A 101,650-nucleotide genomic window follows, 5' to 3' on the forward strand; every position below is an offset into this window, starting at 1 on the left:
TTTAGGATTGACTGGTTTGATCTCCTTGCAGTCCAAGGGACTCTCAAGAATCTTCTCCAACACCACAGTTTGAAAGCATCAATTCTTGGGCCCTCAGGCTTCTCTACGGTCCAACTCTCACATCCATACATGACTACTGGAAAAACCATAGCTTTGACTAGACGGATCTTTGTCAGCAAAGTGATATCTCTGCTTTTTAACACACTGTCTAGGTTTGTCATAGCTTTTCCTCCAAGGAACAAGCATTTTTTAATTGCATGGCTGCAGTCACTGTCCTGAGTAATTGTGGAGCCCAAGAAAATAAAGTCTGTCACTGTTTCCATTTCTTCCCCCATCCATTTGCCATGAAGTGGTGGGACTGAATGCCATGGTCTTAGTTTTTCAGATGTTGAGTTTTAAGCCAACCTCTTTCATCTTCATCAAGAGGTCTTTAGTTCCTCTTCACTTTCTCCCATAAGGACGGTGTCATCAGTATATCTGAGCTGATTGATCTTTCTCCCAGTGATCTTCATTCCAGCTTGTGTTTCATCCAGCCTGGCATTTCATATGAGGTACTCTGCATATAAGCTAAATAAGCAGTGTGACAATATACAGCCTTGACATACTCCTTTCCCAATTTGGAACCAGTCCACTGTTACATATCTGGTTCTATCTGTTGCTTCTTAACCTTCATACATGTTTCCAGGAGGCAGGTGTAAAATTAGGCAGGGATAAACAGGGGGTGCCCAGGTGTTTCAGTCTGTAAGGAACCTGCCTGCAGTGCAGGAGACCTGGATTTGATCCCTGGCTTGGGAAGATCCCCTGGAGGAGGGTATGGCAACCCACTCTAGTATTCTGGCCTGGAGAATCTCATGGACAGAGGAGCCTGCTGGGCTACAGTCCACGGGGTAGCAAAGAATTGGACACCACTGAGCAACTAAGCACAGCACACAAACAGGGGTAGGGGTGGGGGTTCCGAAGTCCTGGCAATATTGTATTACTCAACCTGGAAAACGAGAATAATTGCTGCTGTTATTTAATCATGTATTCATATTAAAAACTGTCTTGTCACTGTAATATATTTGACAATATTCTTTAAAATTTAACAAACCAAATGGCTGATGTGGTGCACATCTTCACTTTTGGGTAATCTCCCCTTAAGAGTCACAAGGGAGCAGGGAGATTCCTTTCTCAGACTCCTGTGTGGCTGGGTGCAAGCCTGTGACCCGGGATCTACCCCTGGGTTTTAGGGTCCTGGAGGCAGGTCCTGAGCTCAGTGAGGATGGATCCCGGCCACCCAGACGGCCGCAGCAAAGCCCCCAGTGGAGACGCTCGGAACTGCAGTCTGAGCATCCTTTTGCTTGCTGCTCCCTTCCTAGACAGATTCTAGGGTCTCCTGGAGATTTCGTGAGCTCCCTAACATCTTTAACAAATTATTTTCCTGATTAAACAAGGTAGAGTGCAGTCTGTTGCCATCTTGGGTCATCTATGCTGCAACTGGGGTTGTCTCCAGGACTTCATTAGGCTGTCTTCCAATCAAGGACATTACCCTCAGATGACTGAAATTCAAAATAAAAACAATAAACCACAAAACAGGTATCCTTTTTAAAAATCTCTCCTTTATAGAAAAATTTGCAAGATTCTGGTTAAACTCCTGGATGCGAAGTCTCTCTCTCTCCTTTCTCAGCCCCTTTCTGTTGCCCTAAATAGACACCTAGTGTGCCTCTAGTCCCATACTATCCCAAATGAGAACCACCAGCTGGTCACATGTAGCTGCTGAGCACCTGAAAGGTGGTTGGTCTGAACTGAGATGTGCTTTAAGTGTAACACACTGGACTTTGAAGACACTATGAAAAAAAGACTACAAAATATTTCATTACTACTTTTGTATATCATTTTATATGTTGAAATGATAATACTTTGAATGCATGCATGCTAAGTCGCTTCAGTCGTGTTCAGCTCTGTGTGACCCTATGGACTGTAGCCCACCAGGCTCCTCTGTCCATAAGATTCTCCAGGCAAGAATACTGGAGTGGATTGCCATGCCCTCCTCCAGGTAATCCCTATCCAGGGATCGAACCCATGTCTCTTACATCTCCTGCATTAGTAGGCAGGTTCTTAACCACTAAAGCCACTTGGGAAGCCCAATAGTTTGAATATATTGGGTCAAATAAAATGAAATATTAAGATAAAGTTCAAGGGTTTTGGTTTTGTTTTTCGCTTTTTATATTTTCAGAAAATTTAACACTACTCTGTTATTTGAGTTATAATTTTATCTGACAGTGCTGGTCTAGACTATTGATGACCAGCAAGGGGAGCCTGTGCAGTTCTAGAAGGCTGTTCTTTGCCATCCTCACATTTCTGGTCAATACTGTGATTTGGGGCGGGGGGGGGGGGCAGTTGACAGGGAGGCCACGTTGAAGGCCAAGGACTTGGCTTTGTACCATGGCTCTGCCATTGACATGCTCCAGGGACATGCAAAGTCATTTAAATTCTCTGAGCCACAGGGTCTTTATCCATAACGTGGGATGATAACGTGTCTCTTACCTACTTCACACAGTTGCTGAAAATCAAATGGACCATATTTGTGAACGTGTGTGTTGGAAGCATTTCCTATTGTTTAAATACCAATGACCAATGTTAATCGAATTGCCTTCCCTAATCTAGACACTGGGTCACCTGCACTAGCCACGTTGTTTCACCAAACAACCATCTATGGGAGAGAAAAACTTTTTGTACTCATTTCACAAGTGAGGAAACCAAAGCTTTAAAAGGCTAAGGACCACTGCTCTTAGGGAAGCACCAGCTGCCAAGAGCATCCACCCTGCACTCAGCAGAAACAAGCAGTGTATCCATCAGGGACCCCAGCTGGCCCGAGATGTGTTATGCGGGGACCCCCGTTCGCCTGAGGATTACTCAGTCTGTAAACACACTCAAAATCTTCCAAGAACAAGATCTTAGTGTCTCTTCCACACTAATGAGCTCTCCATGCTCCTGGGTGCACCTGTGTCTGGGGCAGGGACACCTCTACCTGCGGAGGCCACCTGGTGTTTCCACCTGCCCTCTGGCATCCATTCCCCCATCTTCTAGTAACTGAACATGCAGTTCTGGGTGGGCTGACTCTACCCTCTGGGGCAGGTGGGCACTTAGCCTGGCTAATTAGACCCTTTGATTTGGCCACTGTGATTGCTTCTGGGGCAGAGATCCAAACTGAACCAGCACTGGGGAGGAGCTGTTGCCAGGACAGCTGGAGGGGGAGAGAGGATGTGACACAAGCCCAGGGCAGGCAACCAGCAGCTGCCCGAGAATGTCGGCAACATGGGGGAAGGCGATGCCAAGAGACGGAGAGAGCCAGCCTGCGTGCTCAGGATGGTTCTGGATCCAGCCCAGCCTGAAGCAAGTCTACCCCTGGGACTCCTGAATAAATTCTCTCTCCCTCTTGCTCAAGCCAGTGGGAGTGGTGCTTTGTCATTTTCTACCAAGAGTTTCACCTAAATACCTAATGAAAATGACGCTTGTTTGCTTCTCTGCTCTCCGGTGAGTCATAGAAAAGACAGTGTATCCCTTACCTGTGAACCACAAGCTGGGTCTCCAAAGACCAGCAGGACACAGTGTTTTGTTTTGTTTTGTTTTTCAATTATTTGTTTATTTGACTTAGCTGGGTCTTAGTTGTGGCCCATAGGATCTTCAGTTGAGGCATGCGGAATCTAGTTCCCTAACCAGGAATTGAACCCAGGGCCGCTGAGTTGGGAGGGAGGAGACTTAGACACTAGACTGCCAGGGAAGTGCCCGCAATGACTTTTTCACTTACTCCTATGAAACAGAAGGTGTGGTTCTATAAACTAAGTACGAACATAGGAAGCAACTGATTTCTATCTTTTAGGCACATAAACATGTAAATATAAATAGATAATCTGCTATGAACATTTCTGCAAAACTTTGTATGGATATATGTTTTTATTTCTCCCAAGTAAATACCTAGAAGTGGCATTACCTAGCAACTGATGGTCCTACTTGCTCCACATGCTTGTCTTGTGTGTGTTTGCCAATTTCAGCCCTTCTAATAGGAGGAGTGGTATTTTATTGTGGTTTTAATGTACATTTCCCTAATTGCCTGAGCTTTTTTCACCACCAGGTTAAAAATGTATTTATGAGTATATATGTATGTCAGTGTGTTAGTCATTCAGTCATGTCTTTTGACTCTTTGTGACCCCATGAACTAGGTAGCCTGCCAGGCTCTTCTGTCCATGGGATTCTCCAGGCAAGAATACTGCGGTGGGTTGCCATTTCCTTCGCCAGGGGATCTTCCCAACCCAGGGATGGAATCCAGGTCTGCATTGCAGGCAGATTCTTTACCATCTGAGCCACCAGGGGAGACTTAACAAATTAAGTTTCATTATGGTTAAGTGTCTTTTCAGATATTTTGACTATCTGTGGGTGTTGTTTGCTTATTATGGACTAGTGAGAATTCCCTGAATATGAAAAGTCATCATATATATATATATTTTTTCCCTAGTCTGATGCTTGTCTTTCCATCCTCTTAGCTTTGTCTTTGAAGAGCAGTTTTTAATTTTGATGTAGTCCAGTTTATCCATTGTTCTTTTGGAATTATAGTACTATGTGTATCTAAGAAAAATTTCTTAGATTTTGAGACTTTCTTAAAATTTTAGGAACATTTTCTCCCAGAAATTTCTTCTAGAAATTTTGTAGTTTAACGGCCTTGAGTTTAGGTCTATGATCTGTTTTGAGTTAATTTTTGTGTATGGTACAAGATGTGGATTGAAGTTTGAGCTTTTGCGTATGAATATACAATTGTTGTGGTACCGTTTGTTGAAAGGACTATTGTGTCTCTACTGAATCACCTTTGTTACCTTTGTTGAAAATCAGTCGTCTGTATACATGTGGGTCAATCGCTGGACCCTATTCTATTCTGTTGATTTATTTGTGTATTTTAATGCCACACTGTCTTTATTACTGTGGCTTCATGAATCTTGGAATCAAGTTCTGTAAATCATTCAATTTTGTTCGTCTTTTTCACAGCTATTTTGACTCTTCTAGGTCCTTTGCATTTCCATATGAATTTTGGAATCAGCTTGTCAATGTCTACAATAAAGCTTGCTGGAAATGTAAGATATATATATATATAAAGCTTGGGAGTGAGTTGATTATCATTATGAGTTACTGATCTAATCACCATAAGAGACTTACAGTTGTGTATGAATCCAGATCCACACACTCAGGTATGGGGACCACGTCACAAGATTTTATCTTCTTTAACCTGACTCCACGCTTCCATCCCAATGGTGAGTTTGCCATGGAGCCACCTCTTCCACCTCCTCATCTCCTCACTGCTTCTGGATCATGGGCCCCCGCCTCCCTCCCCAGCCTGAGCAACCTCCCGGCTCTCCCTCCATCCACACCCCACTGCCCCCCAACTCATGAGTTTAGGTTTTCTTTATAGACTGCAAGAGAGATGCCCTCAAAAGCCCTTGATTTTCAACCCAGACCTTCCTGAAGACTAGAAAGCATGAAGAAACATCTACCTGGTTGGTACGAATGGAAGAAAAATTACTGTTTGAACAGAATACAAATATCTCAGTAATTTTCCTACCACGAGGCTTCCCAATAATGAACTCACCGTTGTTGTTTGTCAACCAGACAAGGCTCTGTGGCTGTTTGGAGTGTATTTACTGCTCTCTGGCAAATATTAACATGGAATGCCCCAGGTGAGAAGGTGGTTCTCTTTTTAATTGAGACCCTTCTGACTAGGTCCTGGAGAAAATCTCAGCTTGGTGCTAATCAGTCTTCAACACCTTTCTAATACTGGCTAGATTCCCTTTAAGTAGCAAGCCAACCTCAGGCTTTGATCTTCTGTCAGGCATGCCAGTGGTAAATGGCTAAACTTTAACAACCTCATTCTGTTGGGCTATGCGCTCAGATGCTCAGTCGCCTCTAACTCTTTGCGACCCCACAGCCTGAAGCCCACCAGGCTCCTCTGTCTATGGGATTCTCTTGGCAAGAATAGGGGAAAAAAAAAAAAAAAAAGAATAGGGGAGTGCCATTTCCTCCTCCAGGGGATCTTTCCAACTCAGGGATCAGAGCTGTGTCTCCGTCTCCTGCATTGGTTGGCGGATTCTTTACCACTAGCACCACATATTGCCACCTGTATTTTCACCACTGATTAAAGAAAGTGATACTGCCTTTCTCTTTCTAGTAGTGATGTGAAATGTCCTATTTATTGATTTATCAATTTTTATATTTTATTAGATGATGTGATTTTATTTATTTAATTTTTGAAATTGAAGTATAGTTGATTTATAATATCATATTAATGTCAGATGTACAACATGATGATTCAGTAATTTTACAGAGTATATTCCATTATAAATTATTCCAAGAGAATGGCTGTAATTCCCTGTGCTATAGTGACACTATAGATCGTATAGTGTTTGTCTTTGTCTGACTTATTTCACTTAGCATAATACCCTTCATGTTTACTCACATTGTTGCAAATAGTAGAATTTCATTTTTTATGGCTGAGTTAAAATTTCCTTTTATTTATTTATTTTTCTTTTGGACCATGCCAGGTTGCATGTGGGATCTTAGTGCCCTGACCAGGGATTGAACCCTTGCCCCGTGCAGTGGAAGCACAGAATCTTAACCAGTAGATCACTAGGTAAGTCCCTATATGCGGAATTTTAGATTCTTTTAGATTTCTCTCCATCTCTTACCCCCACCTCTTGTGATTAATTTGTCGAAGAAGCCAAGTTGTGTGTCTGGTGGGATGTCCCACAATTCTGAAGTGCTGATTCCATCCCCCTTCCCCTGCTTGGCCCCCACACTAACGTGTTCTGCAAGGGGGTTGCTGGATCTAGAGCTCGATCAGACTCAGAATGGGTTTTTTTGGCAAGAATGCATCAGTTGGTGTTGAGTTCTTCCATCAGGCAATGTAAAATATCTTGTCCCTCGTTTGTGTGGTTTAGCACCATTGATATGTATTACCTATGTCCATATTTCTCTAGGGATTTATATTAATAGACTGTGGATGCTCTAATTCTATCTTCCCTTCTTTAATTTTATTTTTTTCATTTTCTTTGGACTTATGCCCAGGGGTGGAATTGCTGGATTATATGGTAGCTCTATTTTTAGTTTTTTGAGGAATCTTTATACTGTCTCCATAGCAGCTGCACCAATTTACATTCTTACCAACAGTGCTCAAGGGTCCCCTTTTTCCACATTCTCATCTTCATTTGTTGTTTGTAGACTTTTCGATGATTATCATTCTGACAGGTGCAAGGAGATATCTTCCTGTGGCTGTGATTTGCATATTTTTTCTTTTGGCTCATGGGATTAGTTGCTCCATAGCACATGCGGTCTTCCTGGACCAGGGATAGAATCTGTGTCTCCCGCATTGGAAGGCAGATTCTTTACCATTGATCCACCAGGGAAGCCCTATCATTTCTTCTTTATTAGCTGGAGTGTTCTATAAAGAGATGCTTCTTGTCAACAATTTACCTTTGAGATACAATTTACAGATAAAGTTAGATCAATGCCTGTTCTAGAGGGTCATCTCAACAGCGGGGACACATTTGAGGGTCCTCTTGTCTTCAGTACTCTTGTTCAGTGTTCTGCACCAGACATTCTATAGACCTGCCTGGTATCTCCTCCATCCCCAATACCCTCAATTCTCTGATTCTTTCTTCCTTTGCTGCACACATCTGAAAAAATCCCATGCTGAAAGGCTTGTACCACCTACCTGCCTTCCTCTGGGCCTGTCCCTGAGCTGGGGAGCCTTACTGAAAAAAATGACCAACCAGGGCCAGCTGCTTTCACAAACCTGGAGCCCACTCTGTTTCTCCACTGAGGCATGAGATGTGCCTAGTGAGTCTAAAGAAATAAATGTCTACTCTTATTTACATTAAAGACAACTGGTCTCATGCGGCTAGTGGCTACCATATCGGACAGCACAGATTATAGAACATTTTTCTGATTTCAGGGAAAAAGTTCTATTCTGCTGTCTAGAAAACTGATTTTCCATTCCCCAAGATGTCGAGTTCATACATTGCCCCCTTGCCTCAAAACTCCTCTATCATTTTCTCCACTCTGCTTTCATTCTTCCCTAAGAATACAGTGTGTAGAATCTTCCAGATAAATCCTTCATTCTTTATTATTATTTATTTGGCTGCATCAGGACTTAGTTGCAGCATATGGGATCTTCATTTAGGCTCAGGCTCGGTAGTTGCGGTGCACAGGCTCACTTGCGATACAGCATGCAGGATCTTAGTATCCGACCAGAGATCAAACCGTGTCCCCTGCATTGCAAGCTGGATTCTTAACCACTGGATCACCAGGGAAGTCCCAACTCTTCATTCTTTGTGGAATATATAGAAGCTCCCTGGTACAAGCTTCCTCAGTCTCCTGCCTCTAATCCACAAAATCTATGCACACTTGCTAGCATGGGGTTAATGCCTAGCTTCCACCAGAGGCCAAAGCCCCCATGAGGCTTCAAATCCAGCCCCTTTTTCATCATCAAGGACTTTGCCCCTTCTGTGTGGTCCAGCTCCCTCACTCTATCAGTCGCTCCCATCTGCAAGCAAATACCTTCATCTTCAGTCTTTGAAAATCCTTCCTTTATCCCCCGGCCCCTCTCCCCTCCCCCTCACCCTGCCCCGGTTTTCTGATGCCTATTCAAGTCAAAAGCGTTCATTCTGCCAGCAGGTCTCGAACTGTGGTCCTCAGGGTAGTAGCATCAGCCTGACCTGGAACTTTGTTAGAAATGCAAACCCAGGCACTGTCCTTGACTTCTGTGCCCAGGAATCTGGGCTTTACCCAGATTCTGGTGATTCTGGTAAGCACTGGGGTTTGAGAAGCACACTACATGCTCTATAATATGTACCTACATCACTTTCTGTTCTCTCTTCCTCCTTCAGCTGAACTGTTGTTCTCAGCTCGTCCTCAGAGCTGGATGCTGGCTCCTTTCATCTTCCCTACCTCTGTTCTTTCCCAAGCAGATCTCACCCATTTCTTATTGTTAAATTTCAATTCCTTCAAAGTCATAGGTGCAAACCACACCTTCCTTAGAGTTTCAGATTCCCCTGGATCAATTGCTTATTTGGTGTCTCCATTCTGAGTCTCTGTAAACCATCCCAGTAAGTCTGAAAAAGTCCTGAAGGTTTCCTCAAAATCCCTCCTTCCCCTGTCCCTGCCCCCAGACTTCCCCATCAGTAAGTAGCATTCATTCAGCAGCCCCAGAGGAAACCTAAAGTAAAAAGTGAAAGCTGCTCAGTTGTGTCTGACTCTGTGCGACCCCATGGACTGTACGACCAAGGAATTCTCCAGGCCAGAATACTGGAGTGGGTAGCTGTTCCCTTCTCCAGGAGATCTTCCCGACCCAGGAATCAAACCCAGGTCTCCTGCATGGCAATGGGATTCTTTACCGTCTGAGCCACCAGAGAAGCCCCCAAAGGAAGCCTAATAATCATCCCAATTCTTCCTTCTTCTCACTACCCCTTCTCATCCTTCATTCCTCTTTGCTGTGAGACATATTGACAAGTCTGGAGACTAAGATGTGGACTCTCCATCCTCAAATGTGGGTTGCACAGTGACTGATTTTTTCAAAGAGGACAGTACAGAAAGGAAAACAAAAGTAATTTTAGTGGACAAACCCAATAAATACTCTCTCAGCTAGATGATCAAGAGGGACCTCAACCATGATTAGTCGTGTGTCTAACACGCACTCTTGATGAGACATGATGAAAATGGTGCTTTGCCTCCCAAACACACATAACCCCAGCCTCTTCACGAGAAAAACCTCAGATATGGTCTACAAACACTAAATGCTGGAGAGGATGTGGAGAAAAGGGAACCCTCTTATATTGTTGGTAGAAATGTAAATTGATGCAGCCACTATGGAGAATAGTATGGAGGTTCCTTTAAAAACTAAAAATAGAATTATCACATGACCCAGCACCCAGCAATTCCACTCCTGGGCATGTATCTGTTGCTGCTGCTGCTAAGTCACTTCAGTCGTGTCCGACTCTGTGAGACCCCAGAGACGGCAGCCCACCAGGGTCCCCCATCCCTGGGATTCTCCAGGCAAGAACACTGGAGTGGGATGCCATTTCCTTCTCCAATGCATGAAAGTGAAAAGTGAAAAGTGAAAGTGATGTCACACAGTCGTGTCTGACTCTTAGCGACCCCATGGACTGCAGCCTACCAGCTCCTCCGTCCATGGGATTTTCCAGGCAAGAGTACCAGAGTGGGTTGCCATTGCCTTCTCCGGGGGTATGTATCTAGAGAAAACTAATTCTCTAGAGAAAACTCTAATTCTAAAAGATATGTGTATCCCAAAGTTCACAGCAGTACTATTTACAATAGCTAGGACACAGAAGCAACCTAAATGTCCATCAACAGACGAATGGATAAGAAAGATGTGGTACACACACACACACACACACACACACACACACACAAACAGTATACTACTTAGCCATAAGAAAGAATGTTTATTTGCTGCCAGTAAGTAAACCCATTTTCCACCTGTTCTGTATTTCATTGTAGTTTAAACTACCAGATATTTAGTTATATTAGTGATTTTGTTTATATCATGTAAAATATAATATATAATAATAGGAGAAAGAAAGAATGAAATAATGTCACTTGCAGCAACATGGATGGATGGGTGGATCTAGAGATCATCATACTAACTGAAGTAAGTCAGAGAAAGACAAATACTATATGATTTCACTTATATGTGATCTCTAAAATATGATACAAATCAACTTATTAACAAAATAGAAACAGACTCACACATATAGAAAACAAACTTATGGGACTTTCCTGGTGGTACAGTGGATACGACTCTGCTTGCCAGTGTGGAGGACATGGGTTCGATCCCACGGTCTGGGAAGATTCCACCTGCTTCAGAGCAACTAAGCCCGTGAGTCACAGCTACTGAAGCCCAGGTGCTGCAACTACTGAAGCTCGTACCACTAGAGCCTGTGCCCCACAGCAAAAGAAGTCACCAAGATCAGAAGCCTGTGCACTGCAGCTGGAGGAAACCTGTGCAGCAACACATACCCAGCACAGCCAAAAATAAATTAATAAATATTTTTTTAAAAGCCTATAATCTAATGGACAAGATAAACCAGCGAACCAACAATCACAGTAGAGTGAAAAATGTGTGCATGCATGCAGGTCTTTAGAAGAGAGGCCCAAGTATTACTCATATTTGTAAAACACCACCCCCCCACCCCATCCAGTTCAGAGCCTGGATCAGGCCTTCCATAAACACTAATTTAACTGAGGACTTACTGAATGTCAAGCATGGGTATATTTCTTTATAATCACTTCCTATGGAGAGAAATAGCTAGATGGATGTTGTGAAAAGTTTAATGAAATTAACTTAATTATTGATTAATAACGGCTTCCCTGTGGCTCAGCTGGTAAAGAATCTGCCTACAATGCAGGAGACCTGGGTTCAATCCCTGGGTTGGGAAGATTCCTTGGAGAAGGGAAAGGCTACCCACTCCAGTATTCTGGCCTGGAGAATTCCATGGACTGTCAAATCCATAGGGTCACATTAATAAATTTTTGCTCAATTAATAACCAAATTAATTAATCTTTATTAACTATTGATAAAATTTTGGGAGCAAAGATCCACGTGCCTCATGGCCAAAAAGCTAAAACATACAGCAGAAGCAATATTATAACAAATTCAGTTCTTTAAAAATAGTTCACAGCAACAACCAAAAAAAAAAGATTTGCACTTTTACTTGTGTAATACCCCAGTGTTTTAAAATGCTTAAGATTTTAAAGTTATTTTAATCTGATTTGTGTACTAGGTGATGTGTACAAGGAGCTAAGATTCACTCTCCACTGTTACTTTCTTGGGAGCAGGCTTCTTGTCTGAGCCTGACAAACACAGGACACTGTGCTAGGCTCCAGGGACACCAAGCAAAGACGTGGTCCCTCCCTAGACAAAATACTGTTCCTAACACAAAGGGGAGCATGTGTTCGGAATCCACCAAATTCAGGATTACGTTTTGTCCTGCTTGGTGAAAATACAGCTGCATGAGAAGAAAAGTGATCATTTTCTTCAAGAGCAAAAAGGTTTTTCAAAGAACATATAATCCTGTCCTGGCATCAGAAGGGGATTAGACCTTCCACATTGCAGACCACTCCTGAAGAGTGATCGTGCCATGGACAGTGAAGAGCACAGATCAGAATGCATGCTGGAATGACCGTGGAGCTCTGTGTGCCATTTAGCTGCCGATAGACTTCCTGGGGACATCTCGTTCTTTCTTCTGTCCCCATGTTGGTTTGATTTATGCACTCTTTGCCTGAGGTCTTCATGTTCCTCACAGAGAGTTCCCAAATAAGAATGTTAGTCTGTCCCTTGTAAGAAAAATACTAAACCTTAACTCATTTTTTTGAGGGGGTTATTTACGTATGCTAGGTTTGAATGACACTCTGATGTGATTGTTGTACTTCTCTTTCTCCAAGTTCCCAAATGCTATCAACTTATCCTTAAAATGCAAACAAGCAAAAACCATTCGAAACAGAAAGAAACTAAGACAACTATATAAGTTTTTAATGATCTTAAAAGTACCTGGTTATGAAATTGGCTGCTACTGGAAAAGGATCAAAGTTGCATACATTTTCCTAATATTAACTCATTTATTCTGCAAAGATCTGTTCATCTTCTTTTGCACTTTAGCTCACTTTTACTGATCATGTGGGAAGTGCAGTAATAGGTAAAGTGCTGTCAGAAACAAACAAGATACAGCTTTTGCCTCCAGGAGTTCAAAATATGACAGGAATGAAGAGATCTTTGGGTGTGGCATATTAAATAATAATAACACAAGAATTAGATAAACTACATCTGACTATATAAGAATTTTGAAAAATTTCTACAAAGATATCAAGATAGGAAAAATGACATCATTAGATGTGAGGTGATTAAAACCTATTTTAGTGGGTACGTTTTACTGCCTTTTTTGGTAAAAATGAGGGAAAATATTTGTATTTGCTTCCATATACTTACACTCTGGGAAGATTCATGCAAAATGAAGACAGAAGTTATCCTAAGGCAGGAGGGAAGATCTGGACAAATGGGGAAAGAGTGTTCACTGCTTACCATATGTAAGTGTAAATTACAGTTTGAAGACTAGGTACCAAAACAAAATGTGAAATATCTCATTGATAAATTTTTATATTGATTACATGTTAGAAGGACAGTTCAGATATATTGGGTCAAATAAAATATATAAAAGTTCATTTCATCTGTTTATTTTTTCATTTCTGTTTTTCTTTTCTTGTTTTTTATATGGTACAAGAAAATATAAGATGACACCTGTGGCTCATGTCCTATCTCCTGGATGGCACTGCTGGACAAAAGAGAGACCTTTGAACACTCAGTGAAGATTTTCCAGCTTATTTCCTTCCCATGTCTTGGTCATTCATCTCTTCCTTCAATTATCTGAAAACATCACAATACTTCATAGATTCATGTATAAACTATCTGAAGTTCATATCTATTTCTTGCCACAAAATTAAATCGCAGGATGTTGCAAGAATTCAGAAAAAGATTAAATCACCTTGAGTTCTACTCAAGTAGAGAGGGGAAACCATGAATTTAACATGTGGCCTGAACACATGTAGTTATCTCCACTCATCCCAGAGTTCACTAAAATAACCACATACAGATTTAAAAAGCCATACAAACCCTATTAGGGCACAGACGACAGAAGTGACCACAAGCGAAAAAGAGACATCAGCACTGTTTTTAAAGATGGAAAGTAGACAAGCGCAAGCAGGAAGAGGCTTGGTAGATCAAACTCGTCTCAAATGCCGCATTGGGGATAGGGTGGTGGATAAAAGCAAGGGGCTTTAAAAAATAAGCTTTTTTTTTTTTTTTTTTTTTTTGCATCAGAATACTGGAAAATCTACTCTGGTGGCTCAACAGTAAAGAAGTCACCTGCAATGCAGGAGACATGGGTTCGATCCCTGGGTCGGGAAGATCCCCTGGAGAAGGAAATGGCAACCACTTCAGTATTCTTGCCTGGGAAATCCACATGTCTCTGCCCTCAGCTCCGCACCCCGCCCCCATCCCTGCTCATTTGTTGCATGGTCAGTGAGGCTCACTCTGATCATCATATTTTTATTGTAATCTGACTTCCTCTCACTATTGGCACTCCTAACCCTCCTATCCTGCTCTGCTGTTCTTATTACTTTCTAACACACAAGACCAGTGATATATTTATGTCTATTCACTTTATCTGTTTTCTTCATGAGGATACTTTAAGGCAAGTCTTTTGTCTGTTTATATATATATATATATATCCCAAGTACCTAAAACAGAATCTGGTACATGTTAGGCAACAAATAAGCATTTGTTGAATGCATGAACAAATGAAGAATGGAGACAAGGCTGAATGAGAAATCACCAGAGAATTCTTATTTATGGAATCAATCCATCGATGAGCCTGGAGACAATGAGGGGATGAGCAATGTCAATCCTGGTTGGTTGAGGTGAGATAAAGGCTAAAATAATTCACTAACTATAAACTTTATGTCATGAGTGGAATTCCTGACAAGGAATTCCAATTCCTGGAAGTCCTATATTATGTCCTGATGATTCATCCATACATTTCTGTGACAAATAGTACCACAAAGAACTCACTTCATTGAAAGAGGAATAATAAAAATTAAAACAATAATAATAAAAGATGAAATATTAAATTTATAAATTTATTCACAAGAAAAAAAGCTGAGGAAAATAACAGAAAAAAGAAAAGATAAATGAAGACCCCTCCCTGGAAAAATGTTACCCAAGAGCACATGAGAATCTGACCATACATATGGTCAGTTCAGTTCAGCTCAGTCGCTCAGTCGTGTCCGACTCTTTGCGACCCCATGAACCAGGCCTCCCTGTCCATCACCATCTCCTGGAGTTCCCTCAGACTCAGCCATCTCATCCTGGGTCGTGCCTTCTCCTCCTGCCCCCAATCCCTCCCAGCATCAGAGTCTTTTCCAATGAGTCAACTCTTCGCATGAGGTGGCCAAAGTACTGGAGCTTCAGCTTTAGCATCATTCCTTCCAAAGAAATCCCAGGGCTGATCTCCTTCAGAATGGACTAGTTGAATCTCCTTGCAGTCCAAGGGACTCTCAAGAGTCTTCTCCAACACCACAGTTAAAACGCATCAATTCTTCGGCGCTCAGCCTTCTTCACAGTCCAACTCTCACATCCATACATGACTACTGGAAAAACCATAGCCTTGACTAGATGGACCTTAGTTGGCAAAGTAATGTCTCTGCTTTTGACTATACTATCTAGGTTGGTCATAACTTTTCTTCCAAGGAGTAAGTGTCTTCTAATTTCATGGCTGCAGTCACCATCTGCAGTGATTTTGGAGACCCAAAATATAAAGCCTGACACTGTTTCCACTGTTTCCCCATCTATTTGCCATGAAGTGATGGGACCAGATGCCATGATCTTCGTTTTCTGAATGTTGAGCTTTAAGCCAACTTTTTCACTCTCCTCTTTCACTTTCATCAAGAGGCTTTTTAGCTTCTCTTCACTTTCTGCCATAAGGGTGGTATCATCTGCATATCTGAGGTTATTGATATTTCTCCCGGCAATCTTGATTCCAGCTTGTGTTTCTTCCAGTCCAGCATTTCTCATGATGTACTCTGCATATAAGTTAAATAAGCAGGGTGACAATATATAGCCTTGATGTACTCCTTTTCCTATTTGGAACCAGTCTGTTGTTCCATGTCCAGTTCTAACTATTGCTTCCTGATCTGCATACAGATTTCTCAAGAGGCAGGTTAGGTGGTCTGGTATTCCCACCTCTTTTAGAATTTTCCACAGTTTATTGTGATCCACACAGTCAAAGGCTTTGGGATAGTCAATAAAGCAGAAATAGATGTTTTTTCTGGAACTCTCTTGCTTTTTCCATGATCCAGCAGATGTTGGCAATTTGATCTCTGGTTCCTCTGCCTTTTCTAAAACCAGCTTGAACATCAGGGAGTTCACGGTTCACGTATTGCTGAAGCCTGGCTTGGAGAATTTTGAGCATTACTTTACTAACATGTGAGATGAGTGCATTGTGCGGTAGTTTGAGCATTCTTTGGCATTGCCTTTCTTTGGAATTGGAAGGAAAACTGACCTTTTCCAGTCCTGTGGCCACTGCTGAGTTTTCCAAACTTGCTGGCATATTGAGCGCAGCACTTTCACAGCATCATCTTTCAGGATTTGAAACAGCTCAACTGGAATTCCATCACCTCCACTAGCTTTGTTTGTAGTGATGCTTTCTAAGACCCACTTGACTTCACATTCCAAGATGTCTGGCTCTAGATTAGTGATCATATCATTATGATTATCTGGGTCATGAAGATCTTTTTTGTACAGTTCTTCCGTGTATTCTTGCCACGTCTTCTTAATATCTTCTGCGTCTGTTAGGTCCAGACCATTTCCGTCCTTTATCGAGCCCATCTTTGCATGAAATGTTCCCTTGGTATCTCTAATTTTCTTGAAGAGATCTCTAGTCTTTCCCATTCTGTTGTTTTCCTCTATTTCTTTGCACTGATCGCTGAAGAAGGCTTTCTTATCTCTTCTTGCTATTCTTTGGAACTCTGCATTCAGATGCTTATATCTTTCCTTTTCTCCTTTGCTTTTTGCCTCTCATGACTCCTAAAACTCAATGAACAAATCTGCTTTATAAAATAAGAACATAAATTTTAAAAAAAAAGAACGTAAATTAGAGCTACAAGAGATTAAAGAAAGTGTAAAGAGACAACCAAAAGAAGAAGGAAGTGGTATCAGTAAAACTGTGAACTTCGAAGCCTTGCTTTAGGAATTTTACTTTTCTATTTCAAGAATCTTGCTCACCATAGAAATACTGAGAAAACAACTAGAAGCTGTCTGAGTCAACATTGTAGGAGCTCCAGAAAACAAGCAAAGGTTAGCAGCAACCAAGCAAACATCCATTCAAGAAGAGGTCATCTTCTGCACTTTGCTGGTGGTCCAGTGGTTAGGATTCCGTGCTCTCATTCCTAAGGGCCTGGGTTCAATCCTTAGTCAAAGAACTTCGCGGAAGCCTCACAGTGTGACTAAAAAAAAAAAAAAGGAAAAGTAAAAAATTGTACACGTATTATGAGTCCAAATTGATATAAATAAATGATTGAATAATTTCCTGAGTGGGAGAGAAGAGACACACCTCCAGTCAGAATTATATAGTTCCTCTGTTGAATTCTCATTGATCCATTTCCATTGATCAATTCCAGCACTAGAGGGAAGACTGTCTTGGACCTACTGAGAGAAAGTCAATTTTCTCCAACAGGCCACCTTCCTTCAAGGACAGTTTGGACTATGGATGGCTGAAATGAGAAGCTAAGCTCAAGGAAGATGGGACCCTATTGCTTAACTATCTGCTAGGGCCCACACAGGGCCATACTTGAGGCAGGGCCCTACATTTGCTTTTTAAACAGTCCTAAATCCAATGGAAAGAGGAGCCTGGTAGGCTGCAGTCCATGGGGTCGCTAAGAATCGGGCTTGACTGAGCAACTTCACTTTCACTTTTCACTTTCATGCTTTGGAGAAGGAAATGGCAACCCATTCCAGTGTTCTTGTCTGGAGAATCCCAGGGATGGGGGAGCCTGGTGGGCTGCCATCTCTGGGGTCTCACAGAGTCGGACACAACTGAATCGACTTCGCAGCAGCAGCAGCAATGGTGCCATCTGGGGTGCCATGTGGTGTGATGTTTCCAAACCATTTAGTGCTGAGATTGGAACATGTACATAAAAGATGATCACTGGCACCACTTCAGTGATGCTCTCCACCTTCTTCCTAAACAAACAGTGGCCTCTCTGCCTCCTCTTTCTTCCTCAGCCCTGCCTCACATGACCTTCAAGTTCACTATGCCTCCGCCCTCACCTGCGCACTCCTGCCCACCATTTATTCCACCTTGAACCTATGCTTGCCTATGGATACCTACTAGATAAGAGTAGATGATTAATATTACCAGAGACTTGGAAACCCACAATAGCTTCGAGGACCTGGCCCCGATTCAAACCTGCAGGACAGAAGCCACATTACACTCAGTGGTGAAGGCATTTTTTCAAATCCCACCCTTGCATTAGTGCACGTGGAACCAATGCTGATGACCACTGTGTTCAAACATGTGGAGGGGGCTGTACTTCCTCCACTTCATTTCCATTGCTTGGTTCTTCTCCAAGCTGCTGATCTCCAGCTGCACTTGTTTTTGACTTTGTGGCTCAGCCAGTAAAGAAACCACCTGCAATGTGGGAGACCTGGGTTTGATCCCTGGGTTGGGGAGATCCTCTGGAGGAGGGAGAGGCTACCCACTCCAGTATTTTGACCCGGAGAATTCCGTGGACATAGGGTCGCAAAGAGTCGGAGATGACAGAGAGACTTTCACTTTTACTTTGCAGGGACTACAGGGAAGGGCAAAGGGTAGTTTGCTATTCTAAGCAGTTTGGAGCTTTATCCTAAGGAATGGGGAGCCATTGGGAGGTTTTTGAGAAGGTCAGATTCATATTTTTGTCTTAAATGATATGTTCAATCTGATGGCAGTGTTTAGGTCTCCCAGTGGTTTTACGTAGGAAGAAGTATCACGCACCAGGGGCTTTCCAGGTGGCTCAGTGGTAAAGAATTCACTTGCCGATGCAGGAGACACAGGAGACCTGGGTTTGATCCCTGGGTTGGGCAGATCCCCTGAAGAAGGAAATGGCAACCTACTCCAGCATTCTCGTAGCCTGGCAGGAGTTGCATGGAGTTGCAAGTCTTACATGACTTAGCTACTAAACAATAGCAAATACATATGTGTGTGTGTGTGTGTGTGTGTGTGTGTGTGTGTGTGTGTGTATGCTTTTTCAAATTCTTTTCCACTACAGGATACTGAGTATAGTTATCTGTACTATACTGTAGGTTCTTGTTCTTTACCTAAATTATATAGTATATAGTAGCGTGTATATTGGAGAAGGCAACGGCACCCCACTCTAGTACTCTTGCCTGGACAATCCCATGGATGGAGGAGCCTGGGAGGCTGCAGTCCATGGGGTTGCTGAGAGTCAGACATGACTGAGCGACTTCACTTTCACTTTTCACTTTCATGCATTGGAGAAGGAAATGGCAACCCATTCCAGTGTTCTTGCCTGGAGAATCCCAGGGATGGGGAGTCTGGTGGGCTGCCGTCTATGGGGTCTCACAGAGTCAGACACAACTGAAGCGACTTAGCAGCAGCAGCATCGTGTATATGTTAATCCCATACTCCTAATTTATTCCCCCATTCCTTTTGGAAACCACAAGTTTGTTTTCTATGTCTATGAGTCTATTTCTGTTTTGTGAATAAGTTCGTTTGTAACATTTTTTTAAAATTCCACTTATAAGTCAGATCATGTATTTGTGTTTATCTGACTTACTTCACTGAATAAGACCTCAATTCTTGATAGTCATCATGGAGAAAAAACTTTCTTGGTGCAAGAGGCAATGATAAAATGTGAAGCCATTTTTTTTTTCAGTTCATAATTTTACGTAAGATTTTTTTTTTTTTTGCCTTGCCCCACAGCTTGTTTCCCAGCCAGGGATTGAACCGGAGCCCTCAGTAGTAAAAGCATGAAGTCTTAATTGCTCAACTGCCAAGGATGTCCCTTATATAGGATTTTGTATATATGTATAGGCCATGCATATCAATATGAGCACAAAATCTATTACCACTTGATTCATGCTCACGAATACCCAGTAGCAGCATCAAGATTAGGAAACAGGGGACTTCCCTGGTGGTCCAGTGGTTAAGATTCTGAGCTCCCACTGCAGAGGGCCTGGGTTTGATCCTTGGCCAGGGAACTAGATCCTACATGTTGCAACCAAGATTTCGCATGCCACAACTAGGAACCGGCACAACCAAATAAATAAATATTAAAGGGGAAAAAAAAGATTGGGAAATAGGATGACATCAGCATCCCAGAAGACCCACTCACACTCTGTTCTTTCAGGAAATACTCTCCCACTCTGCCCCCACCCCCAGTAAGGTAAGCACCTGCAGATTTCTGCGAGTGGGATATACACAGATACACTTGCACATGTTTTGGGTACACACACGTATGCAGTTCTGTGGGGCCTCCATTTGGGGTTGAAGGTTCTGGGTCACAGGATTTAAACCAGTTCAGCTCCAGTAGATTCAGCTGAAGTGGTTCCAGGAGATACTCCCACCCAGAGCACAGCGCGTTCCAACTGTTCTACGTCTTTACTAACTCGTGGTATTGTCAGTTAAAGCCATTATTTTTTTCACAATGATTCATAAATTTACGGCAGTCAAAATTGCCTGTCTTTAAAGGATCTAACAGCTCCTTTCTTCCATTAACAACTGGTAAGGTTGACATTTTTCTCTGACAACGTGACTGGATTTTGAATCCAAAGGAACTCAGCCAGCCACACCAAGAATTTTGAATCACGGTTGGGGCAAGTGCAGAGAGAATGCTTGCGCTGCCTCCAGCTGGGATGTTGCTGAAAGGCCCTCTGAGCTGCAAATGAACAGACTTCTCCCAAGGCTGTGAAGACAAGGATTACCCCTCCCGTCAGGGCCGAGGGGGTCCCCATCTCGCCACTCCTAGGGGACCCCTGAAGACTCACTGGCCACAGCATGACACTCATTACTGCCACATGCCTGACTTGGTGCAGTCACGCTGCTAATTCTTCATCTCAACCAGCATGCCCAGGGGGCAGCAGACATATCACTGTCCCCACAGTACAGAGGGGGAAACTGAGGCCCCCGGAGGTCAGGGACTGTCCCCAGTGAAGCCAGAAGCCCTTTGTCGTAGAGCTTCACTCACCGAGGCCACTTTCTGAGAACAACATCCTGCCAGAGGGCAGCAAGGCTCCCACAAAGGGAGGAATGGGATACTCGAAAACTGAACTCGAGGCCCATGTGAACGGGGTGTAGCTGTCAGAAGCCAAATGAGCATCCTGAGAGGCCAATGCTCTGACCTCAGAACCTATGGGCAGTCCATTGCTTTCCTGTTCTCTTCTGTTTCTTTCTCTCTCTTCTCCCACCTGTGTGTCTAGCCTTAACTGCCTCCCTTTCTTTCCACTCCTCCCATTCTGTAAGTACCTGAAATACAGAATTACAAGAGTCTATATATACACATTTTCCTTGTTGACTACCTCAAGTTAAAAGTTCTCTGTTAAATCAAGTGAGTTCACTTTTAAACCAGGTGAGTTTAATCTTTTATGTCTTTTGAAAAGAAAACTAAAAACCAATTATGTTGCTCTGTAACTTTCAGGCGGTGGACTCTGGGCAAGTTACCTTCCTCCTTTGTAAAATGGGCATAATAATAGCACCTATTGTGCAAATGAAATGAATTGATACATACAAACAGCTTTATTTTTTGCCTTCTTTTAATAACTTTATTGAAATCATAATTCAGTTCAGTTCAGTAGCTCAGTTGTGTCCGACCCTTTGCGACCCCATGAACTGCAGCACGCCAGGCCTCCCTGTCCATCACCAACTCCCGGAGTTTACTCAAACTGATGTCCACTGAGTTGGTGATGCCATCCAACCATCTCATCCTCTGTCCCCTTCTCCTCCTGCCCTCATTCTTTCCCAGCATCAGGGTCTTTTCAAATGAGTCAGTTCTTTGCATCAGGTGGCCAAAGTATTGGAGTTTCAGCTTCAACATCAGTCCTTCCAATGAACACCCAGGACTGATCTCCTTTAAGATGGACTGGTTGGCTCTCCTTGCAGTCCAAGGGACTCTCAAGAGTCTTCTCCAACACCACAGTTCAAAAGCATCAATTCTTCAGCGCTCAGCTTTCTTTACAGTCCAACTCTCATATCCATACATGACAACTGGAAAAACCAGAGCCTTGACTAGACGGACTTTTGTTGACAAAGTAATGTTTCTGTTTTTTAATATGCTGTCTAGGTTGGTCATAACTTTCCTTTCATAATTAGCATACCTTAAAATATATCCCCTCTTTTTTTAAATGGAGATGAGTTTTTAGTATTTTTATGTATTTATTTGGCTATGTTGGGTCTTAGTTGCAGATAAATAAATATATAAACAAACAGATAATCCATTTCTGAATTTGACACTATTAACTCATAAGGTATATTTTGTGAGGGGGAGGCCACACCTTAAGCCTTGAGGGATGTTAAGGAATTGGGACATGGAAGTGAAAGCACAGAGTCCTAACTCCTGAAAGGCCAGTGAATCCCCATGAGGGACTTTTGAAAAGCAGAATAACAATCCATTTCAAAAAGACAAGTTGAAAAATCAGTCATGGTAGAATGAAAGACCATCTCACTCTGTTCAGTTCAGTCGCTCAGTTGTGTCTGACTCTTTGCGACCCCATGAATCGCAGCACGCCAGGCCTCCCTGTCCATCACCAACTCCCAGAGTTCACTCAAATTCACGTCCATCCAGTCAGTGATGCCATCCAGCCGTCTCATCCTCTGTTGTCCCCTTCTCCTGCCCCCAATCTCTCCCAGCATCAGGGTCTTTTCCAATGAGTCAACTCTTCGCATGAGGTGGCCAAAGTACTGGAGTTTCAGCTTTAGTAGCATTCCTTCCAAAGAACACCTGGGACTGATCTCCTTCAGAATGGACTGGTTGGATCTCCTTGCAGTCCAAGGGACTCTCAAGAGTCTTCTCCAACACCACAGTTCAAAAGCATCAATTCTTCGGCACTCAGCTTTCTTCACAGTCCAACTCTCACATCCATACCTGACTACTGGAAAAACCATAGCCTTGACTAGACGGACCTTTCTTGGCAAAGTTATATCTCTGCTTTTGAATATGCTATCTAGGTTGGTCATAACTTTCCTTCCAAGGAGTAAGCAGCTTTTAGTTTCATGGCTGCAATCACCATCTGCAGTGATTTTGGAGCCCCCCAAAATAAAGTCTGACACTGTTTCCACTATTTCCCCATCTATTTGCCATGAAGTGATGGGACCGGATGCCATGATCTTAGTTTTCTGAATGTTGAGCTCTAAGCCCACTTTTTCACTCTTTCACTTTCATCAAGAGGCTCTTTAGTTCTTCTTTACTTTCTGCCATAAGGGTGGTGTCATCTGCATATCTGAGGTTATTGATATTTCTCCTGGCAATCTTGATTCCAGCTTGTGCTTCTTCCAGCCCAGCGTTTCTCATGATGTACTCTGTATATAAGTTAAATAAGCAGGGTGACAATATACAGTCTTGAGGTACTCCTTTTCCTATTTGGAACCAGTCTGTTGTTCCATGTCCAGTTCTAACTATTGCTTCCTGACCTGCATATAGATTTCTCAGGAGGCAGGTCAGGTGGTCTGGTATTCCCATCTCTTTCAGAATTTTCCACAGTTTATTGTGATCCACACAGTCAAAGGCTTTGGCATAGTCAATAAAGCAGAAATAGATATTTTTCTGGAACTCTCTTGCCGTTTCCATGATCTCACTCTGACATACATTCTAAAGACATGTAGCTTTACTGAAGGCTCACTAAGAGGGAGAAAATATCTGGAGTCTACCGCAAGTAAAAAGTAGTCTACTTTTTTTTGTTTTTGTTTTTTCAGTCCTACCAGTTTATTGCTACCAACCCGTCACCATCCACCCTCATGCACACATGCTCAGTCATGTGACCCCATGGACTGCAGCCCGCCAGGCTCCTCTGTCCATGGGATTCTCCAGGCAAGAATACTGGAGTGGGTTGCCATTTCCTTCTCCACTTTTTTTTTTTTTCTTTAGAGAAAAAGCCAATATGCCCTGAATTAAATTGCTTCTAACTCCAAGGTCAACACAGGGACACTATTCTCCAACTCAATGGTACTTCCTCTTCTGCAGAGAAAAATGCTGCAGACGAAATATTTGAAAATGTTATTTTCACTTTAAAAGTTACTTTTATCTCATTACACTTCTGGAGAGCAGCATTCACTTCAAGCAACTGACACTGCACAACAGACCCTGGAATAGCAAAGCACTACAGTGATCCAGGTGGAAGAAACCTCAGGGTGAGACTCAGCCCAAATCAACAGTGTCCACAGCTGTTTGCACAGGAGGAAATCTGTCGTTTGGGAATTCCAGTGGGAAAAAATATTGTTGTTCAGTCACTAAGCTGCGTCGGACTCTTTGCAATTCCATAGGCGGTAGCATGCCAGACTTCCCTGTCAAACTCATGTCCACTGGGTCGGTGATGCCATCCAACCATTTCTTGATCATAATACCTCTCTTCCTTGGAAAGCACATCATCTGTGTGAGCTGGGCATAGTATCTTCTGGGCTTCTCTGTTCTCCACTTTGCTCCATCATTTCTGACCCTAGTAACGTGGGCAACTGAACGCGGAAACCAGTGCAGAGGTGATGTCTCAAGCGCTACCTGGAGACAAGGTGACAGCGTCTTTCGTACTAGCAGAAGAGGAACCGCTGCCTGGAAAGCTTGCTCTGCAGCCAGAAGGTTTCCCGACGTCGTCAAGAAAAACCAGACCCTGAATATTCACTGGAAGAGTAAAAGTGAAATCGCTCAGTCGTGTCCAACTCTTTTGTGACCCCATGGACGGTAGCCTACCAGGCTCCGCGGTCCATGGGATTTTCCAGGCAAGAATACTGGAGTGGGCTGCCATTTCCTTCTCCAGGGGATCTTCCCAACACAGGGATTGAGGCCAGGTCTCCTGCATTGCAGACAGAAGCTTTCCCGGCTGAGCCACTAGGGAAGGACTGATGCTAAAGCTGAAACTCCAATACTCTGGCCACCTGATGCGAAGAACTGACTCATTTGAAAAGACCCTAATGCTGGGAAAGATTGAAGGCAGGAGGAGAAGGGGACGACAGAGGATGAGATGGTTGGATGGCATCACCGACTCAGTGGACATCAGTTTGAGTAAACTCCGGGAGTTGGTGATGGACAGGGAACTCTGGCGTGCTGCAGTCCATCGGGTCACAAAGAATCGGACACGACTGAGCGACTGAACTGAACTGAGTAACGCGGGCACCTGAACGCGGAAACCGGTGTAGACGGGATGTCCCAAGGGTTACCTGGCTACAAGGTGACAGCATCTTTCGTACCAGCAGGAGAGGTACCGCTGCCTGGAGAGCTGGCTCTGCAGCCAGGTTTCCCGACGACGACGTCAAGAAAAACCAGACCCTGCCTCGCCCTCCCACCGCGTCAAGGTGGAAGCAGTTGGACTGCCACGTCTCACCAGAAAAACTCCCTCTCCTGGTGCCCTCCCCCGCCAAGGGGCAACGAGCGCCGCGTTTTGGGATGGTGGCGTGGCAGCGCCCCACGCTCCAACGGGACACGCGCGGCGGAGGGTCCGCAAGGTACTCAAGCCCGAAATCCTGCCTCCCGACACTCCAGCCGCAGAGGACGGCGGATGAGAGGAGGGGGCTCAGGCCTCCAAACTCCGTCCCGGGTGGTGATGCCGGGGCCAGCTCTGGGCGGGGGCTCTTGGAAGTGGTCCCTTCTCCAGTCCTCAGGGCAGGGATATGATCTGGTCCCTCAGGTCCCCCCACCCCATCCCAGGCCCCGCCAGAAGTCACGCTCTCCGGCGAAGTAAGGACGGCGCTCGGCGCTCGACTCCCCGCGCCTAGCGGCGACCGGGCTCTGCGCTCGAGGCATCGCGCCTGGCCCCGCCCCGGGCGGTGACGAGCACTCGGCGGCGGCGGCGGCCCCGGGCCTCAGGCGTTGCGAGCGGAGGCCGCGGTCGGCAGGCAGGCAGGCAGGCGAGGGGGATGTCGAGACGCTCCAAGGTGGTGTTGGGCCTCTCGGTGCTGCTGACTGCGGCCACCGTGGCGGGCGTGCATCTGAAGCAGCGGCAGGACCGGCAGGTCGGTGTCCCAGGCCCGCGCGGTTCGGGCCTCGGGCCTGGCTCCGCGTGGCGCCTGTTTTCCTCACCTTTCCTCCCTCCTCCGGGGCCGGGGCCGGGGGACCCCCCCCCCACCCTTTCCCTTGGGAGGAACGGTCCTGGGGGTAAGGGGGTAGTCCCCGGGTACACTGGGCTCCGAGACGCCCCCGACCCCGGCTCCCGGGACCCCTGGGGTCGGAGCGCGGGAGACTGACCGTTCGCACTGTTGCTCTCGGTTCCCGCGTCTTCCATTTCCCAATTGGTCAGCGTGACTCCGGGCGCAAGCCTTGGCCCCGAGCTGGTAGGGAAGAAAGAAGAGAAAGCGCAGCTGGTCGTGGGCCCGAGGGTCGAGCGAGGGGAGGGGCTGGGGGCGGCGGAGCCTGGGTCGCCCGGAGTGGGCACAGACAGCGAGGGGAAGTCGGTGCGTGTGCTGGTGGTGCGGAGATGCTGCCGGCGAGGCCTCTGTCCTGTTCCACGCTTTGGAAATCGGCAGACGAAGCCAACGGTGGTACAGAGATTTAGCGGAGGGAATGGAATGATTTAATGATGACAGGACACGGAGGCGATGAGAGATCTGGGTTTAAAGTAGGGCTCTAAGGGACTTACCTGGTGGCTCAGAGGGTAAAGAATGTGCCTGCAATGCGGGAGACCTGGGTTCCATCCCTGGGTGGGGAAGATCCCCTGGAGGAGGACATGGCAACCCGCTCGGGTACTCTGGCCTGGAGAATTTCCATGAACAGAGGAGCCTGGGGGGCTACAGTCCATAGGGTCGCAAAGAGTCCGGCACGACTAAGCAACTAACACAGCTAAGGGGATAGCTTTCCGAACAGAGGCGGGAGGCTTCCTCCTCTAAGAAGGAAAAGATGGTGATGGGAGGAAATTTGACAAGGGGGGTTGAGGATGCTGTATCGGATGTGACTCTGAGGTCAGGGAGCAGGGGTTTTTCCAAGTGTAGAGTAAGGCTGGGCTCAAGCTTGGTTCTGACCCCCAGCTATACCGCCAGTATTCCTGTGAAGTTTTTTTTTTTTTTTTTAAATATGGTGAAACCGCCTGGGTCTTGCTCCAGACCTGTCAAATCAGAATCTCTTGCGGGTGTGGATCCTGCTTAAGTGTTTTAAAAGCGACCCAGGGGTTCTAACATGCAGCCAGAGTTGAGAACTGCTGTTAGAATGTGAAAAGTGAAAGGTTTAGATGTTTGGAAGTTAGAGGTGAAGGTTGACCAGAATAACTTGTGTTTGTTATACGTCCAGTCATTCATGTGGCTTACTTCCTGGGAAAGAGGAGGACATGTGATTTGACATAGTTTGGTGTGTTGCAAGGTTCAGGGAAGCAAGAAATAAACCAGTGGTTAGCGTGCTCCCCTGTTGTTTCCTGACTGTCTACCACATACCAGGCACTGTACGGAGCACTCATCCTCACAGAAGCCAGCAAAACTGGCATTACTACCCGAGGAGTAAGAACTGCACCAGGAGCTGGGTTCCAGGTATAGGAGTTATGGTAATGAAGAGATCTGGGTGGTCAGCACAATTGTCAACTGGAAGTCCCAGGAAGGGTGTGTCAGGCAGTTGGCACAGATCTTGAAACTTGGGGGGGGAACTAGCAAATGATGGATGGAGAACAAGATCACAAGCCACGTTCCAAAGTCTGAGAAAGGAAGGGAGGACCTCAGAGCAGGTGTGGAAGATGTTGGGTGGGGTGTGTAAATGTGTCCTGACGGGAGGCCCACAGGACAGGAGCTGGGGAGGGAAGAATAGAATGAGAGTTTCTGATTCTGTCTGGAGATCTGGCCAAGGGCACAAGGTTCAAGACAGATGGGTTTCAGTTGTGTATCAGTCCCAGGACTCTTAAATTTCCTAGCTCCCTGATAATGGGGACTGAAGCTCTAGGCCTGGAGGAGGGCCAGCGCCAAGGTACTTGATGAGTTGTTAAAGTAGACATAATAGTAAATTTAAAAACTAAAGACAAACAGATCTGTAACTTGGTGCTTGTTGATGAATTGCAAGCTAGCCTTGCAGATGGAGATACTTGTAGTTTATTTGAGAGACGTCTGGTTTAAAATTAAAAAAACAAAAAAACATTTACCCAGGTCCCATGCCCTGCCCTCATTATTCTGCCTTACAGGCCACTGTTATGAGAGTATTTAATGACCTGTAAACTATACAGTGTTTGTTATTAGTAATGACTGGATTGATGTTTTAGAAAGTCATCTTAGATGCCACATTCATATTCTGGAATCTTCTGTCATTAGTGTTTGTGAAAGTAACTGCCATTGGTGGGCCTTTGTTTTTCCTCTGCTGATAGCTTTCTTTTTTTCCCCTTCTCTGCCCATTAGGTAATTGATGGTAATTCTGTGTAATTTTTACTTATTCTCTTTATGTAACAGAACAAGCCAGGTTCTTTACTTTCTCTCATCCTTACACTTTATTCAAATTTTAATACTTTTTTCTATGATATTTATTATTCAGCTAGGACAATTGCTAACAGGGATGTAGTTCACAGTTACTTTAACTCTCATCAAGGTTTTTTTTGAGGGGCGGGGGACATAGGTGGCCTGCGGGGTCTTTGTTCCCCAACCAGTGGAAGCAGAGATTCTTAACCACTGGACTGCCAGGGAATTCCCTCCTCAAATTTTTATTTAGCTCTTTTTTTTCTTCTGTTTCTTTTTTGTTTGTTGTTTTTCACTTTTTTGTTTTATTTTTTTCCATTGCTCTCAAATTTTTAAAGTATCATATATCAACTAAACTTCTAAAATTCAGCACAGTGGCAGTTTTTCTTTCTTTTTTTAAAAAGATTTATTTTTGGCTGTGCTGGGTCATTGTTGCTGTGCTCAGGCTTTCTGATTTCGGGGCGTGGAGGCTACTCTTCGTTGCAGGTTGCAGTGCTCAGGCTTTTTACTGTGGTGGAGTACAGACTTGAGGGTGTTGAGACGCATCCACTAAATAGTGGTACACAGGCTTAGTGTTGCCCTGAAGCATGGGGAATCTGCCCAGCAGAAGCAGGGATCAAATCTGTGTCCCCTGCATTGGCAGGAGGATTCTTACCCACTAGACCACCAGGGAAGCCCCAGTTTTTAATTTTTAATTGTTATTTACCATATTTGTATTGAATGATGTGGAATTTCCTAAAAGACAATAAGAAGTCTGTAATAATACTACAGCAGTCTACCAAGTTAATTCAAGTTAATTTTATGGTTTCTTTATTACATTTATATGGTAAATTAAAATAATAGTTGGGTAGTTGAAATCTAAAAGTTTTAACTGTATCTAAACTATTTTTTAGATTTGAATGATACAAGGATGGGAACTACCTGTTTCAGTTTTACTGAAATCTGTTTCTTACATTTTTAGAGGCTTCGTGATGGAGTGATCAGAGACATTGAAAGGCAAAATCGGAAAAAAGAAAATATTCGTCTTTTGGGAGAACAGATTCTTCTGACTGAGCAACTTGAAGCAGAAAGAGAGAAAATGGTGTTGGCAAAGGGATCTCAAGAAACATGACTTGAAGTGTGTGTGAAGTATTGATGAAAGAGACAGCATTCAATGTGTGTGTTGATGAAGAACAGCTTAGTGAAATCTATTTTTCTCACTGTCCTTTTAAACTTGATCAGAAAAAGGACAATGGCTCATATATTCTAGATAATGCCTTTAGAGCCCCTTGTGTCTGAGTAGAGGTGGGCAGACACCCTTCTGAGAGTTTCTGTTTGTGTGGTCAGCGAGGAGCCCTTCAAGCTTGGTGTCCAAGGATTGGGGTTGTTCCTGAGAACCCTGACCCTGTGAGCTGGGAGGGATGGAGGGTAGCATCCACCTGAGTGGTTTGATTAGTCGGCACGACGATGAAGCCACGAGAACATCAACCTCGGAGGGACTGGAGGAGGGGGAGGTGGAGGGGGAGACCCTGTTGATTGTAGAGTCGGAGGACCAGGCGTCCGTGGACTTGTCTCACGACCATAGCGGGGACTCCCTCAACAGTGACGAAGGGGATGTGTCGTGGATGGAGGAGCAGCTGTCCTACTTCTGCGACAAGTGCCAGAAGTGGATCCCGGCCAGTAAGGAACTTCTCCTTTCCTTTGCCCTGTCAGTTCCTGTGGGAAGATGTTTCCTAACCTATGAAAGAGACAAGAATGTGAAGGAGATCTAAATAAAAAGATAGCTCTTACATTTATTACTAGTTTAGTTGCTTAACTGCAGGTTTATATAAAACATAGACACGTTTGTCCTAATAAATATGACTGCCAACTTCTGTCACTTTGTTAACGTTCTTGATTGCCACCCAATAAAGATTAGAAATTCTGTGTGACTTAAAGAATCAGCTGCATTTTTCTATCAGGGCCACATTACTGTGGATTTGCAACCAAATTCTAGGCCCAGCATAGAGCTGAAGTTCAGACTTATAACTCAGGTAATATTTAACTTACATGGAAAATAGCTGCGATAGTTTGCTGATATAAGGAATTAACAGATTAGAAATGTGTTGCGCCTGTTTCTAGTGTTTTCTACTTGCTGGTCTCCTTAATCTGCTGGTAGTAGATACACACACACACCAGGAGGTCCTTTGCCAGGCATCAGGGCAGTTACTGAAGCAGGGCTTTTCCATTAGATGGAGACTGGTAAAGACACGTATTGGAGGAGTACTCTGTGTACTGGAACCCATAACCAGGTCAGAGAAATTTAGATATGTGTGGGTATGTGTATTTTTTGTTGTGAACTGGGTCATTTTCTGGTATGTGGAGATGTTTTTAAGATGGATTCAGCTATTCAGATTCCTAATTACTATTTAATAAAGTAACACCATTTTCACAGAAAGCAAACCTAAAATTTACTACCTATAAGCTAGTTTTGGGGCCTTCCTAGGTGGCTCAGGAGTAAAGAATCCAGTGCAGGAGACATGGGTTTAATCCCTAGGTCAAGTAGATCCCCTGCAGTAGGAAATGGCAGCCCATTCTAGTTATCTTGCCTGGAAAATACCATGGACAGAGGAGCTTGACGGGGCTATAGTCTGTGAGGTCACAAAGAGTCAGACACGACTGAGCACATTAGAGCGCGTGTGCGCACACGCACATACACGTGCACTGGCTAGTTTTTGCTCTTGAGCTGTCTCTGCTTGTGGATCCAGGGTTCTGGATGGCTGGGTGGCCTGGGTGGCTCTCTCCTGTCCTCACAGCCTACACTGTAAACTGCCCTTCCTGCTGGGCAGCTGCAGCTGCTCCAGCCTCTCCTTCATGTCCTCTCCCCGCAGATAATCCCTGCAGAGCTCTGTAGCCAGGGTGAGCTTTTCATTCTCCACAAGCAGGTCTGTCTTCTCCTTGGGACTTTGCACATGTAGATTTCCTTTGTGGAACATGTGTCTTTGCAACCTCTATCCTCCCCACACCCTCAGCACCTTTTTGCACCTGCCAATTCTAACCATCCTTCAGGCCCCAGTGCCCCCATTTTTTCCAGCTCTCCTGTCTTCCTAGTATAGGTTGGCATCTCTTTTATGTGCCCTCACGTTGCTCTACTGAGCCCATCACATTCCACTCCAGGGGTCTTCATGTCTCCCAGAGCTTCAGCATCCCTTGGGGAACTTCAGAAAATGCCCTGCATCTCGAGGTTGATTAACTTTGTGTGGGACAAGCCCAGGCATACTGAAATAAACAGCTTCTTGGATGGTTCTGATAACACAGGATGGAGAGCAGCTGTGATGCTGTTACCTGCTTGCTCCCCTGTGCTCCTTGCAACAGCTATAAGCCTCTGAGGGTGCTCAGCATATCTACCCAGGGCATCCTATTCCCAGTTCCTAGCCCAATGGCACAGTGGGAGCTCAGATATTTCTTAAAGGATATGTGAGGAGACTGCTTGTAGGAGTCAGGAATGTTAACAGTTGGAACCCTACCTGTCTTCCCAATGTCCTTCTGAAAGTCGGGGAACCACGGATCTATCTTATTGGGCATGCCCTTGATGTTAGAAGAATAACCTGCCGACTTGGGTTGGCTGAAAGAAAAATGGAAGACAGCCTGGGAAACTTGGAAAATGGTTGGTAAACTGATTAAACCTTTGGTTACCTCTGTTCTAGTGATGTATCTTTTTGTTTTCCTCCTAGGTCAGCTGAGGGAACAGCTCAGTTACCTTAAGGGCGATAATTTTTTTAGGTTTACCTGTTCTGATTGCTCAGAAGATGGCAAGGAGCAGTATGAGAGGCTGAAGCTGACATGGCAGCAAGTGAGTAAAGCTCTTCCTCTAGAGTTTGTGAGGTTGGTCTACCTCAGATTTATTGGAGTAAGTGTCTAGAGAATGAGAAACTTAAATATGAGCTTTTGAGTTGTTTTGAGGGTCGCTTTATTTCACAATGAAAATCATACTGAATATGTGGAGAAAAGAGTTCTTAGTAAAATTACTGCCAACTTAGCATACTGGGTTTGAGATTCTTGAAAATCTCACCCACACAGTTTCATTTATATATAATACCAAATTTCTGATTTTAATCAAAGAGGTTCACATTTTTCTGGGAGCTGTTTTTAGAAAAATAAAACCATTCTAAAAAATGTGAAGATGGTGAATCACTACACCACACCTGAAAACAACACAATATTGTAAAGAAACTGTGCTTCAATTAAAAAAAAAGTGAAGTTGGCCAACCTAACCCTGCGCAACTATTGCCTGAATAGTATCTTATAATTGATCTCCAGGTTGTGTTAATTTTGGGCGGTTTGTTTTAATATGTTTATAGCAAGGCACCAATGGTATATGCAGCCTTTTAAGTTCTAAAAATAATGAATTAGACATCACTTACTTGTGGCTCAGCTGGTAAAGAATCCGCCTGCAATGCGGGAGACCTGGGTTCGATCCCTGGGTTGGGAAGATCCCCTGGAAGAGGGAAAGGCTACCCATTCCAGTATTCTGGCTTGGAGAATTCCATAGACTTTATAATCCATGGGGTCGCAAAGAGTTGGACAAGACTGAGCGGCTTCCACTTTCATTTTCACTCGTTTTGTATGTTTATTCTTTCAACAAATACTGAGTGCATACCATGCCCCAGGCACTGTTCTAGGCCTGGAGAGTAGAGTCTAGTCGAGACTAGCTAATTCTCATCCAGCTCTGTCTTTTCTATGGTGAATGAGACAGCCAAGATAGCCCCAGGCAGCTGACTTTCTGGACATTTATTTTAGATGATAAGCAGACAAATACATAGGTTAATTATCCCTAGCACTTTTTGCTAGGAGTGGAAATAAATAGGATAAAGAGAAGGTGATTTTGTTATACCCTCTAAGTCATTTAGATTGTAGTTGTGTTTGCAGCCTAGGGCTATCATCTTAATTATTGTTGCTTTTATTAGGACATCTAATGAAATCTGTCAATGGTGGTTTTAGGGAGCCTTTGTTGACTTGCCTGAAAATATGTGAGTAGAAAATGAAGCTTGTACTGAGGATGTTTACAGTCTAATGAATATTATAACTGGGATTTTTTTTTCCAAAGCATACATGGAATACTTTGTCTTGGCAAGATCAGATTCATATTAGCCTTATTCTGATGTGTGCACACATAGGCAGATTTGGAATTATGGAAGGACTCTCTTCTTAAATTCTCTGTCCCCTTTTCAGTTTCGCTGACCCAAAATTAATCATTATTTTTATAAGGATGAAAACATGGTTTTGACTAGCATGTATAGCTTCTTGTCCATTTATGACTACAAAATTTTCTTTAGATGAGAAGAGAAATGTCTGAAAGGACGGTCACTGAAAATGTTAAAAAAGATGATTTCTTGATGGTGGACTTAAAATGATTTTTACTTTCTTCTTTGTTCTTTTCTCTTCTATACAGTGTGTTATTTATATTTCCAGAAAGTACTTCTCCATTTGGGGCTATGAATGCATTACCTGTGAAATACATGGTTGGGCCAGATGTGGTGGAGCTGGGGGTGTCATGCTCTCTGAGGATAAACAGGGCAGCCAGGCCTGTCAAGTCTCTGGCCCTTGTCCATGCCAGTTCCATCTTGGGAGAAGTTGGCCATGGCTGAGAAAGGCTAAACCCAGAGTAGATGGTACCTCACGTTGTCTTCAGTTCTGAAATTCTGATAGTCTCTTGTTTCTGCCTCTGAAGGGCTTAGGAAATGTATCTGCAGGGGTGATGCTCAGAATATTTAGTAAAGGTCAGCACTGTCGGTCAGCAACGCCACCTGGAGCAGGCCCTGGGGCCTTCTGATGCCTGTGGTTAACCCAGCATTTAGTGCTGCCTTTGAATCATGGAGGGGATGGGGATGGGGATGCTTGGGACAGTCCTTACTCGTCACCAGCTCAGCCACACAGCAGCCTGGCGTTGGTGATGTGAGGAGCAAGTGCGTGTGATTACAGGCTAAGTGATGCTCATCTGTGGAAAGCAAACAGGAAGTAGAATTCTGTACTGAAGATTCCGCAGGGTGTTATCCTTCCCCTCCCTTGATGCCCACTCAAACAGCAAACGTTCCTCCTGTTGGTCCTTTTCTCCCAACCTGTGCACTTGTGTTCCAGGTGGTCGTGCTGGCGATGTACAACTTGTCCCTGGAAGGCAGCGGGAGGCAGGGCTATTTCCGGTGGAAGGAAGACATCTGCGCCTTTATTGAGAAACACTGGACTTTTCTACTAGGAAATAGGTAATGTGACTTTTAAAAGTCTTATCCTTGAATGAAGATGTAAAGAACGAAATACACGCGACTTAAGACAGCCTAATGCAAGCCTTTAGAGCTTGAGCGTATACACTTGCGGCAGTTCCTAAGAATTTTTTAATCCACAAGATGATTTCACTTTAATAATCTCAGCAGAGGTGGGTATAATTACCAGCATATAAGTGTAGGTTTCCATACTTCTTACCCTACATCCGGAGGAAACTGCTGATTTCTACTGAGCAGGAAGATGTTTGAACAGATTCTTAGACTGTTGAAAAACAGAGTTTGATTAAATGAACCTGCGTAATAGCTGGGTAGGTGACTAATTTGAGGACAGAGGACTATTATGTCCTTTTAGAATCAGTGCCTTATAGGAGGTCAGAAGAAGAGAAATAATAGCAGTTATTGACTGGACTCATTGAAGTTGCTCTTCATTAATTACTAGTGTTTGTCTTTATTAGCTCTGGAAGGTAGAAACCGTTGTGTACTTTTTGGCATTCATAACACTTTGCCAAGTCTAGGCAGATTCCCATGCATGTGGTTTATTCATTTGTTAGTCTTTTCTAAAAAAATTTACTTGTTTATTTATTATTTTTGGCTATGCTGGGTCTTTGTTGCTGCATAGGCTTTCTCTAGTTGCAGTGACCAGGGGCTATTCTCTAGTTTCAATGAGTGGGCTTCTTGTTGAGGTGGCTTCTCTTGCTGCGAAGTGCAGGTTCTAGGGCACACAGGCTTCAGTAGTTGTGGTTCCTGGGTTCTAGAGCATAGGCTTAGTGGTCCTGGCACATGAGCTTAGTTGCTTTGTCACGGGGGACCTTCCTGGACTGGAGATTGAACCTGTACCTCCTGCATCGGCAGGAGGATTCCTCATCACTGAGCCATCAGGGAAGCTCCATATTGCTATTTTTAAAATGGATAAGTGACAAGGACCTACTGCTGTATAGCACAGGAAACTCTGCTCAATATTCTATAACAACCTAGTTGGGAAAATAATTTGAAAACGAATAGATACATGTGTATGCAAAACTGAATCACTTTACTGTATATCTGAAATTATTAACCAACTATACTCAAATATAAAATAAAAAGTTAAAAAAATAGATACAGACACTTTGGAGATCTGACTTAATATGAAGTATATTGCATTCCCTGGAAGATGGGACGTGTATATTGTAAGCCATATGTTTTGGGTGCTCAGCTGCTCAGTTGTGTCTGACTCTTTGTGACCCGATGCACTGCAGCCTGCCAGGCTCCTCTGTACATAGAATTTTCCAGGGGAGAATATTGGAGTGGGTTGCCATTTCCTACTCCACATTTATTACTCTTTTTCATCATGATGCTTTGAGTTTGCCCTTCCTTTGTGACCCGCTCCTTGGGTCATCAGATGTAGGGATGCCGGACCACAGACATCCAGACCAGACATTGAAGCTGAAGGTACATGTGCATCGAGCAAGATTTTCATTGCTCTCAGGGATTTAGCAAGTTGGCAGTTGCATTGGCGGATTGTTTGAGACTGTGATTGTTAGTTGCCTTCTGAAGTCTTGGGTGAGATGCACGAATCCTGCAGATTTGGGGCAATATGGACACGATAAAGGTGGGCATGGGGAGTTTGTGCCTGTCCTCGCCCATGTCCTCAGATGCCCAGAAGTCACAGCTGTGCCGGAGTTGCTGCAGAATCAGGGAGAGGTGACTGTCTACAGGCTGCCATGAGGAGAAATAGATTCAGTGCCTTTTTACAAAAGGAGCTATTTTTGTTCTGGAGATATTTAGTGGTACTAAGAAAAGAATTGACAGTTTAACTGGTTCTTTTTCTTAAGGAAAGGAAATCTGTTGTCTTAGTTTAATTATATAGGTCTATTTATGGAACTGAATACACCCCATTTGTAAGGGACAGGGAAGGGAAAAAACTGATAAAATTAGATCTTGGCAGGTTTTCATGGTCAGTGCTGTTCTACTTGGTGGATTGTCCTCTGGAAGAAGCTGGACCATAAATTATAGTCCATTTGGTCAATTTTAGCTCTGAGTACAGTAGTGTCTAATGACCTCACATCCTTCAGCCCCGTGACAGACAGCTGCACATGCCTTCCAGGAGCAGCTTGGCACAGTGTGGGGTCTGGGTGGACATACAGGACCGTGTCCTCCAATCATATCTGTGCTCTAATCTCCTGCTGCTGCTTCTGATCACAGAAGTGCTGACAAAGGGGTTGGCAGCCTTTGTCATTGCACCTCCCGGCACTGTTGCAGGCCCCGCCCCTCTGGCTGGATTGACTTTAAAGGAACTTAAGGGCTGGCACCTTCTTCCCCACCTTCACTTTCCTCTTTGTCCCTCTTTTGGAGCCAGACATTGAAGACTGCAGATGTTCGAAAGCAACTGCCTATACAGGGGCAATTAGTTTCCATGCATGCCCGGGGAAAGGCACAGGCTTAGACGTGAGCCAAGAGGACCCTGAGTTTTCGGTCCAGCTGATTTCTGGCACAGAGACAACCTGAAGCCATCATGTCCAGTGAACCCTGGGGAAAGAAGAGAAAGACTGATGTCCAAATGTCCGATGTTTGTTTTCAACAGAGAAACCCTAAGGAATACAGAGAACCAGAAAGTATGACCCATTTGAAGGGAAAAAATAAACTAACCCGAAACTATCCCTAAAGAAGGACTTAATGGTGGATTTACTAGTCAAAGACTTTAGAACAGCTTAGAGATGCCCAGAGAACTAAAGGAAGAGGTGGGAAACGTCATGCAACAAGGTATGAATGAAACAGAAATACCATCAGAGATGGAAAACCTAAGTAAATAAAAAAGAAGTTCTGGAACTGAAAAGTACAATAACTGAAGTGGGAAATTCACTAGAGGGATTTGAAGCCAAATAGGACAATGGGAAGAAAAGTGAACAGAGCTCCAGAGACCTCTGGAGTGGGTTCCACTGGTCAGACCTCTGGGTGGGGGTCTGGAAGTTTCAAAACCAGGTGAGATGGTGGCAGAAGAGAGGTACTCTGGGGCCAGAGGCTGGGAGTCACTCTGCCATCTCAGTGCTTAGGCCCTTTACAGTCTTTTTGTTTTTTTGTGGGGTTCTTTTGGTTTGTCTGTATTTGTCTAGTATATCTCTGTTCTTAAGGATACCTTTTTCCTTTTCCTTTTCAGCAGTATTTTCCATCTGTTAGACTGGCCTTTGTATTAAAGAAAATTCTTCAGGATTTCTGGTCATTGGTTTATGTTTTGAGGTAGAAATAGAACACTTTCCTTAAATAATAGACCAGTTTTTTACAGGAACCTGAGTACTTGACATTTTGTGGGCTGTGCATGCTCAGACGTGTCCAATTCTATGTGATCCCATGGACTGTAGCCCACCAGCATTTCCCAGCAAGAATGCTGGAGTGGATTGCCATTTCCTACTCCCGGGGGTCTTCCTGACCCAGGGATCCAACCTGTGTCTGCTGCATTGGCAGGCAGATTCTTTACCACTGTACCACCTGGGAAGCCCCAGTTAACATTTTACGTATTAAAAATTTTTGATGTATATACTCTAGTGTAGTTATTTTTATTTTTTTTTATTTTTAATTTTTTGTAGTTATTTTTAAATGCTTGTTGTGTTTTGGTTGGGGGGTGGGGGATTTGGTTAGAGTTGGTTATTCCCCCGAGGCTCAGCTCTGTGTTTGTGGGACATACCATATAGTTTTATTCCTCTGCTTCGTGAAGGCAGGTAGCAGAATGAGGGATGCCTCTGACTCTGTGGGTAAAATGAACCACTTACCAGGGCTAAGGACTCTCCTGCTTGCTTTCCTGAGACTTGGTTTAACTGATACATAAAAGCTGCTGCTGCTGCTAAGTCGCTTCAGTCATGTCCGACTCTGCGACCCCATAGACGACAGCCCACCAGGCTCCTCTGTCCCTGGGATTCTCCAGGCAAGAATAGTGGAGTGGGTTCCCATTTCCTTTTCCCCATATATAAAAGCAGTTAGTTAAATAAAATTAGCCTGTTGTTGTCTTGTCGCTAAGTTGTGTCAGACTTCATGGGCTGTAGCCCACCAGGATTTCCCAGGCAAAGATGCTGGAGTGGGTTGCCATTCCCTGCTCTAGGGGATCTTCCCAATTGGAACTCTATAATCGTGTGGATTCTGATAAGTGTTTTATGAGCTCTGTTTTATGGCATTATTCCATTTAATCCTCTCAGCAGCCTTGCAAGTTTTATTATCCTGATTTTAAAGATGAGGAACCTGAGGCAGCTGTTAATAGAAGGGGTGGTGGAGACGGGATTTGAAGCCATACAGACCCTGCTGCCTCTCCTTTACCTGAGGAGCTCTGTTCCTTCAAAGAGGCAGGTTCCATAGCCCATCCCAGACCTGGAGGCAGAGACTGCACCATCTAGGTAAGGAGAGAGTTGTAAAGCCAATAATTTTAAAATTCTCTCAGGAAGAAGACTTCCACCTGGTGGAGCACGGTCGCCGGCTGCCTCAGTGTGGGGAGCCCCATGTACTTCCGCTCGGGAGCTCAGGAGTTCGGAGAACCAGGATGGTGGAAGCTCGTCCACAACAGGCCCCCAACCCTGAAACCCGAGGGAGATAAGCTGTCTGCCTCCGCTCTGAAAGTGAAAGGTACTGTCATGAGCCCAGAAATGCCAGTGTAGACGACCCATTTTCACTAGGTAGGCACCGTGGCCTCCCTGGAGCTGCTCTGCTCCACACTTTTCTTCTAACACAGGTTTTTATGCTGTAAATAAATATTTTATGCTGTAAAAAAAATTTCGTAACTTCCTAATCAAGGAATCCCCTAAACAGAGGAGCCTGGTGCGCTACAGTCCATGGAGTCACGAAAGAGTCAGACACGACTTAGCAACTTTATAAATTTCCTTTGGTATCTGAAAGGTTGTCTATTTTCAGTAAGTTTTTTTTATGTTTTTAGCCTTTTTAGTATGGAAAATGTTAAATATACAGATGTGAAGAGAGTCATTTAGTGAATCCCTTCACACTTTTGTCTTTACTTTAGCTGTTAACCGTGGAAATCTTTTATCTCATTTATCTGGGCCCCTGGGTGCTTCTTCCCAGCCCCCCACCCATCCACACCCTTGAGTTATTCAGAAGCAACTTCTAGGTATCAGCAGTTCCTTCTTAAATATTTCATTATTAGCCATAACGATTCTTTCCTGTAACCTAATCATAATGGCTTTTTTCACTTATAAAAAACTAATAGTAGCTGCTTACTGTCACATATTGATCTGATTTTTTAAATCTAAAATTGTTTTGATAATAAACTTCTACCTTTTTAACAATGTAACTGGGAATAAATCACATAGTATTGAAGCTATAAGGTCTGAAAGTCCCTCTCCCACCTCCCGCAGCTTAACTTCAGCAGAGCCACTGTTGTCTCTTGTGAGTGCTTTTAGAAGTCTTCTTTGTATTTTTAAGCATTTTCTTAAAACAAAACTGGTTCGTACTGTATTACCTCTTCTCCAATTTTTCCACACTTACCAAGTATATCTTGGCCATCTTCCCATAGTAGTACATGTAGGTCTATCCTGTTTCTTTTATTTCATTGCATTTCACTGAGTAGCTGCATGATAACTAAACCATTACCCTGTTGATGCACATTTTGGTTATTTCTGTCATTTTTGTTATTTAAACAATACTGTAATTATATACATTGGCCAATGTTTTGTGATAAATTCCTGGAAATAGGTTATTGTATCAAAGGGCATATATTTATTCAAAATTTTAGTCATATTACCAAATTATCCTCCAAAAAGATGTGATAAACTTTATGCTCTACAAAAAAGACATGAAAATACCCATTTCCCCCTGTGCTCTCTGAGCATTATCAAACTTTTAGTGTTAGTCACTCAGTCGTGTCCAACTCTTTGTGACCCCATGGACTGTAGCCCGCCAGGCTCCTCTGTCCATGGAATTCTCCAGGCAAGAATACTGGAGTGAGTTGCCATTCCCTTCTCCAGGGGATCTTCCCAACGCAGGGACTTAACCCAGGCCACTTGCATTGCAGGTTCTTTATCATCCCTAAGCCATCCCAGTTTCTAAACTTTTAACCTTTACCAGTTCTAGTAAGTGAAAGACTGTGTGGAAGGGTTTGTATTTGCATTATAATTCCTTTTTCTTGGTTAAGAGAAATCTTAATCTTAGTTCAGGGCATTCATTGAACATTTCTCTTTCTATGGTAGTATATTCACAATAAGTTAGTAAAAGTAGCTAATGCTGAATCGATATTTAAAAATTTAGATCTTTTGTTCTTCAACCAGCAGCCTCCAAACCAACTTTAGATCCCATCATCACTGTTGAGGGACTTAGAAAGCGAGCGAGTCGGAATCCTGTGGAATCTGCCATGGAACTGAAAGAGAAAAGGTCTCGGACTCAGGAAGCCAAGGATATCAGGAGAGCCCAGAAGGAGGCAGCTGGCTTTGCTGACCGGAGCAGCTCTTCCACGCCTGTCAAGTTCATCAGCCGAGGCCGCAGGCCCGACATGATTCTCGAGAAAGGAGAAGTCATTGACTTTTCGTCCCTGAGCTCCTCGGACCGCACTCCACTCACAAGCCCATCGCCCTCGCCATCCCTGGACTTCTCCGCCCCAGGGACCCCGGCCTCTCACTCAGCCACACCCAGCCTGCTTTCGGAAGCCGACCTCATTCCAGATGTGATGCCCCCACAGGCCTTGTTTCATGGTGAGCTGTTGTTCTGGGGCCTCAGGGCCTGTGTGGCCCTTGGGGCAGTGAGTATGCTTTCCCTGGGGGGCAGTGGGGCCACATTTCCTCACTTGCTTTCCGTTCCTCACAGATGACGATGAGATGGAAGGAGACGGTGTCATAGACCCTGGGATGGAGTACGTCCCGCCCCCTGCCGGCGCAGCCACCTCAGGGACAGGGCTTGGGGGCAGAAAGAAGGTCAGGGCCCCCGAGCAGATCAAGCAGGAGGTGGAGAGTGAGGAGGAAAAGCCTGACAGGATGGACATTGACAGTGAGGACACAGACTCCAACACGTCCTTGCAGACGAGGGCTCGAGAGAAGAGGAAACCTGTGCTGGAGAAGGACCGGAAGCCCAAGGGGCCCAAGTTCACCCCTGTGAGCATCTATGAGGAGAAGCTGCTCCTCAGGCGGCTGGAGGCCTGTCCTGGGGCCGTGGCCATGACCCCTGAGGCCCGGCGGCTGAAGCGGAAGCTGATCGTCCGGCAGGCAAAGAGGGACCGGGGGCTGCCGCTCTTTGACCTGGACCAGGTCGTGAACGCTGCGCTTCTGTTAGTGGACGGAATTTATGGAGCCAAAGATGGAGGAGTTTCCAGGCTTCCGGCTGGACAGGCCACGTACAGGACGACCTGTCAGGACTTCAGAATCCTTGACCGGTACCAGGTGGGTGTTGTCTCGCTCTCCAACTCCTGGGACTGCAGCTCCCTGGTGCGTTCAGGAGAGTGGAAGAACAGTGAGGGGAGAAGTGCAAAGACTACTGGGCTGTGTTTATTTTAATTGTCCGATGTGAACATTCCTGAATACATCTGAGTTTGGGTTTCTGTTTTCCTTCTGGGTATTCTAGACAGAACCTAGACATTCTCTTCATATCCCCTAGTCTCCGAGGGCGGCTACTCATGGTCTGGGTTGTAGCTTTGATTGGCAGGTTTGTTGAGGATGTACAGTGTGCCAGTGTACTGGACACTGAGCTGAGCAAGAGTGAAGGCGTGGTTTCATCTGTGTAGTTAGGAGATGCCCTGCAGGAAGAGTAGTGGGTCAGCATGGTGTCCACCTGGCCGGAGGACACTGGTGTGTGAGCACTCCAGGGACAGGTGATTCTACGACAAGTGCTGGACTCCACTTTCCCATGGCAGGAGCCAGCCAATCTCTCTCCCTGTGTCTTGCTGGCATTGTTGCTAACCATTCCTTAACTAATTTTGCTATTCTGATGGCTATAAAATGAAGTCTTGTTTTTTTTGTTTGTTTGTTTGTTTTTTGGACGCATTTCTTTGATTACAGGTGAAGTTAGAACATTCTCCTGTTTCCTGGTTGTTTGTGCATTGCGTGTCTGGACTGTTTGCATGTTTTCCTGTCTTCTTCTGTGGTGGTCTGGCCTTTTACCTGTCTTCTCTGGACACTGGTTGGGTGTGGACTTTGCTACTGGTATTCTGGTTATGCAGCACTGCACTGTATGTGGGGCTGTTCTTCCCGGTGCTGGGCCTTTGCCTATGGGCCTTTCTATTTGAAATGCTCTTTCTTGAGTTCTGGAATTTCCTGGCATCTATTTCTGTTTGGAGCACTCCTGTTATTTGGCTGTTGGACCCTCTTGACCAGAGGTTTGCAAGCCTTTTCTCTGAGGGGTCAGAGAGTAAGTCACTGTAACTTCACTAGCCAGCTCTGCTGTGTGGTATGAGGGCAGCATACACGACTGATGAAAGGCGTCACTGTGCACCAGAAACAGTATGTACGAAAGCAGGCTGGGTTCGGTCTCTGGGTTTGTAGTTTCCAAAGACCTTCACTTCAGCTGGATCTCCTTCCTGGGAAGTCGTAACCTGCCTGCCTGCATCTTAGGAACCTTGTGGGGAGAGCAAGGAGCTGACCATGCAGTTGTTAAACTTCCCCTGACTCTCCCTGTTTTCTGGACAGAACTTCCACCCTTGGCTGCATCAGAATTTCTCATTGGAGCCTCCAGAGAATCTGGTCTGCCCTGAAGGGAGAGGTTGTTTCTGTATGTGGATGGCAGAAGTGTCATTGGAGCTTTAATACCTCTTGACCCAAGAGACCCCTCAGTCTATGGCCCCCTGCCCGCCCTCAGCTTGTTGGACCTGATGTCCTTGCTGACCTGAGGCACTGGCTCTGGCCTGTCCTCACGGCCACCTTAGGTTTGGGCTCTCCTGGTCTTAGTCACTTGCCACTTACTCATATGCTTTTGTTGCTGTCATCTGGTCACCTGTTCTTTGTTCCTTGTAACCCCTATACTTAACTGTTAAAATTATGAAAGGCATCGTACCCATACAAGAACACATACAGGTATAGTTTGGAGGTTAATAAGATCAATTACTATGGGTTAAGAAACAGGGCATTAAAACCACCTAATTCTGCAGCCTGCCCACTCCCCCAGAGGAAGCGACTCTTAGTGTTAACTCTTAGTCACTCTTAGTGTAGTGACTTTTAGTGTTAACCATTCCTTCTGTCTTTTTGAACTCTATCCATAAACAGTGTGGGAAGCATGGATGGAGCATGCTTCTATTAGATGAAGGCTTCCAGAAGAAGACAGACTTAATGTGTTTTGTGGGTCACTGATGCAGACTGAATTGTGTCCCCAAACGTGTGTATTGTCCTGACTCCTGGTGCTTGTACATGTGACCTCATGTGGAAATAGGGCCTTTGCAGATACAGGTAGTTAAGCTGAGGTTGCATGGGGCAAAGTGGGCCCTTAGCCCAGCATGACTGGTGTCCTTCCAAGAACAGGAGAGACATACAGGAGAGATGCCCTGTGATGGCCCAGGCAGTGGTTCAAGTGGTGTGTCTGCAGAGCTGAGGAGCACAGGCCTTGAGGCCACACCAAAAGCCGAGAAAAGGGCCTGGCATAGGTTGTTCCTTGGAGCCTCAGAGGGCACAGCCCTGCTGAGGGGTCTTGCTGCTCCGCACACAGCTTTTCAGTTCAGTTCAGTCTCTCAGTCGTGTCTGACTCTTTGCGACCCCATGAACCGTAGCACGCCAGGTCTCCCTGTCCATCACCAATTCCCAGAGTCCACCCAAACCCATGTCCATTGAGTCGGGATGCCATCCAACTATCTCATCCTCCGTCGTCCCCTTCTCCTCTTGCCCTCAATCTTTCCCAGCATCAGAGTCTTTTCAAATGAGTCAGCTCTTCACATCAGGTAGCCAAAGTATTGGAGTTTCAGCTTCAACATCAGTCCTACCAGTGAACACCCAGGACTGATTTCCTTTAGGATTGACTGGTTGGATCTCCTTGCAGTCCAACGGACTCTCAAGAGTCTTCTCCAACACCACAGTTCAAAAGCATCAATTCTTTGGCGCTCAGCTTTCTTTATAGTCCAACTCTCACATCCATACATGACCACTGGAAAAACCATAGACTTGAATATATGGAACTTTGTTGGTAAAGTAATGTCTCTGCTTTTTAATATGCTGTCTAGGTTGGTCGTAACTTTCCTTCCAAGGAGTAAGCGTCTTTTAATTTCATGGCTGCAGTCACCATCTGCAGTGATTTTGGAGCCCCCCAAAATAAAGTCTGACACTGTTTCCACTGTTACCCCATCTATTTGTCATGATGGGACCAGATGCCATGATCTTAGTTTTCTGAATGTTGAGCTTTAAGCCAACTTTTTCACTCTCCTCTTTCCCTTTCATCAAGAGGCTCTTTAGTTGTTCTTCACTTTCTGCCATAAGGGTGGTGTCATCTGCATATCTGAGGTTATTGATATTTCTCCCGGCAGTCTCAATTCCAGCTCGTGCTTTTACCTGCACCTTAGTTCTCTGCCTTCCTTATTCCTGGTGCCAGACAAAAGTGGTGCTGCCAGTTGCATTGTAAGAGGATTCTGCAGTACAGATTGGGCTGGTTCTCACTTCACCCAAAGCCAGCTCCAGATTCTGGCTTGAAATCTCTTAATTTTTATCTATCTGCTTCCTAGTTACTGTGGTGTCTTCTGATCTTTTTGTTCTTGTGTATTTGTCTTTAAAGTCTGTTTCTATAGTTGTGGTGGGGTTTTGGGAAGAAGTAAAATTAAATGTTTGTGTTTCATACCCCATCTTAACCTGGAATATTAGTATCACTTTAATAGAGTTACCTAGGGGAGCAGCTGTAAATGGGTTTGTTCAATCCACTTGCCTTCTGGTCCTCTGATCAGTATATTCACAGCTGTAACTGTCCCTGTGATATTTTAGCCATTACTCATGACTTTTGAGATGATGTGACTTTTCTATATTTCAGTATTTAGTGTTTTGCAATTTTTGTTAACCTTTCCTCTTTAACCAAAGAGTAATTTAGTGCTAAATAACTCTTAGTTTTCAGATACATGAGAATTTTATACTTTCTTTTAGTAATTGATTTAATTTCTAATCAGATTATATTGTAGTCAGAGAAAACAGTCTATGTGACGTTGATGCTTTTCTATAGAGAAAATCATATGTTCCATTTTTATTCTTTTTATAGGTCTTAAGACACGTATTTCTTTTTCTGTATTATTTTTTTAATATTACATGTGATCCTCGCCCTGCAAACAAAAAACTACCTCTGCCTGCTCTCATTTTCCTTTTTTCCATTGTGTTGCTTATTTAGTCAATAATAAACCTCACTAAACTTAAACTTTTCATTCACTTCCCATCATTTCTTCCAGGTTAATTTCTTGCTGAAACACTTTTTATAACAGTTCTTAAAATGTGGTCTTTTTGAAGTTCAGAACATCCTCACTCTCACATTTCAATGATAGTATAGCTGGATATAAAATTGTCATTTTTTTCCCCTGTTGACATTTTTCATCATCACTTAACTATCAGCTTGTTCCTGGAGCTGCGTTGTCATTCTTAATACTTGCTTCTTTGTAGGTGGTCTTCTTTTATTCTCCTATGCCATGGAAGCTTTCACAGTTTTCTCTTTGTTTTTTATATTTATTTGTATTTACAAACTTTAAGTGCTTTCGCTTTCATCGGCACCTCTGCCCTTTTGTTACAGGTGACCGATAGGCTCCTTAGCGTTTATCCTCCTCGTTCTGTGAGCTCCTTGGATCTGTGGTTTTGGTTTGGTGTCTGATTAACTTGGAGAAATTCTCAGCTGTTATCGTTTCAGGTATTTCTTCTGTCCTATGTGCTCCTCCTGCTATTCTCATTTTGCATATATTACACTTTTAGTAGTTACACCACAGTTTTTAGATATTCTGTTCCTTTCTGGGTGGGGGGAGGGGTGGGCGGTTTTTTCCTGTCTGCTTTTCAGTTTTGGCATTGGGTCTCAGCAGTTGGCTTAAAGTATTCAGGAAACCATGTTGAAAACAGATGTGCTGTCATCCAGGCTCTGTTGTTCCATTTACAAAGCACAGGCTGTGTAGATGGAGCATAAATGAGACGGTGAGTTGAGCACTGGCTTCAGCTTAACACCACCAGCTGCATTAGCCCCTCCTCATAAGAGAGTCAGCCTGTGTGTTGAAGCTTTGAAGCCTGAAGCCAGGTACTGACTTCTTCTCTCTAGTTATTGAAGTCCTGGATGGCAGCTTCTTCCAGTGGACGACTGTTCCATCTACATTGACAATCTGTGGTTTGGTGCAGCCACCTTCTGTCACTATCTCACCTAAGTCTTCTGTATGACTTGCCACAGCTTCTGTATCAGCACTTGCACTTCTGTCAGGGAAACAGATGGTTTCTTGCCTTAAACCTCATAAACCTTAAACCTCTATAAGCCTCAAACTTTTCTTCTGCAGCTTCCTCACCTCTCAGCCTTCATGGAATTGAAGGGAGTTAGGGCCTGGCTCTGGATTAGACAGTGACTTAAGACAGAGGAGGTCCCCGACACCAGGAGCAGGGAGATGACAGTACTGAACCAGCAGGGACGTTTCCTCCACGTGAGTGCCATGGGGAGCGGGGGTGGGAGGTGGACTGCACCTTTTGTTGGAGGTGATGCTCGAACCATGTCCTGATCTGCAGGAGGAGCCCGTCCAGGAAGGTTCAGGGCAGGAAGACCCCGAGGCAGAATTTCATTTGGCACGTGGGGTGGGAATGTCTTAATGGCAGAGGACCAGGCTGATGGGGTTGTGGATCCTGCAGGGCATGGGACAGAAGTCTGTATCGTATTCTGAATGCACAGCTGGAACCCATGTAGGAGTTTCAGACCAGGAAGGTGACTTTTATTAGTTTTTAAAAGTGGGCTCTGGCCTTGTGTGGGGATGGATAGGGTAGCATGAGGGTGGCAGGGAGGAGCCCAGTAGGGTGCAGAGGTAGTTCATGGACCAGGCAGAAGCTAAGGATGGTTAACCTGGTGTGGAAGCCAGGGAGACAGATAGGGTGAGGACTGTGCATATCCGGGGTCTCACAGACCTCACCTCCACATGCTGACTTGACGCTGTTCACAGGCTCAGTGGCTGGTGTTACCTGTTCTCAAGTTGCATATTACCCCAAAACTTAGTAGCTTAAAACAATAACTAATTCTTCTGAGTCTGTGGGTTGACTGGGTTCAGCTGGGTATTTTTCTACTTCATGAGCTGAAGGAAGGGGCACCCTGTGGCTCCACTTAGCTGGAGTTTGGTCCACTAGAGCATGTTTACATGTGGCCACTAGCCCTCCAATGTTCCACCTAGGCACCGCAGCAGCTGGACTCGAGGAGGAAGCCACCAGCTCCCTTATGGCCTGGGCTCAGAGGTCCCAGAATGTTGTTACTTCTGCCATGTTCTGACCAGTCAAGGCCTACCTCAGGCCTGCCAGGTTCCAGAGGAGGGGACATTGACTTCGCCTTTTGATACAGGAGATGGGTGTGCCTTCAGGCTCAGGAGGAAACGGGCTGTACTTGGAAACTGTTCCCCAAATTTGAATTTCACTTGAAAACTCACAAAGTCCTGGCAGAATTTCAGAGTTGATTGGCCTCTGAAAGTTTTGGTGTCCAGTTTGGGGAAGTAATCAGAGCAAAATTATTAAGAAAGGAATTCATGCTCTTCTTCCAACAAAGTTATTTTCTAGCCCAAGAGCAAGCTGATTCTACAAAAACAACTCAGGTTTCTAAACTTCATCCAACCCCTGGCAAACCGCTTTGTAAATGTACTTTTTAATCTTCCATCTGAGCTGTTTGCTATGAAACCTAATTGTCCGTGTTCTGTTATGACATGACCGAGGGCCCTTGAGCAGCCCTATGTGGAGAGGAGGCATCTGCAGGCCTGTGGGGAGCAGGGACCATGTCTCCTGGACCCTCTGGTCAGTCCTCTCTGCTCACACTGTGTTGTAGGGATAATAATCTACGTCAGTCCTACTTTTGTGAGATTTACTCAGTAGAGACATATTATAATAAATCCATGTACACATGCAGCAGTGATTTCTGCCATGGTAACAGAGACCCTTCATGAGACAGGAGCTGTGTGTGTGTGTGTGTGTGTGCATGTGTGTGTGACCCACCTGATGCTTGGGCTGACTGATATTTGATGAACAGATTCAAGGTGCCTTATAGACAACATGAAACTTGGAGAAGCTATACATAACTTAAAAAAACTTTTTAACTATTTTGCCTTCAAACTATTAAACTGCAATTAGGTTCTCATATCAAGTTTTATGCAAAGGTACCTATGAAGTTTTTATGAACCTTAAATTTTCCAATTAAGTCCTGCAGAAAGACCTACTTTCTGACACATAAAAATGTTCTAAGTACTACTCATCTGTAGAAATGAAACCAGCCCTTTGAGTAATTTTATTTTTGTATAACTGGTCTGTCTTTCTCACAGACTGCCTTGCCATCCAGGAAAGGATTCCGGCACCAGAGCACAAAGTTTCTGTACCGTTTGGTGGGATCGGAAGATATGGCTGTGGACCAGAGCATCGTCAGCCCATACACGTCTCGGATCCTGAAACCCTACATCAGGTACACAGAGGAGAGCTGTGGCACGAGCAGTGGCGCTTGGGTTTTGAGCCAGCCCCATCCTCCCCAGATCTGTGAACTGGCATTGGCAAGGACCAGGCCTCTGCTCTATGTCTAGTCTTGTCCTGAAACAATATGCAGCATGTTTCCACTGTATATTATTATAGAAAGGTTGGTCCCTTTGAAAGAAATATACAAGGCAAGGAGATAAGTCAACTCTGTGAGATTTCATTCTGATTATCATACTCATTGTTTTATTTTAAATTTCAAATTGTACATAGTTGTCTGCAAAAGGAAACCAGGGGACGGTGGGGCCTGTCCATGGACTGATGATGAATATCCCATGTACGCAGCACCTGGACAATGAGATGGCCAGAGAGTTCCCACCCCCACCCGCACTGGGCTGCACATGACTGACAGTTATCTCTGCCACCCCAGTCATGTGTCCTCCCGGCCCAGCCCCCCACCCTCCCCCGGGGAAGACCCATGGGTCAGCATACAAGCCTGCTCCTTGCCCCAGGGTCTCCGGCTGTCCAGGCGGAGCTGGGCCTTCCTCCCCGGGCTCTGTCCTGGGTCAGAGGGTGGAATTAGAAGCCGTTTCTGTTTCTGCAGTCCATTCATTAAGGCTCACTAACACTAGTGGACTTCCTGGCAGGTTCCAGTAGGTCTTGTCTGACGAATGTTAGTAGAGATAATTTTAAGTGTCATACCAGAAGAATACTGTAGCTCTTAAGTGGGCTGACATATAAAGTAGTGCAAATTAATTTAAAATTTTCAGCAGATCAAGGAGCATTGTGAATCAAATGGCTGGGAGTAATGGGTATTTTCCTTGTCTTCTGTGTGTTTCTTTTCTGGGTTCTGGAGGCGTGATTATGAAACAAAGCCACCCAAACTGCAGCTGCTCTCCCAGATCCGCTCCCACCTGCACAGGGGAGACCCGCACTGGACGCCGGAGCCAGACGCCCCTCTTGATTACTGCTATGTCCGGCCAAATCACATCCCAACCATAAACTCCATGTGTCAGGAGTTCTTCTGGCCTGGTATGTTCTCCCTATCCAAGCTCAGCAGATCCACCTTCCGTATCGTTCACTTCAGCAGTTTTTAAAACTAGTGTGTGTGTCATGTGACCCCAAAACCTTTACTCATGTGATTTCATTCAGTTTGTCTGCTCATATAGACAGTTTGAAGTATGAACATCTCTTTCTTTCCTAAGATCAGGAAGTGCAAGCAGTTCAGTTCAGTCACTCAGTCGTGTCCGACTCTTTGCGACCCCATGAATTGCAGCACGCCAGGCCTCCCTGTCCATCACCAACTCCCGGAGTCCACCCAAACCCATGTCCATCGAGTTGGTGATGCCATCCAACCATCTCATCCTCTGTCGTCCCCTTCTCCTCCTGCCTTCAGTCTTTCCCAGGATCAGGGTCTTTTCAAATGAGTCAGCTCTTCGCATGAGGTGGCCAGAGTACTGGAGTTTCAGCTTTAGCATCATTCCTTCCAAAGAAATCCCAGGGCTGATCTCCTTTAGAATGGACTGGTTGGCTCTCCTTGCAGTCCAACGGACTCTCAAGAGTCTTCTCCAACACCACAGTTCAAAAGCATCAATTCTTTGGCACTCAGGTTTCTTTATAGTCCAACTCTCACATCCATACATGACCACTGGAAAAACCATAGGCCTTGACTAGACGGACCTTTGTTGGCAAAGTAATATCTCTGCTTTTTAATATGCTATCTAGGTTGGTCATAACCTTCCTTCCAAGGAGTAAAGTCAGTCAGTTTCCACTGTTTCTCCATCTATTTGCCATGAAGTGATGGGACCAGATGCCATGATCTTAGTTTTCTGAATGTTGAGCTTTAAGTCAACTTTTTCACTTTCCTCTTTCCCTTTCATCAAGAGGCTCTTTAGTTGTTCTTCACTTTCTGTCATAATGATGGTGTCATCTTCATATCTGAGGTTATTGATATTTCTCCTGGCAATCTTGATTGCAGCTCGTGTTTCTTCCAGCCCAGCATTTCTCATGATGTACTCTGCATATAAGTTAAATAAGCAGGGTCACAATATACATCCTTGATGTACTCCTTCTCCTATTTGGAACCAGTCTGTTGTTCTATGCCCAGTTCTAACTGTTGCTTCCTGACCTGCAGACAGATTTCTCAGGAGGCAGGTCAGGTGCTCTAGTATTTCCATCTCTCTAAGAATTTTCCACAGTATATTGTAATCCACACAGAAGCGAGCAGTTAAAGCAATAAACAGTGCCATTTGTTCCTCTTCTCTGTTTGTCTCTGGTTTCAGAAGAAACGGTTCACCCTGTTATCTCCCACATGTATCAAGATCCCAGGTTATACCCATCAGCACCACAGGCTGGTGGCTTGGGTGTGTCTGGACACTTTTGATGTTTGCTTAATTCTGTGTGCTTTGTTTACTTAACTGGTCCTTGGTGTTAGTACAGCCAAGAGTTGTTTTTAAAAAGCCAAAAACCCCAATCACAGACTTTGAAAATAATAGACCCAATGCGATATGTCATTTTATCAGCCTTACCATAACCATATTATATATAGTCTCTGAAGTCATTGATTAAAGGAATACTCTATCATTGCTAAATGTAAGTATGTTCTTTGTGGCTCTGCTTTGAAATGTAAAGGAAATAATATGTCTTCTAGGGGCTGGATAAGATTTTGTCAGGATGTCAGTGCATGTAGTAGGGGGGTTGGATGGGGCTGAAAGGAATGTTCTGGGAGTGTCTGCCTCTTCCTGCCTCTGCTCAAGGTGGCTTCCAGACAATAAGCGTGGAATTGTGTGATATTTAACTCCTTTATTGTAAAAAGTGACACTTGTACCAAAGAGCTTGTCAGTGGTCTGTGTATGAGGTAAAGAACATGACGATTTGGGCGGTCTCAGATCTTCCCTTCAGGTCTGGGTATTTCTCATCTCACCTGAGGCAGGGCGTTGGGGTATGTGCCAGCTGGCACACATGGCCTAGAGGCCAAGCGCAAAGCCAGCTGTGTCCACTTCCAGCCTGTGTGCTCTCTCCTACCCACCCTGTCCCACTTCTTTTCTTTTAACATGTGTACACAGACCAGATGATGCAAATTTTGGTATTTATGTGTGGTGTCTGCAGTGGTGTCTCTGTCTGCAGTCTGGGTGTTTTTAGCAGGCAGGTGCAGCTGAAGCACAGACTGAACAGCCTGCCGCTCACTCATCCCAGAACCTGGGCTGACTGATTCTCTCCATAGGCGTCGACCTGTCCGAGTGCCTGCAGTACCCTGACTTCAGCGTCGTCGTCCTCTATAAGAAAGTCATCATCGCCTTCGGCTTCATGGTCCCTGACGTGAAGTACAACGAAGCTTATATCTCGTTTCTGTTTGTCCATCCTGACTGGAGGAGAGCGGGGATCGCGACTTTCATGATTTATCATCTGATTCAGGTATGTTGTCTCTGCTCACTGTCTGCCCACCTGCCTTGAGTTGACCTGAAAGGCTTGGAGTGTGGACAGGGCCAGAGCCAGTCAACACCAGGTGAAGGGGAGCCAGCTCTGTCGTCCACAAAGTTATTTACACCTAGACAGAAGCCTCACCCCTAAAGAAGTCACTCCTCAGACCCAAGTTTCAAAGAAATCAGTTTGTGGACATGTGTAATAAATCAAATGAGGTGAATACAGAGGTAAGAGCCTGTAATACTCCAACTGTCTTTTTTTTAATAGTTACTTTTTATTTGGCTGCACCAGGTCTTACTTGCAGCACGTGGGATCTTTGATCTTCATTGCAGCAGTCAAACTTTTAGTTGCAGCACACGGGAATCAAATTCCTGGTCATTCCCTGACCAGGAATCGAACCCACGCACCCTGCATTGGTTGCATGGAGTCTTAGCCACTGGACTGCCTCGGAAGTCCCGGACTGTCCATTTTGTAACTGCTTCTGGTCTTGGAGTCACCACCGTGGTGACTGAGAAGTGGGGGTGAACATGTGATTTTTAGTTCTTAGGTATTTTTAACCATTTTAACAAAACCATTTATCAGGGATTTCCCTGGTGAACTAGTGATTAAGACTGCACTCCCAATGCAGGGGGTGCGGGTTCCGTCCCTGGTGGGGGAACTAGATCCCGCATGCCACCCAGCATGACCAAAACCAAAAAAACCTCATGCTATCAGCAGTAGGTATATTCTGTTATCGCTGCTTGTTTTCAGTTTTACTGTCACTGTGTAAGCTGCTGTGAACCTTCTAAGTAATCCATCCTTTGATGAATCTGTATCACCTTTGAGGAAGATAGACCGTATATTTATATACAAATACCAGAAACACAGGCAAGGTTTTTTTTTTACCCCAGAATTCATCTGGTGACTTACCTAGAAGCCATTCGGTATGGAGCATTGTCTGTCACGTAGGCAAGATTCTTTTTAAATAGGAGATGGTGAATGTTTTTTCCCAGTTTTTAATGAAACTTGCTCAATAATTCTCACATGTTGGCATCTGTCCACCTTTGATGAGGCCTCTTAGTATAGGAAGCCTTAAGGACCCTGGGGTTGTAAAACCTCCAGGACTCATGAAGTCCACAGTCTCAGCACCTCCTCATTAAAGAGCCAGTTCTGAGTTTATGTAACTTCCGTTGCTCTCTTCTGTGTTGTTAATTAAAGAATCTGAGAACCTGCCTAGCTGCAGTAGAACAGACCCCCCTCTTTTTCCCCATGGGACAAGGCTGGTGGTACATGAAGAAACCTCAGTTCTGAGAAGTCTGGGAGTGCTGAGGGGGTCTTTGGGATTCAGAATGTCCCTAGGGGATACCCAGCTTGTATAATTAAACAGAAGTCTTGAGGTTTCATACTTGGTCACATAACTTGACATCTTTCCTAGTAGGTCCAGGGTGGGAGCATTTATGATTGTCTTGCAGGATGACATCTAGTTTTTAAAAACAGAACGTCTGATCTTGTCCCTTGTTTTTTCAAGGTTGTCATAGGGTTTGGTATTGTTACGCTGGATATACTTAAATGTAACTGAATTATAAAACAGTTGGCAGTGAAATATCCCCAGTGGCTCTTTGCTCCAGAGAGAAAAAACTGGAGGTTTTACAAACCAGGGTCCTTAAGGCTTCCTATACTAAGAGGCCTCATCAAAGGTGGACAGACACCAACATGTGGGAATTACTGAGTAAGTTTCATTAAAAACTGGGGAAAAACATTCAATCCGCTTACCGTCCACCACCTCAGTCTGGAACGTTTCAGCGAGGGTTCTTGGGTTCCCCCACAGGCGCTGGCTGGTGGTCCCGTACCCCAGCCTCAGGCCGGACTCTTCCAGCCTCTGTACCTGACTGCCTTAAAGTCAGGGACTCTCTCCACCCACTCCTTTTCCCCGAGGCCCTCTCGTTCTCACTGTGTGCTTCTCCACTCTTGCAGACCTGCATGGGCAAGGACGTGACCCTGCACGTCTCCGCCAGCAACCCTGCCATGCTGCTCTACCAGAAGTTCGGGTTCAAGACGGAAGAGTACGTCTTAGACTTTTATGACAAGTATTACCCCCTGGAGAGCACGGAGTGTAAGCACGCGTTCTTTCTGCGTCTGCGACGCTGACGTGAGCGCGGCTCCTCACGGGACACACGCGCTTGGAGGAGAGGGCTGACGTGAGCGCGGCTCCTCCCAGGGCACACACTTGGAGGAGAGGGCTGACGTGAGCGTGGCTCCTCACGGGACACACGCGCTTGGAGGAGAGGGCTGACGTGAGTGCGGGTCAGCCAAGACTGCCAGGTGTGCCGACCTTCAGCCGAAAGCGCGTTGAGCCAGAAAGGCCTGAGCTGATGTTCCTGAGGAGAGAAGGTCTGTCCCATTTAAAGTGAGCAGGGTGATTGTAGTCCAAGATCCTTGCCATGTCCACTAGGCCCTGTGCCGTCCTGGTGACGACCACATGCTGACTCAGCCTGTCCCAACCCGGCTGTGCTGTCCCCAGAGCGGGGCATGCGCTGACTTTGGTTACAGTGTCTTGTGTGAGACGTCACCTGACCTTTCTCCTGTGAGCATGTCCGGCTGGGGCCCTGGCCTGGGAGGCGAGAGCTGTTCTCCTGTCCTGTCAAGTAAGGTCAGTTTGGGGCTGGAGGAGCTGGGCAGCCTCCTGTTTGATTGTGCCCCTGACGAAGGTGTGCGGTGGTGGAGGGGTCAGCCGTGGACAGACACACCTTGCGTCTGCCTGCCGAGGCTGTTGGCTGGCTTGTGGAGAGTGGAAGTGGACCATCAGTCAGGTGCTTTTGGATTTAGTAGAAATGCTTCCCACAGTATCAGATGTTCTCAAATAAAATATCTTTTTGTGACAACCTGTGGCCAGTCTAGCCAGTTTGCTCTCCAGCTCTCTTAAGAGCAGTAGTTTTTATTTTGTGGGTGGTTGGCGGGGTGGGGGTGGGACACGATTCCGTTTGAGAATGCAAGGAAAGCTCTGCATATGTAAAATTTTGCATCTGTGATCCTTGTACACCAGGACCTCTGTTCTGGAGTCTGTGCTTAGAGGGAGCTGGAATCCCTTCATTCAAGGGAAATGTGTGTGTCTCCCCCAAGGGAAAAGTCTGAGACTGTCCTGTCACATGTCTCTGATAACTGGGATGGGCTCCAGGGCTCCGCAGGCTCTTTTCCCCTCCCCCACAAGACCCAGGCTGGATATACGGGGTCACTCAGATACCAGGTTCCCCAGGGCAACAATGAGCCTTCGAGAAGAGAGTCTTCTGGAGGGAGGTTCAAGAGGGAGGGGACATATGTATACCTATGGCTGATTCATGTTGAGGGTTGACAGAAAACAATAAAATTCTGTAGAGCAGTTATCCTTCAATTAAAAAAATATAAAAGGGGTCTTCTGGGCTCTTCTCACCCTCTTCCCTTTCAGAGAGTCAGCACCACCCTGGCCTTCCAGAGACCCCCCAGCAGACTGGGAGGGGCCAGCTATCACCTGATGTGCACTTGGCCTTAAGGTATAGGTTTTTAACAGTACAGATGTGTTATATTCTACTCTCTGAGTGTATCCGTTTTAATGCTTAAGTGACCCCTCAGTCAGTCTCTCCCATCAGGAATCTTCCATAAATGTATTATCCTTATCCATCAGAGGGCAGACAGAATGAAAACCACAATCTCAGAAAACTAATCAAACTGATCACATGGACCACAGCCTTATCTGACTCATTGAAACTGAGCCATGCTGTGTAGGGCCACCCAAGACAGATGGATCATGGTGGAGAGTTCTGACAAAACGCAGTCCACTGGAGAAGGGAATGGCAAACCGTATTCTTGCCTTGAGAACTCCATGAACAGCATGAAAAGGCACAAAGATAGGAAGGACACTGAAAGATGAACTCCCCAAGTTGGTAGGTGCCCAATATGCTGCTGGAGATCGGTGGAGAACTAACTCCAGAAAGAATGAAAAGACAGAGCCAAAGCAAAAATAACACCCAATTGTGGATGTGACTGGTGATGGAAGTAAAGTCTGATGCTGTAAAGAGCCGTATTGCATATGAACCTGGAATGTTAGGTCCTTGAATCAAGGTAAATTAGTAGTCGTCAAGCAGAAGATGGCAAGAGTGAACATCAATATTTTAGGAATTAACAAACTAAAATGGACTGGAATGGGTGAATTTTAACTCAGATGACCATTATATATACTACTGTGGGAGGAGAAGGGGACAACTGAGGATGAGATGGTTGGATGGCATCACTGACTCGATGGATATGAATTTGAGTAAGCTCTGGGTGTTGGTGGTGGTCAGGAAGCCTGGCGTGCTGCAGCCCATGGGGTCTCAAAGAATTGAACACGACTGAGCCACTGAACTGAACTAATGGGTTTTTTCCAACCCAGAGCTCAAGGAAAAACCGACAGCTGTACATACAAGCCCCGGGTGTGTATTTGTCCCCACAGATGGACCTGCCATCTCATTCCTCTGCAATGAAATGTCAGGGATTCCAGACAGACTGATCTGTGCTCTGAGTGATAACCTGCTAATTTGGGTCATCTTGAGAAAGAATTTTGAGTTGAAGATAAGTGGTGGCTGAAAAGCAAATGTGCTGCTTGTATCTTTGTGTATGTGTGTGTGTGTGCGCGCGCGTGTGCATGCTCAGTCGTGTCTGACTCTGGGACCCCATAGACTGTAGCGTGCCAGGTTCCTCTATCCATGGAATTTTCTAGGCAAGACTATTGGAGTGGATAGCCATTCCCTTCTCCAAGGGATCTTTCCAGCGCAGGAGTCTCTCATATGTTTACATTTCACCAAAACGTCAAGCCTTGGTCAGGAACCGACACACTGTCATTCAGCTCCCTTTTCTTCAGCTCAAGCAAATCATGCTTCCCATCCCCAGTTCGGTTAGAGCGGGGGAGATAAATTCTACTCACACCAGTTGGTCGTACAGTAGTGTCAAGTCACATGGGGAAGGACATGAGGAATTGTAAGTGTGTAATCAGTGGATTAGGTCAAAGATTGTATTACTTAACCTTGTTAAATTCAAACTGTTCTCTCATGATTTCTTCTTTGACTCCTGGATTATTTAGAAGCAAGTCTTTTAGTTTCCATATCTTGGGGGAATGTTTTCATCTGTCTTTCTGTTACTGATTTCTAGTTTAATTCTCATGATCAGAGAACATACTTTGTATCAGTGTTTAATTCCTTAAGCCAAAGGCTGTGCTGTGCTGATGAAATAGAACCTCTCTGTGCTTAGGAAATACTTTCTGGAGTCCTTAGGGGTGAATGGCCATGATGTATGTAACTAACCCTCACGTGGATCATGAAAAAAAAATGTGCGTATGTGTGTGTGTGTGTGTAGAAACTGCAAGTAAGTGAAGGGCAGGCAGGAAACATGCATAAATCATAAAGCTAAAGGATAAAATGTTAACAGTAGATGAATCTTGACAAAGGATGTGTAGGGGTTCTTTGTACCACTTTTAATTTTGGCAACTTTTCTGTAAATTTGAACTCTCCAAATAAAAAAATGAAGAGAAAGGAAAAGCTAATAATCTCTCCCTACTCATTCAGTTGTGTATCCTTCCATACCCCTTCCATCCCCGCACAAACATATGTGAATATTTATACACTTAGATGGGCTTTTATCCTTTTATTAAAATGGGATTATTCTCAGTGCATTAAATACTGTGCAACTTGATTTTCTCTCTTAACAAGACACTGTAAAACTCCTTCTAGGTCAAAAGACACAGGTTTATTTTTAAACAGAGGTGTGTAAGTATCAATTTCTTCAACCATGCCCCTAATGTTGGACATTCTGGCAGTTTCCAGTTTTTTTGTCACTACAAACAAGGCAGCAAAAACCATCCATGTGCACATCACCCACAGTATTGGTGCTGAGTCCATGACTCACTTCTGGAATTAGAATTTCAGTCAGATCAGCTTGTACGACAAATAACTTCACAATCCACCGTGTTCAAGGCTGTCACGCTGTGGGAGAGAGGCCTGTCTCCAGAGGCCATCTGCTCATAACCTCGTGTCCAGTTGCACACAAGCCCAGCATTTTCAGAGGCGGCTGGAACAGCCCTCCCATGTTTCTCTTTGAACACAAGAGACTGTTAGAATCTGTCTTGCTGTCTGCGGCAGGGCCTTGTGTTGATATGGCGGGGAGTCCAGCCTCTCTGTGTGTCAGCCAGACTTGGAACGTCCCTCTTCAGCTAGATCACGCACCTGTTCATTACATAATTTTATCAAGGTTTTGCTTGACATTTTAGGCAGAGCCCAGGCTTCTGGAGGTGGGGCTACAGATGGCACCAGAACGGGTGGTTGGATGCTCTAGTGGAGATGTCTGGCACAGTTGATCTGGCTGAGGTCATAGGTGTGACCTTCATGTGGGACAGTCCCTCTCCAAGGATGGCAGTTAACATCCATGTGGTGTTGTCTCGCCTGGCAGTGGGCTGAGAACTTCTACACAGAGCATCTTGTTTGACTCCTCTGTGACTCTGAGGTCCTATAATCCTATTACATCACTTGCCTATGGCATGGCGACAGTTCTACCTAAATCCAGTGCCAGCGCGTGGGCAGGTCATTTCCCAAGTCTCTGTGCAAGGCACCAGATTCCCAAGAAGACTCCTATCTGCAAGGAGTTTACAGTCTGAGCCTACCTCACAGGGTGCTGAGTAAGGTCAGGAACACAGTCCTGGCTGATGGCCAAAGAGAGGCCCTCTCCCTCCCTCTTTGTGGGGTCCCCTGGGTGAGTATGTTGTGGGTCCCACATCTGTGCCCAGGCTTCATGGCAAGTATCCCAGTCCATCCCAAAGGAGTTTGTGGGAAAGGCCTTGACTCTGGTCTGGAAGCAGCTCCCAGCCGTCTGCCTGCTGAGGAGGGATGTCAGTGCTGCCCCCAGAGGCACTCATTGAGAGTTATGTCACTGTCTATGACTCCATCTCCTCCCAGTAGAACTCTGAGGAGAGGGGATGGGGGCTGAGGAACCCTCCAGCACCTGGATGAGACCTCGGAGAGCAACAGCCTGGAGAGCTGCCTCACCACCTGCCAGCTTCACCCACTACCCCCAAGTCTGTTTCCTTTGAAATGCATGTATTTTACTGGGTCAGCTTGACAGTTTTTTTACCCAAATATATGGGGTGCCTAGTTGAAGACACTGGCCCCTTCCAGCACTGCAGAAAGTCCCTGTGTCCTCCATTGTCCTCTTCAAGGTCACCAGTTTTCTGACCTTTATCCCTGAAGGTGAGTTTTGCAACTTCTCTGCTTTCTTAGTAGAGCCATCCTGCATCTTATGCTTTTCCTTGTTGATCTGCACAGTTCCCACAGGGCTCCTTGAGGGTAGGAATGTTACAGAACTCAGGTCCAGCTGCTCACTGCTCCAAAGCCAATACCTGAGAGGCAGGTGTTGGTGGAAAGGAAAGTTTGCTTTATTCCGGAGACTAGTAACCAGGGGAGAAGGCAGACTACTGTCCAAGGGCCAGCTCCCCCCACCATCAGTGGGCAAGAGCTCTTATGGGAGGGGCTACATACAGAAGCAGCACAGTCAGCTCTGACAGTCATCTTCAAATTGGTCATTGGCGGTCTGACCAGCATCATCTTGATGGTTATAGGTATGGTTAATCTTCAGTTCCAAGGTCAGTTTGTTCCCATTTCTTTGAGGCCAATTCCTGGAATTGTGGCAGCTTATGTCATGGCTACCAGTCTGTTCATCAGGTAGTTAACTTCTTGCATCTGGTGGGGGTTTCAGTATCTACAAGACAGCTCACAGGATACGGCTCAATATTATCTGCAGCTCTTGAGGAGGAACTCCTCAAGACAGTTCACGACAGTTGGCTTCATGACAAAACTACTATTATTTGGTCTTGGACTGCTTTCCTTTGTTTATATATTTTCTCATCTCTCTGATGAAATTTATTCTTTGGCTAAAGATTTTGTACAGACAAGAGGGAGGTGGAAGACTTCAGAAGTCGGGGGTAGTCTGTCCTGAGAAGGCCCCATAGGGTCCTTCCTATCTCAGAACTGGGTCTTCATCACCTCAGTCCCTGTCCCCTCCCTCCAGGCCAACACAGAGCAGGGTGCCCAGTGTGTTCCTTCTGTGAAGGCCAGCCTGCCTCTGCAAGCACAGGGTGATGGGGAAGAGCACAGGCCGCCTGCATTCAAACCCTGATGCACCCACTTACCACTGTGTGACCTTGGGCAAGTTACCTAACCTCTCTGTACCAGACTAGGGAGAATAATAGTAAATACTTGCCTAATATTAATAGGATCATTGTGATAATTAAGAGCATCGATAAAGTTCTTCCCAATGTCTGGGTGTCCCTTGTGGCTCAGCTGGTAAAGAATCCACCTGCAATGCAAGAGACCTGGGTTCAATCCCTGGGTTGGGAAGATCCCCTGGAGAAGGGAAATGGCCTGGAGAATTCCATGGACTGTATAGTCCATGGGGTCGCAAAGAGTTGGACACAACTGAGTGACTCACTTTTCACTTTCCAAATGTCTGGTCTAATGTGGCTGTTTAAGTATTTGTTAAATGAAGACATGAAAAAAAAAAAAAAAATTTCCATCTAAATAGCTGAGGGCAAGGCCCAGCCCTGTTTTTTGACCACCATCTCCTGAGTCAGGAGTCAGCAAATTACAGCCTCCCCACTGCCAGGTCTTGTAGGTAAAGTTTGGCGCACAGCCACCCCACTGGTTTGTGTGTTGTCTAGAGCTCCTTCCACACTGCAGGGGCAGAGTCAAGTGGTGACAATACAGACCATTTACTCTCTGGCCTTTCCTGGAGTGACCTTACTGACCCTACCCTGAGTCTTCTAAATTCACCATCCACAAGGGTCTGCCACAGCTGCCAAGGTCACGCTCTGACCTGGCAAAAAGTGGCTTCTGTGGATGTCACCCATTTAACTACCTCAACTATCCTCTCTGCAAAAACCCCTTGCCTCCCAGGGGTTTCCTGGACCTTCTTCATGGTCCTGGAGAGCTCTGGGAGAGGTCAGGCCAGGCAGGTTGAAACAAGACTGTCTCACTGAGCACTGGAACAGTCTGGGCCTACAGGGTTTGTTCTTTCCTCCATCTGATCATTCATCACAAGTTTTCTGAGAGGCAACCATGGGCAGGGCCAACATGCAGCAGTAAAATGAAAATGCAAACAAAAGCATTAACACAAAGGAAAAATTAATTAATTGAACTTTATTAAGAGGCTATTTCATGTAACTTGATGATGTTTCCAACTTTGCTGGTGAGGCACAGGGATTCTGAGTTATTTCAGAAGACAAAAGAGGAATTCCTTGGTGGTCCAGTGGTTGGGACTCAGTGCTTTCACTACCAAGGGCGTGGGTTCTACCCCTGGTCGGGAAACTAAGATCCTGCAAGCTGTACATGTGTGCTAAGTCACTTCAGTCATGTCTGACTCTTCGTGACCCTATGGAATATAGCCCGCCAGCCTTCTCTGTCCATAGGATTCTCCAAGCAAGAGTACTGGAGTGGGTTGCCAGTCCCTCCTCCCAGGGACTGAACCCAAGTCTTCTGCATTGGCAGGAGTGGGTTCTTTACCACTAGCACCATCTGGAAGCTGTGCTTGCAGCCAAAAAAAAGGAAAATGAAGAAACAGAGATAGCCCGCTTGAGAAAATTAACAAGGAGATCCTGGTAAAACCCTGGTTCTGTTACTTACTGGTCCTTCACTGGCATGTGACCCTGGAGAGTTATCTCACTGAGCACACAGGGGCAATTGGACACAGAGGGCAGGAAGGGGTGCCAAGCAGCCACCTGAGCACAGCCCTGTGTGCCATCTGTTCACATCCACCAGCAGAAGATTTGACAAACTCCATCACCCAGAGGCAGAGACAACCATCTGAAAATGCAGGGAGTCAAAACGATGCAACCTGCAAATGCTTTACTCAAAGCACAAGCCATGCCAAATAAGAATATTAATTCAAAAGAACAAAAAGAAAAGCTTAACCTTTATGTACTTATTTAGACCTTCCTAGCAATATAAGTTTGCCGTCTACTGGAGAGACAATTGGAGGGGTTTTTTTTAATGTTCATTTTATTTTTTTAATTGATTTTATTTTAATGTTTATGTGTCAGGCCTTTATTTTCTATTTTATTTATTTATTTTTTAATTTGAATGTTTATTTATGCATCAGGTCTTAGTTGTGGCATAACAAGATCTTTATTGCATCATGTGGGATCTTTCGCTGCAGGACAGGGACTCTTGTGGCTCACAGGCTCCAGAGCACACGGCTCAGTAGCTGTGGTCCACGGGCTTAGTTGCTCCTTGGCATGTAGGATCTTAATTCCCTGGCCAGAGATTGAACCTGTGTCCCCTGCATTGCAAGGCACATTCTTAATCCAAGGCATATTCCCTGGACCACCAGAGAAGTCCCCGACAATTGAAGTTTAATCAGCCTGTGTGGCTGGATGTCCTCACCAGGGAAAGAACAACCTAGGGTGGCTGGGTCTTGGCAACTGAAGGCCAAGTTGTCAAAATGGAGCAGGTTTCTTTAGAAGTAGCAGGATTCAAGGCGAGGGACAAAGATCTTAATAGTCAAAGATTGGTAGCCATTAAAAAAAAAAAAATGCCACAAAAGGTAAAACTACCTATTGTATGGGCTGGTGGTTAGGACTGGAGTTAAACATCCTTCAGATATTAGGCATGTGAATGTGTGGTCACTAGTATGATTATTACCACTGTTACATAGTGAATGATTTGCATGTCCCATCTAGTCAGTTCTTTTAGCTCTGATAGAACTTCAGTATCATGTAGCTTTTAAACCTGGGGTGTTTGGTCAACTCTAAGCCTGGCCTGATCCTAGGAATTCCTATTGTTGCTACAGGACTTGATATCAGTAGGACCCTTGATATCAACAGGACCAAAAAAAAAAAAAAAAATCATTTTCAAGAACCTAGAAAGTAGGTGGTATCTTTGCAGCAGCCTAGTTTTATTCCCTCTCTGAGCCCAAGGCTAACTGATGGCGGGGTTCTTGAACTTCAGTCTTCTGTTTTTTAATTCACTTTGCTTTTTCTTAAACACCACCCGGCTTTTCTGCTGGATCCCAAGGAAAGAGTGCCCATCGGTACCCTGTCTCATGCTTGGGACAAGTTGACATGTGTAAGACAGAGCTGCCAGCCAAGGGGCCTCAGGACTGGGGTTAAACCAGACTCTTGCTTCTTTACCGCTGCCTGCAAAATAAAACCTCTGGGCTGAAGGGTGGCAGGTCCCAGTGGAGGGTGGTGATTCTTGGATCATCTATGTTTTCCTTGGCTGGAGGCCAGAGCCAACATACCCAGGCAACATTTGCAGAGAAAAGCCCTTATGTTTGCTTACTTTGCTTTCTTGCTCTTTCTCATCAAGATTTAAACAGTGCTGAGCCTGACAATGAGCAGATTTAGGGGAAAACAGCAATAACAACAATAACAACCTGGAAAATGAGCTGGGGAGCCCTGCTGACTGGGGACTGACAGGCTCAGAGGCCCTCCAGAGGTGGTGACTTTGACTTTCAGTTGAACCCCTGCTGTGTCCCACTGTCTTTTCCCTTACCTGTCCCATCCTGGGCTCTGGAATTAAGGTCCAGAATTGAGGGCTGTTCTAAGCATGAGGTGAACAGAGATGTGATGTATCCATTTTCTCTGGTGTCCTAAGGAAGAGAAACCTGAATTTAGCCAAGAGGATAATTTTTCTGAGGCTAAGAAAGAAAAATGCCCGTGTGGAACATATATTTTCAGAGATGTTATATTATGACCCACTATGTGTCCTGTGGGCTTCCCCTGTGGCTCAGATGGTAAAGAATCCGCCTGCAATGTGAGAGACCTGGGTTAAATCCCTGGGTCAGGAAGACCCCCTGGAGGAGAGCACAGCAACTCACTCCAGTAGTCTTGCCTGGAGAATCCCATGGACAGAGGAGCCTGGTGGGCTATAGTCCATGGGGTCACAGAGAGTCGGACACAACTTAGCGACTAAGCATGCAGCACACGTATCCTGCACTGTTCTAGAAATTACCTAAAATGAATCAAACCATGGAACTTAAGCTAGTTGCAGAGCCTCTGAACGGAGGTGATATGGAGGTCTAGGGTATTGTTTTAGTCCTATCACACCACTGTCAATAATTATATTTACTTTTATTCATGATTAATTAGCATTATCACTTGTGCTTCTTTTCTTGCAGTGAGATGGGGAAAATACAAGGTGAACCTGAAGCATAAAAGTTTTTTTAAACTAGGGTATATGCAATTTACAATATTTTGTAAGTTTCAGGTATACAACATAGTGATTCACAATTTTTAAAGGTTATACTCCATTTACAGTTATTATAAAATATTGGCTGTAATCTCTGTGATGTACACTGTATCCTTGTACCTATTTAATAGATAGTAGTTTGTATCTTTTAATCTCTTATCCCTATTTTGCCGCTTCCTCCTTCCTTTCCCCCTCCAGTAAACACTAATTTATTCTCTATGTCTGTGAGTCTGTTTCTTTTTTTGTTATATTCACTAGCTTCTTTTATTTTTTAGATTCCACATTTTTAAAGTATTTATTTGGCTTCACACAGTTGTGGTGTGTGAGACCTTTTAATTGAGGCCTTTGAACTCTTAGTTGTGGGCATGTTTAGTTCCTCAACCAGGGATCAATCCCTGGCCCCCTGCATTGGAAACACAAGGTCTTAGCCACTAGATACCAGTGAAGTCCCCTAGAGTCAACATTTGAGTGATATCATGTAGTATTTCTTTCTCTTACTTCACTAGGCATAATACCTGAAAGCTCAACCGTATTGCTACAAATAGCAAAATGTCTCTCTGCTTTAAGGCTGAGTAATATTCCGTTGTATATACGCGCCACATCTGCTTTATCCACTTCTCTGTTCATGGTCACTTAGGTGGCGTCTATATCTTGGCTGTTGTAAATAGTGCTGCTATGAAGAGCCAGAAGCATCTTGTCGGACTAGTAAGGGAGGACATACTTGAAAAGAATGGGGACGTGGCAGATGGTTCAGGAACATGACAGAGCTAATGGCCAAAGCTGGAGCAATGGAAGCAATAAAATAAATAACAATGTTGAATTATAACCCATAGAATAAATTTCCATAAGCACATATTGATATAAGTAAATAAAGTTTTCAAAATTAACAAGTAAATAAAGGAGAAAGGCCAGCTCTTCCTTATAAAAGATTTCTAATTAACAAATGTAGAAAGAAAGAGGGGAACAGAAAATCTCCTGCAGAAAATCAGTCTAATAGTTCTCGGATCCACAAATGAAATGTTCAAGTTGTCAGCAAAAGTTTGTGGAAAAACAAGATATTTGCAGTCTCAAGTATCCCCACCCACAAGATATTTATTAATTACAAAGAGGAAAACAGTAATCTGGTCAGGAGACAGCACCATAACCAAGTGATCAAAGGCAATACCACTGTAAAAAGATGTCAACATGCTGCTCTGAAGTGAGACAAACCCAAATGGAGGATGTCCTGCTAAATAAGTGGCCGGTGCTTTTCAATAATGCCCACGTCATGAAAGACAAGGGAAGATAGGGAAAGTCACAGATCTAAGGATATTAAGGGTATGTGACAGCCAAATGCAGATGTGGGAAAACTGATCAAGTCCAAATGAAGTCTGCAGATGGGTTAATAGTACTGTACCCATGACTACTTCTTAACTTTTATATGATTATGCTAGATAGTAACATTAGGGGAATCTGGGTAAAGGGTAAGTAACCAACTTTTCTCTAAGTCAAAAAATATTTTTAAAGGACAGAATACATTTGAAAGTAGGTCTATTTCATGTTTAATAGGAAGAGAGTTACCTTTAGGTTCAGAACAGCCTGGTTTTACAAAGCACCTGCTTATCATGGACTTAGGGTCATCAAGAGTCACAAACATGTGTATCTAAGGAGAAGGAGCCAAAACCCAGCTTGTCAGGGTAGCTGAGACCTTCCTTCTTTCTTGGCCACTTCAGTTCAGTTCAGTTCAGTCACTCAGTCGTATCTGACTCTTTGCGACCCCATGAACCGCAGCATGCCAGGACTCCCTGTCCGTCACCAACTCCCGGAGTCCACCCAAACCCATGTCCATGGAGTCGGTGATGCCATCCAACCATCTCATCCTCTGTCATCCCCTTCTCCTCCTGCCCTCAATCTTTCCCAGCATCAGGGTTTTTTCCAATGAGTCAGCTCTTTGCATCAGGTGGCCAAAGTATTGGAGTTTCAGCTTCAACATCAGTCCTTCCAATGAACACCCAGGACTGATCTCCTTTGGTATGGGCTGGCTGGATCTCCTTGCAGTCCAACAGACTCTCAAGAGTCTTCTCCAACACCACAGTTCAAAAGCATCAATTCTTCGGCACTCAGCTTTCTTTATAGGCCAGCTCTCACATCCGTATATGACTACTGGAAAACCATAGCCTTGACTAGATGGACCTTTGTTGGTAAAGTAATGTCTCTGCTTTTTAATATGCTGTCTAGGTTGGTCATAACTTTCCTTCCAAGGAGTAAGCGTCTTTTAATTTCATGGCTGCTGACTCAGTATTTCCAGGTCATTTTCATTTTCCAGATTTGTAATGAATCTGTGGCACATAAGTATGGCAAATAATCACAGTTCTTTGCATGGGGTCATACGGCTTGTACCAAACGTTATTCTTTAAAAAAAAAAAAAAAAGGCAATACAGAAACCACTTGGTGTGCATTTTGTTTATCTGAAATCAGACATCACATTGACCCTATAACTTCTGGCCTCACAGTGGTGCATCAAAGTCCTCAGACCACATCCAGATAGACCACATCAACACAGGTGGTTACAGGGACCCAACTGATAGAAAAATAGAGAACAGGGAGTTTTCCCTAGTAACTAAACAATTAGGACTTTCTGAGAGAAAAAATTCAAATTTCAAGTAACCAGAAAGTTTCACAGGTCATGTGGTTATGAATATCACTGTAATCAACAAAAGAAAATTTGTATGGCATTTTTTTGTGCTGTATCAACTGAAAAGAGTGGACTACTCCCCTTATCTTTTGTAAGCTTTTCAAAGAAACATTTATTTTTTTAAAATTGTATTTTTAACAAAGGTGCTATGTATTCTTTCTTGGTCTATGAAAAATAACATTGGTCAAGTAGGGTAAAATTGGCCCCAGGCAGAAACATCATGAAGAGCTGTACATGTTGTGCACTGCAAAAATGGCACCCCAATGAAGGGCTAGTGGGCCTGAAACCTGTCCTTCTTTTGGCTCTCCAGGCTGCATGACTGAGAGTCATATCCACCCAGAGGAGTGGCTGCGTTATTCTGATTACATGAAGGTGCTGAGTAGGCTGATGTTGACTTTAGCAGTAGGTGTGGCGTGGCCAGCGTGGGAAGTAGATTGGGAATTATACGTTTGGTGTGGCAGAAGGGATTTTGATGATCTATGACTGTTGAAAACACTTTACTATTTTATGGCAAATGTTTCTATCTAAATCCAGAGTTTTTATTGAAAGAGTAAGGCTCTCTGTTGGGCTTCTTTAGTGACTCAGTGGTAAAGAACCCGCCTGCCAATGCAGGAGACGCAGGTTCATTCCCTGGGTCAGGAAGATTTCCCCTGGAGAAGAAAATGGCAACCCACTCCAGTATTCTTGCCTGGGAAATCCCATGGATGGAAGTGCCTGGTGGGCTACAGTCCATAGGATCACAAGGGAGTTGGTGACATAACTTAGTAACTAAATAACAAGGCTCTCTGCCATCCCAGAAACCCGCCATATTCCTCACATGTCATTCAGAAATTTCCAATATACACGTATGTATGCACATAAATTTGTATAATTGGCAGCTTATTATTATATCCTTTGCTTTCTAACAATGTTAAATAATATTCTTTTATTAATCTGATAAAATATATATAAAATTTGCCATTTTAATCATTTTTAAGTGTACAATTCAATGACCTTAAGTATATTCATGTTATTGTACAGCCATAACTACTTTTAATGTTCAGAATTCTTTCATCACCCCAAACTGAAATCTATTCCCAGTAAACAATAACTCCCTATACCCACTCTGCCCCTAGCCCATGGTGATTGCCATTCTTTCTGTCTCTATGAATTTGACTATTTCAGATATCACATGTAAGTGAAATCATACAATATTTGTCCTTTTGTATCTTTCTTATTTCACATCAAATAATGTCCTCAAGTTCCATTCAAATAATGTCATTTATGTGGTAGTGTATATTAGAATGTCATTTCTTTTTCAGACTGAATAATATTTCAGTGTGTGTGTGTGTGTGTGTGTGTGTATATGAGTGAGTGTATCTCATATCTTGTTTATCCATTCATCTGTCAATGGATACTTGGGTTGCTTCAGCCTTTTTGGCTATTGTGGATAATACTGCTACAAACATGGGTGTACAAATCTCTCTCCACGAAACCCTGCTTTTTTATAGACCCTGCATATAAACCCAAAAGTGGAATTGTTGGATCACATAGTAATTTTATTTTTTAGTTTTCAAGGAATCACCAAGCTGTTTTCCAGAACAGTTGCATCATTTTACATTCCCAGCAACAGTGAATAGGTGTTCCAATCTCTCCACATCCTTGCCAACACTTGTTCTTTTCTGGGTTTTTGATAATAGCCATCCTTATTGCTGTAAGGTTATACATCACTCTAGTTTTGATTTGCATTTCCTTAATGATGAGTGACATTTGAGCATTGTTTTATGTGTTTATTGGTCATCTGTATATAGTTGAATGTTTTCCCTGCACCATTTGTTGAAAAGACTGTCCTTTCACCATCAATAGTGTTAGTACCCTCATCAAAAATAATTTGACCCTGTATATGAGGTTTATTTCCAAGCTCTCTATTCTGTTCCAGTGGTCTGTATGTCTGTCTTTATGCCAGTACCATACTGAAAGTATGAATCCCCCAACTCTGTTTTTCTTTTAAGATTGTTTTAGCTATTTGCAGTCTATATGAATTTAAGAATGAATTTAAGAATGAATTTTTCTATTTCTGCAAAAATATCTTTTAGGTTTTGATAGGGATTATATTTGACTCTATAGATCAGTTTGGGTAATAGTAACATCTTGATGATATGAAGTCTTCCAATCCATGAACACAAAATGCCTTTCATTTATTTGTGTCTTTAGTTTCTTTTAGCAATGTTTTATACTTTTCAGTATGTAAGTCTTTCACCTCCTTGGTTAAATTAATTCCTAAGTATTTCATTCTTTTTGTGCTACTGTAAATGAGATTATTTTGTTAATTTCCTTTTCACACTGTTCATTGTTAGTGTATAGACACACAACTGATATTTGTGTGTTGATTGCATATCCTGCAGTCCATGGGGTCACAAGAAGTCGGACACAACCAAGTGACTTAACTGGCAGCATGCCAGGCCTCCCTGTCCATCACCAACTCTCAGAGTCCACCCAAACCCATGTCCATCAAGTCAGTGATGGATGTCCTAGACCTGAGACCAAAGACATCTGTTTTCATATTTGACTGAGCATAGTTTTAAAGAAGTGTGTACGTAATAAACTCTGTGCTGCTTCTTGGCCCCTGAAGTCTAAAATACTATCTGGCCCTTTAAGAAACAGCTTGTCAGTCCCCATTCGAAAGCACACCTGGCCAGGCTCTTACTGAAAGGCCATTTGAATTGTTTCCAGTTTAGTGCTATTAAAAGCAATTTTCAGTTATGGAATTCTGCCCTCAGAGTCTGTAGAGGAAGAAGTGCCGGATGCAGAGGTACACGCGTCCAGTTTTTGACACTGAACACCAAAGAGCCCTGGAGAACACGGAGTCCTTGGCGTCTCACCAGCACCGTTTCTGGTGGTATGCAAAGCTTTCGTCCAATGTGGATTATCCGTCATTTAAATTTTTATTGTCTGGTTGGAATTTCCATTGCTTTTATTGTGAATTAGGTTGAGCACCTTTATATACAAGACTACCTGCTCTTGTCTTTTGTTCGCTTTTCTTTTGGATGTTGGATTATGGATATTAACCAGCTCTTTCTGATTTTTAAATAACAGTTGTTCTTTCAGTAGTAAGGCAGTTAGGCCTTTGTTGTTTTAGTAGCAAATGTTTTTTCCAAGTCTGTCATTTCAAAATACTTTTAGAAATAACGCTTTTTCCCTAAATAAACTTTTTTCCTTAGAAAATTAATCTACTGTAAAAAAATAGTTGATGTACAGTATTATATAAGTTACAGGTACACAATATAGTGAATCACAATTTTTAAAGGTTATACTCCATTTATAGGTATTATAAAATATTGGCTGTAGTCTGCATACTTTACTGTAAAATATATTCTTATAGCTAATTTTGTACATAATAGTTTGTACTTCTTAATCATCTATAAAAGATTTATGGGTATGAAACTGCAGCAGTCTTTTCCTTTATGGCTTCTGGGTTTTATGTCTTATTTAGAAAAATCTTCCATATTTGGAGATGATTTAAAAAAAAAAAAAAAAAAACAACCCTCAAGCTTCTTTCCGTGCTTTTATGCTTTTAAAGTACTTTTCTCCATCTGGAATTTTCTTCAGTGTAAGGAGCAAGCCATGGCTCCAGCTGGCACTCAGCTGTCCTAGAGTCATTTATTGAATCATCTATCTTTTTTTCATTGCTTTGAAATGTCATCTTTCCATATGTGTTGGGGTCTATTTCTGGGCTCTCTTATTTGTCCCATTGATCTCACTGTACATTCATATGCTGTTTTAAGCACCTTTAAGTAAGTGTAGTTTTATACGTGCTCAGTCACTCCGTCATGTCCAACTCCTTGCGACCCTGTGGACTGTGGCCCGCCAGGCTCCTCTGTCCATGGGATTCTCCACGCGAGAACGCTGGAGTAGGTTGCCATTCCCTTCTTCGGGGGACCTTCCCAAGCCAGGGATCAAACCCAAGTCTCCCGCATTGTAGGCGGCTTATTTACCAACTGAGCCACCAGGGAAGCCCAAGAATACTGGAATGAGTAGCCTATCCCTTCTCCAGGGGATCTTCCCGACCCAGGAATCAAACTGGGGTCTCCTGCATTGCAGGCAGATTCTTTACCAGCTGAGCTACCAGGGAAGCCCTAGTTATTATTACTTAGAAGGGCAGTCTCACCTATTAGCCTTCTTTTATAGAGTTTTCTTGGCTAGTTTTGCATGATATGAACTTTATTTTTTTAATGTCTAAATTTTTTCATATTTTCTTTGTGTAAATCTTATACTTCTACTTATTTATTTTTGGCTGCGCTGGGTCTTCTTTGCTTTGTGCAAGCTTTCTCCAATTGTGAGTGGGGGCTGCTCTAGGTGCAGTGTGCTGGCTTCTCATTGAGGTGGCTTCTTTTGTTGCAGAGCACAGGTTTTATGCACACAGGCTTCAGCAGTTGCAGGCATATGGGCTAAGTTGCTCCGCAGCATGTGGGATCTTTCTGGACCAGGGACTGAACTCATGTGCCCTGCACAGGCAGGTGGATTTTTAACAACTCTACCACCAGGGAAGTCCTCATATGAACTTTAGAATCAGCTTGTCTAATTAAGAAATAGATATTTTTTATTGAGATTGCATGAAATTTTTAGATAAGTATGGCAACCCACTCCAGGATTCTTGCCTGGAGAATTCCATGGACAGAGGATGGGCTACAGTCCATAGGGTCAAGAGTTGGACATGACTAAAGTGACTGAGCATAGGGAGGAAAAAGTATAATGTCAGTTCTTGTTATTAAAAAATAGGGTGTATTTTGCTATTTGCTCAATATTTTTTAAGTTTTACTGGAGCTATAAAGTTTTGGTTCATTTAAATTCATCTTAATTGAGTTTGTTCCTAGATATTCTGTCTTTTGTGGGCATTGCAAGTGAATTTTCCTTTTGTTATATTTTCTAACAGGTTCCTTGCACATCAGAAAGCCATTGCTTATTGAATGTTAAATTTGTAATTAGTCACATTACTGAATTTTCTTTTTATTTCTATTCATTTTTCAGTTGAATCTCCCAGATACACAATCGTATCACCCACAAGTAGCGATTCTTTCACCTAAAATTTAACTTATACATTTACTTTTACTGTAAGATTTCATTACAGGGCAATGCAAGGATTTTCCAATTTGTTGTCTTTGAAGGCTGAGTCTACAGCTGGGACAGGCAGGGTCCAGGTACTCTGCTTTCCACCCTGGGAGCCCGTGGAAGAGTCCCCTGAGCACAAAACTTAACAGAGAGAAGCTCTAAGCAGAGGGTCATACCTGGAGGTGAGAAAACCACGGGGCATCTCCCAAAATGACCTTCATCTCTGTACCCTTGAGCAACATTTTCCATATCTCTGTTGAAATGAAGATGGTTAAGATCACTCAAGTCATACCAAGCCTCAACTGAGTGATTCAAATACTGAAATTCTTTCAATACTGAAGACATGTTCCCGGCTCTTAAAGCTACTAATCCCAGGCAGGAGTAAATTGGCACAATACCTTGGAAACCTGTTTGGCATCATTTAAGTTTTAAATCACCTCTAGCCTCTGATCCAGAAATTTCACTCCTAAGTTTTTATGCTCAAGAGAAATGAAATGCTCACACCTTGAGTCAATTAATCTATGACAAAGGAGGGAAGGATATACAATAGAGAAAACACCGTCTGTTCAGCAAAGCTGGGAAAGCAGGACAGCCTCATGTAAGTCAGTGATGTTAGAACCCACTCACACCATATACAAAAATAAATTCAAAGTGACTTAAGGACTTAAACATAAGACAGGACACCATAAAACTCCTAGAAGAGATCATAGGCAAAATGCTCTCTGACATAAATAGCACCAGTGTCTCCTTAGGTCAATCTCCCAAGGCAACAGAAATAAAAACAAAAATAAACAAATGGGACCTAATCAGATTTACAAGCTTCTGCACAGCAAAGGAAGTAATAAACAAAAGGAAAAGACCACCTACAGAATGGGAGAAAATATTTGCAAACTATGTGACCAACAAGGACTTAATCTCCAAAATATACAAACAGCTCATACAACCCAGCAAAAAAAAAAAAAAAAAAGCAAACAACCTAATCAAAAAATGGGCAGAAGACCTAAATAGGCAATTCTCCGAAGAAGAAATACAGAAAGTCAACAAGCAAGTGAAAAGATGGTCAGCATCACTAATTATTGGAGAAATGCAAATCAAAACCACAATGAGGTATCACCTCACACTGGTTAGAATAGCCATCATTAAAAATTCTATAAACAATACTGGAGAGGGTATGGAGAAAGGGAACCCTCCTACACTGATGGTGGGAATGTAAATTCATATAGCCACTATGGAGAACAGTATAGAGGTTGCTCAGAAACCTAAAAATAGAACTACCTTATGACACAGCAATCCCATTCCTGAGCATATATCCAGAGAAAACTGTAATTCAAAAAAAAAACCCCATGCACCCCAATGTTCATAGCAGCACTATTCACAATAGACAAGACATGGAAACCATGAATGTCCATTGGCAGATGAATGGATAAAAATGTGGTACATACATACAGTGGAATACCACTCAGCCATAAAAAGTGAGATGCCAGTTAAAATGACATGGATGGACTTAGCGACTGTCATACTGAGTAAAGTAAGTCAGAGAGAGACAAATACAATCACTTATACGTAGAATCTAAAATATGACACAAATGAACACGTCCAAGAAATAGAAACAGACTCACTGACATGGAGAACAGACTTGTGGCTGCCAAGGGGAGGGATGGTGGGGGCCAGATGGGTTGGGAGTTTGGGATTAGCAGATACAAACCATTACATATAGAATGGATAAACAAGAAGGTCCTACTGTATAGCACATAGAAATACAGTCAATATCCGGTAACAAACCATAATGGAAAAGAATGCACATATGCATGTAACTGAATCACTTTGCTGTACAGCAGAAATTAACCCAATTATAAATCTACTATACTTAAATAAAAAGTAAGAAGAGCGAGAAGTGAGCGTACAGAGTCTCCAGTGTCACAGGCAGGAACATTTTCAGTATTTCTGCTGGCTCCATCTTCCAATCAAAACCAACTCAAATGTCCATCAGCAGGACAGATAAACTGTGATCTGTTCACTCAGCATAATCTATCTTAGCAGTGAAAATGCCTGGCAGAGACATTCACGATGATAATGACCATATTCCTGCTACACTCACAGCGTGATTGGTTCCACAGATGTGATGTGAGCCCAGAAGCCAGACCTGGCAGAGGCACACTGTGGGTTTCTACTATGAACTACTTTTGTGTATCTTCAAAATTCTCCATAATTAAGGTTTTATTTTTTCAAGCTGCCCTGAAAGAAAAAGGTAAAGAAACATGTAAAGCCATTTAGGAAATTTTCCATCAAAATTGCTAAAATTAAGTCTGACAGTTAAGAAAAAAATGAAAGGAAAACAGTAAAGCATTTTATGAAAACATTAACCCAAAATATTATATAAGAAGTTTTTGCTGTATGGAGGAGTGGGGTGGCATCGTCTGTGACCTGAATCGGGCAGCTTGGAAGAACTGGCCATGCTTATTCACTCACTGTGGGTGGACTACAGGGATCCAACCTCTAGGGCAGAGGGACAGTGCGCCCTGCGTCTGCCACTCACCTGTGCCCACACTGCTCACCTGTCCTGGTTCTAGACCAGCACCCACTTCAGTGTGTCATGAGGAATGAGAATCACAGACACAGATGCTCTCACTTCTTGCAGGAAACCAAAAGCCATGGCGTGTAGCGGGGCAGATTTGCTTTTGGAATGATGCTCTGAGTAGGCAGAGCAAGCAGATGGCAGTTCATTTAGAGAAGCACACAGAGCCCTGAGGTCGGGGTGGTGGAAGATTACTTTCGCATGAGACTGGCAGCACAGCCCCTGGAGCCAAAGCCTGGAGACCTGTGTATGCCTTGAATCCCTGATTTCAGTATGACCTCAAAGACCCAGGGGACAGAGTATGTGGGAAGGTTTAGCAGCCTATTTGGCCTGAAGGATACTTAATGCTGGTACTCAATGAACCTACTTTCTGTTATTACAATCATAATAGATCTGCCCCTTTGTTCTGATAGGGGCTTCCCTTGTGGTCACCTGGTAAAGAATCTGCCTGCAATGCAGGAGACCTGGGTTTGATCCCTCGGTTGGGAAGATCCCTGGAGAAGGGAAAGGCTACCCACTCCAGTATTCTGGCCTGGAGAATTCCAGGATGTACAGTCCATGGAGTCGCAAAGAGTCAGACATGACTGAGCGACTTTCACTTTCACCTTTGTTCTGATGTGCCATATGCCCCTTGAGGGTTTCTGGAGCCAGCCCATATTTGCAGAATGACCAGACTCCACTATGGGTAACTTGAGCATCTTTTTGCTAAAGCTTTCATTGATTCAGGCTGCACCTAATCAACTTAGGTAGGCACTCAGAGTTTTTAAATAGCCAAACAGACCTTTGATAACACTTTTATAGATCACATCCAGGGTCACGTGCCACTGTGACACAAACCTCCATTTGCTGTCCTGTGAAATGGGTGCACATCCTTCAGGTGCTAGGAAGGAGAAGCCTGTGGTTAACAGGAATAGATCCTTGCATAAGGGTAAGACTTAGAGGTCCCAGGAAGATGGCCCCGGGTGATTCCTCTCCTCTCTGGGTTTGCCCCAGACTCTCCTGCTCCTGACTTCCTCACCACAAGATGCCGGGCGATTCACCAGGTTCAGTCTGGGAGCAGGCATGAAGGGTCCTGCCCATCTTCTCAGACACACAAGATCGCAGATTTTCTTCTCTAGGTCTTGGTGTCTGCCACAGATCCCAGATATAGGCTGTAGACCGTGGGAGAGTGGATTCCCGCCATCCCTGCCTTCTCCCCACGGGGCACAGGGCAGACATTCGCCACCGAGAACACCCTCTGCGCATTTGTTTAGTAGGTGTAGCAGTAGACACGTTTCGCCCCAACAACTTCTTTAGTATTGTCACTATCATCTCAAGAAAGTCTCATCAAGCTGTTCCATTTACTCCAAAGCAGCGAAATGAAAGCTGCTGTGACCAGGGCTTGGCCTGCACTTGATTTCAAAAGGCCTCGGGCGGCCCCTCCCAAGATCATCTGGGCTCAGGATGTCCCTCCCTGGTCATGCCCAGATTCTTGATGGATTTATTAAGTTTCATGGGAGAAAGCTTTTCTCTGTTATTTGTTTAGCAAATCCTCCTGTTGGGAGATGACTGTAAGAAGCACATGGAGAAGAAACCCAGTCACATGTGGTCTCCAGAGCTGACCCCTAGTATTCCAGAGGCCCCAGGGGCCAGGTGGGGAAAATGCAGTACTGGACTGGGGTGAGATGTTTGCCTAAAGGTCTGCACTCGTTGAGAGCAACGCTGACCACCCCTCGGGGAGTCTCAGACACCCGTGCCGCCAGGTCAGGCAGCAGGGAGGGAGCAGTGGCGGGGACCAGGGTGGCCAGGAGAGGCTTGCCCCTTCCAGAGGGAGCCCCCACCTCACCCCAGGCCCGTTTGCCTTGTGGAAATGAATACCAGCTTCATGTTGGACACTTTTTTTTTTTTAATTGAAAAGACATTCAACATCAGTCATCATTAGGGAAATGAAAGTCAAACGACAGTGAGATACCACCTCATCCCCATTAGGATGGGTTATTATTTAAAAGATAATAAAACAAACAAACAAAAAGTCTTGGTGAAAATGTAGACAGGCTGGAACTCTTGTACACTGTTGATGGGAATGCCTCAAGGTATAGCTGCTAGGGAAAATAGGATGGCTATTCATCAAAAAATTAAGGATAGAATTACCCTATGATACAGCAGTTCCATTTCTGGATGTATGATTTGAAACAGGGTCTCAAAGAGGTGTTTGTACGCTCATGTTCATAGCAGAATTATTCACAATAGCTAAAATGTGGAAGTACCCCCACTGTCCACTGATGGATGAATGAACGGATTAAGTGTGGTATAGTCACATGATGGAAATCTATTCAACCTTAAAAGGTAGACTATTCTGACACGTACTACAACATGGACCTAACATAGAACATCATTGACATTGTGATACAGGAAATAAGCCAGTCGCAACCAGACAAATAGCATTGTTATTGTTTAGTCGCCAAGTCATATCTGACTCTTTTGTGACCCTGTGGACTGTCGCCTGCCAGTCTCCTCTGTCCATGGGATTTCTCAGGCAAGAGTACTGGAGTGGGTTGCCATTTCCTCCTCTAGGGGATCTTTGCAACCCAGGGATCCAACTCGCATCTCCTGCATTGGCAGGTAGATCCTTCACCACTGAGTCACCAAGGAAGCCCACAAATCATTCCATTAAACAAGGTACTTAACATGATAAAATTCATAGAAATTCAGTAGAAAGTAGGACTGTGGTTGCCAGGGGCTGTGGGAGTGGGGAACGGGGAGTCAGTGTTTAATGGGAACAGGGTTTTGTAAGAGGAAGAGTTTGGGAGACAGATAGTGGAGATGGCTGCACAACAATGTGAGTGTACTTGATGCCATTGAACTGTACACTTAAAAGTAGTTAAGAAGGTAAATTTTATGTGTATTTTCCCACAATAAAAAGCAAGTTGGAAATAAACTTTAAGAATAGCACACACCAAGGAAGGCTTGTCTTTGGACCACTGGAGCCCAAGGCTGCTGGCTGTCCCCTCTGCTGTGGGCGATGAGCTCCCACGGCAGCCAGGGCACCAAGTCCACTCTCCTCCTGGCCCAGCTGCGTGCCATCTCCGGAACTGGGCGCACCTGGGTTTGAATCCTGGCTCTGCTTCTCAGAGTCGTGAGGTGCTGGGAGACTTCTAAGCAGGGGTCAAGGATTACAGAAGCAGCTTTGCCTCTGTGTTTGTCTCCTACCTGAAGGTACCTGGAGGTTCTGACCCCACATGGCTCAGCCCAGGAAACCTGGGTGATGGCAGAGGTGAGTTCGGCTCTTGCCCACGTGAACTGATACCTGTACGCTGACCTCAAATGGTGTTTTAGAATCCCAGGCTCTCTTGGAATCTGTGCTTAACAGTTTAAGGGGAGGGCAGGTGTGCACGTGGGCCGAGCTCAACCCTGTGAAGAAAGCGGGGAGGGTGCATTAGCAAAACAATTTTTACATAACTTCCCCTCACATTTTCCTGTAGAATTTGGAAGTTTTATTATTGCCTGTTTTCTTTAAGGAATTCCAGTGGACTTGTCTTTCCTGACAGCATAAAATTTAGTAAAAGTAAATTAGAACGTTTTTGATAAAAGTAAATGTATGAGTTATAGTCTTAAATTATGCCGTCTTTTCTTGGACATTTAATGAGGATTTGAAAACTAGTAAGTTGTGCAGGGCCCTGTCCTCAAGGAGCTTACATTCCAGAGAAGAGACAGAAAATTAAAGTACTTTTGTTGCTTCTGTGCAAGGGGGTACTAGGGGTCGATGAGTGACTGGGTGGAGGGGAGAGGTCAGGGGACATGTCCTGGTGGGTGGGAAGCCTGAACTGACAGTCCCGGGGACCAGGACTGGGCCAGAGAGTCAGGGGGAGGGAAATGGAGAAACACAGGAACAGAGTTCTCAGGCCTATGATGGAAAACCTCAGATTGCTGCTAAGTCACTTCAGTCATGTCTGACTCTGTGTGACCCCATAGACGGCAGCCCACCAGGCTCCCCCGTCCCTGGGATTCTCCAGGCAAGAACACTGGAGTGGGTTGCCATTTCCTTCTCCAATGCAGGAAAGTGAAAAGTGAAAGTGAAGTCACTCAGTCGTGTCCAACTCTTAGCGACTCCATGGGCTGCAGCCTACTAGGCTCCTCCGTCCATTGGATTTTCCAGGCAAGAGTACTGGAGTGGGGTGCCATCGCCTTCTCCGAAACCTCAGATTAGGGCCCAGTATTAAGTGCTATGGGTCTGGTATTAAGTACACATATAGTGAAGCCCACAGAGCCTCAAATGCCTGGGCCACAGCCTCTCCTACCCACCCTGCTCCCCAGGAGGAAGTCCCCCACCCAAACAACCCTCCTTGTCAAGAGGGACCAGCACGGATCCTGCTTATTTCTGAGAAACGGGTGTCAGCCTGTGGCATTGTTCAGACAAGCCAGCCACATCCTCCTGCATGAGCTCGAGGTCACCCCGCCCCTCGATACCACCAAGCCCACCTCCATGAGCAATAGGTTATTTGGGCCTCCCTAGTGACTCAGCGGTGAAGAATCCGCCTTCCAGTGCAGGAGACATGGGTTCAATCCCTGATCCGGGAAGATCTCACATGCTGTGGAGCAGCTCAGCCCATGCACCACAACCACTGAGCCTGTGCTTTAGAGCCTGGGAGCCACTACTTCTGAGACCACGTGCCACCACTACCGAAGTCTGTATGCCCAGGAACCTGTGCTCCATAACAGGAGAAGCCTCCGCAATGAGAGGCTCGTGCACCACAGCTGGAGAGTAGCCCCTTCTCTCAGCAACAAAGACTCAGTGCAGCCATAAATAAATAAAACATTGAAACAGGCTGTTTGCTCTGCCTCCAGTGCAGTCCCCCTGGGGTCCTCCCCCAGCTGTGAGCACAGGTGACGGTCTCACCCGTTCATCGAGTGTCAGTGTCCTCGGCCATCCCCATAACCTAAGACGGGAATCCCTTCCTCACCAGCAGGATGAAGAGACAGTTAAGCAATGCTCAGAACGATATGTATGGAGGGCTGTAGATGACAGTTGTTGGGGGATTCCGTGAAGCAGGAGCAGTGGATAGCTGCTCAGGAAGTGGGCAGAGGCCAGTTTATGATCGTTCTGGTGCCTTTAACCAGGCCGTGCAGACCTTAGTGGCAGGTGCCACTGGAGCTTGCCCAGCAGAGAGGAGGACTGACCCTGTCTGAGTGGTGACCGGATGACTCTGGGCAGCGTGTGGGCTGGGTTCAGAGGGGCTGAGGCTTGAGGTCAAGCAAGTCTGATTAGGGAGCCACTCTGGACATCCAGGTAAGAGAATGAGGACCTCCACCAGGACTGGGGTGTGGCGGGGAGAAGGGGGCCTTGGGAAGGGTTTATGATGTAGGAAATGTAGTCAGTTTGCCTCACCTGATCCAAAGGCAGCAGGTGTGTGTCAAATCCACTAGTGAGTGGGTGTTAAAGGGGCTTTGGCTGGAGCCCAGCAGGACCACAGAGGCTGTGCAGGTTAGCTCTTCCCCAGGGTGGCTGGCTTGAGGATGTGTGGTAGCCAGGGGCCCACCTTGCACTTCACTGGCCCAGTGTAGCAGGGAAATATGTAGGAGGTCACCAGGAGAGCTGAGATGAAGATACGGCCCCCAGGTGATGGTTTTGAACATAATCCCAAAAGACAACGTGATCTCGTGCTCAAACGCTGACTCAGGCTGGGCGTGCAGAATTCTGAAAAGGCAAACCCCATGTCTCTCTCCATTTTCCCATGTGAGATAGGAGTTGGAAGAAAAAAAACTCTCATTTCTTCCCTTTGGGTATGATTAACCTTCAGCATGTTGACTCAAGTATGAATTAACGAGTGGATCCAAATTTAGGTGTTCCCCCCCCAAATTTAGGGAGTATTTCTGTGGTCCTTTGGACTATGACTTCAAGAGAAAACACAGAAAGATGAGAAACTCAGTGAATGAAATACTAAAGAGCTGGATTGTTGCGGTTCTCAACCCTGGCTGCATGGTAGAAATATCTGGGGAGATTTTTTTAAATAGTTAAACCCAGGTCCTTACCCAGACGTTGTGAAATAGTTAGAGAGACAGAGCCCTGGCATCTGTATTTATGTTACCACCCCCAGAAAGATTTGTAGAAGGGGTGCCTGCCAGGTTGTTAGCCCAGGAACTGGTGAAAGAGAAATACCGTCATGAGTCCAGCAGGCAACATGTTATATTAAAGGACTTCCACAATCACTAGTTTTCATGACCTTGTTTCACTCACATATCATACTAAACCAGTGCTCAAAACCCTTACTCATTAAATGGTTCTCAGACCAAGCATTTAAGATTTAAGCATGTGAGGGACTTCCCTGGTGGTCCAATGGTTGAGACTTTGCCTTCCAATGCAGGGGGTGCAGGTTCAATCAGGTCGGGGGGCTGGCATCCACATGCCTCGTGGCCAAAATATCACAGCATAAAACAGGAATGATATTGTAATGTATTCAATAAAGACTTTTTAAATGGTCCACATCAGAAAAATCTTTTAAAAATTATACGATTCTGTTTTAAAAAAAGATTTAAGTGTGTGAAACCTTCAAGTTGGCAAAAGAAAACATTCAAGAAGTTTCCACCTTATTGTTCAAGCTTAAGTACATTATGAAGCACTCTGGAGGGCTGGTGGGTATCCAGTGTGTTAGCTGAATTTGGTGAACCACTGGAGAATTAAACAAACTGAAAGCAGTACCCCAGACTGGTGAGGGTTAGGTGGGTGTCTTATATTCTGATGACCATTTTTGTTTCACCTTCTTCCCTCCCCAGAGTAAACCATAAATTAAGGTTTACAAGGACTCAGAGGATTTTTTTTTCCCTAATAAGTCCCCCAAAAAGTGTGGTGGACTCTGGAGAAACCTGCTTTTCGTGTGCTCCTGAGTTCAGCTACTGATTCTCCCTGTGGCTCTGAGCAGTTTCTTCTCAGTTTTCCCATCAGTGTAATTACTGAGAGGCACCACACCTCACACACAACACTCACAGCAACATGAAGCTCTGCCAAAGACTTTCAAAAACATAGAAGTCTCCTTCCCCTCCTCATACATGCTTTAATTCCAGAACAACACATTCATTGACATGGTGGTACAGTGAGCAGAGAAAATTACAGACTCCCAAGTAAATCTGACTAAAGGCATATGTATGTGTATATGACAATTTTTCAATTTTTGTCTTTTGGTTTAGAATACTTAATTCATTCACACTTAAGGCAATTACTGATATGGATGCTGGGTTTACAACTGCCAGTTTGCTTTTTGTTTTCTATGTGTGTATCATCTCCTTTTTGTTCCTCTCTTCCTTCATTACCACTTATTCTGTGTTGAACAAATATTTAGGATGTTATTAACTACTTTTGTTGCTTTTATAATTTTTTGAAAGTTTTCCCCCACTGGTTACTGTAGGTATTTTAATTTACATTTTTAACTTATCAATAATAACTCATTTCAAGTTAATACTGACTTAATTCTGATAAAATATCAGTTTTACCCCAATATGGATCCATTTCCTCCCATTCCTTATGATATTGTCCTAAGTATTACACTCTATGTCTTATGTTACCTCACATACCACACAATCTTTTTTATTTACGAATTATTCTTTGTTTGCAGTTCTTCACAGGTGTTTTATTCCACCTTGTTGCTGAAGCTTTCAAGCGGACTCCTGAACTCTTCTAGAAATGTTCTCATTCCTAGATAGCTGTCTAATTGCTGATCTCTGTCAGGGAATGGAGGTTGGGGTCCCTTCAGTTCAGTTCAGTTGCTAAGTCGTGTCCAACTCTTTGCGACCCCATGAACTGTAGCTTGCCAGGCTCTTCTGTCCATGGGATTCTCCAGGCAAGAACACTGGAGTGGGTTGCCATTCCCTTCTTCGGGGGATCTTCCCAACCCAGGGATCAAGCTTGGGTCTCCCGCATTGCATGCAGAGTCTCTACAGTCTGAGCCACCAGGGAAGCCCTCATACTTTTAAAAAACAGATCTAAATACTGATTTTTTTCACTTAATAAATTGCAAAAGCAGGGATTTAATTTCAGATACAAATGTTCATTCAACGTATATTGACATACTTATTGTATATTATTACAGACAAGTAGAATAGAGAAAAAGAGATGATGCAAGCCACAAAAAGCCTAAATCCTCACGCAAGTTTGGTCCTTGACCTTCTGTGAATTAGGAAAAATGACTTCACTGTGCTGTGTTAGTACTTTCAGTGCCTATTTTAAAGTGTCTATCAAAGGCTTAATTAAAAACATTAAAGTAATTATGTTACTTACCCCTTAGTTCCTCTTTCTGTATAATCACCATTTAGGCAGAATATCTACCTCAGGGCATGATAAAAGATAAACAAAAGATAGACAAAACTGCAGGATATAAAATACTCAAATAATTGGGTTTCAAACTTCAGATTTAAGATTTCATTCTCGACGTTTTCTTGGGGAAGCAACAGGATGCAGTTACAAGCGTGGCTTTTACACAGAGACTGGTGTTTGAATCCAAGCTCAGTTCCTGCGACTAGGCTGGCACCCTCAGCTTTTTTCTATCCACTGATGTAAAGTATTCTGTGGCCGGTCTGGGCTTCCTCTGCTGCTGTGCAGGAAAGCCTGCTTCCTGTGAATGTCTGGAAGGAGTGCTGCCTGCTTTTCACTTAAGTCCAGGGTTCCCTGTGTATGTTAGTTGCTCAATCGTGTCCAACTCTTTGTTTCCCCATGGACTGTAGCCCACCAGGTCCCCCTGTCCATGGGATTTTCCAGGCAAGAGTACTGGAATGGGTTGCCATTCCCTTCTCCAGGGGATCTTCCGAAGCCAGGGACTGAACCCAGGTCTCCCACACTGCAAGCAGATTCTTTACTGTCTGAGCCACCAGGGAAGTCCTTTCCTCCAGAGAATACAGTCTACAATGCTCTTAAGTGAAGTGACTTCTGCCCCCAAACAGGAGGAGTCTTAGCTTTCCCTGGACAGTACCTTGATTTTTGTGAGAGAAGTTTGAAGTCGGCCCTCTGTGTCCCTGGTTTCCATATCTGAGGATGCAACCAACAGTGGGTCAAAAATATCCATCCCCCTCCAAGTTCCAGAAAGTTCCAAAAAGCAAAACTTGAATTTTCTGGGCACTGGCAAGTATTTACATAGATTTTATGTTGTATTCACACAGCATTTACATTGTACTGGGGGCTTCCCTGACAGCTGATGCTGGCTGTGGGCTGAGAAATGATGCCTGTTCCTTTAAGCCACCAAGGTTTGGTGTGATTGGTTCCACAGGAATAGGTGACAGTATAACCAGTTTGTTGGGACAAGTTGAGCATCTTAAAGCCACGATCAGACCTGCCCAGTGATGCTTAGACACAGTCTGCAGGTAAGTAACCATCACTCGTGTGCTTCCAAAGGCGCTCGGGGGTCTGGACCAGAAGAGAATATTTCAGATTGAGGAGGTAAAGCAGTGATTCTCAGCAGGGTACCATTCCCCAAAGGTGTTTTGGAAGTTCATGGAAGTGTGGTTGGGGTGTAGGCAGGCGGTCTACATGTACAACAGAGTGCACTGCAGCCCCACACACTCAAGAAGCAGTTCACCTCCTACAGGGCTTCCAAATGTGCCCCAGGCTTCTGCTGGATCTGGCAAAGGAAGCCCTGAGAGCACTGTGGAGGGTGGAGGCGAGGTGAGGGTACTCACTTTTGGTATATTCCCACCCAGCAAAGGATCAGTTGTGGTCAAGTTCTCCTGCCCGAGGCTCCAAGACTCACTGTGTTCAGTCAACTGCTGCTTCTGCTCTGAAACTCCTTCGCTCACCCCTCCAGAGCCTCAGCCGTCCCCGATGGCTGCCAGAGCCTGCCTTTACCTTCCTGGACTTCCCTTATATCCTCCTCCAAGCACGCGGTCTCTTTCTTGCTGAGGCACCTGCTGATACCTTGTGCGCCCTTCGTTTCCCGTCTTTAGAAGTGTTATCCCTGCTTATGGTAAGATGGTTTCCCTTTTCTCTGATGATCTTCAAGTGAGTCTGGTCTGTCTTCTCTGAACACTCGTTTTTATTCTATGCCCCACCCTTAACTCTTCTATTTTTCTGTGCTTCTCATCTGGAATGTAATTCTGAGCTTCTCACTTACTTTAAGAAAATGCATTCTTTAATTTTGGCTGCACTGGGTCTTCGTTGCCACACGTGGGCTTTCTGTAGTTGCGGCGAGTGGGAGCTACTCTCCAGCTGTGGTGCTTGGGCTTCTCACTGCGGTGACTTCTCTTGTTGCAGCACAAACTCTAGGTGCACAGGCTTCAGTAGCTGCGGCACATGGGCTTAGTTGTCCTGTGGCATATGGGATCTTCCTGGATCAGGGATGGAACCTGTGTCCCCTGCATTGGCAGGTGGACTCTTAAACACTGCATCACCAGGGAAGTCCTCACTTACTTTTAAATCTAAACTTATTAATTATAACCAACTCCTACAGAGAGGTGTGAATATTTGCTCTTTTATTACATTTTCTAGTAGTTATGCTGGAGCACCTCTGCTGCTGCTGCTAAGTTGCTTCAGTCGTGTCCGACTCTGTGCGACCCCATAGACGGCAGCCCAGCAGGTTCCCCCGTCCCTGGGACTCTCCAGGCAAGAACACTGGAGTGGGTTGCCATTTCCTTCTCCAATGCATGAAAGTGAAAAGTGAAAGTGAAGTTGCTCAGTCGTGCCCGACTCTTAGCGACCCCAGGGACTGCAGCCCACCAGGCTCCTCCGTCCATAGGATTTTCCAGGCAAGAGTACTGGAGTGGGTGGCCAGTGCCTTCTCCACTGGGGCACCTACATTTTGGAATATGAATTACATATTATTTCTTCATAAATGAATTTTCTTCTAGTTATTTATATTATGATTTGGAATATACATTATATATACACATCAAATAAAACATACCTATTTATCATACATATGGTATATAATATATGTAATATTTAATTATATATGCTTATTAACCATGAATTTCATTTCCAGACAGTGAAAGGAATATTCTTAATATTAATTGTTTTGAATTCAAATCAAGCTGACCGTAATTCTGCTTTCTTACTGCTATGGCCATCTGATTTTAAACTCTGGAAGGGCAGAGACCATGTTGGTTGTGTTATCTTTCTATCTCGAGCACATGATAACTTGCTTGGCATTCAATGAGTATGTGTGAGTTGAAAGAATAAATGAGTATCTCTCCTTAAAAAAAAATTAAGTGTCACAGAGAGTCATTAGTACCTCTGACCATAGAGTCCCACAGTGTTAAGAAGGTTTTAACAAAGTCTCCTCCATGACATTGACCTTGACTCCCCCACAGACCCTTGGAGCAACTGGTAAGGATTTATGGGCTTCCAGAGAATAGCAGTCTGTCAGCCACAAAAAGGACTTTCATGGGCAGGAAGCTTTCATCTGAGCCCCTCCCCATCACCAGGTCCAGAAGCCTAGTGGAAATTCCCACCTCACCAATGCAGACTCAGAAGGTTGGAGTCTCCTGGGGCAGGAATGGCAGCCTGGGTGGCCTCTTTGGCCCGTGATTGCTTATTCTATCTGCACTTCCCAAGATGTTGGAAATATGCCCAGACAAGGTGATGAAGACTCCCTGAAGTAGATGCTGAGTCCAGAATAATGACAATGGGACATGCCAGTGCCTCTTGAAGAGTGAAGAAAGAAAGTGAAAGTGTTAGTCTCTCAGTCGTGTCCGACTCTCTGTGACCCCATGGACTGTAACCTGCCAGGCTTCTCTGTCCATGGGATTCTCCAGGCAAGAATATTGGAGTGGGTTGCCATTCCCTTCTCCAGATCCAGGGGAGAGTGCTCTTGGAGTACTGGGTATCAAAGACAGTGGCAAGGAACATGTAGCCTTTGACACACCCTCCTACATGTTGACTGGCATTCCTAATTTCCTTATCCTTCTGTGTCTTTACTGTACATCCCGCTGCGACCTGTTGAGAAAGTTGCAGGCTATAATGAAACCAGACAAGTATGCTAGAGCTAGTCTCACTAAAAATGATTTGACTCTTGGCTGCTGTCATCACTGTGGTTCTGTAAAACCACCTCTTCCAAGGAGTTGAGAATCTTTTGCAGACATGACTTCATGTATCTGTACGACAAACTTATTCATAGGTGGGTATCATCATCCCAGTTTTGCCTTAGGCAGTTAGGACTGTCTCAACACCACCCGGAAAATTGGCTGTAAAGTTGAGACTGGAGACTCTGTCCTGCAATTTTCACTTTCGTTCTGGACCTGTCAGAGCTTGTTGCCACTGGCTGCAAGGCATGAAAGACACTTGGGAAAATACATAAGCATCTTGCTATCCAGAGTGCAAACAGCAATACCAAACATTTGGTGTTTGAAACACTCTCCAAAGCAGGAAACCAATAAGATTCCAACACATCAGCAATAGAAACTGTAGAACATCTCTGGCTAACAACACATGCCAAAAGTACTTGGGTCTTCCAAATATCACACCGTGAAATAAAAGGAAAAAAGAAAAGAAATACAAATAAAGGATAAAGAGATGGAATCAAGAAATATTCGCTTTTAATTTCAATTTTTTTATTTTTATTTTTTAGCCACCCCATGTGGCTTGGGGAATCTAGTTCCCCAACGAGGGATCGAACCCACACCACCTGCACTGGACATGCAAAGTCCCAACCCCTGGACCACCAGGGAAGTCACAAGAAACATTCCTCTAACAAAATATTGCAAATAAGGGAGAAAAAAGATTCCTCCTAGAAAGCCTGTTGCAATACTCACACGTGACAGGGAATCAAAGAGAAGGGAAGAACTACATTGACATCATTTGCTGTTTTAAGACATCTAATTCTCCCCCAAATTCACTGCTGTCTTCTCCCAGCTGGTGTATTGCTCAGTGACAACCAAGAGTCTAAAGGGTCTTGGGGTCCCAGTTGATGCCCATGTCCCCCACACACAGGCTGTATTCATGACCCACATGGTTGACATAAATGTCTACCCTTGAGTTGAAAGTGTCCCAGCTTATGGTTAACAGGAAGCTGATTTCCTAACTTAGAAAAATTACTTAACTAGAGGCTTCCCTGGTGATCCAGAGGTTAAGAATCTGTCCTGCGAGGCAATGGGTTTGATCTCTGGTCGGTGAACCAAGATCCCACATGCCACAGGGCGACTGAACTCAAGAGCCACAGCCACTGAGTGTTCTTGCCTAGAAAATCCCATGGACAGGGGAGCCTCGTGTGCTACAGTCCATGGGGTCGCAAAAGAGTTGGACACGACCTTGCGACTAAACAACAAAATAATTGTTTCGGGTACTGTTTAAGCCCTCTGTATGAATAAGTTAACTTAATAGATGAATAATGAAAATAATTACCAAAAATGTTACTTAACTAAAACTATAATAGAACATGGTGTTTAAAATGCTGCAATCACCTCTCTAACGCACTGAGTTTAGAGCTTTGCTTCTCCCTGGTGCAGGGACACCAAGCATTCCCAGCACACTGGCCAGACATAGAGCCACTATGAAGTGGGATGAGGTGCTGGGCTTGGCTCAGAGACCTGGCACTGTGACCTTGCACAGACCAGGATCTGACACCCGGGACCTCCCCTGTGAAGGAACAGGCCCAAACTCGAAGACTTCAGAAGCCTGTCTCTTGAGCTCCTACCTGCTTACACGTGAATCTGCCTGACTAGTGCGGGGGACTGCCCGTGAAGGGTTAAGTCTTGGGAGCTCCCTGGCAGGTATGCCAGGCCCTAGGACACGTGCCTAAGCTCCCTGTCCCGCCACCCTCAAGAGTTTTTATAACCCTTAAGGCTCCAAGATGTTTGGTTTCGGCAACATTTCATAGAAGATAGATTATCTTATTGTGTATATTTCATAGAAGATAGATATTCTGATTGTGTTCTGTATACAATGGTAAGGGTCTGGTGATTGTATCCTGAGATTAAAAAACAACCTTGTGAGTGCCTTAAGTCACGTACTTTACCCTATATATACTGCAGCACAATAAAGCAAGGTATCAGCCATTTTGGTCTGATCCTCTCAACCCCATCTTTTGTCTCTCTCTTATTTTCTTAGCGGGGACGCTCCGTTCTCTCCCTGTGCAGGTGTGACTCTTGCTTGTGCTGGCCGCGGCAGGTGGCGCCCAACGTGGGGCTCGAGCTCGACAGTTTTCCTCGCCACTACTCTTATTAATTGAAAAGAGTGAGTATATGAGTAAACAAGTGAATTAAATTGAGGAGGAGTAGTAAGGTATATAGTTGAGAGTATAAATATGGGACAGACGCATAGTCGCCAGTTGTTTGTGCATATGTTATCTGTAATGTTAAAACATAGGGAATTACTGTTTCTAAACCTAAATTAATCAATTTTCTTTCATTCATCGAGGAAGTTTGCCCTTGGTTCCCCAGAGAAGGTACAGTAAATTTGGAGACATGGAAGAAGGTAGGGGAACAAATTCGGACTCATTATACTTTACATGGCCCTGAAAAAATCCCTGTCGAAACTTTATCCTTTTGGACACTAATTCGTGACTGCCTGGACTTTGATAATGATGAATTAAAACGTTTAGGAAATTTATTAAAACAGGAAGAAGATCCTCTCCATGTTCCTGATTCGGAACCCAGGTATGCTGTTCCCGAGGGGGTTGAAAGCGACCCTCCGTTTTCTAACTTATTACGTCCTTCAGATAATGATGATTTACTTTCATCCACAGATGAGGCAGAATTAGACGAAGAAGCTGCTAAATACCATCAAGAAGATTGGGGTTTTTAGCACAAGAAAAGGGGCGTTAACATCTAAAGATGAATTGGTTGAATGCTTTAAAAACCTCACTATTGCTTTTACAGAACGCAGGAATCAAGCTTCCTAGTAACAATGCCAAATCTCCTTCTGCTCCGCCTCTTCCCCCTGCTTATGCTCCTTCTGTTGTGGCTGGTCTCGATCCCCCTCCAGGGCCCCCTCCACCGTCTGAGAACATGTCTCCGCTGCAAAAGGCATTGAGACAGGCACAGCGACTTGGTGAGGTTGTCTCTGATTTTTCTCTTGCTTTTCCTGTCTTTGAAAATAACAACCAGCGTTATTATGAATCACTGCCTTTTAAACAACTGAAAGAGTTAAAGATTGCTTGCTCACAATACGGTCCTACCGCTCCATTCACCATTGCTATGATAGAAAATTTGGGTACTCAAGCTTTACCTCCAAATGATTGGAAGCAGACAGCTAGGGCATGTCTCTCAGGGGGAGATTATTTATTATGGAAATCTGAATTTTTTGAACAATGTGCTCGTATAGCTGATGTTAACCGACAGCAAGGTATACAGACCTCCTATGAAATGTTGATTGGTGAAGGCCCTTACCAGGCTACTGATACTCAACTTAATTTCTTACCTGGTGCATATGCACAAATATCAAATGCGGCTCGGCAGGCATGGAAAAACTTCCTAGCTCCAGTACTAAGACAGAGGATCTTTCAAAAGTCCGGCAGGGACCTGATGAGCCTTACCAGGACTTCGTGGCACGACTTTTAGATACTATAGGTAAGATAATGTCAGATGAAAAGGCTGGGATGGTATTGGCAAAACAATTGGCTTTTGAAAACGCTAACTCTGCTTGTCAAGCTGCTTTAAGACCTTATCGAAAAAGGGAGATCTGTCTGATTTTATTCGCATTTGTGCTGACATTGGACCCTCCTACATGCAAGGCATTGCTATGGCAGCAGCATTACAAGGAAAAAGCATAAAGAGGTACTTTTCCAGCAGCAAGCCCGGAACAAGAAAGGACTTCAAAAGTCAGGTAATTCGGGTTGCTTTGTTTGTGGTCAGCCTGGCCATCGGGCTGCAGTGTGCCCTCAAAAACAACAAAGCCCTGTTAACACTCCTAATTTGTGCCCACGCTGTAAAAAAAGGAAAGCATTGGGCGCGGGATTGCCGTTCCAAAACGGATGTTCAAGGTAATCCTTGCCCCCGGTTTCGGGAAACTGGGTGAGGGCCAGCCCTGGCCCCGAAACAATGTTATGGGGCAACACTGCAGGTTCCAAAAGGACCATTGCAGACCTCTATCGAGCCACAAGAGGCAGCGCGGGATTGGACCTCTGTGCCACCTCCTACACAGTATTAACTCCCGAGATGGGGGTCCAAACCCTTGCCACAGGAGTGTTTGGGCCTTTACCTCCAGGGACAGCTGGACTGCTTTTAGGGCGCAGCAGTGCGTCTTTAAAAGGAATACTTATTCATCCTGGTGTGATTGACTCTGATTATACAGGAGAGATAAAAATATTAGCCTCCGCTCCTAACAAAATTATTGTAATCAATGCAGGACAGCGTATAGCTCAACTTCTTTTAGTTCCATTAGTCATACAAGGAAAAACAATTAACCGAGACCGTCAAGATAAAGGTTTCGGGTCCTCTGACGCCTATTGGGTGCAAAATGTTACCGAGGCACGACCAGAACTTGAGCTACGCATTAATGGTAAGCTTTTCCGTGGAGTGCTTGATACAGGGGCCGATATTAGTGTTATTTCTGATAAATATTGGCCTACTACATGGCCAAAACAGATGGCTATTTCCACTCTCCAGGGTATTGGCCAAACTACCAATCCAGAACAGAGTTCATCCCTTCTTACTTGGAAAGATAAAGATGGACATACAGGCCAATTTAAACCTTATATTCTGCCCTATCTTCCAGTTAATCTATGGGGGCGTGATATATTAAGCAAAATGGGTGTTTATTTATATAGTCCTTCACCCACTGTGACAGATTTGATGTTAGATCAGGGCTTACTTCCAAATCAAGGTTTAGGTAAACAACATCAAGGCATCATTTTGCCCCTTGATTTAAAACCTAATCAAGATCGAAAAGGCTTGGGGTGTTTTCCTAGGGACCTCTGATTCTCCTGTGACGCATGCCGATCCTATTGATTGGAAATCTGAGGAACCGGTATGGGTCGATCAGTGGCCCCTAACACAGGAAAAACTTTCTGCCGCACAACAGCTGGTGCAGGAACAGCTGAGACTTGGGCATATTGAACCCTCTACCTCTGCTTGGAATTCCCCAATTTTTGTTATTAAAAAGAAGTCTGGGAAATGGAGATTGCTACAAGATCTTCGTAAGGTAAATGAAACAATGATGCATATGGGAGCCCTACAACCTGGGTTGCCCACTCCTTCTGCTATACCTGATAAATCCTATATCATTGTTATAGATTTAAAAGATTGTTTTACACTATTCCTCTTGCACCTCAAGATTGCAAAAGATTTGCTTTCAGTTTACCCTCTGTTAATTTTAAAGAGCCTATGCAACGCTATCTATGGAGAGTTCTCCCGCAAGGAATGACTAATAGCCCTACGCTGTGCCAAAAATTTGTTGCTACAGCAATAGCTCCGGTTCGTCAACGTTTTCCTCAGCTATATTTGGTTCATTATATGGATGATATATTACTAGCTCATGCTGACGAACATCTATTGTATCAAGCTTTTTCTATTCTAAAACAACATTTAAGCCTTAATGGTCTTGTTATTGCTGATGAAAAAATTCAGACTCATTTTCCTTATAATTATTTGGGTTTCTCCTTATATCCTCGTGTTTATAATACCCAATTAGTAAAACTGCAGACTGACCATTTAAAAACTCTAAATGACTTTCAAAAACTTTTAGGAGACATTAATTGGATACGTCCTTATTTAAAATTACCCACTTATACCTTGCAGCCATTATTTGACATCCTTAAAGGTGACTCTGATCCTGCGTCACCCCGAACACTTTCTTTAGAAGGACGAACTGCTTTACAATCAATAGAAGAAGCTATTAGACAACAACAGATTACTTATTGTGATTACCAACGATCATGGGGTTTGTATATACTTCCTACCCCCCGAGCACCCACAGGGGTTCTCTATCAAGATAAACCTTTGCGATGGATATATTTGTCTGCTACTCCAACTAAACATCTGCTCCCTTACTATGAACTTGTTGCAAAAATTATAGCAAAGGGACGTCACGAGGCCATCCAATATTTTGGTATGGAACCCCCTTCATTTGTGTTCCTTATGCTTTAGAACAACAAGATTGGCTTTTTCAATTTTCAGATAATTGGTCTATAGCTTTTGCAAATTACCCCGGACGGATTACTCATCATTACCCTTCTGATAAATTGTTACAATTTGCTAGCTCTCATGCCTTTATTTTTCCAAAAATAGTTCGCCGACAACCTATTCCCGAAGCGACACTTATATTTACAGATGGATCTTCTAATGGAACTGCAGCTTTAATCATTAACCATCAAACCTATTACGCACAAACCAGTTTTTCTTCTGCTCAAGTTGTGGAATTATTTGCAGTCCACCAAGCGTTGCTAACTGTACCTACTTCCTTCAATTTATTTACAGACAGCTCCTATGTGGTCGGTGCCTTACAGATGATTGAAACTGTTCCAATTATCGGCACCACCTCTCCTGAAGTTCTTAACTTATTTACATTGATTCAACAGGTTCTCCATTGCCGCCAACACCCCTGTTTCTTTGGACATATTCGTGCACACTCCACCCTTCCTGGTGCCCTCGTACAAGGCAATCACACTGCGGACGTTCTTACTAAACAAGTGTTTTTCCAATCAGCTATTGATGCAGCCCGAAAATCCCATGATTTACATCACCAAAATAGTCATTCTTTACGCTTGCAATTTAAAATTTCCCGTGAAGCTGCACGGCAAATTGTTAAATCTTGCTCTACTTGTCCTCAATTCTTTGTTCTCCCTCAATATGGTGTCAACCCTCGAGGTTTACGCCCTAATCACCTCTGGCAAACAGATGTTACTCACATTCCTCAATTTGGGCGTCTTAAATATGTTCATGTTTCTATTGACACTTTTCCAATTTTCTCATGGCTTCCCTTCACACTGGAGAATCAACACGTCACTGTATTCAACATTTGCTGTTTTGCTTTTCTACTTCAGGAATCCCACAAACCCTTAAAACAGATAATGGACCTGGTTATACTAGCCGTTCTTTTCAACGTTTTTGTCTTTCTTTCCAAATTCATCATAAAACAGGAATTCCTTATAATCCACAGGGACAAGGTATTGTGGAACGAGCCCATCAACGCCTTAAACATCAATTATTAAAACAAAAAAGGGGAATGAACTGTATAGCCCCTCACCGCATAACGCCTTAAACCATGCTCTTTATGTTTTAAATTTTTTAACTTTAGACGCAGAAGGCAATTCAGCAGCCCAGCGTTTTTGGGGAGAACGATCCTCATGCAAAAAACCACTTGTGCGATGGAAGGATCCACTTACCAATCTGTGGTATGGGCCAGACCCTGTACTAATATGGGGACGAGGGCATGTTTGTGTTTTTCCACAGGATGCCGAAGCGCCGCGCTGGATTCCGGAAAGGCTGGTACGCGCAGCAGAGGAACTCCCTGACACATCAAATGCAATGCATGACACTGAGTGAGCCCACGAGTGAGCTGCCTACCCAGAGGCAAATTGAGGCGCTGATGCGTTATGCTTGGAATGAGGCTCATGTACAACCTCCAGTGACACCTACTAATATACTGATCATGTTATTATTATTGTTACAGCGGATACAAAACGGGGCAGCTGCGGCTTTTTGGGCATACATTCCTGATCCGCCTATGATTCAATCCTTAGGATGGGATAAAGAAACAGTACCTGTATATGTTAATGATACAAGTCTTTTAGGAGGAAAATCAGATATTCACATTTCTCCTCAGCAAGCCAATATCTCCTTTTATGGTCTTACTACTCAATACCCTATGTGCTTTTCTTATCAATCACAGCATCCTCATTGTATACAGGTGTCAGCTGATATATCCTATCCTCGAGTGACTATTTCAGGCATTGATGAAAAACCGGAAAGAGATCGTACCGTGACGGAACCGGACCCCTCGACATTCCGTTTTGTGACAAAAATTTAAGCATCGGCATAGGAATAGACACTCCTTGGACTTTATGTCGAGCACGAATTGCATCGGTGTATAACATCAACAATGCCAATACCACCCTTTTATGGGACTGGGCACCTGGAGGAACACCTGATTTCCCCGAATATCGAGGACAGCATCCACCCATTCTTTCTGTAAACACTGCTCCTATATTTCAAACTGAACTGTGGAAACTTTTGGCTGCTTTTGGTCATGGCAATAGTCTATATTTACAGCCCAATATTAGTGGGAGCAAATATGGTGATGTGGGAGTTACAGGATTTTTATATCCCCGAGCTTGTGTTCCTTACCCATTCATGTTGATACAAGGCCATATGGAAATAACGCTGTCATTGAATATTTATCATTTAAATTGTTCTAATTGCATACTTACTAATTGCATTAGAGGTGTAGCCAAAGGAGAACAAGTTATAATAGTAAAACAACCTGCTTTTGTAATGTTACCTGTTGAAATAACTGAAGAATGGTATGATGAAACTGCTTTAGAATTGTTACAACGCATTAATACGGCTCTTAGCCGTCCTAAAAGAGGTCTGAGCCTGATTATTCTGGGTATAGTGTCTTTAATCACCCTTATAGCAACTGCTGTTACTGCTTCTGTATCTTTAGCACAATCCATTCAAGCTGCTCATACTGTAGATTCCTTGTCATATAATGTTACTAAAGTAATGGGAACTCAAGAAGATATAGATAAAAAAATAGAAGATAGATTATCCGCTTTATATGATGTAGTTAGAGTTCTAGGAGAACAAGTTCAGAGCATTAATTTTCGCATGAAAATTCAATGCCATGCTAATTATAAATGGATTTGTGTTACAAAAAGCCTTACAATACTTCTGACTTTCCGTGGGATAAGGTGAAAAAACATCTGCAAGGAATTTGGTTTAATACTAATGTTTCTTTAGATCTTTTACAATTGCACAATGAAATTCTTGACATCGAAAATTCTCCAAAAGCTACTTTGAATATAGCTGATACCGTCAATAATTTTTTACAAAATTTATTTTCTAACTTTCCTAGCCTTCATTCACTGTGGCGAAGTATAATTGCTATGGGCGCGGTTCTGACTGTTGTGCTTATCATAATTTGTCTAGCTCCTTGTCTTATTCGTAGCATTGTTAAAGAATTTCTACATATGAGAGTTTTAATACATAAAAACATGTTGCAACACCAACATCTTATGGAGCTTTTAAAAAATAAAGAGAGGGGAGCTGCGGGGGACTGCCCGTGAAGGGTTAAGTCTTGGGAGCTCCCTGGCAGGTATGCCAGGCCCTAGGACACGTGCCTAAGCTCCCTGTCCCGCCACCCTCAAGAGTTTTTATAACCCTTAAGGCTCCAAGATGTTTGGTTTCGGCAACATTTCATAGAAGATAGATTATCTTATTGTGTATATTTCATAGAAGATAGATATTCTGATTGTGTTCTGTATACAATGGTAAGGGTCTGGTGATTGTATCCTGAGATTAAAAAACAACCTTGTGAGTGCCTTAAGTCACGTACTTTACCCTATATATACTGCAGCACAATAAAGCAAGGTATCAGCCATTTTGGTCTGATCCTCTCAACCCCATCTTTTGTCTCTCTCTTATTTTCTTAGCGGGGACGCTCCGTTCTCTCCCTGTGCAGGTGTGACTCTTGCTTGTGCTGGCCGCGGCAACTAGACTGTGTGCTTTTCTGACCGCAGCTGGAGTCAGCTCGTGTTGCCCTTTGATGTGGATCCCAGTATTGCCAGAGGACTATCTGATGGAACAAGGTGTTAAAGACCTTTCTACACCCACTGCATGGACATATTTCTTGACTTTATCGTTCCCTGGTGAGACTGTGAGTTTCCTGGGTGCAGGAGAAGGACCCCCTCAGTTTGAATCACAGCAGCCCAGTAAGGACCCAGTGTGTAGTTTTAGCCATGTGTGTTACAGCATATTATCAAACCAATAGAGACATAAACTTGTATTTCAAACTAACATAAATAGATACATTTGTGAGAGATATATATTTGTTTTTTAAGTGAATCTACTTCAATATTTATAATCTAACATGATCTTTTTATTTCTTAAGAAAAAGAATTCTGAAAAAGTCTGTTTTTAGGTGAAAAGAAAATCAGTGAATTTAGCAGGCAGGATAATGAGACCCATTCATATTTTCTCAGTGGAATCTTGAACTCTAAGGAATTCAAAGTACATAAGCAAGACTGACTTTGCTTTTGTGATTTGGAATTCCAGCAGTGAATGAGAAGATAAACAAGATCACTGCTTAATGTCTGACCCCCTGTCTACTCCCTGTCTGACTACCTTGCTGGAGCCCATAAATCAATCCTAAAACTCTGAATTTGCAATTCACTGATACAATGATTTTTTTTCTTCTTCTTGTATTTGTCTCTCTAAAGATGATCACTCTATGTTCAACAGCAAAAATAATTTTATTTCATTTTGTAAAGCCCCAGTCCTGTTGAACCTCAGAATTCAAGTGGACAGGAGAACATTCTGGAAAGCTCTAATTTTATACAACCTGAGTTTTCTCAATGTCTGAACAACAGTGGCCCCATGAAGGCCACAGCAGCATCTCGCTTCCACCCTGGGAGCTCTTCAGAAGTTGCTGAGGGACTTCCCTGGTGGTCTGGAGGTTAGGACCGCACAGTCTCACTGCTGAGGGCCTGGGTTCAATCCCCAGTTGGCAACTAAGATCCCACAAGCCTTACAGTGCCATCAAAAAATAATAATAATAATTTGTTCAGTTCCACGGAGTCATCCTGTTGATTTTGTCTTTCCATTTCAAGGGTTCAGCCAACCCTGGAGTACTTTCTGGAGCACCAACTGTAAAAGCGACAGGCAGTAAGATGAGACCCAGCACCTGCCCTTTGGGGAGCTCATTCCTCATGAGAAACATGTTGCAACAGACTGTAATATAAAATATTAAGGCAGAGGTTTCTAAAACGCACTACAGAAGTCAAATCAGGACAGCGTAAGGAAATTTGGAGAAGAGGCAACACTTGAGCTGGGCTTTGAAGGATGAATAAGAGTTTGTTGGAGGAAGGAGGCATGATATTCAGCTCACAGGGTACTGGAAGATGGGGACTTAGAAGCTCGATGTTTTGAGAAAATTCCAAGCTGTTTGAAGTGTCCAGGAATGCCTGCAGTGCGGAGGGGAAACAGAGAGGATACTAAAGGTTTAGGGTTGAATCCAGGTAAGACTGGAACAGAGTTGAGATTTTATCCTGTAGCCAGCAAGGCGCCCCTGGAGGTTTGTGAGCAGTTTGGGTAAATGGGTAGAGCTCCATTTAGATAACAAAAGAGAAGATTAAAAGGCGGCAAGGAGCTTTCCGAATGCCAGGACACTCCTGAGCAGCTGGTGTGTTTCTCCCAGAAAGAGAACAAAGGGCCTGAGGCTACACCCAAGGCTGCGGCCAAACAACACAGAGAACCAGTAGATTAAAGAATCACTGATGTGATGGGGGTGGGGGGGGTGCGGGGGGTGGTGGGCAGAAAGGGAGATGTTGGGAAAGACTCTAGGAAGGTGGGTGATCATTGGAATTGAGAGCAGGGGATGGAGGTCTGGGGTGCCTGAAACCCACTGGCACTGGAGGCTCAGTCAGAGCTCAAAAGACTCCTCTGGGATGGATCTTGCATTCTACATACACAGATAAAGCTTGGTTTTGATTCAAGAGCTCATGGACCACTGTGATTCCAAAACAGTGGAGCAACACATGTTCAGATGATACGAGAAAAGCGTGAACGTTAAACTGCCTCCCCCACCCCACTCCATGCCAGACCAGACTGAGATGTCTTCTGTTTGTTTGTTTGTTCTTTTTTTTAAAATTTGTTTCGTTTGAGGGGATGCATGCACAGTTTTGCTTGCTAGCTTGCTGTGGTCATCTAGAGATTAGCTGAGTGTCTTCTCCCGAGAATGTAATGAATTAATTGCTAGACTTCTGAATCATTGGCCTGAGATTTTATGTTTGCCTCCAGGTGAGAAAAGCTGGTGACAAGTAGAAAGAAAGAAAGCAGTTACAAAATAGGTTATTAATAAGCTGCTGCTACTGTGTTGGTTGGACCTGTCAGGAGAGCAGTTTGAGGTTGCTGTGCGGGGTGTGAGCCTAACAAAACTAAGGAGTGCAATTCACATCTGAGACCTTGTAGAAATGAATGTCTATCAGGAAAAATTTCAAGGAAAACAAAATGCCTTAAGGAAGAGGACACCTTTTTCTAATTTGCACAAGAATGCTATCAAGACTAGCAGAAGCTGTCTTTTCCTGTTGAAAGTGGTTCACTGGTGAGACACGTAAGAACAGTACATATTAATATGTTCCTTTCACCCAGCTATCAGAGGCTTAAAGGAAACACAATCCATTCATTCTCTAGTTGCTGGAATCCTACTATAGATATCAACCTGGAATTCAGTCTTTAGCCAGAAGAGACACAATTTAAGGCATAATCAGGCCTAAAATCTTGTTACAGTCAAATGCAATGTTCTTTTACCAGAAGAGAACCCACAGCCTCTCAACTTCTGCCCACATCTTCTGGAAGTGGAGAAGGAAGCCAGCAGCTCCCTGATTGAGTTCTTTGCTAGGATTCTTATATCGGTTCCTTAACTGCGAGGTGTTTTCTTACATGAGCACATGTCTTGGTCCCTTCATATTGCCAAGACAAAAATACTGCATGGCTTAAACAAATTATTTATTTCCGACAGTCCCATAGGCTGGAAAGTGCAGGATCAAGGCTCCGGCAGATATGGTGTCTTGTGAGAACCTGCTTCAGGTTCGGCTGTCTCATGGACAACAAACTTTTCTATGGTGGAAGGGCTGAGGGAACTTTTCGGGGTCTTTGTTTCAAGGGCACTAATCCCATTCATAAGGTTCTGTCCTCATGACTGAATCAGCTTCCAAAGGCCCCACCTCCAAATACTGTCACACTGGAGCTGAGGTTTCAACATATGAATACTGGAGGGACACACACTTTCAGTCTATAGCAATATAACATCAAGAACGCCACAAATAATATTTCAGGGTTGCTAAAATTAATTCCAAAGAAATTACACCTTCATTTATTTGTTTACTTTTTAAAGTATTTATTGCCTGGCATCTTCCTGGAAATTGTAAGCTCTTGAGAAGACAGACGTTCTGTCTTGTTTATTGTCAAAGCCTTAGTGCCTAGAATAATGCCAGGCACATGCTGTGCTGTGCTTAGTTGCTCAGTCATGTCTGACTCTTTGTGACCTCATGGACTGTAGCCCTCCAGGCTCCTCTGTCCATGGGGATTCTCCAGGCAAGAATCCTGGAGTGCGTTGCCACTTCCTTCTCCAGGGGATCTTACCCAGCTAGGGATCAAACCCTGGTCTCCTGTACTGTAGGCGGATTCTTTACCTCTGAGCCACCAGGGAAGCCCGATTATAAGAATATGCATCATGATTTCCGTTATCTTCAATGGTATCCATGCTTAAAATACATTTAAATATTTCAGTCTCAGATATATCTGAAAAGATACAAGATGGGTGGTTTCCTCTGAGGCCGTGGTTATCCCTGTTGTTCCTGGGAAGGGCTGGCTCTAGCCAGCTGAGCCCTGACTTCTGAGTGGCTGGCCTGTGCCCAGTCTCCACCTGGACGGCCAGCGGCCTATGGGGAGGGGAGGGCTCCCTGTGTAGAGGGTGCCCCCTGCTGTTCAGTGGTGCTGAGGCCACGTGGAGAGCAGAGGGGAGGCTTCCAGGGGAGGAGGGTCTCAGGTCAAAGGTCAGAGCCCTCTGGACCTCACTGGAAAGGACCTTCAAGGTGATCAGTTCAAACCCATGTATTTCAGATAGAGAAACTGAGGCCCAAAGAGGTCAAATGTCTTGTCCGTGCTCACAGTTAGTTAAAGCTGGCTTTCCTGACCCCTTCCTCGCATCAAATAGACACCAAACTCACAACTCGAGTGTCTTCCGCCATTTTATTTTTTAATTTTTTTTTCTTCCGCCATTAAAAGAAAAAACAATTTATCACAAATTTATTTTCAGCTTTCTATAATGTGAATTATTCATATTTTCAAGACATGATTTAAAACAATCGAGTGATTTTAAAAGTCATTTATTATATTTGGACCCCAGAAGCTCCCCAGGAAGGGATTTCCTTAAGAACCAACAGAAGAGGGGCTTGCCTCTTACTAGCCCAGCCGTTTCGTTCATTACTTTTCTCCAGAGGCCTCATGTTTCGAAGGTTTTTAAAAATTTACCAAACAAAGCACATATTTAGAGGAAACATGTTCACTTTTAGATGCACAGATTATAGTTCTAACTGATATCACTAAATGAAATTGGATGTGTGGAACACTCTACCCCATGACAGTGACAGTGTGGGCTTTCTGGAAATATTAGCTATTAGGATTGTATCTTCACAGCCAAAGCCAATGGGGAAAGGGATTTTTTGTGAGTCTGTGGTGCCCTGTGGAAGGTTAGTATCTCTTCAATCTGGTGTTTTGAAATACTAAAAGAATGTTAAGAGTTCAAAGGAACCTGGTATCTTTGACTGCGGTATGGACACATATATCTGAGGATGTCTGAAGGCCCAGAAGCCCCAGGCTGGGGCTGACTCTGTGAGTCACTGGCTCTCCCGCCCTGGGGACCACTTTGTTCTCACATGGGACTGGGATGGGCTGTGATCTAGTCTGTCGATGCATCTACCTTGGTATGAGGGCTTGCCCATACAACCCTCCAAACCTGACCACTCAACTAAAGCAAATGTTTCCTGTAAAGTATTTTTTTGGCAGGGGCGGGGTGGGGGGGGAGGTGGGGGCCTGCACCACCTTTTTGGCTTGCCCGGATCTTAATTTCCTGACCAGGGATGGAACATATGACCCTGCAGTGAAAGC

At 44.2% G+C, this 101,650-nt stretch overlaps 2 protein-coding genes and 2 long non-coding RNA genes across 6 annotated transcripts; all 4 read left to right on the top strand.

Moving 5' to 3' along the window:
- The first annotated feature begins 3,250 nt into the window (after positions 1-3,250).
- LOC132657630 (uncharacterized) lies at positions 3,251-15,422 on the top strand. 2 transcript variants are annotated; one of them, XR_009596057.1, is made up of 4 exons: positions 3,251-5,282; positions 5,441-5,705; positions 6,567-6,655; positions 13,317-15,422. It is a non-coding gene; the product is annotated as an uncharacterized LOC132657630 (long non-coding RNA). The 2 variants fall into 2 exon arrangements; XR_009596056.1 differs by having other exon boundaries at positions 3,251-5,705.
- A 10,225-nt stretch (positions 15,423-25,647) lies between these two features.
- Positions 25,648-30,115, top strand: LOC105616782 (protein PET117 homolog, mitochondrial). Its single transcript, XM_015099649.3, has 2 exons — positions 25,648-25,802; positions 29,167-30,115. Exons 1-2 carry the CDS (start codon positions 25,707-25,709, stop codon positions 29,314-29,316), a joined length of 246 nt encoding a protein of 81 aa, XP_014955135.2. The 5' UTR covers positions 25,648-25,706; the 3' UTR covers positions 29,317-30,115.
- On the top strand, positions 29,606-57,904 carry KAT14 (lysine acetyltransferase 14). 2 transcript variants are annotated; one of them, XM_027976729.3, is made up of 10 exons: positions 29,606-29,864; positions 31,898-32,016; positions 34,302-34,423; positions 38,844-39,025; positions 40,678-41,097; positions 41,210-41,778; positions 48,813-48,949; positions 49,811-49,986; positions 52,178-52,368; positions 54,331-57,904. In XM_027976729.3, exons 1-10 carry the CDS (start codon positions 29,606-29,608, stop codon positions 54,502-54,504), a joined length of 2,349 nt encoding a protein of 782 aa, XP_027832530.1. In that variant the 3' UTR covers positions 54,505-57,904. The 2 variants fall into 2 exon arrangements, with proteins under 2 accessions (XP_027832530.1, XP_027832531.1); XM_027976730.3 differs by having other exon boundaries at positions 40,681-41,097.
- LOC114117575 (uncharacterized) lies at positions 41,793-47,202 on the top strand. The gene is made up of 2 exons (XR_003591199.3): positions 41,793-46,186; positions 46,812-47,202. It is a non-coding gene; the product is annotated as an uncharacterized LOC114117575 (long non-coding RNA).
- Positions 57,905-101,650: the final 43,746 nt, after the last annotated feature.

This window comes from Ovis aries, chromosome 13 (genome assembly GCF_016772045.2).
Source record: "Ovis aries strain OAR_USU_Benz2616 breed Rambouillet chromosome 13, ARS-UI_Ramb_v3.0, whole genome shotgun sequence".
NCBI lineage: Eukaryota > Metazoa > Chordata > Mammalia > Artiodactyla > Bovidae > Ovis > Ovis aries.

Bases quoted from the DNA above. Each gene is read 5' to 3' on its own strand.
- KAT14 (XM_027976729.3), top strand. From the start codon at position 29,606: ATGGAGGGTAGCATCCACCTGAGTGGTTTGATTAGTCGGCACGACGAT. The intron at 41,779-48,812 runs GTGGGTGTTGTC...TCTTTCTCACAG, and splicing joins GAATCCTTGACCGGTACCAG to ACTGCCTTGCCATCCAGGAA. The intron at 52,369-54,330 runs GTATGTTGTCTC...CCACTCTTGCAG, and splicing joins TGATTTATCATCTGATTCAG to ACCTGCATGGGCAAGGACGT.
- LOC105616782 (XM_015099649.3), top strand. From the start codon at position 25,707: ATGTCGAGACGCTCCAAGGTGGTGTTGGGCCTCTCGGTGCTGCTGACT. The intron at 25,803-29,166 runs GTCGGTGTCCCA...TTACATTTTTAG, and splicing joins AGCAGCGGCAGGACCGGCAG to AGGCTTCGTGATGGAGTGAT.